The sequence below is a fragment of the Centruroides vittatus genome, unplaced genomic scaffold, assembly GCF_030686945.1.
Source record: "Centruroides vittatus isolate TY-2023 unplaced genomic scaffold, ASM3068694v2 contig_301, whole genome shotgun sequence".
Taxonomy (NCBI): Eukaryota; Metazoa; Arthropoda; class Arachnida; order Scorpiones; family Buthidae; genus Centruroides; species Centruroides vittatus.
In genome coordinates, this window is record NW_027121927.1 from 2,072,237 (window position 1) to 2,216,415 (window position 144,179).

At 31.8% G+C, this 144,179-nt stretch overlaps 5 protein-coding genes across 7 annotated transcripts; 2 read left to right on the forward strand and 3 right to left on the reverse strand.

The window, feature by feature from the left end:
• Positions 1-1,329: 1,329 nt before the first annotated feature.
• LOC136972781 (protein LTO1 homolog) lies at positions 1,330-44,165 on the reverse strand. The gene is made up of 5 exons (XM_067267427.1): positions 44,073-44,165; positions 27,200-27,305; positions 19,413-19,483; positions 16,511-16,625; positions 1,330-3,286 (listed from the first exon to the last, which is right to left on the reverse strand). Exons 1-5 carry the CDS (start codon positions 44,123-44,125, stop codon positions 3,209-3,211), a joined length of 423 nt encoding a protein of 140 aa, XP_067123528.1. The 5' UTR covers positions 44,126-44,165; the 3' UTR covers positions 1,330-3,208.
• On the forward strand, positions 22,167-23,319 carry LOC136972800 (nose resistant to fluoxetine protein 6-like). Its single transcript, XM_067267443.1, has one exon. It carries the CDS (start codon positions 22,325-22,327, stop codon positions 23,186-23,188), a length of 864 nt encoding a protein of 287 aa, XP_067123544.1. The 5' UTR covers positions 22,167-22,324; the 3' UTR covers positions 23,189-23,319.
• A 316-nt stretch (positions 44,166-44,481) lies between the features above and the next one.
• Positions 44,482-87,077, forward strand: sotv (exostosin glycosyltransferase sotv). The gene is made up of 12 exons (XM_067267401.1): positions 44,482-44,730; positions 52,702-53,066; positions 53,468-53,665; positions 58,756-58,962; positions 75,603-75,798; positions 78,216-78,355; positions 78,439-78,664; positions 80,037-80,220; positions 80,292-80,361; positions 82,520-82,616; positions 82,714-82,857; positions 86,293-87,077. The coding sequence occupies exons 2-12, from the start codon at positions 52,771-52,773 to the stop codon at positions 86,641-86,643; spliced, it is 2,109 nt and encodes a 702-aa protein (XP_067123502.1). The 5' UTR covers positions 44,482-44,730; positions 52,702-52,770; the 3' UTR covers positions 86,644-87,077.
• A 5,476-nt stretch (positions 87,078-92,553) lies between these two features.
• On the reverse strand, positions 92,554-101,872 carry LOC136972776 (uncharacterized). Its single transcript, XM_067267421.1, has 4 exons — positions 101,752-101,872; positions 100,167-100,333; positions 93,955-94,050; positions 92,554-93,855 (listed from the first exon to the last, which is right to left on the reverse strand). Exons 2-4 carry the CDS (start codon positions 100,324-100,326, stop codon positions 93,410-93,412), a joined length of 702 nt encoding a protein of 233 aa, XP_067123522.1. The 5' UTR covers positions 100,327-100,333; positions 101,752-101,872; the 3' UTR covers positions 92,554-93,409.
• Positions 101,752-126,704, reverse strand: LOC136972769 (probable methyltransferase-like protein 25). Of its 3 annotated transcripts, none has more exons than XM_067267409.1 (8): positions 126,438-126,704; positions 123,219-123,450; positions 122,648-123,149; positions 122,462-122,583; positions 122,037-122,210; positions 116,480-116,626; positions 103,687-103,825; positions 101,752-101,872 (listed from the first exon to the last, which is right to left on the reverse strand). In XM_067267409.1, exons 1-7 carry the CDS (start codon positions 126,659-126,661, stop codon positions 103,730-103,732), a joined length of 1,497 nt encoding a protein of 498 aa, XP_067123510.1. In that variant the 5' UTR covers positions 126,662-126,704; the 3' UTR covers positions 101,752-101,872; positions 103,687-103,729. The 3 variants fall into 3 exon arrangements, with proteins under 3 accessions (XP_067123510.1, XP_067123508.1, XP_067123509.1); XM_067267407.1 differs by lacking the exon at positions 101,752-101,872 and adding an exon at positions 101,965-102,502; XM_067267408.1 differs by lacking the exon at positions 101,752-101,872 and having other exon boundaries at positions 103,670-103,825.
• Between the last annotated feature and the right edge of the window lie 17,475 nt (positions 126,705-144,179).

The window sequence follows — 144,179 nt, forward strand, 5'->3', positions numbered from 1 at the left end:
GTGGATACCTATTTCATTAAATAGTATTACAATAAAAATAATATTTACCTAGCCATCTTTAGAAAAGATTAGAATTCTTTTATGATTTTAATATATAATTTCTGTGATTTAATACATTCTTAGTTGAACTATACTTTTAAATTATAGTTGATTAATTAAAAGCTTATATAATGCATTAAATCATTGTTTTAATAAAAGTAAATTGTAAATTAACATTAAACTATTTTATTTTTCAATAACTAATGTTATTCTCATTTTTTTATGTCATACATTAAAAGTATAAAAGAATACTGTTTTACATACAAAATAATTTATATTATCTAATATTTTCAAGTATTTGTGCACCCATTATCAGCATATACTATTTAAGTTTAAAATTCTCTACTTTAACAGGTTTGTTTTGCCTTTTCTGATTATAATAGTAGTGTGGAACGTCAGTTAACGAACACCTTGGTTAACGACTAAATCAGTTAATGAACTTTTATTTTGCAAAAGTTTTGACTCAAATAACAAACACACAAGTTTTTGTGTCAAATTTTAGTTGCTGTTAGGCATGCGTGAGTTAAGCATTGCTTTTCTGAGTGTTTGTGCTAAACTTCTTTTTTGTGATTTATATAAATCACAAAACTGAAAAATGTTATTTAATCAATATGGCACCCAAGAAAGAGAAAAGTAATAGTGGCAACAGAAAACGACAATGCATTTGAGAAAAATTGTGATTAAAAGAATAAGACAATCGACTTTAGATCAATTTCTTACAAAAAGAGACATCAACTCAAAGAATCTCCTAATGAAGTGCTACCTGCTATTTTTTTTGGAGGAGAATTCCCCTTCTAAGTATTAAGCTCCATACATCTCCACTCCTCTGCCACCAACTACAACAATGAAGGTATGTACAGTACTATTTTATTAAATAAAGTTTACATGTTTGTTGCTGTAATGATAGATACTACATTTACCTACATTTTCATCAAAGAAAACCCATTATACAAATAAAATTACAAAAATTTCAAAGGCTAGAATGGATAAATTGTATTTGCCTTAATTTCTATGGGAAAAATTGCTTCAGTTAATGAACAGAGTTGTGGAACGGATTAAGTTTATTAGTCGAGTTTTCACTGTATTTCTTATTGATATGAATACCTGTGTTAAAGTAGTTGAATTAAGTGGGAATATTTTTTTGTCATGGAGTATGTTTGTAAACTTTTAAACCTAGACAGCATATTGTAATGAACATAAAAATCATGATCTAAAATTTTTTCCTAAAAGTAATGTTTATGTCCATTTTCTTAATATTAATTTTTATTAAAATTTAACTACTACATTTAATTATAAGTATAAATCAACAATCCTCCTTCTACATATTATTTCAAATAATTAAATAATAATCTAATTTTTGTTATAAAATTACTTCAAATTTAAGCTCAAATATATTCCATGAGATTATTAAAGAAGAGTCACTTGAAATTTTTTCATTTTCAATTATTAATTGCATTATTAGCAGATTTAAATTAATACAACTTTATTTCTTACATAAATGAAATATTTTGCTTTTCCTCTTAAATTTGCATCAATCATTACCTAATACATTAAAACTATTTTAGTATTTCATAATTAGACTGAATGGTTTGATTAATGCTAGGATCAAATGATTAGAGATGTTCACTGTTAACTAAAGTTAAATATATGAAAAGACATTTTAATTGTACAAGAAAATATATAAAATAATTTAAGAATACTTCTATTGATCATTATCTTAAAAATTAATTAAAATTCCACACAAAATTTGGAAAAAAGAAACCTATACTTTTAATCTGACACGAATGCAAGAAAATAATTTTGATATTACAGAATTATATATATTCACATCAAATATATACAATATACTCATATATGATTTTTTAAATATCTGAAAATGATACTAGAGTTCATCAAAAGCTTTTAAAATATAGCAAGATAAAATTTAAAATAATATATATAATTTTATAAAAATCTTATAGAATTTGATTTTAATATACATATATCATAAATATAAATAATTTTCTAAAATTTTAATTCATTTAAGGAATCTAAATGAATAAGAATAGTCTCAAATCCATTAGAATATTTGATAAATTTATAAATTCTAGATTGAATACTTTGGTAGTCAAATTTACACACGTAAGAAGACATTCCTTAAAAAAGTTAAAATTTGTGAACTATAAAAATAAATAACTAAATCTATTATCACATTAAAAATATTTTAAAAATTTAATTCAACAAATTCTATAATTTCTAATAAATACAAAATCTTTAAAAATATGTAACAAAATTTAATAAAAATAATAATGACGATGATCACCTTTTCTACAAAAACTAATACATCATATTACATTTAACACAAATACAAACCTATAATTTAACACAAAATTTAAAAACAATACATCATGATGTGTCCTCCACCCTTCATTTCCAATTATCCAATGAAAGTTAATGGGCGGAATTAAAGAACACATTTGTTGATGGTTATATACCTTTACTCTTACTTTTCCTATACAAATTTCATTACACCGACTAGAATATAACAATCTATGGCACACAAGTAATCTTTCAAAAATATACACATTAATAAAATTTTCAAAGAGAAAGAAAATTTTAACACAAAAGGAGACAATAGTTTTACCAATAAAATCTTAACAATTCCAAATGACACCAATTTAATTTAACTAAATTTACAATGTTGTAATTAAAATTATACTTGTATCATGAAGCACAGAGTTTAATTAACAATATAGCATATAATGCCATAAAATAATTTACTTTACTATATTTATTAGCAAAAATCTAATGTAAGGATCAATTTTTAAATATATATATAATATATATATATTTTTCCTATATTAATGATTGCTTTTTAGTTACAATTCATTTAATTTGTATATTTGAAAAATGTATATAAATACATTCTTTTTATGTTTTTTGACTGATATTTCTCATTTAAAATAAAAATATTTTATTTATAAATTAGTTTACAAATTATATAAAATAAGGAATCTTATAATAAAAATATAAATAGGAATTGTTAAATTTAGAAATTTTATAATGCCCTACTCAATCTTCAGCAAGTGGAAGTGTTATGAATCTTAACATGTCAGATAAATTTCCAATTCTACAGTTTGCTATAATTTCAAGATCTTTGAGCATTCTGTATGAGTAAACCTGACAGATATCAGAAAGACATTTCAGGTCGTTGGTTTTCTGGAGGTACTTCCGAACTTTCACCACTTATGTTCAAAAGAGAGACCACCTATAAAATTTAAGTATTATAAAAATAAAAAATTAAAATTAACTTTTAAAATTAATTATTAACACTATATAATTAATATTAAAATTTTAGCATGCTATTCTTTATATCTAAATTAGAAAAAGTTAATACTGTATATGCAAAACTAAAAATAATTTATAAATTTTACATGTAAAATTATAATTAAATGAAATCAAAAGCTACCCAATTCTATTCTTTTATATTAAATATTTTGCTACATTTTCAACATTAGATCTATATAAACTATATAAAGAATGTTCATTAATTTTCATTTCTAAATTGATTTTCTGAATTTTTCAAAAAATCTTTTAAATAAAAGAAATCCTTCAAAAACTATAAATTCCCGTCAAGCATGACAGAATACTTTTTATGAGAAAGTAGAGATTGAAGAATTGAGAAGAGTACAAATTTCAAATTTGAGAAGAGTTGTTAATATAAAAAACTTAATTTGCAGAAATATTATCTGTTGTATCACAAGTGTTGTATCACTTGTTGTAAGTTACAAAACAAAATTTCACCTGGAGTGGGCAAAAATTGTAGGAGTTATAGAGAATTCGCTTACACACACAAACAGATTAAGGCCTTTATATTAAAATAATAAAATCTTTCTTTATAAAATTTCTTCATGCAGTACATTCTGAGTAAACACTCTTGTCTTTTAAAAAAATTTCCTTGCCATCTTCCTTTAGTAATAGACACCTTAATGTTGTTTGATGATTGACATTGTGATGCTGTTTCTGCAACCCTTGACAAAGTAAATTCTTAATTCCACAGTGATAAAACAAAGATAAATTATATGTACTTATAGTGTGTTAGTTAGATGAGCAATAACACTCCTTAAATAATGAGCTTGTTTTATCCAATTGGAATTAATGATCTAAGATGTAATGTGGTCATTATGGAAAGATTTTTAAAAAATCTATTATAGAAGTAACGCAATGAGGCTATCTTTTTTTTTAAAGTTCAATATATACCATTTTCCAAAATATTTAAAAATGCAACCTAAGGGAAATTTCCTTGTTAAGCATGAACATCACATGGTCACTGACATCATTGCAACATAAATGCAATCACTGATCAGAAATCAATAAAACATTTATTCTGTAGCTAATATATCTACAAAACAAGTAGCCTATACTTTCTGTCAGAACATAAAATGAATGAAACTAAAATTTCATCTGGATTGGACAAAAATTGCAGGAGTTATAAGGAATTCTCTTACAAACAGACAATGGCTTTTATATTAGTAATATCAATTTTAATTTTAAAATTATATTGTTATTGATACACAAAAATCTTGAAGTACAATTACAAGTCAAATAAGTTTTCATTATGTCACATTTTTGAAGGCTCTTGGAGTATGCATGTTTTGCAAAAATATTTGATTAGAACTAATTGGCTGTAGTAAGTTTATAGATAATTGGTCAGTTTGCATTGCTGAAGACACCTTGTAAACAACAATCTTTTTTTTCTGTTATTGTGTTCAGTCAGTAGTAAATACAGGTAATTACATGATTACAACTTATAATAAACATGCAAAAAGGAAAATCTTATGACAATTAATATTGCATATAATAGCATAACTGTCTATTAACTGCTCCTATAAAATTTGATTTTTGGCACTTTTGGAGTGTGTGTGTGTCAATGACAATATGTAAAAAATAATTTTTATGTAAGAACAAAGTTGGGAAAAATATTAAAAAAGCATATTTAATAAATATACAAAAAATATAAATACAATGTTTTTCACAAAGTGTAAAAACCTTTGCCATTGTCTTCCATCGGCCATGTTTTATTTGTACTATTTTTTACTGAAATGTACAGTAATCCCTCGCTACTTTGCGTTTCATTTATCGCAGCCTCAGTATATCGTGGATTGTTCAAAAATATTCATCAAAAACTCAAAATTGAGGAATTATGGCGCAAAAGTTGCTTGCACGCCAGAAGAAGGCAGGGAGTGCCCACACAATTCAAAATCCATGTCTCTGATTGGCTGGCTAGCATCCTGCCATTTGATATCCCCCCCGACTCAGGAATCTCGCAAGCTGATTGGCCTAGACGTTTCTTCCACCTTCGCTCTCATACCCAGCGAAGACGACCACGCTCATTCAAATCAATGTTTGAGTGATGCTTAATCTTGAGGTGTGCTAATTTTTGTTGTTCTCTTGTGTCTTTTTGTTCAAAATAGTGCTTGTGACACCCTTGAAAATGGCTTCTAAACGTCCTCCACCCTCTAAATCCTCTAGTAAACCCAAGAAGAGAAAAATGATGACATTGAATGAAAAAGTTAATTTATTGGACATGCTTAAGGCAGGCCATAGCAATGCTTCCGTTGCACGCCATTATGGATTGAACGAATCGATGATTCACTACATAAGGATGAAGTGAATATCCGTAAAACTGCCTCGATATTGTTCTCCAAGAACACTAAGTGAGTTTTGACTTCTCGTAATAAGCGAATTGTGAAAATGGAGAATGCCTTATCAGTGTGGATATCGGACTGTCGGGAAAAGAAGGTTAGTCTCGATACCAATATGATTCGGACTAAAGCCAAAGCCCTGTATGATCAATTCTCCTTCAGGAACGAGTCTAACGAAGACAACAAAGGTGATGACGATGACAAAAATGAACCTCAGCCTAGTACCAGTGCCTTGAGTGATCCTACCCCACAAGAAAAACGTGATTTTGTTGCCAGCAAGGGCTGGTTCGAGAAATTCAAGAGGAGATTTGTCCTTCACAACATTCCTTTGTATGAGGAGGCCTCCTCGTCAGACCAAGAGGCAGCTCTTCGTTACGTCGAGGAAGAGTTTCCGAAGATAATTGATGAGGGTGGTTATCCCCCGGAGCAGGTCTTTAACATGGATGAGACTGGCCTCTTCTGGAAGAGGATGTCGTCCTGGACGTTCCTTTACAAGGACGAATTGAAGAAGCCAGGGTTCAAGGCCCACAAAGATCGAGTGACTCTCCTCATGTGTAGGAATGCTGCAGGCTTCATGCTCAAGCCCGGCTTAATTTACAAGTCCTTAAATCCTTGGGCTTTGAAAAACAAAAACAAAGCTTTGCTGCCCATCTACTGGATGCACAACAAAAAGGCATGGATAACAAAGCCCTCACACTCGACTGGTTCGTAAACTGCTTTATCCCGCAGGTGAAGCGGTACCTCTCTAAAAAGGTCTTCCTCTTCATGGACTGTGCAGGAGGACATGCAACTAGTCTCCATTATGACAGGGTCCAAATGAAGTTCCTGCCCCCAACACCACTTCCCTTATACAACCCATGGATCAGGGGGTCATTCGGGCCTTCAAGGCCCTCTACACGAAGTCCACGATGGAGGGCCTCATCTTCTCCATCGACGAAGACAATGTGGTCTTCAGCCTGAATAACTATTGGCGGGGATACAACATTGCAACGTGCCTGGTCAACATTCAGAATGCTCTTAATGACATGAAAGAGCAGACACTAATTGCAAGTTGGAGGAAATTGTGGCCAAAAAACATCACCCATGACTATGAGGGATTTACGCCTGATGAAGTTAACCACTCCGCTGTAGATAAGGCTGTGAGGCTGGCTCGGTTGGTAGCGAATGAAGGTTCTCCAACATGACGACAGAAGAAGTGAACACACTGATCGAGTGCCACTCAAACCCCTTAACCGACGAGGAACTCGTCGAAATGACAAGATCAGTGAGTGAGGAAGAAGAGGAGGTATCTGATGACGGTGACGACAATGAAGCTGAAGAACGCGGCCTTACCTTGGAAAACCTGCAAGAGCTCTGCAACATAGCACGGACTCTGCAACAAAGAGCCCAAGAAATCGACGACAACATGGTCAGAGCCATAGAATTCAGTAACCGTATTGACGGTGTAATGGCATTGTACAAGGGCATCTTTGCTCAGAAGAAAAAACAACGGTCACAACTCCCCATCACGATGTTCCTTGTGCGCCGAAAACGTTCTGCAGAAACTCCTTCTGCTGTCTCTACGCCGCATCCTGCAGCTACCCCAGCTCTATCTGAAGCTGGCTGCGACGATCCAGCTCTATCCGAAACTGCTCGCAACAATCCAGCTCTATCCAAAGCTGCCCGTGACGATTGCGTTAAAAATGAGAGGGTGACACTACTTCACGGTTTTTTACTTATCGCGGCCAGTTCTGGTCCCTATTAACCGCGATAACTGAGAGATGACTGTGTTATTACAATAGTGGCAAGAGCACCAGAAGACACTTTACCATACTTTGAACCTGTCCCTATCTGCAACGATATAGATAGGTTCTCTCTTCTCAAAAAATCTGGGGTTTATGCTGTACATCTTTCACACCTGACAACTGTGGAAAATACATGATACATCAGTACCATGGCCAGAATGCTGATGAGTACCAGCAGGATATCGCAAAATGTAGATGCTCCACAGAACTGATCAGAAAAGTCCATGGAGTCCAATTTCAACCCCTTGTGGACTCAAACCATCTTCCTCAGGGATTGTGCCAATCATAGGGTTTTTATTTATTTGGGAAGTCCACCTTATGCCTATATAATGCACCCACACTTGAGCTTCCTAACTTGTGGAGACTTTAAAATTTTTCAACCATGATGCCATACTATCCTAGTTGTCCTGTGTTCTAACCAGGGCTGTGGAGTCGGAGTCTGGAGGAATTTCTGGCCAGAGGAGATGTAGTCAGGAAAAATGTGTCAACTCAGACTCCGGTATTTTAAAATTTAATTTAGTTTTTTTTATTTAAATGAAAGAAAATTTATTTTATATTTATTAATTTTTTTAAAATGTTTTTGTATTTTGTTATAATTCATTTATTTTAAATACAAAATGCAACAATTTAATTTATGAAGTATGTATCAATATTTTTTTTTTGTAGTATTTGTGTTTAGTAGTTAAATTATTTTAACCCAATTGAATTTGAATATTTTTGATTCATTCCTTTATTATCCCTGTTCTAAATGAGTACTCTATTTTTCTGAATGAGCCAGACTAATTGATCAGAGTATAAATTTTTCTTTTCTGAACAAGGTGCTGAAGTAGCTAGATTGTACACATTTTAGTTGGACCTACTTTTCTGGAAAGGTAAAATTGAAGTGCAAAAGCTGTAGAATAAAGATATGTAGACGTAGAATTTTATCGCTCCCCCTTTTCCCTCTTATTAAATATTTGTTAAAAATTAATTTTTTTTATAGAAATAAATATTAATGTAAGTTAAATATTAAAAATACTAACTATAAAAATACTCGGGTAAATGCCCAGGGTTCCTTTTAGAGTTCAGAGTAGGTTAACCCCCCTATTAGTGCCTCTGCTCTCATAAAAAGACTTGGTATTTAATTTTGCCAGAGTCAGAAGTCGGAGTTGGCCTACTAAAATTATCAGGAGTTGGAGTTGAGTGTTTTTTACCAACTCCACAGCCCCGGTTATAATGCACCACAAACTCATGTCACAAAAAATGATTTAAGAGTTCTCTGTTGTACCCAATGTTCCCTCTAATTTTTTTTTGTAGATGAGCAGAACATATACTTCTCTGAGCAAAACAATCTTTTGCTGAGCAGATTCTGAGCAAAAAATTTTTCTGAGCATATATATATATAATCTTATTTTTTCCTATAAAAATTAAAATTAATTAATTATAAAGTAGAGATTAAAATTCATTTTAAAACATACTTCCATACAAAATATTATCTTTTGTCAATGATTTAATGTATTTAATCGAAATGTATGTAGCAATAATCATGTTGCAGACAGTGTGTGAAATAAGTAAATAACAATTCAAATCAGTGTGCATGCTCGCCTGCGCGGCACATAAATTCTCGCATGCTGCAACAATTTGAGCAGTGCGCAGCCGCGCAGCTTAGAGAGAACATTAGTTGCACCTGTTGTTTTTGTTTGCCATTTTATTTCAAATTTTGTCCTTTCTTGTATTTGCAAGCCTCAAATTCTGTTGGGAAATTTAAATGTTGAAAATGTTATACTACACATAGTGACATTCTGTTCTAAATTTGAAACATTTGTTAACCTGATGATGATGATGATGATGATGATGATGATTTTGTAATGTTGAAAGTAGTTGCATTATGGAAAAAATTTTAATGCTGTCTGATAGTGTATGCATCCAGTATTATAAAAAGTGAAAAAACAAAATTGTTATTTAAAAATCTAAACTTCAATAAATCTGGCATTATAGGATAGAAATGTATTTTAGCTTAACTTAAATAAATTATTTATTAAAAATTTTAAAATAATTATTATATACAGTAAGATCCCGCTTAACGCGGGGGATGCATTCCTAGATGACAAAGCACTAAATGAAACCGTGTTAAACGAGGTCATTTTAACAGAGTAAATAGAGATAGGGGAACATGCAACCAAAAATAAACAAATTTTACTTTAATTTTAAGTTATTTTTATATTAATTTGTATAATAATATATATGTTAAATAACAAACATATGCACATAGAAGTGTACAGTTCATTTTTTTGTAACAAAGATCCTGACTTTTCTGAAATTCTTGTTTTTTTGCAATAGAGTCATGAAGTTTTCTTCATTTGTTGCTTTTTCTTTCCTTAAGCAAATGTCGGTAGCAGAAATTCGCATCCAAAATGCTTCATTTTGCTTTTTCGCTCCTTTCAAAATCTGGATCATTTGCTACAATTTGATCAACGATTTCGGTCATCATTACCAGACTTTTACTAATGAAATCTGTAGAGAAATGCCTTGAGTTCTTTGTTTTCAGAATCACTATTTTCCAGTTATACATGAATTCCTTGTTCTGCCAGTTCTTGAAGATCATTGTTAGTAAGACTCTCACTAGAAACCTGCAGTAACTCCTCAATATCCTGTTTGTCTACATCTCGTAGTCATGCTGTATCGGATACAGCGTAGGCTCTTCTCGTTGAGAATTTTTGGATACCTTCAGCCATAACTTCTTTCACACTTCGTTTGGGCATTTATCAGTTAATTCTTTCCAAGCAAAACTGATATTGCCTATGGCATCCATAATGTTATATTTTTTCCAAAATTGTACCAAACAAACAGATTTAAAGAAAGTACACCATTTTGCTACCTTTTTCTGATTGGTTTGTGTTAGTAAATAATCATATATATGAATCAATGAAATGCTGTGATAATTTAAATCAATGTAAATTTTCAGCTTTTTTTTTAAGGCTTCAGCAGACCACGTTATATCAAATCAGCATTAAGCGGGGTCTTACTGTAGTTGATTAATGTTAAAGTCATGGTCATTAATTAACATAATTGAAAAACTATATTTAAAATATTTTATTTAGTAATTGTAATATGTAACAAAATGGTAATAAATCAAAATGAATACATACTAACTTATATATATAATGCATATTAAGAAAACAAAATGCACACAATATGTAACAGTAATTATGAAAATTTATTTTGTACTAATGAATAATTCCTAACTAGTAACATCTAACCAGTATTGAAAATTCTGTAAAAAGCCATTTAATCGAAAGATTTTAGTCAAAATTCAGTATCAGTGATGAATAGAAAAAACTTTTGTATTAGACGATGGATCCTGTAATTTCTCAGCAGTTCTATTTGTTATCCAATTGAAATATGGAATTTATAGAAAAATCTTATCGATATTTTTGATAAACCACAGGTTAGCAAGGTGAACATTCCAATATTTTTGCTAATTTCCATCTGATTAAATAAGCTTCAGTTCTGCATCTAAACCAAAAATGCATGATCTCTACATTTTTCTTCTTCTTTGGAAGATAAAATGTGACAAATGTTTAATGTCAAAACATAGTGAAAATAAGTGTAAGTCTTTTCACAAACATTTTGATAAGCTGAAATATTGTAAAAAATATCATGCAGAATAACATCTGTAAATGGTTGGATTTAATGAAGAAAATGCCATATTTGCTAATTACTTGAATATCAAAAGTGTCAGAAATATAAATTGTTAGAATGCAATACTTTAAATTTAAAAATTTATTGTTCTTATTCTATTAATATGTTATAAATGCCTAATGGTGATGCTATAAAGTTTTCAAAGTATTTAGTAATTTATGCTCTCTCTCTTATTTTGAATTTATAATATCAGAAGGCATTTCATAAAACTCATCACCAGTAAGCATTTACAAAATCCCAGTTAAAGCAGTGATCTAACATTAACATAGCCTGCATGATATATTTCTAACTCTTTACTGGCATTACACTTAAAAAATGCAGGATAGCATTAACAACTTTTGTCTTTCAACAAAACAACAAAGTATACTTAGACTAATCAATATTTATAAAAAAAAGTTGCTTATAAAACTCTTAACAGGTCTGGACTATGCAAGATTTGCTGAAATTTATGAAATATACAAACATTCTAGGAATGTACTAACTAAAAAAAAAAACCTTCAAAAACAGAAAATTTTATATTAAAAGGAAATTCAAAATATGATTTGTAATACAGTAGAGCATCGATTATCCGAAACAATTCAGGACTGGGGTTGTTTGAATAATCGATTTTTCAGATAACCAATTACGTACGAAAAAATATATTAACCTATCCCATATTCAAATTTGTTCAAATCCTGGCACATCTAAGCACCCTCTCATGGTCATGCCATGCTGCCAGCTAAAACACGCACACCAACAAAGATAGCATTGGCGTAGTCCAAGACATAGCCAAATATTGCAGTGTCACAGCACTAGCAGAAATTTAAATTTGCCGACTGGAATGCTTTTGGTTAACTGATGTTTTGGTTGATCGATATTTGGATAATTGATGCTCTACTGTATATTTTTATTTTATATCTTTTACATTATATTCTTAGATTCAAAAGAAAGAGTAAAGCTAAAGATGGCTATTTAATACAGTGGAACCTCGCTTAACAAGCACAATTTGTTCCAGAGTCTTACTCGTAATGCGAAACACTCGTTAAGCAAAATAATTTTTACCATAGAAATTAATGTAAAATACAATAATGCATCATGCCAAAAAATATGCTCATATATTTTATGTATAATGTTTATTTAAAGAAAAGAATACAATAAACATTGTTAATGAGTGTGAATCATCATCTTTTCTTCTAGTGCAGAATGAACCAACCTGAAACACAAATTTTTTTTTTTGTTTTCTGCAATCCAAATCACATAATATGTTTGATAAACACACCAAATGATATGTCAAATTCTTGGACTATGTAAAAGCTATACTTAAATAATAGAAATTAAGTAATCTGACTAGAGGTAGGCAGTTATGCTTCCATCTCATGTTAAATTTAATAATTATAAATTGTTAATTTTTAATTCAGACGTTTCTAAAATTTAATTTGAAATTGGTCATTAAATCATTAAATTTAATACAAGATGGTGGCATAACTGCCTTCTTCTAGTCAAATTAATTAATTTCTAATATTTAATTATAGCCTTTACATAGCCCAAGTATTTGGCATATCATTTGGCATGTTTATTATATAACAAACTATGGTTGTTGTTATTTATATGTAATATGTGTTGGAAAAAGTTTGGAAAAATGTGTGATCACAAGCGACACTAAGATGCTAGCTGAATGAGTGCTAGATGTAGCATGTGCACAATCCGGGACTTCCCCTCTCCTAGCCACTCGTAATGCAAAAATTCGCTTGTTAAGCAAGTCATTTTTTCCCAATTTATTTTGCTTGTTATGCGAGGTGCTCGTTAAGTGAGGTTCCACTGTACAGGTAACCCCCGTATAACACAGGAGTTATGTTCCAAAAAATTGCAGTGTTATGCGAATCCGTGTTATATGAAACAAAGAACTAGTATGAAAAGGGGGGTTAGCTTCCAAAAATTAAAAATCATGCTATTATATTTTCATAAATAAGATAAATATCTTTATTAAAATTTTCTTAAAAAGTGAAACATATTAATATAAATTAAACAATGTTTCCTTTGTCATCACTGAGCACTATTAACCGAAAATTTTTAATCTACATAGCCAAAAATCAGACACAATTAAAGTCTTAAAGTATACTTGTAAAGGTGTGGATTGTCCCAACAGTCGGAGGTGCAGTTCAATGCCTAAAAAACTAGTGACTGAATAAAGAAAATATGGAATAAAGGAAAAACATTTGGCAACATCAAAAGCAGAAGCATCAAGATCTGGCAACACTGAAACAAGTTTCAAGAAGGACCACGTGTATGGACAGAAGGCAAGAAAAGAAAATTTATATAATGTACTTAATTACTAATAATTCATGAAAATTATGCAGGAAAATCCGATAGTATGTATGCGCTCGAATGAAAAATGTCAAATGAGGTATCTTTAGCACTTAAAAGCTTTATCACATTTATTGAACTGTTGTACGGGGATTTCCCTATTTTCAAATTAGATAAAGTTTGCTTTTAATAGTTTTTATTACATTTCATGTTGTACAAGGGTTTTACCCAATTCTCAAACCATGTTAGAGTGAATCCATGCTATAAAAGCACAGTGTTATACAGGGATGTTCCCAATTCTCGAACCATGTTAGAGTGAATCCATGCGATAGAAGTGCTGTGTTATATGGGGGTTACCTGTATAGTGAAAAATTAACATTTTTGACTATTAAATAGCTGGAAAATTCACTGAGTTTTAAAATATGTTTTGTTTTCTTAATAATTTTCATTCTATGATAATGTTATGTATGTACGTAAGTGTGTACAAAATTGTGCATAGTGGAAGATGTTAAGTCAATTTATTTTTAGATGTTAACAACATTATGGTTTCTTTGGAACAGGAATCTTTCAAGCTATTACACTACGTGAAGATTATCTCATTAAGCATGAATTTGAATTTATAATTCATCTATCAATTTAAACTGATACTATCTCAAACATTCTTTATTTTGAAACTATTCAAAATCTAATCCTGATAAACAATTCTTATTACTTACAGAATTTCAAAACAAGATTCATTAAATATCTCAATATCTAGCAAAATAAATAAAAAATATATATATATTTATTTAAATTTATTATGTCTATTATAAAGCAATGAAAATCAAAATTTTCGTTTTTTTTAATTACCAATAATTTTCAAATTCTTAAGCAAGTGATAAACTTATCACAAAATCGTAGTATAAAATAATATAAAAAAAATTTTTTTAAAGTCAATTCCTACTTAGGTCAACAAAGAAAAATTTTATTCTAGTTACTTTTTATTAAATAATTACAATTAATATAAATATATATATACATATGCTAAATACCTTATATAAGAGAAATTTCTTCTCCCATATAAAACTAAAATTAATTAATTAAATTTAATTAATGAATTAATATTTGAAAAAACTGTATTAACATCAAGTGTCATCCACTACAAGTTTAAAAAAATGTATTTGAACTTGAGTGGATGAATAAAAAGAATTTTATTAACGATTGAAAATTTGAACAAGATATATAAATATATATAGGGAAAGTGTGAACTAATAGTAGGAATTTAATAATGATAGACCTATCAGAATTTTCTGAAAATGAATACAGGAGTAATTTATTTTGACTTATTTAGTTTTCCAAATGCTGTTTCTGAATTTATTCTCCATTCTGTATAGCAGTTGACTTGTTAATAAATATTATGCCTTACAAAATATAAAATCCATATATTAGAATTTTTCTTAATGTATGAAAGTCATTCATAATCACAATTTGATCATTTATCTTTCTATGTTTTATAAGTATTATTATTACTATGAGTAAAGACTAAAAAATTCTTAATGACATATTCAAAAACCAAATCAAGAATAAACTAATATAGTAGTTTTATGAAAGATATTTTATTTAAGTTATACATAAAAAAACCATATAATTTATTAGTGAATCTAATTCATAAATTATTTAAATTTTAAAAGTGATGAACAAAGCTGGAACTGTGATTAACCTGTAACTCTTAACACCATCCTTTAAAAACAAATGTTTTTGGCATATTTCATAAGCCTGCATCAGATTTCACATTGTAGCTTCAATTTGATAACATTTGAAATTGGAATGTTACTCAGTACTAACTGACATTTGTGTTCTTAATATATAAATTCCAAATAAATACGACGACACAACAAATTTCAAATAGTCCAACAACCAACATCAAACATTGTTTATTTCAAAAGTACTCAAAACCTAATCTTGATAGCCATTTTTGCTAGTTATTCTTTTTATGCAACTAAAATTAACAAGATTAAAACTTGGCCATGTCTAAAATTCTGAAGTTGTTTTATGCAATAAAACCTTAATTTATAATAGAGTTTAATTCAATTTTTAAAAATATTTTATCATATAAAAGTTTATTGGTCATTTTTTTGTGTTTATCTTCAAAATATAATATTTAAACTAAGTCTATTATAATGCTTCAACTTATAATAGAATCCTCTTAAATTTTTTGTTAGAAACAAAAAAAAAGTATTATTTTCAGTATTTTATTTTTCTATATCATATATTATGAATTAGTTTTAAATTCTATAACAGTAGCCAACTTATGTAAATAATAGATTGGATCATTATGTTTTATATAAATTTTTATTTCTTTTAGTTGAAGTTTTATAGTCTGCTTAATTATACTCAAAACCTCACTAGGAATTTTAAGAATGGCAAATGTACTGAAATAGTATTGAAGAGATGATATATCAATTTATGTGGGTAAATTTACATTTATGTGGGTAAATATACATTTTATGTGGGTAAATTTACCATTTCACTTAACATAATTATTAATTTTATTACGCATCAATGAATTAACAATTCTGTTAATTCAGTTTTAATTATATAATTATGATGAAAAATAATTACTAAAAATATAATTAACTTAACAATAAAACATATTCAATTTTAATTGTAGTTTTTATAGATTAACAAAGACAAGTCTATTTTTTTATTTTAACAATAATAATAATGAAAGGAATTACACACATCACAAATCATATTATAATTAACGTATTTTCATAATGGATAGGGTGATGGTGATGGTGGTAGTAGTCTTGTAATAATACATAATTATTTTTATTATTTTTACTGCTTCATAATTAATTAATTAATAGTAGTTACACAATCTCAAATTATCTTAGCTTATATTTAGTTATACTTCTCTGCCTCTGCTTTCTTGGAAATCAAAAATTAAAAATATCATAATAGACTAGTCAGAGAAGTATAACTATTATTATTTTCATATTTAAAATATCAAAATTACTTTCTAAAACTATTTTTTTACCTGTTCTAAAATTATCTTACCTGTTTGAATTTGGCTCGGATTTTTTGTAATCGTTCTGTGGATTCTTCTTCATGCATACTTGTCTGAGAAAAATTTTTTGTCATTTCTAACAGTGACCTTAGAGCAATTAGCTTTCTATTAAATAAAAAAGTTAATTATAAATATCCTTGAAATAAACTAAATGAAAATAGATAAAACATTTATAAATTAAATTTTACTATAATTCCTTGTGGATAACCCATGAGATGTATGTTTAAATGTCAATTTGAAAGTAGATGTGGGCTATTTGATAATATGAATAATTATCAATTTTAACTCGCAATTATAAACTTCATCTAAACCAGGGATTCCCAACCTCTATCATGTATCAACCTTTTAAGAAATATTTTACCATCAATGCCTTTACAGACACAATTACCCATATTATTTTTAATAAATGTTTTATATTTGGAAAGTTTTGAAAATGATATTTAAAAATTCTCAAAAATATTTTTCACTAATTGCATTACTAAATAATTAAACAGTATTAAAATAATATATTTGCAGTTATATATATTTAAAACAATATCCCTAACTTTACTACATATCTTAATCTGATGCAATATAATCAACAAATCCATGCAACATGTTGAAATTTAAATTTAAAGATGCTTATAAATAATATTGTTGCATATTTTGTAAAGAATTCAATAAACATCAATAAAAAATATTTACAATCTTCTTTTGCATTAACATCAGCTAACAGGATGTCATTTTGTAAACAGATGCTGATCCAAGAAAATATATATATTATTCAATATTTCATGTATCGTTATCTGTCCAAAATAGTATTGAAAATAAATCTCATTAAAATTCTATTCAATTCCTAAAAAGCACAAAACAATATAATTTTGTTTATAAATTCATACAGTTTACTGTTTATTGCAATCTTTCATTTATCTAATTTTATTAATGGAAAGTAATATAAATTATTATAAGTAGAGATGATTACCAATACTGATATATTCATGTATCAGAATGTTCCTGATATTAAAATCTGTTCATTGTACAAATTTATGTTCCATTCTCTCTCTCTCTCATTTTTATTTAGAAAGAGGGGAGAGAATATTAGAGCACTGTAAAATAAACTCAAACTGACATACCAAGAAAATTCTGATAAACCAATACATTAATTTGGCTATCGTGTAGATCAAGAAAAAAAATTAAACATCAGTTTGTGAAACAAACTGATTTCAATATGTCAAAAACATTCTCATACACTGATATATTAGTTTCATCTCTAATTAAAAAGAAACAATTTTTTATAATCATCATGTATGCAATTTATATTTAAGAAATTTATTTCCAACTATTTATTCCAGAGTTCAAAATTAGTAGGCAACCAAGTCCAATCATCTAGATAACCAAAATTTACTTTGGACTAATGAATGTACTTTCAAACTGGTCTGGCAGGCTACTTTATTTAGTTTTTCAATTTTTCTTAGTTTTTTTCAAACTTTGTGCATATTTTAATCCATTAGGTACTTTTAGTAAGAAGTAATAATAATGTTAATAGTAAAACAATCAAAAGTCAATTTAAGACATCAAACTCCATCATGACAAATCAAACATGGTCACCACGGAATAAAGAAACAGAAAGCATGTGAAATGAGAAAATAAAAAAATTAAACATTGATTGGCAACTGAAAATATCAATGATTTATAAAGTAATAGTTACCTGTATGAACTGTAGAACACTGTTAAATTAAATGAAAGTCTTGAAAAACTTAATGAATAGAAGACAATATAATAATTTATTTATTTACTCTCCTTTGCATTTAAATTATAAATTTGATTCAAACCAAAATAAAAGATTTTCTAAAACTTGTTACTAAATTAAAATGCATCTTTAAGATAAACATTTTTTAGTATTCGGTCCAAATTAATTCTGTTTTTGGTTTTACACAAAATAAAAAAATACTGCATAAGAAAAGGTTCATTTTTGTCAGGACTGATAATTTTTCCAAAGTAGAAAAGTTTTCCTTTTATTCATGTTACAAATTGAACAAGATTTATTGTATTTTCAATATAGAAAAATCATATCTTAATAAATAATTACTTTGTTTAATGATTAACAGGTGCTAACACCTAATTTATTTCATTAATTTCATCTTTAATTCATTAATCATCCATTTATATTTTCATTTTACTTCTATGAAGTACTGAAAAATAAATTTTATTCAATATACAATTAGTTATTAGTTTTGTATCTATTAAAAATATTTTAGCATGTGATTCTTAATGTGATTTTTGACAGTATTTGTCTGTAACAAATGATTTTTTTAATAGTTTTTTTTAATCAGAATTTTTTCTTGTTTGAGTTTTAAAATATAATTTTACATTGTTAAAAACTTTCTGATAAATTTTGAACATATTCAATGAGAATTTATACTCTGTTTACAATAGATGCCCACTTAGATAAACATGTGGTAATGTTAAATTTTTTTGTACACATAGATCTAATAAATGACTATATAGTTTGCAAACAATAAAAAAAGCTTTATTTTTTTTATATTACCTGATAGTATGTAAAAAAATATGCACTCTGCAATATGGACAACTAGTTTCATTACAGAAAAACCAGAAATAAAGAGCTGATTACCCTCTGGACAACTAGCAAATATCTTAATTTCTAATCCTGCATTCTAACAAAAAATAAGCAGCTTTTGAGAATAATATATATTTATACAGTCAATGACTTTGCCATTATTATTATAAAATAAATAATTTAATATAAAGATTAAGTAAGATGTTTTCTTACATCTTACTCTCTTCTTTTATGCCTTTTTTTATTTAGTTACCATATCAATACCATATTTACTGAATTAATTTAATAAATTATAATTAGAAATTTCATAAAAATTTAAAACAACAATTATAAACCTTTGTTTAGAACTCTCTTCTCTTTCTAAAACTGTTATCCATGCATGAACAAAGCCTTGATAAAATCCAAGCTATAATATAAAATAAACATAAATTTATAAATACTTATATATTAGAGAATGTATAATTAGGATAAGCTACTCAAAATTTTAATGTTATTTTATATTTAAAATTAAAACATCAAAACAACAGAACTATATATTTTTTCTTTTCCACATTACATAAAATAACTAATATGTTATTTATAGATATTTGATAATTGATTAGATGTCATAATTAGGGATATATCCGTAAGTTTTAATGATCCACAGTCCAGCTTATTTATTGGTTCTAATATTCAGATATTTTATTAAAAATGACATTTTATTTCTTTACTAATGTGATGAAATACTGAATTCTTAACTCAATTTTTAAAAAGAACAAAAATGCTTTTTAATAAATATTTTAAATATTAATTAACATTTTTGAATAAAGAAAGGATCAGTGATCTCAATGCACTTACCAGAATTTAAAAACATTATTCAAATAAATTTTTTGATATAATATTGATGGCAAGATTTTGTTGGCAATGTTCTAAATATACATTTTTCTAGTTTACTGTATTTACAAAAATACAATGCTAACATTTTGATTAAACTTTGACACTTCACTTTTAAAAATATTTTATTTTTTCTGAGTTTAGATTTTTTTTTATAATGTATTTGACATCATCTTTCAATTGTATCATTTTACTTTTTATAAACCATCTGTTTCTATTCACTATTTGAAATGCCTTGTGAATACCAAAAAATATACTCCATCACTAATGATTTCAAGTGTAATTTCTTACAGATATCATAGTATTCTATGAGGAATTTATTATTGAACATTGACACAACATAGGGTCAAACATTTTACATTAAACTTTTCTGTTAACCTATTTGATGTCTTCTTCCAAATGTACCATTTTATTTATTTTTGTAAGAAGTCTATTTCTACTGACACATTTCATTTTAATAAGCAAGGAAGGCTAATATAGTTTTATTGCAGCAGATATACCGTATTTACTTGAATATGAGACAATCTTGCATATAGGATGAGGTGTGACTTTAGACATCAAAATAAAGAAAATTAGATTTATTAATACAATTCTAATTTTATTTAGTTTAATCACGAATAAAATATTATCAAATGCATGTATTAACCAAACAACCGTGTTTGCCTTAATACATGATGAATGGAAAACAAAATCAAAACATCATAATGTGCATGACTGGAAAAAGTTTATTTTTAATGATTCAAAATATGCTAATATTCATTAAAAATAACAATTTAACTAATATAAAATAACTGCATTTTTAATTATTGCAAGTGATCTTATTTCATTAATGTTTTTATAAATAACTAGAAACTATTTTCTGCAAAGGAATGAGATGCAACACAGTTTTTAATTAATGGATTAAACCAATAAACAAAGGAAAGTGTATCTTAATTTGTTTACAGTAGGTGCCAACTTACACTAAATAAACTGTAGACCTATAATGACAGCATGAAGTATACACGATTCACAGAAATTATTGCAAAGAATCCTTCGCTCATGCATAAAGGACGACCTAGGTTTTTGAAGCAATAAAAAATGAATCAAAACCTCATCTTATATGCGAGTAAATACGGTACTTATATATAAAATTTTATTAAAAATACTTCCCATAAATCTACTATATTTCTATAGCAATATGCTTATGACATATTGATCAGATATTTCAACAACATATATAGAATAGTTTATATTATAAATTATAAGAAAATTATTATCAAGTATTTATTATGCATGATATGAGTTTATTAATATATACCAATTTACACAAAAATTTAATAAATAGGTAAGTTTCATTGATTTTTTTTTTTATTAAAAAATAGATTCTTTTGTAAAAAAAAACAATGAAATAAATTTTCTTATTAAATCTTAAATAAATAGTAAATAAAAGAATCACTAATTATTTTACGGAATTTTATTTTTACTTTTCTAAGTCATTAGGATTCAAAGTATGAAAAGTGAAATTAAAATAGTAAAAGATTTTTATAATAAATAAATAATTCCATTAATCATATGATAATGCAAATTCATTATTGGGCTTAACCTGACAAATTAGATAATTCAAGCTTGTTTACTATATGATAAAATAAATATTAGTTTAGAATTAAGAAAGTAAATCAGCTCTTCCAACTCCATTCTTAATCATACATATTGGCTCTGTGATGTACAGCGGCTGATCGCGTTTCGTGTTCTATGACCAACCATTCTCCAAAAGAAAAGTTTATCAGTAAACACTGGGTAAATCCATTGAGACGGCAGACGCACACGTACGGAAGATTCTCTTTCAAGAGATACGAGAGTAACGTGATGAATCGATGGGACCTTCCATAACACTTACGCACAAGAGACAGGAACTTTTAAAAATGTTTCAAAAGGGATTGTGGAAGAGGAATTGCTGGAGAAGGAACGAACACATTAAAATGGAATCCGTGTTATTTCATCTCGTGTTTTTATCCGTCTTCGATTGCTCATCTCGTTAGTCCTTGCTTCTTGTTCACGCTTTCCGAATGGTCTTCTATCAGTTTTCAGAAAAAATTCGGTATCAGCCCGTGACAAAAAAAAGGTCGACGTCAGTGTTTGATAGCACATTGAATTTCGATACCGATAGCAATAAATGTTAGCCAGTTTCCTTCATTGTGTGACTTTAAACGAACTGTTCTCGGCATATTTGTTGCATGGGTTTCATTGGCAACGTTAACAGAAATATTAATGAGACTTGATATTATTCCTTTGGAGGCAAGTAAAGGTAAAATTTTCAAGTATATTTCTCAAAGCTTCACCTTATGAATCTCTACATAAATTGTATTCGACGAATCTTGACGAAAGTACAAAGTCGATGTGCAGTGTAAAATTTCTTCTAGTAAATCTTGTAGTGTTGGCACACGTATTCGTGATAGCATTGTTTTTTCCCACAATAGGAGAAAAATATTCCAATGCCTTCAAGCATGTAGATCTTCTTTTATTCGAAATTATTCTCCAAGGTTTGACTATGATGGAATCATTCTTCTTCTACAGCGGATTTATGGTAATGTATCTGAGACAAAAACAAAAACGTGGACGAAACTCTGCCAAGTACTACATCATGTTTTCAGTCAAGCGAATTATCAGATATACACTCCCGATATTCTTCTTTTTGGGCTCCGCAATTCTTCTGCCTCTTCTCGGAGAAGGTCCTCATTGGAATTACGTTATTCGTCAGGGAAAACACTTAGAAAACGAATGGTGGAGATATATCAGCCATATTCATATTTACTTCCTGGGTGAATCGATGGAGTTTTTCAACGTGATATGGTTCATCAGTGCGTTGCTGCAGCTTTTCATCTTAATGTCACTGTTATTATGTATTGTTGACAGATGGCCCAGATTTGGAAGACTCGCCATAATTGTGTTAATGTTGACAAGGATTATCATGTATATAGTTGACGTAGTTTCAAAAAGATATTACACGATGTTTGGAATTCCTGCGATATCTGAGGAAACTTATAAATATGTTGCTTATAATTATTGTAAACCATATTATTCCCATCTTGGTACTTATTGTTTTGGAGCTTTAATTGGAGATATATTAAGGAAGAAGAAACAGGTGACATTTGGAAAAATTACTGTTGTACTTTGTTGGACCGGATGCATTGTTTTAATGACATTATCAATTTTGGAGTGCATAGTTACAGGAAAAATATTTTGGCCAACGAAAACATAATCATCGCCTTTCAATGCATTGCTCCATTTTCATGGACTGTCGGACTTTCTTGGTTGACAATGGCTTGTACGACAGGTCACGGAGGAACCGTCAATCGTTTGTTATCTCTCCGTATTTTTGTGGTGTTAAACAGTCTGAATGTTTGGATATATCTGCTTCACAGTCTGATCATCTTTTACATTTTTTGCAGTATGAGAAAGGCTACCGGTCTTTTACATCTTAATATGTGGATGTCATATTCCTTTGTTATGTTCTTGACTCTGATTGCTGCTCTGTTCTTCTTTGTATTTTTCGAATCCCCATTGAGCAGTCAACGTGCCAAAAAATAGAACATCGCAAGAAACAGTAACTTCCAATCAAACCATTACGGAAATGAACACAGGAAAGAATTCAAAAATTTTTGTTGTGTGATAAATATTGAAAATTGGGTTAACATTCTACATGCCGATAATATGAGACTATGTTAATTAAACAACTTTAAATAAATATATTTAGTATATTATTTATTATGATGCCCTATGTCTCGCGAGCAGCATATGGTTGTTCTCAACGTTTATTGCATATACTTATATGATTTCATGTTGTAAACTTGGTACTTACTACTTACACATATGTAATCTTTTTATAATTTTTCTGACTGTTATGTTTTATAATATACACAGAGATTGTAACTATGACCCAATGTTAACCTCCGACGGAAAAAGGAAATCTTAGGGTAATACGTTCATAGCATTAAATATAGTTTTTCTTTGTTTATTTTGAAACCGCTTCTTCTTTAATTTGTTTTTTCTGTCACAAGGAAAGAAAACCTTGTAAACACGGACATCACAAGTTTGATCTAAGTACCTTTCAGTGGTATGCAGGGAAAGTTTATCTGTACAAATATTTAACTGTAAATGTATGTAATTTTTAAGCAAGATGAATATTAATTAGCACCTCCTTACAAGATATTTCAAAAGAAAAGCCGACAGAAGAGAAGCGTATGCCCGAAACGCTTATCGGCCAGCAAGGTATTCCTGAATAAAGAGTGATGTCAAAGATGCCTAGTGTCTACCTATGCACTTAGCTGTGAAAGAAAAAACAAATTGTTTATCTTGTTAATCATACATATTTACATTTAAAAAGCCAAAAGACTACAATCCTTTGCAAAGAGTCACTTCTCTTTATTGTTTATCAAAATCTTTTGTGTTTTTCAGAACTAATACCAGAATTTAAAAAAAAACATCTGAAACTGTAATACATATACCATATTAGAACGAATCCAAGTTTTTAAAAAAAAATATTAACATAGTATAAACAATTTAACATTTATAACATCAAATTGTTGGATATGTCTACATTTAAAAAAATTGTGACGTAGCAGCTTATTGAGAAACATGCTCTAACTAAAAAAACTAAAAAGTCAATGTCCTAACTGAAAAGGAACAAAATAAAGATATGGAGTTGAAGCAAACAAGCTTTTAAAATATTTACCAACAGTTTATATCCAACCCTTATAATGTGTAAGTTTTCAGCTCCCTGTCACAGAAAGAATTGAGATAATTAAAATATTAAATAATGTAATAAAAATTTTTCTATCTTAAAACAAAAAATATTAAGTAAAAACTCATAATTTAAGATCATTTTAATTTTTAATTTATTTTCAATGTGATTTTTTTAAAGTTTCTTTCCATTCAATATCTTCTTGATATTTATGACTTCAAAATCATAAAAGTCCAGCTAACTTATTTAGTTTAAACATTTTCAACTATCTTTAAAAGGTCTCTCCCCTCAGGAATGTGTACAGTACATTAGAATGATTTAAAAAAACATAAAAAAAAAATTCAAAACAAAGATCATTACAATAAATAACCAAATATTCTAGAATTTTAAATTGTGTAAAATTCTTTATTTTAAAACGTGTTCTTTTTCTGCATTCTTTTAATGATTTTAATATATTAATATATATTCATAAAGAAAACACAGATGATCAAAAATGTTTGAAATAAATAAGTTAGTTGGAGTTTTATGGTTTTTAAGTTAATTTACGACTTATATAAAGACATGAAATCGTAAATGTCATATCAATTCTTTTGTAAAATTAAAGCAATTTGGAAATCAAAGCAGAATAGAATTTAACATTAGTAAATAATATAAAATAAATATTGAAAATTATAACAAGATAGTTACAGCTAATAGATATATTATATCTAAATTAAAAGATGTTATGTATTTTTTATCAAAGCAAGAATTGGCATTTAGAAGGCATAGGGATTCTATTGTATCTAACAGCAAAGGTAATTATATTGAATTTGTTTATTTATTAAGTATGTCAAATAATTTATTAAAAATACATTTAGAGAAGTCTATGGTTTTTACTGGCTTATTGAACAAACGAATATGAATGGACCCTAGACCATCACTGATGTGCAAGTAACTGATTGCCCCTGGAAGTCGGCTTCTTACAGAAACATAGCTTCCCTATCATCAAATGTCACGGCACGTCACTGATATGTAGTAGTATTTTTAACTATGACACACTAATAATCCAAAATTTCATTCTAATGTATATTTTATTGTAAAAATATTTATCTTATAATAAAACATATCTTAGGATTTATTTATTACTTTTTTTGAGAGTAGAAAAGAAATAAAGAATAACTATCTATATATTCTAGATATATATTATATATTCATATACATAGAAAAAATATGTTGTAAAAATTGAATTGAGGGGGAAAAAATCAATTTTCAATTTTTACTGAATTTATGAGTAAAATTTCTATTTTTACTGATATTCTATAAAATTAGCAAATAATAATAATAATAATTCAAACAGTAATTAAAAAATAATTTCCTGCTTATATTTTTTGCATAAACAATCAGTCAAATTAAATTCTGTAATATGTTTATAACAAAATTAAAAATACTTTAATTTACTTTTAGTGTAAAATGAAAAATATATCTCTTACTTTCAATTCTTGACGTAATTTGATTCAAATTTCCTACACAGCAACTTATTTTCTAATGCTATTATGTTTATTTCTTGATTCAAGCCCAAAATCATTGTGTAATAAAAAAAGCTTAAAATGATTGAAAACAAAGTTTCTATATATATATATATATATATATATATATATATATATATTTGCAAGATAAATAAATGCCACCTTTAACTATCCAGCAAATTGTTTAATGAATAATCCAAAATTTGGATTATTTATTAAACAATTTGTGCAAAAAAAAAATTCTTATTTATTAAACAATTTGCTGGATAGTTAAAGGTGGCATTTATTTATTTAGTACATTATCTCCAGTAAGATCTAGTAGTATTATTTTTTTGCAAGATTTTATTAGAAACATAATTACAGTTTACTATGATCAAAACTATATTAAATCTTATTTGACAATCACAGAAAAATTCTCACGATTGATTTTAGTATTTTATGCATTATATAATAATCAGTTGTAATAATTCAGTCAATCCAAATGTGTCTACATCTGCATATATAAAATCCAGAATATGTATTATATCAGTAAACAACTGAATGATATAAATACCAAAATGTTATTGACTCAACAAAGGAAACAAAGAAGTTTAAAAATATTTTCTGACATTCCTTCCAGTTTCTGTATTTTATTACATTGAACAGTTAAAATTTCAATATACTCTGCAATTAATTTATTAGAAATAAGATTTTATAAACCTCACTTTCTAAAAATCCTTATGAACTAAATTTTTATTAGAATATAGTATTTGGAATCTAATTTTAAATGTTAAAAAAAACATTCTTCATTCAAATCCATTTATGTTCATTATTTTTCAAAATGGATATTCAATGTTGTTAAGATATGCGAGTTTTAACAAACAATTATTCCCAGTTAATTAACAACTTTTCTAGCTTATTTAATATTGTTTATCACCTTATTCTTATTAGAATCAATTTTTCAAAATTAAGCTTGATTTATGTTGTTATACATAATGATTATAGAATTAAAAACAAATTTTTAAATTAATGTAATAATACTTACTTCAGATGCAATCTGTGCTCCTCTTTGTAATCCATAACTGTAACCATCTCTCCAACCAGCTTCTTCTCCAAGACTAAAGCCACGTGTAAATCCCATTTGTCTATATCTATCAATATAAAAAATTTGCTTATTTTATTCATGTATATACATATTAAATATTAAACATACAAACATTACTTTTACAAACAGATTTGTAAATTTTTATCTATCCTATACAAGAATATACTAAGACATCATGCGACTTTCTTGTATCATGACAGAAAGAACAATCCTTACTGGTACACTTGTTAGGCACAGAAGAGGCAATCCTTTTACCTAACAGGCAAACTTTGCAAATGCCTCCACAAAAGAGGCTATCCTTGTACCTGTATATGTGGCTAGAACATTATAAAGGCTTATCCAAAAGACAACTTAAATATTGTGCCTTTTGGATAAGTCTTTCATTAGTCTGTTACAAATTTAAAAATTATAAAATCACTTTTTAATGAATATAATGCATATTACATTTCATAATTTAATTTTTCATACTCATATATGACAGTTTTCTATGAATTTATTAGATAACCCATGTAACAATTTTGGAATTTTGGTACCCCATCATCTTGGTGCTATGGGCACATACTCCCTCTGACCCTGCATTTCCATGACTCTGCTTGTACCAGTCAGCCACAGGAGAGATGATCCTTGTATTGGGCAGAGACAATCCTTAACTTGCAAACATGAAGAGACAATCCAAGAACAATCCTTGTGTTTTGTTTATTTTTTGCAACTACAGTTGAGTCCGCATCTAAGTCGTCATAGGTATAACTTGACACCGTTGGTTAAGTAGTCAGTTTTCTGTGGTCCCAGCCAACTTACATAGGCATTAATGTTAAAAAAACTCTGGTTTATTCGACACCATTTAACTCGTCATCACTGGATAAATCAACATACTTTTGCTGTCCCACACTCGTTTAGACTTCTGGTAAATCGACTCCCCTTCTGAAAAAAATGAGTTTACACTGCACAGTGCAGTGTGAACTCATTTTTTTCAGGAGGGGAGTCAACTTATTTATTAATAAAGGCATTTTTATTAATATGTATAAACATTTTATGTATTTTTATATATAAAATAATAACAGATAAACAGAAAGAAAATATACAATCTACATCAATGTCACAGCAGAATCCGATTTCGCATTTTCTCACGTCAAGAGTTATTTGTAGCACATTTCACATTTCTGTTAGAAATGAGTGTCCGAAAGCTAACAATGCTTACGCTGAAGAAAAAATACGAACTTGTTTCTGAATTTGAATGTAAGAAAAACTTTGCAAGCCAAATTTGCAAAACAAACAAAAAAAAAAAAAAAACCTTCCAAAAACAACATTGGTGAGAATTAGGGATTGCAATCCAGCAGTGTTTTGAATCCAGTTGGATTTTTGCTGGATTGAAATCATTCCAGCTGGATCCAGCACGGATCCAGCATGGATGTATTTTTGGTGCAATAGTGTTATCTGTCTATCTATCTATCCTGCAATTTATGTTTTTTTTAATGAAATAAAACATTTTAAAAAAATACTTAAGAAGCTTTTATTATTTAGACTGGTCACTATAAATCAGTAAAACTTCTTACACATTTAGGTAGTAAATTTAACTTTGGTTCGGTTTAACACTTGAGATAGAGATAATTAACTTTAAATGTTTAGTTAGATTATAATTATAATGTAATCTTTACGTTAAATAATAGCAAAGGTAATTCTACTGATTAATTTATATTAATATATATTATAATAATGTAAGGATGGATAATCAGTGGCTAAGTGGCTATCAGTCTTACCAGTTTTCATATATAGGCACTACATATTAGTCTGTAGTTATTTATAAATATATAAAACTATGTACTGGAAGTAGAATAAGTTAAATAAACTACACCTTTATCAATTCAGCAAAATTTAATAAAATAATTATGTCTACATTTTTCAAATTGAAACTGTGTGATGATAATAACGTTTTCAATCGTTTTTAACGATCTTCCTCGGTTACAAAAAAAATTGAACATTAAATATAGAACATAATTTTTATATTTATTCTGAACACATTTTAACGGAAAATGCCCAAACGGACAAAATATAGATAAACAAACAAAATAAATAGCGGAAAAAATATATACAGGGTGTTTTTTTTAAACTGACAATACTCAGAAACATCTGTAAAGCAATCTAACAGCCGGACTGTCGCCAAATTTGGGAGAGTGACTAAGGATGACATGGAAAAGATTCCGCAAAGAAAAATAGTAGTACCTAAAATTTGCCGGTAGGAGGAGGATTTGGCACTGTTGTAGCGAAAAAGCTACCAGCACTTCACTGAAGAAAGGGTCATCAGTCGCATTTTTCCACTTGCATGGCCACCTCGCTCCCCGCATCTAACCCCATGTTACTTTTTCCTGTGGGGTTACTTAAAGTCCAAGGTCTATCTTGGTAGTGTCCCAAACTTGATGACTTTGAAGGACAAGATTTCTCGAACTGTGATGAACATTCCTGCAGACATGTTACATTCGGCCATAGAGAACACGGTGTTCAGGATGCAATGCCTTTTCCAGCAGGACATTGATCACATTGAAGAAGAGAGAAGGTTATTTGCTGATTAATTAAACTTTCATTATTACACTGAAACCTCTGTCTGATTATTCATTCATGTGTTTGTTAATTGTAGCTGGATTTTATGCAGATTCTTAGCTGTTTTGCTACAACAGTGCCAAATCCACCCCTACCAGCAAATTTGGGTATTACTTTTTTCTTCGCGGAATCTCTTTCCCATGTCATCCTTAGTCACTCTCCCAAATTTGGCGACAGTCCGGCTGTTAGATTGCTCTACAGATGTCCCTGAGTACCATTAGTTTAAAAAAAAAAAACACCCTGTACAGTAATACCTCGACTTACACGAACCCGGAGTTATGCGATTTTCAAATCTCGACGATTTGTCTTTTGTTTGAGCGCCACGCAACCCTTGATTACTCTCACTCCCCCCCAAACTATTGTTCAGCTTACCGGTTCGGACATGTCGTGCGGAATCGATGCATAGCTACAATTTATTTTGTCTTATTTATTTGTGTGTTAGTTATATCTACGGAGATTTGAGACTCTACTGTGTCATCCAAACGAAGTAGAACTGATTCTTCTGCATCAAACAAGAAAAAAAAAATTTCATCTTTAATAATGTTAACTTTACATTCCAACGACTTTGATACAAAAATGAAAATTTGCAAATTGGCAAAAACTTGATCCTTTAGACCCAGTTCAATCAAATGATCGAATGACGGTTGGAAACTTGACAGAAGGCCTCAGTTTAATTAAAAAGAGGTTACAAATTTTAGAAAATATAGACTCCAACGAAGAGCGCATTTCTTCTACAAAACGAGAAATAAAAAAATTATTAGCATGCTATGAGGAAATTTTGTGGGAGAAAAAAAATCTTTGAGCCATCAGACGAATTTGTTAGATTTTAGGAAGCCTTCTATAACAAAATAACTTCGATTTACGATTTTAATAATATAATTTGTTATACATATGTATTATCTAAGATTTTATTAAACATTTTTTTTGTAAATTATTGTTTTCTTTAGTCTCAGGCCCCAATTAAAAATAATTTGTATGTATTTATATGCAAAGTTATACCCCAACTTACGCAAATTCGACTTACACGGTTATCGCTCGGTCCCACCTATCACATAAGTTCGGGGTATTACTGTATATAAGATATAACAACAAAACCAGCATTGTTTGTTAATAACATTAATTAATGTAAAAGGATCTCCACATGGTAGACAATGAGTCCGCATCTCTATGGTTTATACAACCAGTTGTCATGTGCGCCTTGCAGATTTCTAATCTCTCAAGATGTTTGACCGTTTGCCTATTCGTCATCGTTTTTATAATTGCCGCTTGATCCCATTGGACGTTAACATTCTTCTGTCTTGCATATGATGCCAGCGCAGTGTTGTCAAGGTTCTTACTGATTGTATATTTGTGCTCTTGAGCCTTTGTTTTAAACTGCGCATTGTTGCACCCACATAAACAAGCTTGGAATTGAAATGTTGGTTGTGTAAAGGCACCGAATATATACCTGTTGTTGAATTCCGATCCTCTTTCTTTTTATCGTTTCTTAAAAGTTTGAAAACAGTGGGATTACGTCGGTATACAACACGAAAATTATCATACCTGGCAGTACATCTATGTATCTTGTTTAAAAAAAATGGGATGTAATTAAACACTATTCTTTTTATATTTATTCAAAACACATTTTACATTCTATAGTTAATGTTGTATTTTTTTGTAACTGAGGAAGATCGTTAAAAACGATTGAATATGTTGTTATTTTATTAAATTTTGCTGGATTGATTAAGGTATAGTTTATTTATAAGTAATTTAATTATTAGTGTTAGTAAAGTAATGAGTAAGTAATTAGTAGCAGTCTAGTAGTTAGCAAAGCGGCAACGCGACAACGTAGACTTTTGCACAATTACTTAGAAAGCTAATTGAGTATTTGCGGATCCAGCAGGCCGAAGAATGCGCTGGATCCAGCTGGATTGCTGAATGAGGGATCCAGCAATTGTGTGAGTTTGTAGACGAGGTCCGTAAATCACAAAATTCTTCCATTTAAATTACAACAATAGATTATATAGAAAAGAGAGAGAGAGAAAAAGAAAAAACTCTTGATCTAGACATCGCGACGCAAAATGTAAACAACGAGTGTCGGAACACGTGTCGGAACAGGTGCCGGAACACGTGTTCAAAACGATCCATCTATGTCAAATGGAAGAGTCAAACTCTGACACGAAAGTCCATAAATAAATGGAATTATGACAGAAATCGCAATTAACGGGCTAAATTATGAGTTTGAGACATGTAAATCTGTCAACAGTCTCCGAACACAATGGTCAAAAAGACGCCAGATGGACACTCCGAGTTGGACCTTTCCCATGACCCGGGTCGTCCCGAGTTTCGCCTAGAAACAAGGGAAAGACCAATCGGAAAACGGGAAAGGGGGTGAGGAACCAATCGGAAATCAGAATAGCGAGCGAAGAACTATAAAAACCCGGGATCCCGAAGGTCGACAGAGTCTCCTCCGCATCTCGCAAAGAGCCGTGATCTGTGTCGTGTTGTGTCGCCGCCAACGACGTACGACGCCTCAGCACCTCTGCGAGCATCGGTCCAGCGATCTCATCTCTTCCGCCCCGGGGCTTCGACGGAAGGGAAATCCTCGCCACTCCGAAGGACTGTAGAGAAGTGGACTGTCTATTGTGGATGTAAGTATATATGTTCTCCAATAAATGGGTTTCCTTATGTAAAACACTTGTCATCATTTGCCTCCTCCGCCACTCCCACATGCAAACGTCCCTTAGGGTCATACTGACACGGGATTAACTTATCCCCACCTGTCAGCAACCTTACAATTGCAATCTCTAGTGAGAATCCTGAAGAAAAAAGAGGAAATTAATAAGCTTTTTCTTAGATTTTCATCGCAGCTGTCTCCAAAACGTCAGAGAAAGTCACCGTACACAGATGTCAAAGACGCTCTTGTACGTTGGCTAAAACAAATTCATTCATCAAATCTTCCTGTTTTGAGACCGAAACTGAAACAAAAGGCGATGATAATTGTTGGGGTACTTGGAGTAGAAACCGACTTTACAGCCAGTGATGGATGGTTAGAGAGGTACATTGCACTACTGTATTTTTCTAATTGTAGTATTGTGGTTTTTTTTCAACTTCACTTTAGTCATCATATTGGATAATTCGACACATTTTCAAGGTATTTATCAACACGCAAACAAATGTAAACTCTCTCTCTCTCAGGTTTGTGATCTTAATGATAAGGTTTGTCTCCTTTCCTATATATTGTATAACTAGCATCTGCTACGCATCTAAACTGATGTCTGTATATAGCTTTGTAAATAATGGTCAATAAATAAACGGGTATATGTTAAATGATAGCTTGTGGAGTGTACTTCTGTAGGCCTACAGAAGATGCATTATGATATTTAACATCTTAAACAACGGAAAGGATGAGCATGACAGAGACAAGCTGTCGGGGGTCTACAGCATACTTATTAAGGATCGCAGGTGTGACAGAAACCTTGTATATGTTGGCTCTACGAAACGATCTTTGGAGATTACACTGAAAGAACATGCAGCAATATTCAGAAACAAAGGAACACGACAGCTCTTGCAATATATGCGTCTGATCCTGACATGGTACCTGATTTTAAGAAGGCCAGAATTATATGCACCACATGACACGTAGAGCACATCAAGTAGCTTGAGGCTGCCAGCATATATTTAGCTAGCATTAGCAATATACAAGGCATTAATCATAAAGAAGAAATTACGCTATCAGTAGCGTGGCAAGCGCTTTTGAACAGTAACATATGATCGCCGTAGGGCAATGGATTGCACATGACTGAGAAAGACGTAAACTGGAAGCATGCATTCGAAAGTTCTGATGTTCAAATTTCATTTTCTAAGATCAGCATTCCATCAGAAATTCAAAAATTACCTGAGGAAGAACCTTCGTCGTGGTTCGAAAACATTAGTAACGAGATATTTAATTTGTGGAAGAGGTGTAGAAGTAGGGGAGCGTACCGGTAACAGGTTTGAAGAGTTTATTAATATTTTAATATCTTATGCTGGTTTTAATGTTATCATCATCAACAGTCCTCTATGTTTAAATTGTAAGAGAAAAACAAATTAATAAGAATATTTGAGAAATAGAAAAATTGCACATCATTCAGTAAGAATATTGCATGTTTTAAGAACATACAATATTTCAGTGTTTTCTCATACTTCACCTTCTGGTGGATCCGGTTAAAAAAAGAAAAGTTTTGGAGGATCCCTAGGGTAGAATTAAATTTTTATTAAAAATAATCATTGTTTTAAAAGTTTAATCTAATTTAAATGATTTTATATTTTTAAATTTAAACTTTAGGAATGTTTGTAATAAAGATAAATATTTCTATTCCATGGTACAAATATGATTCTTTTTTCTTCTAAAAACAAAAAGATCCTTATCTCATATTTGCAAACCTCACAGATCTGCAGACCAGCACTGAGAAACAGTGCATTACCAAATACACAGATAAAAAAAACACCAGTGCAAACATTTCTAGTGTCCAGAACTAGTATATGCATTAATGGGAGCCTGTCTTTGCTCTGATTGTGAATGTAGCAACTAAAATTTGTACAACTTCTGAAACCTCATTCCCTTGCCCTTTCTATCCACTCCTTTCCAACATTACTAAATTAATATTATAACATGATTGTGTCTGCTCTAATAAAAAAGATGGCTGTCACAATGCCCAAATTGCTTCTTATAGGAGTGTAATATGTATGTAGAACTAGAAACAGAGCTAAGCAAACTACCTGTTTTGCCCTCAGTCAAAGGTGTTAAAAAACAAAATGGTCATCCTTACTGGGAAATGATCTATGAACAATAAGGGCTCTTGCCCCTGCACAAAGGGGATAGATAGACCATTCCTAGACCAGGGACCAAAACCAGCCAGATCTCTAAAAAGAAAGTAAACAAAGAATTTATATATATATATATATATATATATATATACATACAGTATCTTTATGGGTAATAATGCATAAGACAATAACTTTTCTCCTCTACCAAACAAATAACTTGCTAATTTGGGATATTATAGAAAAGAAAAAAAAAGATGGCGGCTCGTCTGAGATTCCAGCAAGGAAACAGTAGGACGCATGTTCTAACCTAACCTATTCTAATAAATTATTATTATAATTTATTAATTATTATAATATAATTATTTGCATCCAAATTATTAGAATAGGTTAGGTGCATCCCACTGTTTCCTTGCTGGAATCAGAGACAAGCTGCCATCTTGGCATCTAAGGTAACATTAACCAAAAAAAGTAAATGTATTACTTTCCTGCAATCAATCATGTATCACATATATCCTGATACATGATTGCAGAAGTTATGAAATTATTTCTATGTTAACAAATTCATATGATATTGGTTAACATAGAAATGCTTACAAATATATACTTATATATGCCACATGCAATAGTGACAAATGAAATCATTATTTTAAAAAATTTACGAATATTCCAGAGGAAACAATGACAAGGAAACACATTTCAGGTGAATCTTGAGTTGAGACTTGAAACTTCATCCTTACTAATTTGAGGTTGGGAAGACAATTCCCTAAGTTACTAACTTTGCAACTGTTCGTGTAATTCTGCTAGACTAGGTCAAAGGCTGAAAATTTAAAGGAATGAATAAGAGATTACATTAAAACCTGATAATAATTAGCAACTAAAGTTGAATGACACAAATGCATTCTCATCATGAACATTTGATGTTTATAACTAATTTTGTTCACCACAGTTTAAGAATGTGATTCAGTAAAGATCTGGTTATGACATAGGTAACACATCTGACTCTCCTGGAAATGGCTGGATCAAACATTTAATAAATTGTGTTAAATGTTTGATCCACACTTCGTCAAAAACTGTGATAAACTTTTTTAAAAATGTTCATTGCAAACTTGCATTTTGTCTCAATCATTTTAGTTATGAAAATAATCCTTATCATCATGCTATTAACTCTCAATCTGGCCTAGTAGGTCACATGAACAAATGCAAAATTAACCCAGCAGAGGATGCATCATTTGACAATTCATAGGGGTCACTGCGTGTCACCTCAACCCGCATTTTAAATATTAATTTCTATCTTAACAGTTCAACTTTTTTTACTTTTTTCTTTTAAATATTATTTTACATTCTGTTTAGTAATTTAATAAATACATGGTACGATCCAAAAGTTCGGGGAATGCAGTAATCTATGACAACAAAAGCATGTATTTGAAATTACAGCGTATGAAATGGATTCTACCAAACCATTTCTACGTGTTCAGGTTAATTTCACCCATGTCATGTGATTAAACCACGAGCACTGCTGTTTTTTTTACCGGAGATAGTTACCTTTGTCCTGCGACGTAATCAAAGTGGAGTTTCAAAAACAACCTCCAACATTTCGACTTCACCGTGACCTTTCACCGTAGAATCACCGTACACCTTTCTTAGCAATTTTAAAATCTCCGTAGGTGTTTTACCTAAACGCTGACAAAATTTAATGTTGGAGGTTGTTCTTGAAGCTCCACTTTGATTACGTCGCAGGACAAAGATAACTATCTCCGGTAAAAAACAGCAGCGCTCGCGGTTTAATCACATGACATGGGTGAAATTAACCTGAACACGTAGAGGTGGTTTGGTAGAATCCATTTCATATGCTGTAACTTCAAATACATGCTTTTGTTGTCATAGATTACTGCATTCCCCGAACTTTTGGATCGTACCACGTATATGTTTACTTTATAAGCTTTAGTTAATTATTTATAAGTATCTGAAAAATTCTAACTATTTAAATGAACATGAAACAATTAGTGATGGTAAAAAATTATTTTTATTATAGAAAAGGTATATAGCTTCATAATTAAAAAAAATTATATTTATGCCTGTTTTAGGCAGTCATAACATGTGAGTTTTCCATGCTTTCCACAAATTGGAGTTTCACAAATCGCACAGTAATTGGAAGTTTTATTTCCAGTCCTTGGGCATTTTCCACACCTTTTTCTTTTATTTGAAGATTTTATATTTTTTTCTGTATTTTCAGGATTGTCATTTGGTTCTTTTGTGTGTTCTAGTATATCACTTTTTAGCTTTCTGCTCAGATTTGGCATTTCAAGACGGCGTTTTATATAGGGCTTTACCAGACTTAAAGCAAACTCCTTCAAGAACTTTCTTCGTACAATAGGGCAACTTTAGAGTTTTTTGTTACATGCAATTATAATCAGGATGTTTATTGCTGCTATGTTCAACATGTTATAGAATGTCAGTGGCTATCTCTGACTTTTTCTTGCAACAGAATAGCTGCCTGACATTTCATCGACTGTGTCTACTCCACCCTTTGTTGCGTTATAAAACGTTATAGCTTCAGGTTTTTTCTTATCGTCTGTCTCTGGGTCAATTGCATCATTTTGGTGCATTGTTGACAACAATAAGATAACTTTTCTTTTTATAGGACCATATGAAACCGGAGTGGCATAGTCTTTTCCAAATCCAAAAAGTGAAGAATACTCTTTTCTACCACTGGTGATAAGAAAACATACAGGCAACTCACGTTTGTTTTTTCTTATTGTTCCAACTGTTGTGATATTGTGCTGACAAAGGAGTTCTCGAGACAATGGAACACTTGTAAACCAATTATCATACGTTACATTATGTCCAGTACCTGAGATTGGTTGTATCAGACGTTTCACGACAGCAGGAGTTTGATTAATACTAAATGGACCATCAGGTTGTTTTACTAAATAAACTTCCATATTTGGTATGTAGTAGGTCCTAGCACCTACCAGCAAAAACACCTTTATTCCGTATTTAGCAGGCTTGCTTTTCATAAACTGACGAAATGAGCATCTGCCACAAAAACTCCACATCATTTCATCAATTGTTGTGTACTCACTTATACAGAAATTTTTTACAGTTTTCTAGCAAAAGTTCAAATATTTCTCTCACAGGAGCAAATTTATCAAGTGCAATCCTTACTTGACAATCTCTCTTGTCATCAAAGCACAACATCCTCAACAAAAATCTGAATCACTGTTGATTCATAGTTGTACGAAAAATGGAACTCCTGTCCCATCATCTTCCCACAATTCATCAGTGTGTATGTGTGATGAATTGTGGGATGAATTCAACACACCAGAAAGATATAAAAGACCCAAAAGAGCTTTTATCTCCACCAAATCTGTAGGTTTTGCATCTCTTTCACGAGTATACTTCGATTTAATAATTTCTACATTGATGTTAGTATAGTCCACTATCTTTTGTAGAATAGCATCAGGAAAAAAGCACTGCCAGGCATCCAGGAGTGTGTTAGCATTTCTTGCTTCACTTCTGTAACCTAGAAGACGAGTGATGATGTTGTATCTTCGAGTGTGCACAGACTGAAATTGTTTTATCTTCTTCCATTTCGTATCATCTTCACCGGTGTAGAAATTTCCATCATGTGAGAGAATGTCATCTTCATCACTATCACTTTGTGATGTATCAGTATCAAACTGTACATTATCCCCGTTTTCTTCCTCTGCATCAACAGTACTTCCAGCATCACTTTTTTCACCACCTAAGCAGTCATCTTTGTCTTCTGACAAAGTTTCATTTAGCATAGCATGTATTCTATCTATCTCTCTCTGATCCATTCTATACACTATATACTCATACACAAGAAGACCACGAAAACGACTACAAACAACGACTACAAACTGTCATTTAACTATAATATAGCAGTAAAATTTACACAAATGAAAAACATCGCTTTAGGGTTTGACAAATCAACAAAAAGTCATTTCCTTTTAATGCATACAATGAAAAACTAATATGTTCCTAGAAACACTAAACTACTTGCAGGTGACCACTAATGGTTTGGCCATTGAAAATACAGAATGCGGGTCATGATGACCCACCACCTGTTACAAATTTATGCAGACGTCAAGGGTCGCTGTGGGTCACCATGACCCCAAAGAGCCATTATCTCTTAAAGTATTCTGCAAAACTGAGTAACAGCCATATGTTCCTATATTAACAAAGAATATAGGAAGCTACTGTGAGTCACATCAGTAAAACATAATAATTAACGATTCAGCAAATCATAATATAAGGTGTGCAGGTCAGAATGGGACATGCAACCCCTACCGGGTTAAAGACGTACGGAATTATCTTCCTCAACCCTAAACTTGAATATGAATGAATTTTGGAAATAATTGTAAATTAATAAAACAATTTAATTAAGGATACATAATGTAAATAATGATATACAACTGGCTGAAATCAGTCATTACTATTTAATGATCGTCTCTTCATCTGAATAACAGTAATTTATTTTATTGCTTCCAACATAAAATGTAATAATGCATGAATATTTTAAAAGTATTTTAAAAATATTATTATTTTCCAACTTTCAACATTTCTTTGAAATTAATTATTGCTTCTTGAAATACAGTAAGACCCTGCTTAACATGTCTGTGTTAACATGCAGACATGCTTAACATGTATCCCCCATGTTAAGCGGGGGAATGTATCGACCCCATTATTTAACTATTTTCGATATTTTCTATTTGTAGACATCATAGCCTACAAAAGGGGTTAACGTCGATATCATTTTTAATTGTAAGTTTTTTGACTGTATTCATCTGTTATTTTTAGAAGTTTTACTTCAAGTTGCCAGCTGTTTGTGGTTCCTGGACTGGAATAAAAGGATAACTATGAAAAAGGACTCAAACTTTGAAAACATCTCATATGTTACCGTGGATGTTCAAAATTTATTTTTTAATTCAATTCATCCTCTCTCTGAACTACATTTTGAAGACTTAATAATCTTTTGCAAGCACTAAAAAAGCTTTATTTTTTTATATGTAAGTGTGGTAGTTTTTGTATTACCTGACAGTTTATAAAAAATATGTACCCAGCAGTTTGGACAACTGGTTTCATTACACGACAACGAGAAGTATTGAGCTGGTTCCCTACTGGAAAACTAACAGATAATCTTAATTTATAACCCTGCTTATGGAGCAATGATTGCCCCATAGGCATAAGTTCTTAATGGCAATTTAAAACTGGCCTATAACCTACATTCCTTTCAAATTGTTGTTTTAAACACACAAACTGTGGATTAAATGCATAAAAATATGGTATTAAATATTCAGGTTCATGTAAGTTAATTATTGTCATACAGGGCCATGTCGTGCTATGATGCAGAGAGGCAGACACATCAGGCGGCACTGTAAGGGGGCAACATAGAAAACATTTAAGAGGCAGAATTTCAAAGACTTGCATCATACTGAGAAAATCTACTGCACGACCCTGGTAAGATACATCAAATAAGAATTATAGCCTACATAGGCCTAATAATTTATATAAGGGGTGGCATTTTGAAGACTTGCATCATACTGAGAAAATCTACCACATGATCCTGCTGTCATAGATTATAAAAATTTATACAAGTTGACTTTTGATAACTCAAAGTAAAAGAAAGATTTTCACATTAATGAAATTTTGAGCTACAGAAATTATCATTATTTTAATGAGATTGCAAATATTGCAATATGAACAATATATGTTTTGGTATTTGTGAAACCATGCCAGTAGTTGTTTTAATAATTTGAATTATTAGTAACAATATAGTTAAATTTTAAATATGACATATTGTTTCTCAAATATTATATATTGTAAATAAATATATAAAATATTTGTACCATTAATGAAAGAAATGTGGGTTATGTAAGATTCATATTGACATCCTATTGTTTTGTACTCAATTGTCACTCACTTGAAAAGCGAACATTTTCATCTTTAGCCTGAGAATGTCTATTTAAACTGGATGAAAACATTTACTTCTCAAGCGAGTGGTTACTTTTGCTGGTTTTTAGGTTAACAAGTTAGGTGTTCTTAGTTTGATATTAACCAGTATCTAGCAGTATCCTTATTATTCCTTATTGACAACCTGCAAAATATAGACAAAAGCAGAAGGCAAAGACAATAAGAGCATCAGCCTAATCTCCCAAATTCTTCAAAGAACTCAGGTTTGAATGTGGTCAGATTTTGAGAAATTTGAATGGTCTGGCCCAATTTTTCATTGGCTTGCTACCTTACTATAGGTCTGGTTAAACCCATAATGGCCCTGTTGTAAAATCCTTCTTAGTGTAAAAAGAATGAAAAAATATTGCACTGTATGTAGCTTTCCTATATACATTTTACAACTTATATGCTTAAATCTTTTCCCTACTCTAGGTCCTCAAAAATTAGTCTTCTCCAATTCATCCTCTCTCTGAACACATTGTCTAACAGCAGCCGATGAAGATCTGCCATAGAAAAATGGAATGTAAAATTCAAGAAATCCCATGAGAGATTATTTCAGAAGTCTAATCAATGACAGTAGACATCTAAAAGAAAGCTGTGGGATCATGGGCGTAGCCAGGAAGGGGCATGGATGGGCACGCTCCCCCAGTTAACCTGGTGCCCCTCTCCAGAAAATTACAGCCTCTACTAGGCCCCCCATAAAAAAACCCTGGCTACGCCAATGTGTGGAATGTCAATAGGTATCAATAATGTGAAACTCAGAAAAACAAATCTACCTGAGCAAAGATCTGTACACTCAGAAATGAGATGCAGAGAATCTACAAAAGTTTCAGTCAGCACAGATGTTTACAATTGTGATAAAGCCAGTCAAACACCAGTCATAAGTGATATGATTCTTCTCAAAAGCCAAGAAATCCTTAGTTTTCCAGAGAGCATGCTAAGCAAAAAAGTCTTGGTCTGCTTTAAACCAGGAGTTAACTTCCAATGCTTAGAACGATTAGTCCAGTTATTACACAGAATAAGAATGCTAAGTCAGCTGAATCAACATTTTAATCGAGATAAACAATGCTTGACAAAAATAATACTTAATGACAATTCATAGGAAAATGATTTAGTCCAATAAAATAAAATCAAAAGGGTTGACAGCAGAAACAAAATATGATTGTTTTTTTTTGTTTTAGCAGTTTGTTATACAGTACTTTCTATAGTATTGTGTAAGTTATATGCCATCTTATGATACAATATGGAAGTTAATTTAGTTAAATTTAGCATAATTTTGCATTGCTTGAATTTTTGCTTTTGGATGTTTTGAACATTATGTTTTTAAATTTTATCCATTTATTTATTTTTTGAATATTTATATTCTTAGGGTTCAAATATTTTGAATCATGTTCTAGGTTCAAGTGATCTTAGAATGCCAATGTAAACATTTGTTCAATTTAAAATCTATCCTATGAGATCTGAAGCTAAGAGATGAAGACTTGAAAAACATTTTATCTATATTACCATATTGACACTTTAACTGATTTAGTAGAAACACACTTAGACCAGTGGTTTCCAACCTTTTTGTACCTGCGCCCCCCTTTAAACAAAAAAAATTGTTGTGCCCCCTAATTTTTCTAACAATCTAATTTGATAAATACTCAACTGATATTATAATTTATTTAATGGGCTACAAAATAATATACAATATTATGTAAAAATATATATAAAAAAATAATTATTTATTATAAGAAATAATAATTTTAAATGTAATAAAAACAAATCTTACAAAAATACAAAAAAAGAATATATAATTAATACAACATTATAAAAATTTAATGCGATGGTTGAGCAGCATGCCCCCCTTGCAACAGCTTGGCGCCCCCCTAGGGGGCGCGCCCCACAGGTTGGAAACCACTGCACTAGACACTTTTATGAACTAGCATTGGAAGTATGTAAAAGTGTGTATATTCTACTTATATTTTTGTAATTTATATAACAGATATTGGGAGAGGCACAAGTAAGGCAAAGTCTTACTTTTTGTAAACATGTTCAATATGCAATTTAGCAATATAGAAAAGGACCTCGTCTAACCAATAACAAGGTAGGGCTCACCGCTGAATGGTTCCATTCCCCGAACACTGGCAGTTCAATCATGGGTTTGTGCCTTGCCGGGACAGGCTGGCCACGTAAAGTTTTCCAGGTTTTATCCACATCTCTAATGCCTAAATAGGAGCCAGTTACCCCTAAAAGACCTCCCAAAAGGCATTTCCCCAGCTCTTTACAAGTAATTTCGAGTAATCGAGCAAAAATGCTTCGGCCAGCTCTTCGGAGGATAAGCAATTATGCAATAACCTCCACATTAACCCCAATAGAAGACGGAGAGAGATAGCAAGGTAGCCTTCACTTCAGCCGGTCAGTCCATAGTCAAAAATGAAAGATACTTTCTTCACTTCTAGTAAAAATATAGAAATCTTTTCAACCTACTTAATCAGTTTTCATCAGGTCACAACTTAAGATTCTAATATAAATTCTTGTCAAATGTTCAAATGAAGTATATCAAGGATTTGAATGTATACATGACAATTCATCATACATATTTCTGCAACAGTATTTAAAAACGTTCAAATTCTGCAATATAAAGTAATACGGGGCTTCTGTAATTAAAGCTATAACTTGAACATTTAATCCAATATAGGGGCAAAAATAAAAATACTAGAAGACATTCAGATCAAAGTTATATTAATAAGCATAATTAAAATTTTAAAAAAAAGTAAAATATTTTCTCCTATTACAGAAGAAATTGTGCATATTATAAAGAAACAAAATAAATAATTTATATTTCAACAAATAAATCAATATTGTAAAAATTTAAATATATTAATTGAGTATGCACAAATATTTCATTAAAACGAATTTTTCAGGTTATATTTCCTTTTTTACGATTATCGCCGAATATAAACGATAATCCTCATCGTACATAAAGCGCTTTTCAATTTTCACACAAATATCGAAATAATAAATCATCAATATGTAATTATTTACTAATTTGCAATATTTCCAATAAATAAATATGAAAATCAAAAATTTTAATTACTTATAATTTTCATCAAAATTATTTATATCGATACAAATTAATTTTTTTGTATATATCTGGAAAAAAAAAATTTAAATCTCCGTGATTTTCTCGATAATCAATCATCGATGACAATTAAATGGTGGGAAAATATTTTAAAAAAGCAAAAATTAAATGAAATGCAAGAAATGGATAAAATGCACAATTAATATCGACTTATAAAAATCAAAAGTTAGAAAACTAATCCCATTACACGAATATCATAATAAAAAAAAAACAAAAAAATCTTAAATTGCATGGCGAATTTAAATAGAAATCGATAAGTTTTACTTTCTAATATATTCATTTATTTGTTAAATTTAGTAAAGTTTGCAAAATTTTTTCGGAATCCGTTACCTATTTTCTGTAAATGCAACATCGTTTAACACATCGTTGAAATCTTTCGCCATTTTTCGGCTCCCGTTTGTGACTGTTGTCAAACCTACTAAAATACCCCCCGAAAAAAAAAGTTACTGACGTCACGAAATTGCTGAAATTTAACTTTAAATTAAAAATAATTTTAATACAAATTTTATCTTTTATTATTTTTAATATAAGTAAATTGATTAATAATATCTAATATAATTGTTATTTTATTAATAATGAAAAAAATGCCAGGTATACATATTTTTTTAAAAACTTCAAATGATCGTACATATATATATAATAATAATAACTAACTACCTTTGAAATGTATTATTAATTTCAAATAAGTAATTTTACAGTTTATTTTTGCGTTTAGTGATAAATTTGATCGCTAGAGCACCGATCTGTCCATAAATGAATTGCGAAGTGCTTTTACTAGTTATTCCGTCAATGTTTTAAATTTACTTTAATTATATTTAACGACAATAATTAACGATTATGATTAATTCATAAGTTTATAAAATTTGAAGCAACGATTTTGAAGTGACAAGTTTGAGGATGATAATTTGAATTTAAAGTTTGTGTTTCAATTTACTCATTATGTCTTGACAATTGCTAAATCCGGGGTTGACAAAAATTGTCGTCAAAGGTAAAAATGTAATTAAATGTAAGACAATTAACATAAACAATCACAATTCATCTATTTTATATACAATAAACATGAAAGATCATGCAAATATCACAGTCAAAATAATCTTTTGCTCGGTGTGTAATATTTAAAATGATTTAAGTTTATTAATTTACGTAATATAAATTTGAAAATAAGATATATCGTAGACGAGGATCAGATGTATTTTATAACGGTGGGTATTAATGATTTGGATTTACCGGCATATAAATTGACCAAGATTTTCGGCTCAAATTTCTGATGATAGTTTAAAATCTTGTATGTTTGGGGATTGACTTAGTCGATCTGTAAACATATTAGACTATTGGTAGCGGGACCGATCTGTGGGAGGTACGAACCATGCACTAGCACAGAGCCCCGATTGTATTTTGAAGTAAATATGAGAAAATGCAAAATAAGTGGGAATGAATATATATTTACTAGCAGGTAGGCCCGGCATTGCTCGGGCAAAAGTAATGATAGCGAAGATTAAGATTATTACATTATAGTCACAAAAGAAAAAGAATAATTTCATCAAAGAACTAAGTATTTCTAAAAAAAGGTCGAATTTGAAAATCGAATGTTCTAATATTGTTCGATTTTCACGACATGTTCTGATAATATCGTTTGATTTTCATCAAATGTTCTAAAGAAGAAAGGTCGAGAAAAATCGAACTAATCTGTTTAAATTTGAAAATCGAATGTGTTCTAACATATTACTCTTTTTTCCAGTGCTCGTAAATCTTGCAAGTTACTTTCTCTTGTTCTCCATTGTTACTTAACACTTTGGTACTTAAATTTGGTACCCTAACTGTACCAAATTTCAACTCCTAACCATTTTAGCGAATATTAAGATTATTACGTTATAGTCAACCTTACCCGTTTTCACAGAATGCAAGAATTGGGTCCTCCCTATTTCCAGACTAATTACAGAATTTTTAGATAGGTCTAAAAATAGGTTTGCTTTCCCGCAAAAATGAAAAAAACTGCATTTGCGTTTTGCATGCCGCTTTCTCTTAACAATTCCATTGTTACGTAACACTTCCATTGTTGATAATTCCATTGTTACGTAACACGTCCATTGTTACTTAACACTTTCATTGTTATGTAACACTTCCATTGTACATGGAAGTGTTAAGCCTTAATCTTGTCCATTTCCCCTGTGGGGAGGAATTTCGAAAAATCCCTTCTTAGTGTGCATTCTCGTGATGTAGCCTAACTATGTACCAAATTTCAACATTCAACTCCTAACCGCTTGGGCTCTGCGCTGATTATTATTATTATTATTATCATCAACTCGTCTCGATTATATATATATATATATATAGATTTATCTATTCATATATAAATAAACAGATTATTTCTTTGTCTTGTTTTTTTTTTATCACATGTAAAATTCTTATTTAAAAGATGTTTAATAAACTGTCTAATAACAAAATAAAAAAAAATTTATATTGTGTAAGGTGTGTTTAGTGTCTTCATGTATTGGTGAAGTTCCAGCTTAGTCTATTATTGATTTTTAAAAAAATGTACTTAATTTTTTTTTACAAAGCTTTGCATGAGAATTTTGCACCTAGTTCCACTTTTTCCACTTTTGGCTGGCTCTGACCATTAGTCTATAACTGAGATTGAATACAGTAAATGGTACCCTATGGCAAAAGCACATAATAAGGGTATTCACAATCCATAGCTTTTCTCATTAAACTAGCGTTTGCAGCTTTCTTAAAAGTCACAAAAGCATCACTTCTCTTGATGTTGACTTTGTTAATACAGGTGATATAGCAAAAGCCATTTGTTTAAAAGAAAGCTGCTTTGGAACAATATTTACTGATTATTGAAAACCAACACATCAAAAACTTTATTTTAATACCAGCAGGAGTTTAATTATTATGTGGACAAACATTTTTAACCTAATTATAGGACCTATAATTACTCCCTTTAAGTATTTCTTGTCACTATAAAAGATTTTTTCCTCTTCCTCTTCAAAAGTCTTACTGTGTAAATCTGGATAATGGTGACTAATGTATTTTAAAATGAGTCACTATTCGAGAAGAACTATATTTTGAGAGCTATGAACAGAACCCATATCATTGCATCTATCTTTTCCTCTTCTATTTTCAGAACCATTTCAATAAGTTCAATGACATCAAAGATTTTGTTGATATCATTCAAATTCCTTCACTACTACTAAGAATTTTTCACTTTGTCCAATTCAATTTGTGTCTCCTTTTTCATAGCAAAAATTGTATCTGTACGGGTTGTTTGACCTATTCTTTTTTCGGTATGTTAGCATTTTTCAAGTGGAACAGGTTATCAGCCCATCTTCTTAATATGTTGATGTTAATTTAAATAATAAAAATTTATTGACTAAACAAATCTTAAATTAAGGGGCCGTCCATAAATTACATAAGGTATTTTGGGGTGGGTGGGGGTCAATTATTTCTTACAATTTCTTACTTGGGGGTAGGGGGTAATAGATCTCGTCTTACATAATATTCTTGATTTTATTTTTTGATCTCATTGAGTGGTGGAGTTTTGAATTTGGCTTTAATTTGGCGGTTTCTATTAAGAACGCTCGTTGTACTGACGCCATCAGATGTGACGTGATAGAATAATAACACTAGCAGACTCACTCTCTACACATTTTTTATCATGGGAGAAAGGCCATGTAGGAGTTTCTCACTGGTTTTTTTTTTTTTTTTTTTTTTTTCTTTTTTTGAATAAGTGCACCACTCCTATGGGTATATAACACTAAGAGTACATAAACCATAATACATGATACAAAGTAAACATAAAATTAGTATTCTATTTTTAGTGAAAACTAAAATGTAAAACTAGAAATTAAAAATAATCTTATCTCCCATATTTTTTTAACATAATTGTAAAAAGTATCATACAGTGGCTTCTGAACAAGCTTATTAAGTGGACATGGCCACCTGAAACCTAGCATAAAGATTTCTAATTTCAGAATAAGTCTATCTTGATCGTAAATTGGACAATGATAGATCATATGGTCGACAGTGTCTAGGTTATCTGTAGAACAAAAGCAAGAGACAGTTTCTGTCTGGTTATACATGCTCAGTATGTAGTTGAATAGTAGCAAACGTTAAATCTCTAAGTGGTTATGAGAACCTGCATTCAACACTAGGAAAATAATCTTCTTATTCTACCATTTTACCGCTCAACTATTGTTGATTCCACTTTTGTCATAAATATAATTTTTAAGGTTGCTGCATGAGAGAGGTTTGTGAGTGTAGTCCAAGTCAGTGTCCTTTGCAGCTGACTTAGCCTCAAAGTCAGCTTTTTCATTTCCTAGGATGCCAGTATGACCATGAACAAACATAAAAGTTATCTTATTTACAAGATTTTTAATATGTTGCTGGATATATGTGATTTTATTGCTATTGAAATTGGTATTTATTGGAAATTTTAGGATGGACTAAGAATCACTGTAAATGTTGATAGACAGTTTTGTTTGGTAGTGAAGTGGTAGTGAACAGCTTGGTAGACAGCATCTTCTTCAGCTTGATATGTGGGGGTATCTTCTAACATGTTTTGGGTAAAATACATCAGTTTGGAGAAAGATACAGATACTTGAGCAGACATGAAGGGGGCTTTTGGACCCATCTGTGTAAATATTAATGTCTGCATGGTTATCCATAAAGGAATATACCCTGGGGATAACCTTGTTTACAGGGTGATGATCAGAGATAGGGTAATTGCAATATGGTAGCATTTGAACAGCCATAGATAAGAGTAGAGACTGTTATTGAGCTTTGATGTTTGTAGTTCTGATGTAGTAGTTCAGAACCTTTTCTACAATACATAGTGGCAAAGGAAGGAGCTCTGCTAGAATCAGAGAGGCGTTAGTAGAAACAGTTCTGCAGCACTGTCTGAAATTCTGATGGCAAACTGTCTTTGAAGAGAGAGTAATTTACTTGCTACTGAATTTTTACTAGTTACATGACCCCAGCTAGAGGCTGCATAAAGTAGCATTGGTTGTATTGCCCCATTATATACAGTTTCATAAGCTTTATGATTTAGTCCCCAGGTGCACCTAGCACATTTTATCAGCACGTAGTTTATTTTCTTGGCCTTAGCCAAGATGTAACCAATATGGCAAGAGAATGTGGTTTCTATTTTCTCTTGTTTTATTTTGTATGAAGTTTCTGTTTACACGGGCACTATCTGGTCGATCTGTCAAAGTTTTTTGCTTCCTTTTGTGAAAATTAAAATTAATATAAAAATGAATATTATGAATATCTACATACATACGTTAACGGAAATTTTTTGATTTGCGTCTAACACCGGTAAAAGGTTCCGGAAAGTGTTGTTTACATCCCCAGTGTTCCTTGATGTATGTAGATATCTATAAAACAAAATTTGTATAAGTAACAAAACTAATGCGAGAAGAAAAAACAAGAAATACTTTAAAAAACCGTTTTTCCAATACCTTAAATTCTTCATACGCTTTTTTTTACACTTATACAGTACTTTCGGGTTCTGTTCACATTTCCTTAAAAATTATGGTTTTTTCCATTGCAACAGTGCACTACAGCAATACTACACAAATAATTACAAAAGTATAACATCTAATTAATGTTCTAGCCTATTTTCAATATAAATTTCAAAAGTCTTTAAAACAATCAATTATACATACATACATACGTACAGACTTTCCATAAAAATGTTCTAAAACCTTGCATATTTTTTTAAAAATCACTACATATGATATACACATTTGAAATCATCCCTTCAGTACAGTTTTCTCCCATCCACGACAATATGATTCTATTAATATAAATTACTGGCATGTCACGCCCTCTATCAGGTTATACCATTGTTGATCGATCTGTATTCCATTTGATATATTTACTAAATTATTATTATTATTACTATTATATTTTATTATTTCTACATGCTCTTTAAATTTACATTTATAGATATTTTTTCATAGTGTAAAATTTTGGTATTATTCCTGTCTATTTGGCACTTGCTATTTTTTATGTGGGTAAACCACGGGGAGGCATCATATTTTAACCGTATTGCTGCTTCATGTTCCTTAATATGTGATTCCAACGTCCGCCCAGTTTCATCTATGTAGTATTTCGGATATTGGCAATTACAATTAATTTTGTAAACTAATCCTGTTTTTTCCCATTTATTAATATTAGTTTGGTTTGTTGCCTTATGTATTTGCTGTGATATTTTATTGGTCAAAGATGGGGCCAAAACTATATTATCCTTTTTAAGGAATTTTGAACAATTATCATATATATTTTTAGTAACTTAAGGAAAAGGTTTGTAATTAGTATCTTTTTTATTTTTTATGTTAAATCTATTTTTATAGTATTGTGCATGCCAATTCGTTAATAAATGTTTTGGGTAGTTATTAAGGATAAATTTGTAGTCTAAATTATTTAATTCAGCTTTGCATTCACTCTGTTTACTCGTTCTTGTATATATTTTCTTTAAGTCCATCATATATGTATTCTTTTTTATAGTATCTGGGATACATGAATAATAACTAATCGTTTTATTTACGTTAGATGGTTTTTTATGTTTTAAATAAGAAATTCTCTTTTTCTTTTATTATAGTTATGTCCAAAAAATTAATTTTATATTTTTCTAATTCTATATCAAATTTTATATATTGGTTTATGTTATTTATTGTATCAAAAATTATTTTTTTCATTTGTTATCTTGTTGTTAAACTGGAGTTTGAAGCTGTTAGGAGTTTGAATTAGGAGTTTGAACCTGTTAAGCTGTGAGACAGTTTACCGTCAATTTTTCGGATTAAAGAGACTATTACTAGATCAAAATATTATGATGTTGATTAATGATAATAATAAAAAGATTGTTAATAATTAAAAAATAAAGTTCTTAAAATAAATTGTTCATTGGAATTCATTAAATTTTTATATTTTTAAATTTCTTCACACAGTCTTTTATAAGTAATAGTACATATTAATTAACTAATTAATAATTATATATTTTGGACCTAAAGTTTTTAGGGTTTTATTAAAAAAATGTATTTTCGTTAAAATCTTTCTATAAAATTATGCCCAAATATTACGTAAGGTAGGGAAGGGGAGGGGGGATCAAAGAAAATATTACAGTTTCTTACACAGGGGTGGGTGGGGGTCTAGAATGGCCAAAATCGCCCTTACGTAATTTATGGACGGCCCCTAACTTTGAATATTCTAAAAAGAAGAGGAAAAAGTAGTTACAAAAGAAATGTACATAACTTACTTCCATTTATATCTGTTAATTTTAAATATCTTCAGATAAATTACATAATATAATAGAAATAGAATATAAAATTTGATACTCATGAAAAAATGATTAATTTTTCCATAATTTATATTTAAGAATAATTATATTTAGTTTAAAAATTACAAGAAATATTTTATGTAAATTAAAAATATCTTATAATACATACTTGTACAAGGGAGTATTTTCTCATGTCAGTCTTACATTTCAATAAAATATATATCATTTGATAGAGGAAAAAAAAACATTATTTTTTTCCTGTATCATATTTTACCTTTGTCTGTCAGTTCAACCATTTGCAAGAAACAGGGTTCTAAAATGTTATAGGGGGATGTTTCCAATTCTCGAACTGTGTTAGAGTGAATCCGTGCTATAGAAGTGCCTATACGGGGGTTACCTGTATATCATTCAATAAAGGAAAAAATACGACAACCTGTGTTTTTTCTTTAATCTGCCAGGTCAGCCATTTGCAAGAAATAGGGTTTTAAAATATAATTCATATAGAAATATAGCATTGTGGCTGGTCTGGGCATTTATGTATAAGCAATTATGTGCTTCTGTTTTTAAACACATGTTAATATATTCATAGCAAAGGATAGGTTGTGTGATAGAAGAAACATTACAAAGTTTTCTAATGTTATCGATAGAAATTTTACATTTCCCAAAATGGTGTTTATTATTATTATTATTAGAAGAAGAAGATGATGATGATGATTGTGATAGAAATGCCTTCATTTCATGTGCTCTTTGTAAACAATTAATTAGTTTTAAACATTGTATTTTTTTTACGTTTTCAAACACCATAAAAGTAAAAACCTTGAACACAATCAATCTCTTGACATTCCCAGTCTAGCCAAAACACTACTACTATGTCACCAATGCTAGTTTTCTATACAAATTACATTAGAACATTTTAGAACCATATTTCATGCAAATGGCTGACCTGGCAGATTAAAGAAAAAACACAGGTTGTCTTATTTTTTCCTTTATTGAATGATATACAGGTAACTCCCATATAACACGGCACTTCTATAGCACAGATTCGCTCTAACATGGTTCAGGAATTAGGTAAAACCCTTGTACAACATGAAACGTAATAAAAACTTTTACCAGTTGATGCTCAAGCTGAGATCATCATATAGGATGAATAATCCTCTGGTAAAATATTTACTTAAATAATAAATAAGTATTTTACCCATGAAAAAAATCTACTATATAAAGCTGAAAAACCAGATTCTATCAATGTATGCCAAAAATGGTCACTAGGGGTGCCCCTAGCAAGTATTTAAATTAACAATATAAATTATTTTATATTTATTTTATATTTTTAGATTATAATATTCAGTATATTGTTATTTTTATTTGTAATTTTATATGCCCTGATGCCTAGCATTGGGCCTTTCGACTTGTGAATAATAAATCTAATTTAAAGAAGGATTTAACAGCATGTTTTTTAATTCTTGGAACCTAACCCCCCTTTTCGCACTAGTTCTTTGTTTCATATAACACGGATTTGCATAACACGACAATTTTTTGGAACATAACTCTCGTGTTATACGGGGGTTACCTGTATACTTTAATAAAGATGTAAGACTGACATGAGAAAATACTCCCTTGTTAGATGTAAAAGTTTATCTAGAGAGCTTATTCATTTTTTAACAAGTTTGTTTTTATTTACAGATTTAGTTGATAAATTAAGAATAAAAACTAAATGAAATATAACAAAGTCATATAATTGTATTATTTAATATGTCTGCCCAACGACAGCGAGTTGTAAGACGAGGTGCATTGTATAATGCTCTATTTTTTTTAATGTTTCTTCTTGCTTGTTTTATTGCCATTTTATTGTTTTGGCCATGGAAGGCAGACCATCAAGAAAAATTTGTGTTGAGAAGTTGGGAAGGTACACCTGAAGTTCAGATTTTAAGCAAAAGTAGTATAGCAGAAAAAACAGATGGAAATTGCAACTACTATAATTGTTTTGATGTATATAGATGTGGACATTCTGACAATATGATATCAGTTTATATATATCCAATTTTAAGGTAAGAACTAAATTAAATGTTATGTATTAATTCAACCACTCGAACTAAGTATATGTAAATAAATTCTATATATATAACCAATATCCAGCAAGAACTGTTTTTACCTGTTCATAAATAGAATTCTAACAATTTATAAATAATAGAATTGTTTATATCAACTTTAAAATCTTAATCTTATTACTGTTTGGAAAAATTTTACACACATGTTAATTATATTAATATTTTTTTTAAGTATCTAATTTTAATATTGTAATATTATAATTTTATATTTACCACATTTGTTTCAAATGTGGTAAATATAAAATTTTGTAAATAGAACAATATTGTTAAATATGAATTATCATCAAAGTAAATGTGTATTTTCTGAATGTTTTCTAATGAAATATGTTGTTATTTTTCAGATATGTTGATGAAAATAGGGTTCCAATTTCATCTCCTTTCTCCAGAGAATTTATGGAAATAATGGAGACAATATTAAAAAGTCCTTATTATACTCCAGATCCACAAAAGGCTTGCTTATTTGTTCCATCTCTTGATCTCTTAAATCAGAATAATGTCAGATTAAAAGAAATGTCTCAAGTATTAGCTTCTCTACCTTTGTAAGTTATAAAATTTAACAATATTATAAATAAATGTAATTACTATTAATTATTAGCAGGGCTTTTTATAAAAAAAAACATTTGAACAATATATCATTGCCTCAACACCGGAACATATTAACTGAAACGCTCTAACCTGTTACCAGTGTGCACTCTCTAGACGACCATCAACACAAAATCAACGGAAATCGTTCGTTACTATTTGAACAATAGGTTAGGATATTTTTGTTCGAGTATAAATTTATTATAGCTGGAGATGTTTATAAAAAAATTTTATGATATGTAATTTTAAAATTTATGATAAATTTATAATCTAAGTCAGGGGTCACGAAACTTTTTTCACAACAGGCCAGATAACTGAGAGAATGACAAGCATGGGCTGCATAACCATTTTATTCAATACAGTACACTGAATACACAAAAATTAAAGAGAACCAACTTATTTATTTACCAATACACAATTGCTGCAGCAACCTCATAATCTCTATTCTTAGAAACTTCATTGTCGGTACTTACACAAAAAGTGCTCTGATATCCAAAGTTGCATAAAGTTGCTGAAATTTTTATTTCACTGATTTTCCTAAAAATTATATTACTGTCATATACAAAAATTAGATTGGACCAATTTTAGCATTTTTACTTACACTTATTTTAATTTTTCTACATAGTAAGTTTATTTACAATCTATGATATTTCCATATAAATAATTATATTTTAGCTCATTTGTAGGACTGTGTGGCAGCAGGCCAGATCCAGCCCGCAGGCCTTAGTTTGGTGACCTCTGATCTAAGACATGCCTTTAAAAGATTCAGTGTCTTTCTTTTATGCTTTTTTAACTCATGACTGAGTGAAGCCCAAAAACCGACCAAGATTCAAGAAATTTGTGAATCAAATTGACATTGAGAGTTCAAAAATTAAATATTTTAATGAAATCTGTTCAAAAATTTTTAAAGTTTTTAAAAAAACTTAAAAATTTTAAATGATTTGACTGAAAACAAAATATATACAGGGTGGGCCAACGAAAACGAAACAGCAGTGTTCGTGTTCGTCCAAGCAAATCACTCGGACAGGTCGATTTTATTCTCGAGGAGACATCTTATGCAATAAAATTTTTGCGATTCTGAATATTAACTAAACAAACATTTCTTTTTTTTTAAATAAATGTTTGTTTAGTTAACACGAAATAGATGAGTTTTTAAAATTTTTTGTTGTCTGTTGTATTCAGAATCGCAAAAACTTTATTGCAAAAGATATCTTCCTCACACACACAGGGGTGTATATAAGATAAATGCAAAACTTACTTGAGCCTGTGACCGGTGTGAAAATAATCAATTCAAATTAACAAACGGAAAACGTTTATTAATTTGAATTGATTATTTTCACACCGGTCACAGGCTCAAGTAAGTTTTGCATTTATCTTTTATTGCAAAAGATGTCCCCTTGAGAATAAAATTGACCTGTCCGAGCGATTTGCTTGGACGAACACGAACACTCTGCCGTTTCGTTTTCGTTGGCCCACCCTGTATAGTATGTATATATTTTGATATAAGATTATATGTGGTGATAAAAGTCTCCCCAGTCAATTATTTTGAAAACAAATAGTACAATAGTTGTGGCACCACAGTGATCGCACTGTTTGTTTTGAAAATAACAAATAGAATCTCAGAATAGACTTTAACACATTCAGTGCCAGTCATTTTTGGGCTTATTCTAAGGTTCAAAATTTCTGTATGCTTGAAATTGTGTATCTTTTGTAAATTTAATATTTTTCGACCTTGTGGATCTCATCCTAAATATTATATCAAAAAATATTTTGATTTTCTTATTTTTGGAGATTTAGTCGTAACTATCAGATTCACTTCAGTTGCTTTAATATAGTTCACATGCAAATTACATAGTCATGACTGTTGTATAAAATTAAAAAGAATATTAATGTAACCAAACCAGTTATAAAATAAAAAATAAATAATTATAAATTATTATTATTATTTTACTTTGGATGATGAATCTAAAGCTTGCTATAAAGAAAAGCTTAAGCAATTTGACCTAGAGTGGTCTGATCTCTTAGAAGTTGAACTACACAATCTCTTTACTAGTGATACCGTAAAACGGTCTGAAATTACTCTGCTGACTTGCACAACTACTTTATGGACAACCTGCTATTAAAAATTACAAATTGTTAGACTTATAATTATTTAGTAAGTGGAAAAGTGCATAAAATATGGCATTATACAGTAAAACACATGGCATGGCATATTAAAAGATAAAGTATAGTCTGGACAGAATTTAAAAACATCATTATCATGTAGATGCAAGCAAGTGAAGTTTCTAGTGAGAGAGTGAATTTGATGACTTCAGATTATAACACTTCTTACTTTTTTGTTGTCTCTAACATTGTCATTCAATGACAAAATTTTTCCTTTTGTTTGATTGCTGATTGAATTGATTAATTTCTCTGTAAAGAAATTTCAATCATTGCCGCCTTGACTATATATACCAAAGAAAGCATATTTGATATATATACAACCATGACAAAAAACCTTAGACATTATGTTATTTTAATCCATCTCTAGTTTAGCCTTCAATAATATCAAACAAAAAAATTTTGTACATTTATAATTATTTTATATTAGTAAACTTTTATTATAACTGAGGATTTTACATTAAAAAATTTTCATGTTGATAATACATAAAAAAAAGTTATGAACAGTTGAAAAAAAGCATGTGCAAATAAGGCTTGGACAGAGCCATTTCTGACAAATAATATTATACCTTGGACAGTACATTAATATTTAACCTTTGACTTGTATGGCAGCATTTATACAATTGTCCATTGTATCAACAAGAGCCAGGTATTCATATGAAGTATCTTCATCCCAAATTTGCTTGAATTTTTGCTTTAAAGTATTCACACTTCCTTGAGGTCATTTCCTCAATGCTTTTTAAATTTTACTCTGTATATTTTTTATAGAGGAAATGTCAGACTGCTCAATGGCCATTTTAATGTGTTAATATTGGGCCAGCCAAGCCTTAGTGGTTTTAGCAGTATGACAGTGTGCACCATCCTGCTGGAAAGTAAAATGTCCACGATATTGTACTTTTTATAATGATGGTAATAGAGTTTCCTCAAAGATTTGTTGATATTTTGCTGCATTTACTGATCCCTTGATCAAATGCAAATTTCCTACATCTTGGGCTGACATGCAACCCACACCATAATACTTGCTGGGAAATGCACTGTAGAGAGTCAGGATGGAATGCCTCTTGCTTTCTAATGACTTCTTTCTATTGTCTTCAATGCAGACTTCAAACTTCGCCTCATCACTAAAAACAACCTGCTTCCACTGTTATGTGCTCTTTTGCCCACTTCACAGTGGCGTAGCGTGGGTGTCAGCCGCCTGGGGCGGAGGAAAATTTCACCGCCCCTTTATTTAGGTATTTTTACAAGATATTATTATTTATTGTGAATTTTGCTGCCCCTTAAAAGTGCCGCCCAGGGCGGGCCGCCCCTACTACGCTACGCCATTGCCACTTCAATCAGTTTTTTTATTTGATTTTTTGCCTTTGTCTAAGAAATGTCACCTGTCACAACTGTTAAATAAAAAATAATAATGTTTTCTTACCTGGTAGAAGCTGTAGCCAAGTTTATGCAGATACAAGTTTCTTTTGTAACTTCCTATCCAGTAACTTTTCCATTTGTTCACTAATTCACCAAGTGATTAGTTACTAATTTTTAAAATTATTTCATGAAGGTGCTTATGATCAATCTTTGTTATGGTTGCTGGCCTTCCAGTGGATTTTTCTAGATGAATTTTACCAATTTTCTGATATTTTGAAACAATACTCCATATTGTGGAATTACCAATTTTTAATTCCTTTTCAATTCTTCTTAAGGATTTGCCCTGTTTATGGAGGATGATAATTACTTCACATATATCAACATTAACAGCTTTCCCAGGTACCATTTTCATTAAACAAATACATCTCAATAATGTTAATAAGAAAAATATGTAAATATCACATGTCAGCTCATTACACATTTAGGAACAGGCCATTTAATGTATTGTCCAAGGTATTATTTGTCAGAAATGGCTCTGTCCAAGTTTTTTTTTTGTCACATATGCTTTTTTTCAACTTTTTTAAATGTATTATCAACATGAAAATTTTTTATGTAAAATCCCCAGTTATAATAAAAGTTTACTAATATAAAATAATTATAAGTGTACAAAATTTTTTTGTTTGATATTATTGAAGGCTAAACTAGAGATTGATTAAAATAGCATGCTATCTGAGGTTTTTTGTTAGAGTTATATATGTATATTATGCTTCATACATCATACACTGAAAATGAGCTAAGGAGCTAATGCACAAATGTAGTATAAAGCAAGAACATCAAACTGTTATAAAAAATCAACATCAGATACCTATGAGAGTGAGATTTCTGACATGCAAGTAAGAGAAAAGATTTTACTTCTCTCTCATGTATGGTTTCTCTTTGCAAGAATGATATCACTACAAACTTATTGCTTGCTGCTACTAATATTACACATTTTTGTGATACCACTGTGCTTACTGCACTCTACTGCCACACAACAGTAACTGCCAGTCCTTTCATAAAGCAATATTTTTTAAGATATGTCATGAATTGTTTTTTACTTTCGAACAAGTACTACCACCACTGCATTCAGCCATACACCCATTCAAAACAAGAAGTTTAAAAAGTTTCTTGACAACTAGTGCCCTCTTTTTCAGTTTTACATCAAACTACATGAATTGAAAACTAGCTTAATTTTAAAAAACATAATTGAACATGAAATTTTGACAAATCAAAAATGTTTGGATTTCATTGCTATTTGAAGTAAAAAGTTTTAACAGTATGATAATGAAAATATTATACATAACTAAAAAATGTAATCTTCTGAGATTGTAGATTAGTTTTAAGTTCACATATATAACATTTGTTAAATTTTGCTTATTATTTTATTTACTTCGTACTATGTTTAGTTTAGATAAGAATTTCAAAAATAAATTTCATTACAAAATTTCAAATTCAAAAATTTATGGCTTTTTTTTTTTCTTTTTTTTTATAGCTGGAATGGAGGAGTCAATCATTTATTATTTAATTTATTGCCAGGAAGTGTGCCTGATTATAATGCAGTTTTAGAAGTAGAAAGAGGACGAGCAATGATTGCTGGTGCTGGATTTTCATCTTGGACATATAGAAGAACTTTAGATGTCAGCATTCCTGTTTACAGTCCATTTGCTCGAAATAACAAATTACAAGGATGTTCAGAAAGGTTTAAATTAATTATATTTATAAAAAATGAAAACAGTTAAAAATGTGGATATTAACAAATTCCACATTTTTAATTGTTTAAAAAAAAAAGAAAACACTTCAGGTATAAAAGCATTTTAATGCAGATTTTTAATAATTTGAATTTTTAATATCAAAGATTTTAAAGGCTATTCTTTATTGATTTATTGTGAATACAATTACTGCAGCTGACAATATATGATCTTGAGTTTACCTCTTCAACTGATTTTCATTTATGATTTGATATTGATTGGGCTGCAATTTTCAAATTGCGGACCTATGAATTCTCACTGGTGTCCATCTGTTGTCAACAACCTCACCTCCAAAAGGAAAATCATCTGTGAAATTAAAGAGGGATATTTTTACAAATAATGCTGCCTCAAACACATAATGCTGCCTCAAACACATAATGGATTATAAAATAATTCAATGAAACTGTCATGATTTCCACAACAACTTCTCTGACATTAAGCACCTGACATAATCTATCCCATCTCTCTGTGTGGTACTCCAGGAAACACATCTAAAACCTAGAGAAAGAATTTCTTTAAAAGGATTCAATTTCTACTGCAAGGATGATGATAACCACAATCATGCCAGTGAAGGTGTGGCTATACTGGTTTCACACCACATCCCATTTTTACCAGTACAAATAACCACAAAGTTGCAAGCTGTGGCAGCCAGAATTTCAGTTGGTGTAACTGTCACAGTTTGTTCTATATACTTGCCGCCAGATGTCAGAGTCAATGAGAATGAATTGGATGCTTTGGTTGAACAGCTGACAACTCCATTCCTTTTACTCAGTGATTTCAATGGCCACAATCAGATGTGGGGTAATTCTGACATTAATCGTTGAGGCAGAGCCATTAGACTTATAGTTGAGAGACTTATAGGCAATCACTAATTGTATTTATTTAATACTGGAGAAATGACATACTTCCATGCCTCAACAAGAACATTTACTGTCATTGATTTATCATTAGCAATCCCAAATCTGTTTTCAGCATTTACATAGGAAGTTGGATCTAATCCACTCTCCAGTGATCACTTCCCAAAATTTCTAAAATACCAAGGCAGAGAAAGCTGTGAAACAGCCCAGCCACCACACTGGAAACTGGAGACAGCTGATTGGCCTGCATTCTCCTCTATTTCCAACATCTCTGAGGAAATGGTTGATATTGCTGATATCAATGGTGCAGTTGCACTTCCAGTATTATTCAAGCAGCTGATAAAACAATGGGAAAAACATCAACCAGATATCCAAAACATCCAAAACCATAGTGGGAACCAGAATTGCAAGGCAGCATACAAAGAACAAAAGAAAGCATAGGGGATTTTCAGAAGATACCCCACTGCTAGCAATTTGATTGCTTTTCAAAAGACAAATGCTAAAAGAACAAAGAGGGAAAGCCAAAGGGATTCTTGGAGGAAGTATGTTTCTAGCATAACATCCTCCACTAGCTCAAAAGCAGTCTGAGATAAAATCCATAAAATTAATGGGAAAATTATTGCTTTCAGTCTTTGTCCATGCTGGAAAATAATGACACAATAATCAGTGATGTACAAAGTATTGCTGCTTTGTTGGGTGAAATGTTTTCCTCTTCATCCAGCAATATAATGTATCCAAGAAATTCAAACAGAAAAACAATATTTAAACTTCCATTCCTCATCTAATGAAGAGTACAATGTGTCATTCACCAGGATAGAATACATACAGTGATCTCTTGCTTGGGGAATACTGCTGTAGATCTGGATAAAATCCACTACAGCATGATTAAAAATCTGTCAGATAATTCTCTTGGTAATCTTTTGAATCTGTTTAATAGAATATGGACAGAGCATAATTTTTCTGACTCTTGGAGGCTATCAATTATTATTCCATACCCGAGCCAGTGAAAGACTGCAAGAATCCTTCTAATTACAGACCAATCTCCCTAATGAGTTGTCTCTGTAAACTCTTAGAGAGAATGGTAAACAGACATCTGATGTTTCTCTTACAGGAAAAGGATTACTTTTCACCACATCAGAGTGGATTTCATAGGAACAGATGTACCATGGACAATTTAATAAACCTTGAGGCATCTATACGCGAATCATTTGTTTGACAACAGCACTTGGAAAGGCCTACAGATTTTAAGTTAGGATGGCACCATTTTGTCTAGGCCTTTCACACAAGATGATGATGATGTGTCCTTCAAGGTTCTATTTTGAGTGTGACTCTATTCCTAATTAAAATTAACAGCATAACTAACTGCCTCCCTCCTAGTGTGAAACACTCTCTGTATGTGGATGACTTTCAGATCTCCTGCCAGTCTAGTAACATGAGTTTTATCGAGAGACAACTGCAAAACTCCCTAAATCACATATCCAATTGGTCCAAGACCAATGGTTTTTACCTTTAACACAGAGAAGACCTCGTACATCTACTTTTGTAATAGCCTTTTGCAATAGCCAGGTGCAAACCATAGTCCAAGACCATGGTTTGCACCTGGATCTTGAAATCCACCTAAATGGGGTTAAAATTCCAATAGTGAATGAGGTGAAATTTTTGGGCATTCTGTTCGAACAAATATTGACTTTCTTGCCACATTTCTGCAATTTGAAAAGTAGATGTCTAAAGTATCTAAACCTTTTAAAGGTATTATGCTGCTCATCCTGGGGAGCAGACAAATGTTCTATGCTCAGGATTTATAGGGCCCTTGTTTGCTCAAAGCTGGATTATGGATGCATTGTGTATGGTGCAGCACGAGAATCTACTCTTCAGATGCTGGATCTAATCCATCATCGAGCATTGCATTTGTGCACTGGTGCTTTTCAAACTTCTGTGCAAAGCCTGTATGCAGATGCTTATGAGCCTCCACTAACTCTCCAGTGAACAGTTGTCTCTCTTCTATTACATTTAACTGAAATCTCAAACTAAACCTTCAGTTTATTCTACAGTGTCAGATACTCAGCTGAAAAGATTATTTGCAGCTCAACCAACTAGTGTTCTACATTCGACATCTTTGTATGCCATATCAGATTCCTGATGTTGGTGACACCTGGCATAGGTTAGTAAGTAGTTAGTAATGCGGTGAGGTGTATCTAGGGAAAGTTACATCCAGAGTGGTTCCCATTGCCTTCTCTGGGATGTGATGTTATGCGAGGGAAAATGCCTATTCAGGTGTTACAAACATGGAGAAACCCAGAAAACTCCATGTGGCCAGCCCGTCCGAGTGCAGCACAAACCCATAACCAAACTCAACATAAGAATGGAAAATGTAAGCAGCACAATTGAACTGGACACAAGCAACATTTTACAGCCTGAGGTTGATAGTATATCACCTTGGTCAACTCCTGTGATAGAAGTAGACCTTAGCTTAAAGCAGTTTTCTAAGGAATCCACTCAAGATTACATGTATAGACAATACTTTGTAGAAATTCAACACTCTCACAGGAATTTAATTCCTATTTACACTGATGGATCTAAATTAGATAACTAACTACATTGGCTCAGCCTTCATCTGCCAGGATGAACTTGTGGCAGAACAAATAGCACCAAATTCTTCCATCTTCGCTGCAGAGCTGCAAGCTATCCACCTAGCCTTAAAGTATATAATCAGAAAAGGTTATCGTTGTTTCAAGATTTACACTGACTCAGTTAGTGCATTTTAGGCTTTGATCTTGTCTGAACCTCGTTTTCACTCCATTGTGATTAAAATTCATAAACTGATTTGCCATTTTACTGCGAGTAATTTCTCTCTAAAATTTTGTTGGGTTCCAGGCCATGTAGGTATAAGAGGAAATGAACAAGATGACATAGCTGCAGAGTCAGCAAGTCCTTCACAGCATACAATGCCTATTGAAGGAGGCAATTTGAAGCTAGTTGTTTTTTAACAGCTAACAGAGAGATGGCAAAATGTGAAATGTACAAAGTCCACAATAAACTACATGAGATCAAACCACAGATAGAAAATTGGACTCACAATGAAGCATATGAAAGGAAGTCTGAGGTTATCGTTACCCATTTGAGAATTGGACATACTCGGCTGACTCATTAATACCTTTTGAAGGGTGATGACCAGCCAGTATGCCAGTATTGCAACTGTTCTTTAAGTGTAAAACACATACAGAGCGATTGTACATACTGTGCAATTGCTCTGCCTTTGAGATGAAGCATACACAGTATTTTGGAAATGGAAGTCTGAGTCTGACAGAGGTTTTGGGCCAGAGGCTAAATCTTGATAAGCTGCTGGACTTTCTGAAAGTCACAAATATGTGTAGAGAGATTTGATTATTTATTTACCTTTTACTTTTACATATCCTGTTGTTTTGTTTGTTTGTTGTTTTTTGTTATTAATACTTATATTATAAATATATTTAGTTTTGTGTAATTTTATCATTTGTTATGGTGCAGCATAGCCTGTACGGCTCTTGTGCCAAAAAACACCAACCAACCATCTGTTGTCTGTTCTTTCTTAATCTCAAGAACGGAATTAGATAGATAAAAGTCGAGACCAGATATGGAAAGCTTAAGGGCAGAAGACCCAATTAACCATATATGAACTTCCAGTTTGAACTTGAAGTCATGTTAATGTTATTTTAATTCAAACATTTTCTCCAGAATGGAGTTAGCTAGATGACAGGCATGACTCCATTATTAATAAAAAAAAGTATGATATACAGGAGCAAGACACTACTGTACTAATTAAATAAATTAAAAAATTTGATAAAAAATTGCAGCTCGGCATTGTGATGGTGTCACAATAAATAAATGCTCATTTACATAATATTTAATTTTTTATATGAATTATGATGCAAAAGAGCTGAAATTTTTTCTGTGTCTGAACTGTATAAGTAACTAGCATAACTAAATTAGAACTCATTGTATTCATATAAAATAATTAACAGGTTCTATTTATAAAAAGAATTAGTAAGAAAATAGAAATGTCTTAAAATGTAAGTAAATATTTTATTGAAAATAATAATTAGGCAATTTAAAATTTTGTTGTCTGTTATTGACAAGATATTGAAGAGTTTTCAACTGGATAATAATTGTCATTTTTAATTATTTCTATCAGAAACTAAAAGTAAGCCTTTAGCTATAAACATTTTTATTAATATGGTAAAATGAAATACAGTAGAGCATCAATTATCCAAATCAATTGGAGACTGGGTTGTTTGGAAAATCAATTTTTCAGATAACCGATTATGTATGAAAAAATACATTATTAATATAGTATATTAGTATATCCCATGTAATTAGTATATTAGTATATCCCAATAATAGTATATTAATATATCCCGTGTTGAAATTTTTCTCCATTGCGTGTTGCTTTACGTTGAATTTTCATTGCCTAACGAAAATTTTTATAATAATAATCGTGGCTATTATATCGTTAAAAAATATTTATTTATTTTGTACAAACAAAATAAATATATTGAAAAATATAAAAACAAAAAAATTATACTTTAGAAGTTAATATAGTAACAAAAACATTCGATTCAGCACAACACGCATCCTGACACAGTCCGACTGGAATGCTTTCGGTTAACTGAGTTGATCGGTGTTCAGATAATCGATGCTCTACTGTACAAAATTTAAAAGGATTTGATAGGATGTGAAAGTTTGTAGTACAGTAGAATCTGTCTATTATAATCACTTTAGGACTTCCTTATACTGATAATGATAACATTAAACTAGTTTTTGTTACTGTTTGTCTCTTGACAATTATGCACACATTCTGTATGAGAATGTAGATGAAAATATGTGGGATTGTTGAAATAATAAAAAAACAACAGACAAAAAATCATTTATAATGATGTCATGTTTGAAAACATACTCATTTTTACAAGTGCCATTCGTGTTGTGTCTAGAAACAGTATTGTATCTCAAACTTTCTAAGTGCAAATTGATATGAATATATATAAGTTATCCTTTAGTTCAACAGCACGGTGCCATAGAAATGGGCAGCTTATATGAACTGCAGACATTTAGGTGTATGTTGTCTGGTGTAATGATACTAAAGGAAGAACATTGCAGCTTGGTTTCGTCTCTGGTCTGAATGAATTGGACAAAATTATATTTGTGTCATTCAGTTAGAAAGCATTTCTATTGTCTTGTCTATTCAGAGATGAGTGTTACATACATTACATAATAAGATTTTCCAGCATATTTCCTTATTTTGGTTATTAATGATCTATTAGTTGAGCCAATGTAGTCTAGTTGTCAGTCGAACCTGGTATCTAGTAACAGAATTTTATATATATCTAAGGTCAGTCTGCCGTCTATAGAGTCTTTTCCATTTGTTAGTAAATGAAAGACTGATGGATTTCATTTACTAACAAATGCAATATCTTTGTTTACCTCTCTAGCTATTCTATAGTATACTTATGTGTAGCCTGGGATTGTACTCTTGTGTTAGGTATGTCAAATCTTGGATTATTTGCTTCTTTTCCATGCATGTATTGTTGACTTATATATTTCTAGCTAATTTGGTGACAAGCCTTGTGCTGTGTCCATGCTTTGTGGCTATAGTTTTAATAAAGTTTATCTCAGGCACCATATCTTTTTTAAAACGCTATTTGAGAAATAGCATTTGCTTTATGGAAATGTATAATAACATGACAAAGGTCTCTGAAAGTAACAAAACATTCATTTTTCCAATAGACATACCTGCTGAAACCAGTACATAAGGTGTTTGTGAATGATTACGTACTATCATGAGCTTCACTTGCTTTAGACATTAAAGATCTTATTGAAAGTCCATGGAATAAAAGCTGTCTAATCAGCATTAAAAATGTTTTTTTAAATTCATAATCTTTGAACAAGGTAGGAAATATAGTTTTCCAAGTTTCCACACTGTTTGGGTCTGCAGAAGTTACTTCTTCACTAATAACTTGATAGGTTATCCCATGGTAATGTTTGATTTTGTCAAATCAGCCATTTGATGCCTTGAAGATTATGATGTTTAGTGCCTCTGCAAGCTTCAAAGCTTGATTTTGCAACATTGATCCAGAGATTGTTATCCTTTGTTTGCTTGTTGACAATCATTGATATAGCAATTTATCAAACTCGTCATTTTTTGGTTTTTGGATCTTTTTTCTTGAAATCTGGATTATTTGTTTTTTACATGCCACTAAAATTTTCTGTGTGTTTTTCAAATTTGTCACAGTTTTTTCATTCAGCTTCATTTGTCAAGCTATTTTTTTATTTGGACAATCCATTATTGATGGACTGAATGATTTCTACTTTTTCTTGAAAATTAACTGCCTCTGACTCAGATATAGTTGACTTGTATAAACCACACTAAAAATCTGGTGACTGTTGGACTGGTGGCCAGTATTTTTCTTTTGATATAGCTAATTCTCTCTTAATTACGAAGCAGCCCAAAATAAAAACAGAAAATTGTTCGACAATTTGTTTTACTTTATTTATTGACAATAGAAAAACCCAGTTTTGTCTAAAGAACATTAAACAAGTACTGTACAACTGAATCTTATAACACAAAAACAATTATGTGTGATTTTATTTTTTTTCATTTTTAGCTCTTTAGTAAGAAAAGGCCCTCATACTGCCCATAAGGCAGTCTTTCTGCCTTATGGGCAGTATGAGGTCCTTTTCTTCCATATCTATTACAGGTTAGATCAGCTCTTCAATGGGAAAGACTAGGTGGGATCTGACATATTCGGGATAGACAACAACCCTAGGAAGTTTTCATGGCACTCAGCTAGCTATAGTTTTACTCCAGCATGATATATAATCACTACTGGCAATGTAACCACACAGTAAGCAGGAGTCATGAGTTTGAATATTGCTCTGCACTGATTCTTTTCTTCCAGACTATTCTAAAATTATTTAATAAATATTAAATTATTATAATTATTAGTTTTGATAAGAGATGGTGCCTAATGTCTACTTCTGATACCAAATTACTTACTTTCCAATTATTTATAGTAACGAAAAGCAGCCCAATTAATTACATTGGTTGTTTTGTTTATTATTAATACATTGAACTAGCCTTATGTTAGCATATTTGGCTAACTTATTGATACAATCCAACCATCTTTCACTTACTATCTAATGTCAAAGATAAGACTAATGGGAATAGAACACCAAGAGTATATTCGGCTCCATATTGGACAATAGATTTGAAAGAGATCTTATGTATGTGGGATGTACTAAGAGATCATGAACCTGTAGAATTAAAGAGCACCAACTGGATGTCTCTAATAATAAACTAGGAACAATTCTGGTCCAATATATGAGCAAGCCCAGGGTTTCAATCATCTAAAATAGGGCAAAACTCATAAGGAAAGTCTTTGATGATTAAAAACTTAAGAACCTTGGAGACCTGGGAAATTTTTAACGCATCAATTGATTGAAAGTGCATTAATAGTAAAGACTTTGAAACAATATCTGCCATATGTCACTCGTTGGTTGATAACCTTCTAAAGGGAAACAGATAAATGATTTTACAACAAGATGATACAAAGATAAATAAGCTTTTTTACTACATGCATGTATCTTTTTGTCATGATTTTATTTGTTTACTATTTATTGTACAATAATAATTTGTAGTCTATATGTAAAATGTAATACATACATGTTAAATGTTCAAAAACGATATTAAATAACACTTCTAGTTCACAACTTTAATTTAGATTGAATTAGTTAGCCTAATAAATAGGGTCGGGGCCATAAACGGCCGGAAGGATCAAAGGTGGAGCGTCTCCACTTAAGGGACAATGTGTTGGCCACGTGCCGGCCAGCTTGAGAAAACAAGAATAAATAAAGCACGGACGCAAATGTGAGCTACGTCGGCGGGAGATAGGGCGGACGTCTTGGAAGGCTCTAAGAAGGGGAAGGAAGTGATTGGTCGCAGGAGGCAGTGCCAGAATCCCTTAAATTGGAAGGGTGGCAAAAAAGCGAGGAGAAAGGGCGAGGGACCTGGTACGTGGCGGTCTCTAACAACAGGCAGACCTTTGAGGCGGATAGAGAGAGTGTTCTCCTCTTAGAAAGTCCTCTGGAGAAAGGTTGTTGTAGAGACGGACGGCCACGAGGTTAAGCCATCTCCGGAAGAGTGACTCGTGTTCCCAGGCCAGCTAAGTCGACGTGCTGCATCACAGCTTCGATACTGTAGTGTACGTAATGCTATTACATAGTGTATATCTTTGTAAATATTTGTAAATAAACTGTATATAACTAATTATCGAGTGTGGAGGTGTGACTTTCAACGGACCATCAAACGGACAATCTCGAGGCGTAAAGAACGACTCGGGACGGAACATTTGTAAAGATCACGAGACGAGTAAGAAGGATCTTCACTGGCGCAGTCTTCGACAGGATATTCTTGCAAATCTTCAGGAGATTCTCGCAAGACGACAGGAAAGTACTGAGCCCACATTCGAGATTTGGATACTTACGGAAGGAAGAGTAGCCGGAAATCAAGGCGGAACAGAACTCAACAGTGGTAAGTTGTTCTTGATTATTTGTATTCAGAATGCCGGGACGCGGAAGGACTCAAGGGTCAAAAAGGGGTATGCCATGTTCTGAGGATCAGGGAGGTCGGGCTGATCTTAGTCAATCCCAGGAAATGGATACGGAGCCGGAAAGGGAAATTTTGGACCCCGAGGTCGAGGTTACGAACAACCAGAATGAAATAGAGGGGCACGAGTCTGACGAGTTAGAGAAGTTACGCTTGCAGATTAGACTAGCCGAAATAGACTCTAAAAACAAGGAAATTGAAAGGGACATTAGAAAGAAGCGAAAACGAAATGGAAATGCAAATTAGACTAGCCGAAATAGAGTTAGAGAGAGATCGTCTACGAAGTGATTCTAGGACTAGTAATAACTCTGAGCTGGGAGGTAACTTGGATAGCCTAGCTAGAAAAATCAGATGGGCTTTACCTAAAATGCCAGACAAGGAGGCGGAAGTACCGTCGTGGTTTCGGGCCGTAGAGGTAGTGTTACAAACGTACGATGTGCCGGAAGAACTTCAGGGGCAGCTAGTTTTAACGGTGCTATCGGAGAAATGTAAAACGGCGTTAAATAGGCTTACGGCAGACGAGATCAGGGATTACCAAACCTTAAAACAATTCCTACTAGACGAGCTGAGACTGTCTGCCGCTGAGTACCTCAAAGAGTTCACTTCCGCTGAAAAGGGAAGCAAAGAAACGTGGCCCCAATTTGCAGCTAGAATGGAGGATCTGTATCGGTATTATCTGAATAGTAGAGGCGTAGATTCTTTTGGGCAGCTAACAAAATTAGTGGTCTCGGATCACCTTAAGACTAAGTTAGATGCCGACACTAAGCGTTACGTTTTGTTGCAAGAAGGTAAAGGCTGGTTCCCACCGGAAGAGTTAGCCAGATACGCAGATAAGCATGCGGAGGCTGTGGCAAAGGGTGACGTTAGACTTATACCTGAACGCGAAAGGGATAGAACAGTCACTAGAACTGGAGGCATGAGCGCGAACAATGGAGGATCAAGAATGAGATGCTATGTCTGTGACCAAATGGGTCATCTCAGAAGGGATTGTCCTCGGAGACATACTAAAGAGGAAGGACCGAAGTCTAAAGCAACGCGAGCGGTTAAAATAGACGAAACGGTAGAATCGGACGAGCAGCTAGTAGCTAGGGTAAAGGTGAACAGGGAAACGATCAGCGGAAACGTACCCGTTAGTGTAAACAAAAATCTCCTGCTCGCTTGTAAAGGTAATAAATTTTCTGCAATAGTGGACACGGGGGTAGATATGACGGTTATTAGGAAGTCTGTAGTGCCTGTTTACGTGTCGCGGGCAGCGAGAAAGGTTAAGTTAATCAGCGCATTTGGGCAGCAGGTATCAGCAGTGTTAGCGACAATACCTGTAAGACTAGAAGGGAGGTCGAGTAAAAAGAAAAATGATTACGCTCCAGCCTTGATAACTTGCGCATTAACTGACGAACTTAGCTGCGGTACAGATGCATTACTTTCGGCAGCCGATTATTGCGTTTTGAGGAGAGTCGAACGGACGAAAACGAATAGGCGACGGAAACCAGTCGCGAGGGTTACGGTTGCGAAAGAAAGCGGGGAAAATAGGACGAGCCCCACGACAAATAAAAAGAGCGATGCTAGAAAATATTGTAAGGCGGGTCATAGTCGGCAGGCAAGCGTTCCCCTTCGGCTAGTTGACCGCACGCCTCTTAAGGAACAATCGGTCCCTAGGGCATTGGTAGCGCGGGATGATAAGGCAAAAATCGCGCACAGAAGAGGGAAAAATCGTAATGAGATCGACGTACTATCCAGACGGGAAATCAGGAGCAATCCGGAACCCCCAGATCGTACAGACAAGGCAGTTATGTCGGTATTAAGTCCTTCGGATAGATGTAATCAGTATCTACCAGGCGATTCTGAATGCAATGTGACGGGACAATTTGCCGAAGATGTTATTGACTGTGTAAAATATCTTTTTCTGTAAAATATTAAATACTGTATATTGTTAGTATAGTTTATTATTTGTAGTAACTTGATCCTTGTAATAAGAAAGGAGGAAGTGTAGTGTAACAAAATAATTTGTACGGTAAAGATTGCTGTGTGTCGCGGTAGTATTGTTTATGTCAAACAGGCTTTTGTTGAAGCGCAGTTTGAACCTTGTCGGTGGGAGGTGTAAAGGTCGCCTTTGGCGGCCTGTGTCAAAGAAACCGCCCGACTGAGGTAATTGCTCCCACCTGGGGTCGGGGCCATAAACGGCCGGAAGGATCAAAGGTGGAGCGTCTCCACTTAAGGGACAATGTGTTGGCCACGTGCCGGCCAGCTTGAGAAAACAAGAATAAATAAAGCACGGACGCAAATGTGAGCTACGTCGGCGGGAGATAGGGCGGACGTCTTGGAAGGCTCTAAGAAGGGGAAGGAAGTGATTGGTCGCAGGAGGCAGTGCCAGAATCCCTTAAATTGGAAGGGTGGCAAAAAAGCGAGGAGAAAGGGCGAGGGACCTGGTACGTGGCGGTCTCTAACAACAGGCAGACCTTTGAGGCGGATAGAGAGAGTGTTCTCCTCTTAGAAAGTCCTCTGGAGAAAGGTTGTTGTAGAGACGGACGGCCACGAGGTTAAGCCATCTCCGGAAGAGTGACTCGTGTTCCCAGGCCAGCTAAGTCGACGTGCTGCATCACAGCTTCGATACTGTAGTGTACGTAATGCTATTACATAGTGTATATCTTTGTAAATATTTGTAAATAAACTGTATATAACTAATTATCGAGTGTGGAGGTGTGACTTTCCGACGGACCTTCTAACGGAACATTCGTAAAGATCACGAGACGAGTAAGAAGGATCTTCACTTAGTCTATATGTAAAATGTAATACATACATGTTAAATGTTCAAAAACGATATTAAATAACACTTCTAGTTCACAACTTTAATTTAGATTGAATTAGTTAGCCTAATAAATAGGGTTGTAATAAATCAGATCAGTCACTGATGTGATAAATCCTCCAATTTATTACAACCCTATTTATTAGGCTAACTAATTCATTCTAAATTCAAACACAAGTTCACATCAAAAAAGAAAACAACTTTAAAAAAATGTTTTAAAATAGAATCTCTAACATTCTGTAAAGTTTTACACTTGATGCAGGCCTCTGAAAGAGACCAAAGATGTTTCGTTTTATACTTAATTCAAATACATATTATTTGTGGAAGGTTGTACACATGGTATGTAGTGTTTAATTTACAACAAAATGCTTTGCAAGACTCAAGTACCCCTCATCTCCACCATAGAGCACTTGTCACTTTATATTCTTTTGGTATAAGATATCACAGGTTCTGCCTACTCATTTACATAGTCTTGTGGACCTATACTTTGCACTTACCTGCTGGTAGTAATTCCAGTCATAACAAATCATTTAAGATGTATTTACTGATAAATAAATTAGTTTGCGGAAAGTTTGGTTTTACAAAGTTATTTTATTTTTCTGGAAGCTCGAAAGTCACATGATAAATGACATTTCCTTTGGAAAATGGACTGTGAACAAAACTAGATGTTTTTCTTTAGTTTAAATACAACTGTACTCTAGTCACACAAGTTCTAAAATGCTTTGCTTTGGTCATTTTTGCTTTGATTTAGAAACACCTTTATAGTCTCTTCCTGAATAACATTTTTTTATATTAAAAATGCTACTTTTCATTTATACGTAAAGAGCATCTCTGATACACCACTGTGTACCACAAAAATTTTGAGGGTGTTATTAGCTCAAAAACGTTGAGAATTATTCTTCTAGAAGAATTTAGATTCAAAAACATGGAACATAGGACAGTAATTATTTAAAGATTTTAAAATGTGCATCAAATTAGAATTATTCATTATTAACATTCAGTTAAGAAACATTTAGGGTTATTTAAGAAAAGGATAATTACCTGATTTTTTTTATTAAAGTAAATTCAACCAGGAATAATTCTTGATTGGTATTTTACCAAAAATATTTAATGGAAATTTGTTGTCAAATATACCAGTAATAGTTTAAAACATCAATAGCTATACTCATTTTTAATTAGTTTTCTATTCTGAACATGCATAAATAATATAAAGACCAATTAACTTGTATTTAAACAGACTTTTTATCAAATCAGTACATAATCAGACAATCAAATCAGACAATACAAAATTTAGTCCAAAAATTATGATTGTTAATTGAAAAAATATGTGTAATTATACTATGTAGACAGCACATTACATCAGAATAGAAAACTTTCTGTGCAATAAAATATGCTTGTTACTGTTGAATTATTTTAGAAATATGATTTCAGTAAACAGCAATAAAAATCACATGTAATAATCTCTTATCAAATTGATTGCATTTAGAAAATAATTTTTAGGTAATTATATAGTTTAAGGGAATATGAATTTTTTAAATTATGTTATATTAAAAAGAATGTATATTCAGTGGTGTAGCGTGAGAGTCATAACATTTTTATAAACCGCCCAGAGAGCCCGGGGATTTTTATAAACCGCGTCGGGAGTCATAACCGCCCGGGGCGGAGGAAAATTTTGCCGCCCTCTTATTTAGGTATCTCACTTTAAAAGACTAAAATATACAGTAATTCTAAAGAACTTTTCGGCAAGAACAATCATCATTATTGTGTATTGTACAGTACATGTTACAAATAAAAAAGTCATGTATATATGTTTTGCAATTCAATAATCACATTTATTACAAAAATTTTTACAAGATATTATTATTATTTATTGTAAAATTTGCCGCCCCCTAAAAGTGCCGCCCGGGTCGGGCCGCCCCTGCCGCCCCCACTATGCTACGCCACTGTGTATATTCAATAGTCATTTGGAAAATGCATAACATTTTTCTGGGCGACCCGTATTTAAAGTGCTATAAACAAAAATTCATAGGACTACTTACCGATTGTGCCTCATTCGAGATGCCATTGCTTAAGCTTTCCATCGTCGTGTAGGTGCACGCTGGACGGCGGATGCACACGAAGCATGTCACGTGACCCAATTTCAACATCACTCGGTCATGTGACTAGGTCTCTGACACGTTTCCGGGCAGCTTTTCTTCTCACAGAAGAATCTGGTCTTTTTGCATTAATCACATGGGTTAAAGTGTACCTAGGTAACCCCTATGGCAGTATTTACGAGTTTAGAAATGCAAATTTTTAATTTTCGTGGGCTTGAGTATGCATGTTCTAACCTAACCTAACCTATTCTAATAAATTACCAAATTATTGATAATTTATTAGGGAATAGAATAGGTTAGGTTAGAATGTGCGTTCTCGGGCTCACGAAAATTAAAAAATTGCATTGCACTGGAAATGCATCAGAGACCTAGTCACGTGACTGAGTAATGTTGAAATTGGGTCACTTGAGAGGCTTCACATGCATCCACCGTCCAGCGTGCACCTTCACGACGACAGCAAGCTTAAGCAATGGCATCTCAAACGGGACACAATCAGTAAGTAGTCCTATGAATTTTTGTTTATAGCACTTTAAATACGGGTTGCCCAGAAAAATGTTATGCGTTTTCTGAATGACTATTAAATACACATTCTTTTTAATATAACATAATTTAAAAAATTCATATTTTCTTAAACTATATAATTACCAATTTTTATTATTAACAATAAAAATAAAATATTGGATGGATTATCACACACATTCTAAATGAACATTTTACTTTCTTCGCTGTTACAGAATAAAACATAAGGAAAGTATGGTGCTTGCTCAAATTTTGACATTTCCTGGTTTTTTTATTTTTTTGCATTTGATACTATTAAATTTTGATCATTAAAGGTCAAAGGGTTGGGAAGATAAAGGTAGTCAAGTGTCATTTTTCAAGTGAGGTTCAGACTCATTATTACAATTTTCAGTTTTTTGAGAATTTCATCTTTACCCTCAACATTAAGCCTTTTGCCTTTTTATAATAACTGCAAAGCCTATTTGTAAGGGAAAGATACAAAGTCCAGAAAATATTTCTAAAGCATTTTAATTTTGGATTGATTTATAATACCTTTAGAAGATATGTTTATTTATTTATCAACATAGTCACGATGGACCTGAATGCATTTTATGAACCTGGAAATGAGTTTCTTAATGCCAACCTCATAGAAATCTCTCGCTCGTATAATCACATTATCACTGTGTCTTGAATCATGTCATTGTCATCAAACTTCTTTTCTGAGAAATGTTCTTTCAACTTTGAAAACAAGTGATAATCATTTGGTGGAAAACCTGGGATGTGCAATGGATGTTTCCAAAATTACCTACTTGAATGTCTACAACAATTCTTGTGTTATGCAAGCAGTATGCAGAAGGCGTTATGGTGCAGTAGGACACCAGTTTGTCATGTTTTGCCTGTTCATAACATCATCATGAACAGAAACAAGTTACCAATGAATTCCAGTGGCAGTTTCTTTTTTCATGCAAAGAAGTCAAATCATTGAATGAACCTCACACTTGGTGAGATTTACAAATTGATATGGCCATTTTAAACACACATAAGCACAATGATGATGCAATCAAAGTTGTGTGACTTCTGTCACATAACTCAGACCTTAACAGACATGGCATTGCAACAGAACCCAGGAAGTAAAAAGGCAGTAAAAACCCAAAAAAAGTTTTTTGGGTTTTTACTGCCTTTGTATCTTTACTTTCCAAATATACCTCATAATAATAATAATATAAAATTACTTTTTAATAAAATCTTATAACAGATGGCATCACATATGCTAATGTGTCTTAGTGCTTTTTAAACTTAAATATTCTTTTAAATAGAGAAATTTCTCATAATTCAACAAAATTACCTCTCTTAAGCTTTTGTTATTATGTAAATTTTATATCATGTGAGATAATTGAAAATTATTGGATTTCTTTCCTGATCTGCTTAACCTCTCTTAACCAGGAAAAATCAAGCAAGAACCCTTTTCAGCTTTTTGTGTATTTTATTGTAGTATATTTTAGACAAGAATATTTGAAATAATTTTTTACTTCAGTTTTAAATTTCACTTTTCTATGCTTAAAACAGTTTTTCCTCCTCTTCAAATTTTAAAATGTAATATAAATATCATTTTTGCTAGTATTAGCAATATTTTTTTTTACAAATCGTTTAAGTTAACATTTTAAAATTTAGTGAAATCAAAATGCTTTTCTCTTTTTAGGTCATCAAGAAAATGGCTTGTTGTTTCAGCACAAACTAATATTCATTATGAATATAAAAATGAATTGGATGCTTTGGCTGCAGAACATCCAGAACTGTTAGTATTAGGAAAATGCTCAGAAGAATTTAGGAAGTCAAAAAATGAAAGTTATCGTTGTCATGGAAATACTAGTTATTCATATCCCAATATTTTAGAGGTAAAATCATATTTTGTTCATTTTAGAGAGATGTAAATTGTTTTTAATATTAAAAAAGTCTTATTTACTCATTAAGATCTTTATTAATTCTTTTATAAAATCAAAGTTTAGAGCAATCATGGAAAACATGGAATTTTCACGGATTTGGAAAATACAGAGAATTTCATGGAATTTATCATCTCATGTTAATGTTTCATGCTTTTATCCAAAATAATTGATTAATTGATACAATGGATGTGTAAAGTTTCATTCATGTATAATGCGGAGGAGTTTACCAAGATGTCTTGGTAAACTTGACTACCACCTTAACATGATTATGTAATTTGCATAATCATGTTTGAGTAATAATGGAATTCATTAGCTAGAAGCTGCAAAAACAGAAGTAGTAGGAATTATTTAACAAGGTATTTAAGATTAGATGATCATTGAACATTATTGGTATGATGTTTGTTGCCATTTAACAAAACAACTCCTAAAAGTTAGAATAATGGAAATAAAAAAAAACAAAAAATAAGTAATTTAATGTGAATAAATATTCCTATGCTAACACACATACTGTAATGGATTTTACAGAAGACATCTTTGTTTGAATAATAAGTGCATTGTACAGTTTTGTTTTAGTCCTGTTGAACTATAAACAGGAGTGAAACAAGTATATGTTGTATTTATGCCAGTACATACAGTCAAATTGCAACCTAAAGGTATTTAATTTATGTAAATTTTCATTTGTTAATCTGATGAAAATCCTGTAGTAGTCATTTTTTTATAATCAAAATAATTTGAATCAGAAATCAAACAGGAAAAGAGATTTCTGTTTGGTTTTAAAAATTCTAATTATGTAATTTATAATTATAATCAGTTTTCAATTAAATCATTTCATTAGATTTAATTGTTGTTAAATAATAATAATGCTATTGCTAATTAATTCAGCCATAATTAGTATATGTTAGTGATTGGTCATTTGAATTATTTCAGCTAAATTCTTGCAATTTATCAGATGTTTAATGCTGAGATGATTATTTAATCACTTTACATTTTCCGCATTAAGCATGAAATTGTGTCTTCAAATATTTTTTAAAATCTCATTATTAATAATATAATACTTTAAATATAATTACAAATAACTTATTGCTTTAATATATCATTTTAATTTATAAAATTATTAAATTGTAGCATTCGTATTTCAAAACAGTATACTTAAAAAGTGAAACTGTTATGAATTGTCCATTATGGGATCAAATCAAGAGTCGCAAACATTGTTTAATTAGCCTTTTTAGAGCATTGTTTCTAGAGATGTTGAGTGTTGATTTCTTTAGTTTTATCTTCTCATGTGATACTTATCGTTGTCTGAAGTAAAAACAAATGTAGTTGCAATAAGTGTATCCAATGGGTGCAAATTTGTTCCCTCATTGGCAAAAATAATTTTTGATACAGAATTTCAATTTTAAACTAAGAAATTTTTATTACATTTCAGGCAAGTTTCTTTTTTTTTATTTTAGTGTTAAAAGATACAAAGAAGAGCGAGTGAATCATTTGAATGATTCTGGAATCACTTGAGATATTTTGAATGATTTTGATAATTGAAAAAACAATTTCATGTAAATGAATCCATCACTATTATAAAAAATAAAAATTGCTAGGACAAATTATATCATTCACAGAAAAATATTTTTTTGACCATACATACATAGATGGGTCTTAGACTACTTTCTGTCCCTTCACATGCAGAAAGTAGTCTAAGACCCATCTATATATGTATGGTCAAAAGAAATATATTTTTCTGTGAATGACCATCACTATTATGTTTAATTTATGTTATTTTATTACTTTTATTTAATTTTATATTCTTGGAGTAATATATTGATTTTAATTATTTGAATATTTATATGAATAATTTTATAATTATAACAAATAGAAATTTTGCACATAATTTAATTTTGAAAAAAAAAATATTTTCAAATGTTGAATTATTAAATAATATAATTAAAATAAACTTCTCATTCAATTATTTTTATTTAATACAAATAAAATAGTGAAAAATTAGAAATTTACAATGAAAAAAGCTGAATCAAGAATGAAGCATATATAATTGAAATAGATGAGATTTGCTGTTTGTATATTTAAAAAAACTGTGCATATACTTAATTTATATCACTGCGTTATAATTTCCTTTGTATTGATTATTTTCATTCAAATGAAAATAATGAATGAGAACTCTAATTATATTTTTAAAGAATTTTTTGAAAATAATTTATCATATAATCAATATTATAAAAAATGGAATTTTGTAACTATTCCAATGATGAAATACTACTTAATTACCTATACTACCTAATATACTACCTAAATACTACCTAATATGAAATACTACTTAATTATAATACTAAATTATTTTAAAATAAAAATTTACATTACAGGAAGCTACATTTTGTCTTCATATTCGAGGTGCAAGACTCGGTCAGACTATGCTTAGTGATGCAATGATGGCAGGATGTATACCAGTAATTATTGCTGATGGATATATTATGCCATTTTTTGAAGTTATTGATTGGCAGAGGTAATTATTGATAATTATTAATGAAAATAGTATGTATTTTTTAAAATTAATTATATCAAAGTAACTTTTTTTTTGTAAATTAGAGCTGCTGTTTTCATTTATGAAGATGATCTACCACAGTTGATGCATATTTTGAAAGGATTTTCTGATGAAAATATTTCGGAAATGAGAAGGCAATGCTGTTTTTTGTGGGAAAAGTATTTTAGCAGTATCAGTAATATTGTAAAAACAACATTAAAAATAATAAATGACAGAGTTTTTCCACATGTCTCTCATACATATGAAGAATGGAATGATTTTCCTAGAAAGGTACATTATTTTTATGATTCATGTTAATTTCAATAGATAGTCAAACTTTGCAATCATAACAAATAAAAAGGACAGAGAAACTGACAACATAGTAGTAGTTTAAGCAATCTGAAAATTCAATTTTTCATTTCAACAAAAAGTTAAGATTTTTGTTGAAATGAAAATTATATTTTCAAATAATTCAAAATTTGTCATTTTAATATATTAATTGATTCAAAAACCACTACTACTTTTTTACCAAAAAATAATTTAGCCATGAAACATTTTCATGGTAGCTTAGGCTATCTTCAGCATTGAACATATAGACAGAATATTTTTTACATTTTAAATTAAAATTTCTAAATAAAGAACAACAATTATAATATTATACCAGCAAAAATTATAATTTAAAATTAATAAAATTGAATATTTTAATTTTAACTTTTTAGGATTTACTACAGTAAAACCTGTCCAAAATGGAACCTGAATAAAATGGAACTAATTCTTTGGAATGGAGTGATTTTTTATGTTAAAAAAAAATACTTGTTTAAAATGGAAACCTACCAAACTGAAAAAAGTATTTGGTACTGTGTGATTCCAGTTTACACAGGTTTTACTGTATATACAAAATAATTTTTTTATAGCAATAAATATGAAGATATTATTTTGGAACATCATTGGTTTAATTTCTAATAGTTTGAATAGAAAAATATATTCTATTTGAAAATATATCTAAAATATTTGTTTGGATTTCGATGATGCATTTTTGACAGACAAAGAAAGCAAAATGTTTACATTTATGAAATTTGTAAAGTACCCAAAACATGGTAACAGATATGGAAGAAAATAGTGCAAAAATAATTAATTAGGGATGTTTTTTATTTAAGATACATGAGCATTTTCTTTCTTTCTTTCTTTCTTTTTTCTTTTTTTTTTTTTTTTTTTTTTTTTTTTTTTTTTTTAATTAAAACATCTGAACAGATTTACATAACTCAATAATACTTTAATTGAATAAATTTTTAGCATCTGATAAACTGATGTATTAAAATGTAAATCAATGCATAATTTTTCTGTATTTCTCATAATGTATCATTTAATTTAAAATTTGTTTATTAACCTATTATTCTATAGAATAGATAATTTATCAGCAACAAAATAAAAGTCAAACGATATAACTTCTCCTAAATTTAAATTAATATTTAAGCAGAGTAATGCATTAGTACATAATTTATTAATTTGATTGTCTGTGGAATTCTTAAAAGCTATAGTTCATAAATTTAAACTTTTTGATGTAATTAATATTGAAATATTAATCTTTCTGACCTTGTAAACAATGATTTTATTTATTCTAATAATTTGCTTGTTATATTTAAGATCAAATTTCTTTTTACAGTTTGGTGTTTCTGCTCCTCTGTTTCTACCTGTTATTGCACCAAAGTCTCAAGGTTTTACAGCTGTTATATTAACATATGACAGGTTAGAAAGCCTGTTTCAAGTTATTTTGAAAGTAGTTCAAGCCCCCAGTTTATCTAAAGTTCTTGTTGTTTGGAATAATCAAAAGAAACCACCACCACCTGGTAATAATCACTCTTGAAATTTATTACAAAAATAATTATTTTATTAAATATTATTTATAATTTTTGTGTAGCATCTATGTGGCCCAAGATAAATAAACCATTGAAAGTAGTTCAAACACGAGAAAATAAATTAAGTAACAGGTAATATATTTAAATTCTTATTGTTTATAATAGGAAATTTATGTTTTGTTTAAAATACAGTTAAAGAAATTGTTTTTGACTCTTCGTTCTAAAAGCGAATTGTCTGACATACAAAAAATAAATTCTAATACAGCAAAACCTGTTCAAATTTTTCCGTTTTATTCAGGTTTTAAAATGGAAACCTGTCTAAATGGAAAAATCCTTTAGAAAGTGTTTTTTTTTTTCCTATGTTAAATTTTACTATAAGTCAGAAACCTGTTCAGTGCAGAAATGGAAGAGGTTTTTGAGTACAAAGAATGTAACTTAACCCGAATAAAGTGGGAAGTTAAGATTGCACTTACAGACAGATAACCAAATCACCTCCAAGTATAACAGTCATCACACAACATAAACTATATTCTGAGAACAATTTTGAACCTTGTCAGAGAAATGAAAGTTACATGACAAGAGGACATACAGACACAAGGTCTTTGTTCATTTTAGTTTTGTTGAAATTAACCAGGATTGGAATTAAATACTCTCAAGAATCAAATTAGTTTCTGAGAATCAAGTTCTCAAGAACAAGCAACAAATATAATTTATGAAAAGAATGAGATTAAAATTCTACATGCTATTGATTTGTACAGAATATTTAGTAACTAATTGTTATTGACTACTCAAAAACAAGTTGATTAACATACAGATAATTACAGAGATTGAAGTAAATGATAAATTAGAGTATTTAAATTCCTTGAGAATAAGACCACAAAATAACTTGGTCTCTGTATTATAGTAATGCACAATTACAATTTTCAATAGAAGAGTGAAATGCTAGGTTTTGGAACTTGAATTGCCTTGTTTGCTATCATGTGAGCTCGTAAAGGGTGCATCCAAGAACTATTTGAATACCTAGTGCAAGTTCTTGGAAACAAGAACTTTTTTACCATAATCAAAGTTTTCAATTCTTGAATTTGAATACTCCAATCTTTAGTTGAAATTAATATGGATTAGGCTTAGTAATAAAATATTTTTATGTAGGCTATGTAAAAATGATTTTACATAAAAAATTAATGTAACTATATAACATTTATAGAATATTGTTGAAAAATAAAAAAAAACTTAAAATAGTAAAACTTGTTTAAAACACAAACATGTCAAAAGTATTATATTTAGTATTGTAATATTTATTAAAATATTTAGTATTGTTTGATTCCAGTTTACACAAGTTTTACTGTAATTGTATAAATTTTTGATTAAATAGGAACATCATTTATGTGAACTCTATCAAAAGTTGAAAATAAGTTTTTTTGTTTTTCAGTCATTGTTTAAAAAACATGTTTATGTAAATTGAAATTATGAAGATTTTGTTTTGTATCTAAATGCTTTTATTTGCATAATCAAATGTCCATTCATCTGGAAAGTCAAGGACCCCAGGGGTCTGTAGAAGCAACTTTGGGAAACATTGGATTAGACAAATCCAATTTCTAGGCAGCATACTTTGTCTCAAAACCAAAATTTTTGTACTACTAGTCATCAACAGCAATTGCCAGATTCTGCTTAATGGTGATGCTACCTTTATACAACATAAGCTAATCATGCAAAAAGTAGAAAATTAAAGTGGAAAAAATGAAAAGGGTGTGTAAAGAAAATGTGTGGAACTGAATGTAACTATGAAAATAGAAATCATCAGACAACTGAAAAAAGATGTAAGCTGGCAAAAATTGTGAACAATTTTAACATTGGGTCAACAACAATCTAATCTTAAGAAAGAACAAAGAAAAGCTGTTGTTGTTTGTAATTGAAATGAAACACCTACTGAACATTGAGGAGAGACTGCACCTCAGACAATCAAAAATAGATGAATTAGATGTAGCTCTGACAGTTTAATAAAAAAAATAAAAAAGACATATTTATTTGAAAGACTGCTATTTAAAATTTTACATACATGCAAAGAAATTTAAGGTGTTCAGAAACTCAAATTGTTAGCTTATTGTTCTCTATAATCTTTAAAATATGTTAATATCTTTGAATGCTTTACATAATTTAAGAATAGAAAATTATATTGTAAAAAAATTTTTATATAAAAATATATATTAAATTTTGGCTATGGATCAGTTTGCTTTCATATTTGCTTTTATTTTTATTTTTTAAAATTTATTCTCATAATTATTTTATTTAGATTTTATCCTTATGATGAAATTGAAACAGAAGCTATTCTTGCTATTGATGATGATATCATTATGCTAACTGCAGATGAACTTGAATTTGGTTATGAGGTAAATTTGATTTAAAATTTAGAAATTTTATTTAAGAAGATATGCTTTAAAGAAATAAAATTTGGAAAATAATAGAAATAATAATTTTAATTTATAGGTATGGCGGGAATTTCCAGACAGGATTGTAGGATTTCCTTCAAGAGTTCACTTGTGGGATAATAATACACGGAAATGGAAGTATGAATCAGAATGGACAAATGAAATATCTATGGTATTGACAGGTGCAGCATTTTACCATAAGGTATTAAATTTGTACCTCTATATCCTTACTGTTATCAGTTTCTGTTTGTATCCTTGTCTACTTGGACCTTGTTTATTAATAGTTTCCAATTACTGGAAACTATTAATAAACAATAATTGGAAACTACACTGGTGTAGTTTCCAATTAGCAAACAGAGGCGATCTTAGTTAAAAAAACCAAAACAAAATATCTTTATTTTCACCTGTACACTATGTTTGTGTGTTTTGGACCTGTTTTGGATTTGTTATAGAATATTTTAAACTTTTTTAAAAACAAAAATATGGTTCCCAACAATGATAGTTAAAATATATATAATTAAATTTCACAAAACAAATAAACAAGATTATATAAAATTACTTACAGGTTATTTATTGTCTATTATCAATACACTAATATAGACAAAAATATCTATAAAAGAGTTCTTAACATAATGCCTGTATAAAAGGATAAAATCTGTTTAATATTTAAAGGTTTTCTTAAAAATTATTTAAAAAATGCTTTACTCACACTTATCTTGGTTACTTTATCCCAATTAGACTTAATTCTATAATATTTTCCCTTTTCACTTCCTTTTTAAATACCTTTCTACAGTGGTGTGTGGTGACTTTTGGTGATAGGGAAGCTGTGCCGAACCTGGATAGAATTATTGGAAGCATTATACGATATTTCAGTGTGTAGCATTCACCAGCTAAACTGGGTGAGATTGGTGCTCTGTAAAGCACATGCACAAATGCCTGTAATCTGGCTGTTTTACACAATCCAAATATTTTGGCCATGGAAGCTATCCCATATTCGAGAATACAGCACTTTCATTGGGAATATGCATGTACAAATTTATATTCGAATATACAATAGCAATCTTATAATTTTTCTTTACGTGTAGTATAAAAATTTGTAATAAGATACATAATGCAGTTGTAATAAAATATTAATTTTAATTAATTCAAAGTGCATTAAAATATAAAAATAATTGCGCACTATGTATTTATATTTTAGAAATTACAAGGGAAGTGCCGCTTCCACAGCTTCCATGGATGGCATGCCACTGCCTTTCTACACATTACTCCCTCTATAAATGATGCTATTCCATGATTGGTGAATTTCTCTTCCTAAATTATTAATTCTATTACCTTGTTTTTTTATATAAATGTTCGAATAATTGTCTTTTAAATCCATTTCTTTCTTTTTTCTTTAGTTTTACTGTATTTAAATTAATCTCACATCCTTATTTATTGCAATGCTCAGCAACTGCTAAATTTGCATAATTTTCTTTAATTGCCCTAATATGTTCCTTCTCAAGATCAGCTCACAAATGTTCAAACTACTGTATTACTTGTCCACTATGAGTAGTAGTACCACATTCTATTAGTCATAACTCTCTAGTTATGGCCTATAGAATGAATGGTTTGGATGACAGCATTATCATTTCAAATACTATCTTTGTACCGAAATTCATGAAAATCGGTGGAGGAGACATGTGTAGTGTGGCCTTATAAGTGTGATGTGATATCTAGCCCAAGCTTGAACGCTCTATCTTGGTCATGGTAGTAAAGATTGGCCGAACTCATAATGGCTTCGACCAGAGTGACTTGATGGTAAAGGACAAGACATATCTGTAGGACCACTCCCAAAAAATTTTGGGGGCTTTTCGGATTTGATTCCAGGCCCCAGTGGTGTATGCTGCTACCTTAACCACTCAGCCATCTGCCACTCCTCTATTTAAATGTTAGACAGGAAGAAAACTCCGTGCTGATTGTGTGGCGTTTTCTTCATGTGAGTGTCATTCTTCATTGGTGAGGCGCGAACCCATGACTCAACTACCAGTGTTTGGTGGTTTTATCCACTTGGCCACTAGTGGGTCCTGGTTGCAGTTGAGTGGCAGAGAATGGATTGTCACGTATTCGAAATACAGCAATCACACAAAATTTCCGAGACAAACCTCTAGCCCAGTGGTTGTTAACCTGGGGTGCGAGAGAGCATTTCCAGGAGTGCAAGAGAAATTTCAAAAATTTTTTTAAAAGATAGCTTAATGCACATATGGAAATGGAATTTGAAAAAGTAGACTTAGAACAGTTTTGGTGTAAACAGTTAGAAGCTTATCCACAACTGGCAAAAGCAGCACCAGGGACACTTTTACCATTTGCCACCACCTACCATTGTGAAATGGGATTTTCAGCACTTTTCCCCATAAAAACAAAAGCCAGAAATCGCTTAAATGCATCTGATGACCTATGTGTGGCTCTTTCAAAAAAGAGCCTCATTTTAATAGAATTATTATGAATAAACAACAACAACCTAGCCATTAAAATTTAAATATTGCTTTTTATGTTATATAGTAATATATATTGTAAATAAACACGGCATTTCTTTATGCAATAAATGTTTTTTCTTAAATAAAAAATATACACATTTTTTAAGGGGTTGCAAGAGCTTATTTTCATATTCAAGGGTGCTAACCACTAAAAAGGTTAAGAACTGCTGCTTTAGACTTATCACCATTTATAAATTTTAGCAAATAATTATTTAAAACGCAAATGTAGCTATTTCTTTAGATATTCATCCCTCTTTATGTTGCAATCGCATCGACATTGGAGGAACACCAAGATGCAATACACCATTTACTGCAATAGACGACTCTAGGACGATAAGTAGTTTTTTCACACCGTATTATTTTTCTTCACGATGTGAACTAACTTTTGAGGCTTAGAAGAAATGGCGACATGGATTTAGGGCGAGATACAGAAGATCTCGTGAAGAGAAAAGAAATTAAACTCACTTCTTTTGAAAAAGTAAATGATAAAAGAATGTTATGACACTGCTCAAAGAAAGAAGGAAAAAAAATTCTAGACATAAATTAAGGCATAATAATTTACTAACTAGTATATTATTGAAGGAAAATATTGAAGGGAGAAGATGATGATGCAGAACGAACGTCTTGGGAATTTAATAACTGGTTTGAAATTAAAAATTATGAGCCGTGAAAAGAGCGACAAGATAACCTTTAAGACAAATTTATTTAGTTTCAAAATATTTTACAACGTTTAGAAAAATCGTTTCTACTTGGAAATAAAAATTCTTCGTTGTTTCATCTAATGAATAAATACATTTTGGTTATTTAAAAGCCCAAAATTTTTATTGGGAAACATCAGACTTTTTTCGGTTTATAATTCGTCCACAGTTTACAATTTAGAGTTCTTAACGTTGAAATTGTAATAGAAGATGATTCAACAATGTTAATAAAAAATGAATTTTCAATTTTATTTATTACGTATAAATTCAAATCGAGTGCATTTATGTTTTATTTTAATTTGAAACAATTTATATCATTTAATTATTAAATTTTGTTTTTCTTTTTTTTTTGATCAGTTTTACAGTTTGTGTTATATATATATATTATTAACAGAAATATAGTTAATAACGTTTTATAAATGACAGTATTACAGTTATTTGTATACCACGGCCATGCCAGGAGACATAAAAAGCTGGGTAGACGAACACATGAACTGCGAAGACATTGCGATGAATTTCTTGGTGGGAAACATGACGGGAAAGGCGCCCATCAAAGTGACTCCTCGAAAAAAGTTCAAATGTCCCGAGTGCACCAACGTCGAAATGTTATCGGCAGATATCGTTCACATGGCCGAAAGGACAGTGTGCATTAACAAATTTGCACAGATCTACGGAGTGATGCCCTTGAAATCGGTAGAGTTCCGAGCCGATCCCGTTTTGTATAAAGACAATTTTCCAGAAAAGTTGAAGAGATTTAACAATGTCGGAAGTTTATAATTTATTCGAGCAACGTCCCTCGTTAAGTATAGTCAATGCATTCCAATCAACTGTTTTAGGACGGGATTACACAAGAAAGCGCATTTTTCTTATTGAAAGATATCTCCGATTAATAATTGTACTTAATTATTTTAAGTACTTCTGTAGCTTTCTACTTTAATCTTTTCACGTGGAATTGTAATGTATGGTAAATGTGTTGTTTAATATTTTCTTTTTAAAGTGTTTTAATTTCATTTATTTTAGTTGAAGTTTAAATTGAAACTATTTTAAACTTATGCAAAACATTGTATATTTGTAATTTAAACATTAAAACACCTGTTTGAATTGTAAATTGGAGCAGCTAATTCCACATTGTTGTAGAACGTTTGGAAACGATCAGCATAAAAAAAACATTGTAAACGTTTTTCGTTTTAATAAACCTTGGACTCCGATAATTCGTTTGATTTTTTTAATTGTTTTTTTTAATGAGTAAAAATGGAGTCTTGCGTTACAAAGATGTACCATACTTTGTACTTATTTTAAAAAAATTAAATTTATTATAAAATGAAGAAATATTGATTTTAGATTAACAGCGATCGAAGAAAAGCTTTTGCTTTTTTTACAGGAGCCTCACTCAATTATTCCATTCAGAGTTTAACGATTCTTACATATAGAACAACAGTTCCCAACTTAGCAACGTTATACTGCATTCGCACACAATCCACGATTCACTTTAATCTCGATTGCAACTGTCGCCACTAGAACGTCGAGCTGTTCGCACAGGCATCCGCTTGAGAAGGACCCGGCCGGCTATTGCACGCGATAACTACTTGATAAGTCACGAACATCAACCAAAAAAAAATGAAAGTTTTGGTTAGAAATAAATACTTTTTCTTGCCATATATCTAATAATAGCCAGATCTCATCGTCTCCAAATATATTTTTTATTTCTGTTGATAGCCCGACACGTGTTCCGCAGCCATCTTGTCACGCGCGCGTGGGATTGTGGGAACTCTTATGAGTGGATCTACCGTACGTTTCTGTATTCAACGGTGAGAAAACGACGTTTCTAAATAGACCGTTGAGTGGTCCGTTAGATTAGTGACGTCAGCGCTGTTTCATCGTTGAGCTCAACGGACTCAACTACTAGTTCCAAAATCTTTTGAGTCGATCGCGATTGAACCTCGTTTCGGTCGAGAGAGGTTCTTGATCACAATCTAGATTGAAATGCTCAGTGCGAACGGGGTATTAGGGTGGCTAGTAAAATGTAAATTACAGAATTTATTTAAGGCTAGGTATATTTTATTTAGTTGTTTTGTGATTTTCTCTAACAAAGAGAGGGCAACCGTCGACCAGATTGGTATACAATAATCAATAAGCGATTGAAAATTAGCAAAAAATGGAAAGTAAAGCAGTTTTAGAAGATATCGAACTACAAAATCTCCAAAGGATTCCACGTCGAATGGAATTTGGCGTGGAATCCCAAATTTTGGCGTTGGAAAGAATCGTTAACTATTCTTTCAATATGAGTTTTGAAACAAAATTTACTATCAAAGTAACGCCTAGATCGCTTATAGAGCTTACATAATTTATATATTCCGTACGAAGGACGGAAAGGATAAATTTCTGGTTAACGAAAAGCAGTTTGTTTAGTTTACGTATAGCCGGTATAGGACTAGGTTAAAGGTAAAAGCGACACTCGAGGCTAGTAGTTATAACTCGAACTAGGTATTATTACATTGTAACTTCGCTCTTTGACACGTCATTATTTTCGGTTTTTCTCTATAAAGAATGGGACGAACATAAAAAAAACCTAAAAAGATTCACATCAGAAAGCAACAAATAATGTTAATGAAAGAAAAATATGCAAATATCCATAAAGTCAATTTCGTGACATTCAAACGATACATTAGTGTTTTTTTCTCTCAATATTTTGCATGTCTGATTTTGCCAACTGCCCAACTAAACAATTTGCCCCATCAAATTGCTCCACAGTGCTGCAGAGAGCTGTGGAGTTGTTAATTTCAAAGAGTTCCAGATATTCGAGATCTTAAAGTTATAAGTTTATATACATAAAAAACTTAAAAAACTTGAATACTTGGAACTCTTTCAAATATAGGCCTATACTGTATACATATATTCTAGGGTTTCTCATTTCCCGGTCTTTTGCTTGTCCCGGAATCCCGGGATAAAAGAACTGTTTCCCGGGATCCCGGGACAAAATTAATTATTTTTAAGATATACAAAATGTCATGAAATCAAATGATTTAATTATTTTTTGTTTTTTAAAGTAATTTAATACGTTCTGCATCCTCCAGAATCATATTAATAACGCTGTTAAGATATGTATTAAAAATTACCTTTGAATTACGTAGAAATTTTCACAAATAGAAAATTTATTAAAGTTTGCTGGAAACTGCATACAGCAACGACAAAAATGCCTTTGAATTGAGTTGAAAATTAAAAAAAATGAACTTAGATCAAACTTCTAACTTAGAAGGTAATTTTTGATTTTTTAAATAAAATATAATACAAAATATTGTAAATTTTTATAAGATTTTAAAAAGCAAAGATGGTCAATACTCCGATCACTCAATCTAATTCTTATTTTAGTAATGAAAAGTCTTGCTACCGAGAATGCCTTTTCCGATTCAATTGATGTGATTGGAATCGTGTTTAATGCATTTAAGAGAAGACAAATATGTGTTTTCATCTGTATCCTGAAAGATTTCTAGTTCGTTTTCGAGATTGTAGTACTTCTTTTGTTCTCTAGTATTCTTGATTTGTCTACCTCGGCCGCATTAATAGAAAGATCATAGCCCAATAATTCGGCAGTTCGTTTGTCTTTAATAATCAGGTTATGAAGAAAAACTTCATACTTGCAGACTTTTGTTCGTATCCTTGCCCAATTTGCCCAACTTGGCGTTACGCAGTTATTGAACTTACTAAGCATGGTTAAAAATTAAGACAGCATAAGCACAATTATTACAGATATTACAGGTAAAGAATTTTGAGAGTCCTGCCACAAATAAGCTATGTATTGATTATTGACCATTTGTGACCTGCCATAACGAAACAAAAGTTAAAAAAAAAAAACTAATAAGTAGGTTTAAAATTAATAAATACAAATGTATTCTGACAGTTTATGAATTAATGATACTTTCTATTTGCAAAATTTCCTCAACCTTAACATAAAATAAGAAAAAAGTGAATTTTTTTAAATTTGCGGGATTTCCCGGGATAAGAAAAATTTCCCGAGTTAAAAAAACGACCGGGATCCCGGGATCCCGTTTGAGAAACCCTAATATATTCCAATTATATCCTGCTGTTATGTATACATAACAAGGAAAAGTAATGGAATCGTGTCAAATTTACACGATCTCCTTTATCTCCCACCTCTTCGACCTTTAATCACCAAAGTTTAATAGCATCAGTGGCGTAGCGTGGGTGTCAGCCGCCCGGGGCGGAGGAAAATTTCGCCCCCTCTTAAATAAAATACGGGGAATCCCTACAAGTCAGTACAGACGGTGTTGTCAGTCGCTACAATGAGCAAGTTCTCATTATTATACATACATTTAAAGAAAGGGGATTCCCCAGTTTCGTCACAGAATAAGTAATGAAAAATTCCGTGCTCATTTCAATCGGTCCGAATCGTAGGTGCGATAAAAATATGATATGAAATGGTTCAAATTTTTACAAGATATTATTATTTATTGTGAAAAAATGCCGCCCCCTAAAAGTGGCGGCCGGGGCGGGCCGCCCCTGCCGCCCCCACTACGCTACGCTACTGAATAGCATCAATATCCTAATACGCAAATCTCTCTGCAAAATTTCAAAAATTTTCGACAAATAGTATAGGGTTATTAAACTTTAAACAGGATGAATAAGATCGTGCCCCCCTCACACTAACATTTATACATACATAAATTACTCCCTAATTTTTGTGCATTTCCCGACGTTTCGATGTGTCCTGAGTCCAAAAATGTAAAAATCTCCGAGGGTCATTTTTTGACCGATCACCATATTTTCTCTTCGTTATATATAACAGCCGGAAAAGTAAAATCGTTATTGTGTGACCTTGTGATTGTGTAAAAAACAAATACACGCGCATTTAATTTAAATTTACAATCGAGAGTTTTTCACTCTCGATTGCAAATTTAAATTAAATGCGCGTGTATTTGTTTTTTTATTTTACTTGATCAAAATTTAATAATTAATTTGTGTATAATGCCATCGTTACAATCGTAGAACTGTGTCAAACAAAAGCATTAGAAGAACACGACAGTGCAAATTAAGTGCTGTTTTAATTAGCAGTTTATAGAAATTACAAAAAATTGTTTTTAAATTAGTTCTGTTTAAAACTTTTATTTTATTACTTTTATTTGAATCGATTGGAAATTATTCGTTCAATAACACTTACTGTCACGAGCGTTTTGGTGTACTACGTATTGGACTTTCATTATAATAATGATGATAAATAATAAATATGCCGTATTAATATTTGCAATATAGATAAGCTTCAATTAAAATTATTTGACATGAATAAAAACATAAAACGCAAGTTAAAAGCTTAAAAAATTATGACAAAAAGCTTTATTTTTGTTTTAACAAAATTACTGGATATTAAAGTCCTTATTTCTTTTATTGCAACCGCGAAGTATATCAGTAAATTAACACAAATGACTAAAATCACTTTTACTGCAATTTATTCGCTCAATTCTATTTTCGGTCGTTTGTGTTAATTGACGGGTATTAAAGGTTAAATTATTATTAAATAAATCACCAACGAAATTTCTCTGTATAAATTTAAAGAAAATAGAAACGAAACAATTTTCGATTAAATAAATTGTAAATAATGGTTCGAATTTAGGCGTGCCGAGTATCTTGAAGTAGAGAACACAAAGTCATTTGCATAATGAAAGTGAAAAACGATATAAATAAAAGTTATCTGTATTGATTTCAAAATATTGTTTTATTTATAATTTCTCTGTAGTTTATTTTTATTTATAGAAAAATATGTTACATTATTTTTATGACAAATATTTTAATTGATGATTGTTATTTCAAAGTGAATTATTCAATTATGGTAAAGAAGTAATACTTGGGTGTAGTTTGAATTGGAAATGTCGTTACCTACGTTTAAAAAAGCAGGATATGAAATTCGAGTAAGTATAATGAAAAAGTAATTTCGATTGAAATTTTTTCAAAATATTCATTGTTTTAATATAATTACATAAATTTAAAAATTCCAAAATATTGATATTTATTGAATAACAAACCTGCAGGTGTACGGGAATACTTTGGTTAAGGGGCAGAGGTAGTTGATTTTCCCGAATTTTATACAAGTATCAATTTTATTTGCCATCAATGATAATTTATTAAAGAGGTTGAGGCCGAAATTTTAAACGCGCAAACGTGTACGTCGGACGTTCGGCGCCGCTTTCCTGTAAGCCTAGAAGTTTGACATCGGCGTTTGGAATGTCGAGCATGATTCCACTGACTTTCCAAACTTCTAGGCTTACAGGAAAGCTGCGCCGAACGTCCAACGTACACGTTTGCGCGTTTAAAATTTCGGCCTCAACCTCGCTATTAACTTTTTTGCTTTCTCTGTCTGAATTTTCTTATTTATTATTTTTGCTTTGCCTGAATTTTTTCCATTATTTTGCCCGAAATTGGAAGGGCAGTTGCAATAAATTAGAAAATATGTGCGTTAATTCGAATAGTTTGAATTATATATATTGTTAAATGAATAGAATTAGAAAATTCTAAAGATTTTTGTCATATCCTATAAAATGCAGAAACCCGAATAATGTTTATAATTACTATCGCTACAATTAATATATTTTAAGATTATGATAATATAATTAGTGATTACAATGAATTATTTTCAAAAATTTGATAAGCTATAGAATGTATTAAAGTTTAACCAAATTTATCTTTCACAAGCGGAATATTTATTGACAATTACAAAATGTTCATCTAAAATGGAAAAGCGATTTTTTCGGGACGTTTAATTCGGAAAATCGAAATTAAATCGTGAATAATTCGTCGAAAAGTATCGAATAACAATATTACGGCGACTTCCGAAACCTAAAAGAATATTCGCACCCCTCCCGTTAAAATTATTGATGCCTCTTCTTATAAGAATGGTCAAGTGTCAGCGAACATGCGGAAGAGAAAAATATTATTTTTCAATTGTTTTATACACGGCTTTTATTAAGCCAGAAACATTGGTCCGAGATAGAGAGGAGATTAGATGAAAATGTGTACAAATAATGGGGGGAAAACAGAATTATTTCGCTTTTCCGTAAATGCAAAAACTGCAAAAAATATTTCTTCCGGGGATTTTTTCCATCCGAGTTTCCAACGTATTTTTACTCTCCTCACCTCGAGCGTTGCGGATCCTCTCTTGCCAACTCTCGTCAATTGGCCGGTGAAACAACCGTCCAAAATTTTATCAACTTCGATCCGATAGGAGGGCCGACGTCGTTTCTGTCTCACCCATCGATTCGAATAATAAGATGACGTCCATTTACTTCTACGCACGTTTGAATCCCTACGCTTTTCCTGTCCCCAGTTGCATCGGAATGGAGGCAGAAGAATTCCGGGACTGGCATCTCATCGTTCGTCTGTAGGCTCAAGAAAAACAAAATCGAAACCAAAGAAACCGGTGGAAGGTTTAAAATCTGGAACGAATCATCTTCGTATGAAACGCGTTTTTCCCTCTACGGAATCGGAAGCGTCCCAGAGGTCACTGAGTCAAGAGGGTCAGAAGGGCGTTTAATTGTCAGATGTCCACTTTGCCGTTGGTATCTTCGGACTCCATCAGCATCCCGTTGATGAGCGAGGAGGTGAGAAGCGTGGACTCCGTCTTGTAGACGGACAAGTAACCGAAAACGCGCTCTACTCTAAGTTTCTGTACAAAGTTAAGCAACCGGAAGATGTTGCGAGAGGTGACGTCGGCGCACTCGACCAGCAACACGTACATGAAGACGTCTGGATCGGGCGGATCGAGCCGTCGATAAAAGGACAACCTGGAGACGGAGAAGTCGGGGGAGAGATTGGAGTACATGAGACGGGCGCCGGTCCATTCTTTCCAGGACTCTTCTAAGACGCTGTCTAAGGCGTTTTCCAGACACACGAAGCCGACGAAGACGCAGGCCTTATCGTCCACCGCACGAGAGGCCGAGGCGAAGTTAGGGGGTTGAAAACGGTGGATCTCGGTGTAGATGCCTAAAAAAAAAAAGAAAGAAAGAAAGAAAAGAAAGAAAAAACGACGAGGAATGAGTTTAACAGGAAGAGATGGAAGAAGTCATTTATTTTGGAGCTCACCTTGGCGCAGGTCGAAGTCTTCTCCCAGTTCCGAAGGTTCCAATAGAGCCACTTTGTTGGTGTTTAGATGAAGACGATGGATGACGGGATATATAACTAGATGGGGGGAAAAAACTGACCTTAAAAAATAGATCAGGCTTGATCGAAATAGATTGGTTTTACTCTTGCCGTCTGACTCCAGACAGCAAGAGTAAAACCAATCTACTGAAGAGTTCAGAGAATATCGACGAGGTACGGAATGGCAAGTATCAATAACAGAAAATGTAGATACAGTGAAACCTCGATGTGGGTCCCTGCTAAATAGCGCCATTCTGGTGGACGAAACGCTTAAGTCAGCCTCAGCTTATCAATCTAGACGCTAGAGAACCCGAATCGAATCTGGGCGAATAAGGACCCAGATTCGATTCGATCCATAGACCGTCAGTTAGACGGCCAGATGGCCGAGCGGTCAAGGTGGCAGCCTACCGCTCTGGGGGACCCGGGATCGAATCCGAACGGGTCGAATAATCCCCAGGAATTTTTCGGGGGTGGTCCGTTCGGATATGTCGGGCCCCGTCCCTCACCACCCGGTCGCCCCATTGTGGGCCTGGCCGAACCCATAATGGGCCTTCTAAAAAGAGGCCCTCTTAGTGCCCACAGGGCGGAAAGAGTTAAAAAAAAAAAAAAAAAAAAAAAAAAAAGACCGTCAGTTAGAGATATGTCTGTTCTTCATCAAGCCATCATGTGTTTGGCCAGGCCCACAATGAGATAGCCGGATGGTGAGATGCGAGGTCAGACATATCCGAAACGGAAATATTTTCTTTTTACAACGACGTACCCGATCATCCGCAAAGACTCAATGTTTACATTACCCGATTAGGCCGAATTTGCCATACATCACCTCAGCAAGAGACCAGTAAGTTGCATATTCGTTTCGTTTATATCTAGAATTAAGGCTTGGAAAACAATAACCGATAGCTTTATTCGAAGGAAACAAGACACCTTGTCTCTCAGACATATTCGGACGATCGTCTCCGAAAAATCCCTAGGATTTTCCACCGTTCCACAGTCGATCCCAGGTCTTTCCGAGCTGCGGACTGCTACCTTAATTGTTCGGTCACCCTACCATCGACCAGTAGTACTATCACGTCGTCTATTATTACATTGTGTTATAGAATAATTTAAATCTTACATTAATCGTCTTAACATGCACAGTTGATAAAAACTACAAGTAAGTTTGTGTACAGTACATCCAAAACTTCTTTAAACTCGTGTTTTTACGTATTTCTTAACTAAGAATTTTTGTCTGAAAGTAAAGTCTAATTAAAAACAGCTGTAGCAATTTTTTTAATTCAAATTGTTCAGTACCTTTAGTTTCTAGTTGAAAATAGCATATAATAAGCCTACTTGCTTTTAGTTTTAACGTGTAATGTTTATAAGTTTGCACTATACCTAACTAAATTAATATAAGCAAATCAGTAAACTCTTTTAGGTTTTAAAATATAACTTAGTATTTATTAATGTAAATATTGAAATGAAATGTTTCTGATAAACTCTTGTATTGATATTCACTTTATTCGTATCGAAATTTTTCCGGTTAATTCTCGAGAGCCATGCAGTTTGCCTTCGTCGTGAAAGCTCCCCAGTTTGGGATCCTTGATGACAAATAATGCTGGGAATTTTAAAAAATGATGTTTCTTTGTTGTTGAGTGAACTAGCATTACATCCAATTACACAACAAATCACCATAGTGATATTCGAAACGAAAAAATCAACACAAAAACCCCAGTTAAAGCGCACGTGAACACACAAAACGTAAACAAGTCACAGAGTCACAAAGATGGCGCTGGACAATTGCGCATGCTCATGACGTCACTCGTGATGTCGACATGAAACTTCTCTATAATAGACCATATGATAGTACTACTGATCGGAAATAGATAAAATCGGTAACAATTCGATCGAGTCAAAAAATATTCAAATTTTTACAGTTTTTTGTACATCTGAAAGTCATAAGGTTTGATTTCAGATCTCATTTTCTGAATTTGATCAGAGGGAAGTGTGTGAACTAACTGATTTTGTTTTCTGAAGAATGTAAACCCCCGCTAACTCGGACTCCACCAACTCAGACTTGGCATAACATGGATAAAAAGGTACAGTAATTTAAAGTTTCTCGACAGCAGAAAAATTAGGTTAAGTATTTTTATTCACCTTTTGTGTATTGCTTATATTTTGCAGATTCGGATCTTCAAAGATTTAACAATTTGTTTAAAGTATACTTGGCTGCATATTCAGACGGGACCAACGAAAATCGATAGAAAAGAATCCAAGAAGAGTAAATATGTGTTAAAGATAAGTCGAAGAATATAAAAAACTGTTAAATACTTAGTATCTATTGCCATCAAAAAGAAATCAAAGCATGATATTATGTGGAATGCCTTTTTTACTTCATTTGCAATTAGATCTAAACAAACATGTCACCAGCTTTCTGCAACAGGAATCGGTGTACTACCGGTAGCAAAAAAACTAAAATACTATTCGATTATTGCTCTAAACTCAAGAATATATAACTTACTTGTTAGTTACTTCCAATAAATTCCATCAATAAATTTGTCTGTAACCTTATTAACGGAAGTGAAACGTGATCCTATTGTAATGAAGAGTAGAAAAAGAGAAGGGAAAAAAGATATAACATATAAAATATTTATAGGACACAACATAATATTTTTAATAAATTTATAAATAATATATGACTATGTGTCATTCCTCTAGCTTTGCAAGTACATTTACAATCGATATTTTTAACTTACATATTCATATATTGAAAGTTATTTTATGAGGTCGGTCATTAATATTGGATGACTGTCAGCAATGATGATTAAATCGTCAAACTTTTTTTTTATCATTGTCTGTGATTCCAAATACCGTTTATATTTGTAGATGAAAATATAGCTTCGGCTTCAAAGAGGTCTTTTTGACTCTTCCAGTTTCAAACTTTCAAACTGTTCATCACATTGGCTATTATTATTGCAATACACATATTTGACAGTTTGAGAGAAAATATTCTATGCTTTAAGGCTCGTTCGGACACGTCCAGTAAGTCAATCGAGCGGCCAGTAGCCACTTACTGAAAAGTTTAGTGCATAAAATGTATCCGGACTAGTACAACTGATAATGCAACGAGCTTCGAGATGGACAGTCGTAGACGTATTATTCGGCACTGAATACAGTGGCGGATACAAGGGGAGGCTATAAGGGCTTATAAACCCTCTCCATCGACATACACACACACACACACACACACAAATAAAATTTATATATTCGAACTTCAAAACATTGTTTTAAAATTATAAGCAGTTTTGAAAACAGAAGTCATTTAGCCTGTACAAATTTTCATCCCGGGTCCGTTCTTTTCTTGCCAATCTGTCGCCTATCAGGACACGCTCCAACCGCATAATCAAAATGTAAGTTCCTTGTGTTATACTTCTCGAGCGGCCGACTGAGCACGAACACCTCAGCCGACCTCACCTTCCTAACTGATCCAAAAGTTTCACCAAACAAAGCCAGTCCCTGGGCCATCGTTGCCGAAGAACTGATCGTCAACATCGACAGTGACATTTGGACTTTCTCTGGACTCTTATCACCCGACAGAGAAATATGACGAAATCCTTCATAAAGCAACCAATAGCAAAATTTTGTAAACATGTTTTTATTTAATTAACATTAAACGGGTTCAATTCTAAATAATAATCCAAATTCAGTGTCCAAATCGCACCCACATACGACGTTCTGGACCCCTCGTCCCGCCAATTACACCCCGTCGGTAATTCCACTGTCAGTTTTGTTTTTTTTTTTAACTCTCTGCCCTGTGGGCACTAAGAGGGCCTCTTTTAGAAGGCCCATTATGGGTTCGGCCAGGCCCACAATGGGGCGACCGGGTGGTGAGGGACGGGGCCCGACATATCCGAACGGACCACCCCCCGAAAAATTACTGGGGATTATTCGACCCGTTCGGATCCGATCCCGGGTTCCCCAGAGCGGTAGGCTGCCACCTTGACCGCTCGGCCATCCGGCCGTCCTGTCAGTTTTGTTAATAAATATAAACGTTCCGGGCTTGTGTTTAGATTTGATAAATTAAAAATAGCCTATACTGAATAAATAAATAATTTTAATTAAAGATAAATTATCGAATAATATATCGCATTTATCTGTTAAAACGTAACGCAAATAACTAATTTTGGTAACACTTCTTAACCTATTTTTAACTGGTTGGCTAGCGTCGTTCAGGGGCTAGCTTCTGGAGCTTTATGCAGGCCATATTGACTAACCTCAACACCATCTGTAGATCATTTTATTCCCGAATATGTGAGAAAGACTTGGTGTCAGAAGACGTCCGAAGTATCCTCTTTAAACGGAGTTTCGTCGGTAAAAGAAGTTTCTCCCGATCAGAGAATTTCCGGTACAAATAACGGAATCAATAGCTGCTATAAGAATGCGTCGGGAATAAAAAAAGACAAAAAAGAGCGGGGAAAGAACGAAAACCAAGACCTTTGAGGTTTCGGGTATGGTAAGAAGACATCAAAAACACTAAATAGATAATCAGCGTGAAGGGTATTCTATTCTCAGCCTACAAACTCGTGAGAAAGGAATGGTACTGTACCGTCTTGCAGCCAGGTTTGTTACACAATCATTATGTTCTAGATTGTGTAACAAACCTGGCTGCAAGAGTAATGAAAATCTCAACTGAAGCTATGGAGAAATAAAAAAAGTGATGAAATTGTAGGAAAGATTCTATACTAAACTTTACAAAAGAATAAGAATTGATAGACATCAAACGTACTGTACTTCTAAATTCTCGTTGGAAGTTGAGAGGATGAAGAAAATTCGCCTACTCCCATTTGGAAACGAAGGCCGGATAAACATCTATGACCTGCCAACTTTTGAAAATCGAAATTGGTGGAAGAAAGACTAGAAATTACGAAACTGTCGCTAACCCAGCTTTAATTTAAAGCCTTGATTCCACTTCACGTTTCCAGCAGTTACGGCGACAATTGCTATTGAAATAATCCCAGAAGGTAGCGCTCTAGCGGCTCGCCGCGCAGCTAAGGAAAATTGCGATGTGTCGAATATTTGTAGCTGTCACTAAGATCCACCATTTTCGATATCCAATAAAATGATAACATATATCTGACATCAGAACAATAGAATCTCCTCTGTGCTCGAAAATGTGACAGTGCATCTAATTGGCCAGGGATAGCGAATCTATGCTCAAAGTGGCACTTAAGAAGAAATCCTCTGGCTCGTAACATATACGATTTCAATTTATCACCTATGTTTTTCAACCATCCTTTCGGTTTATCACCTTATCATCTCTTTTTCAATCAGATTTTTTACACTTATTCTAATTAAAGCGTATTCATTTAATATTTCTAAATATCGTTATTCGAAGTCTAAAACTTTGGCACGCTTAAACATCTTTAAAGCCAAATTTGCTTACTATATGGCAAGCGGGCTAAAACGGTTCGCCATCCCTGTAATAGGCCAATGTATTAGCGTTTCTAATCGGCTTCTTTTGCATAACTGCCAACGTTACTGGAGAACGTTCAGAGGCGAAGATGTAAAACATTATTACATCAAAAGATGGAATAATGTTTTACATCTTCGCCGTTCCTGCTGAACACACGTAAGTGGAGTCAATGCTTAAGGTTCGATTCTAATTACAAGATCGCCGCGAGTGATGGCGATAAACGTTTAGCACCAAAATTACACATGTGGTATTCCACAGCATTCAATGGAATACCGCCGTTTATTCCATTGAATGCTTTGGGACTACACAAAGGAGCCGATTAAAAATCTAATACATCGGTCAATTAGATGGACTGTCACATTTTCGCGCAAGGGATATATTCTATTGTTCTGACGTAAGATATACGCTATCACTTTATTGGCTATCGAAAGCGGCGAATCTTAGTGGCAGTAACAAATATTCTATACGTCGAAAATTTTCCTTAACGCGCAAATCTCCTGGAGATAGATGCCTTGTTTAATTGTTTCCATAGTAATCGCTCGCCGCTACTGTAAACTTGCAAGTGGAAGAAAGCTTTATTCGTCGTATGATGTTTTTTCCCATTCCATCACAAACTAACAATGCTTCTTCTAGCGAAAAAGGGTGGTTAGTGAGGAGCGGTACCGATCCTGAAGGAAAGAGAAGCGAAATATAGTAAAAATATTACCTCCTTTTTCGACGCTGTTGAAGGTTTCTCCCTTTTCGAACCAAGAATGTTTCTGAAGAGTCAACCACAGGTTCCGTCTTCGGTTCCTGTACGATTCTTTCTCCGACCGCGCGTGAGCGACGAAGGAAAAGACGAAAAAGTCGTTGAAGACGTTCTCCATCTTAACGCTGTAAGAAACAAAATCAATTGGTCCAATAAACTAATGTTTCCCCATTAATATTATCGTAAAAATTTCTATCCTAGAGCGGAAACTTCAACGATTATAGTTGCAATTGTTATTGTATTGACTTAAAATATTATTGCGGTAAAAAATGCTTTCGAGTGATGGAAACGCGTATGTCCGGGAAGCGATGACGTAATCTCGGATGATTTCAGTACGAGAATGGCACGAATTAGGATCGGCTCCGAAAGTATAATTGGAAAGCTGTAAATATGAAACGAGAAAGGAAAATATCACCATACTTGTGTCTGTGAAACGACTTTATTTAAAAAACAATAAAGTGTTATTGGTTGTATTGCTGATATGATGAAATAAATCGAAATTAATTGCGCTCTATACTAATTTGTTTCCTCAGCATAATTTCTATATTTTATAAGATATAGAAATTATGATCTATATGCTGTGTACAAATATACTCTAAAAATTTATAAACCACTAGGTCATGTATCTGGTATAATAATTTGTCTTTATTCTTATTCCTTTGAACTTCACTTTTTTTATTTTACTATATTAATTTATAACCTTCAGTCATTACTGTACATAAACAAAATAATCTATTAATCACCAATTCCTAGAAATTACAGCACTGAACTTCTTCAGGTCGTTTGATCGATAAATTAATTTCTGATGTCGAAACCATTCGTCGAGTCATCAATTCTTTATAAATCGGCAATTCAGTTGACACGTTACAAATCTTTTGATCTTGAATGCTTCGAGTCGGTACGTGTTATCCATAATACACCATTCTAACCAGAGCGAACGAACTGAATTATTTGATTGAATTATTAAATGAGCTCAATCGAATGATTCGAGTTGTTGAAAAAATAGTTTTCCCGTCACTAGAACAAATAATCCAGCAACGAGTTGCGTAACTTTCCCGGCTGATTTTAATGAACTTATTAATTTCAAACCGCAATTATTTATTTCAGCAGAAAATGTGAAGATTCGTCTAGAAAACAGTTTTGAAACTCAATCAAAAGCATTTATAAACACCTTACAAAATTAACGGTTTTACAAAATCGAACGATTCCATCAAACTATTGTGTTTCATCATCGACCAAAGCCAAATGTCTTCGTTCTCAAATATTAACTTTTACGTGGACAAAAATCTTTTCTTTTAGTCTAACTGGAAATTCTTTTTAATATCTATTCCTTACGAACGCCCGATTCTAAATACGAGAATGTTTTTAACGGGAGCGAATCAAAGGCTTTGGAAATGTTAACATTTCCTTTCTGAGGCACAGCAGAAGAAAAATCGAGACTTTCTATCAGACTGAATAATCATTGGCTAACCTACAACTTAAATTTATTCGTGCTTTTATAAAATACATTTTTTACGACTGAAGAAAGAAACAAAGACTTTACCTGAATTTCTTTTGCCTTCAGTTTTCGGAAGAAATAGAGACGAAAAGGAGCGTCGGAAGGCGGTACGAAGAAGTGGCGATCATTCCGTGTGATGTCGAAACTCTCTGGAGAAACTCGATGACTGAAAATAAATTATTCATGAGACGTCATTGTCTTTAATTGTTAATACGCTGTTTCTCCTACCACTCATTAGCTACGCAAAATCAAAAGTCACGAGATAAAATAAAAATCAAAGCGCAGTTTCGTCACAAAACGTCTTTGAATAGTCGCTATAAAAGCTTGAAACGTTAGGGTACTGCACAGCGACGGGAGACCCAGGATTTTTCGTAGATGGTCTCACTCAGAGATGTCAGATCCCTACTCTCACCATACGGTCGCTTCCCTCGAGGACCTGACCGAATAGCGGACAGCCTTCTTAGAATCCATAGAGAAGAATCAAAAATGAAAGAAAAACAACCCGAAAATCGTTCCACGAATACCTAAACATTTTCTCTAAACTGAATTAAAGCTGTTCTCCAAACCACCGTTAATTTGGGAAATAACTTGGAATAGGGAAGAGTACTCACCCGATACAAAGCAAAGGTCTGAAAGGTATTTTCGCCTCGGAATTTGAGTCGTTAACCTGAAAGGGCGGCGGGAAAGAGGGACGGAATCGTTTCTTTCGTCGTGTTGTCACGTCGTCATAGAGACGTCAACCGAAATATCGAACCGGCGCTCTTCCCACTTAACGGAGCGGCAGTGCCAACCGATTCTGGAATGGAACGAAGGAGCAGTTTTAGATGATAAGCGAGAAAGTGCCTTCTCATCTTCCTTTACTTGGGAATGAACATTTCCTTATTTATTCCTAAATAAAGTACTGGCCAATTACGGTCTCCGGGATAATTCGATGCCTTACTCAACCAATAAGAATCTCGTTCGGTAAAAATCGACCTTTCCGATTGGAAGAACAAATTAAACTCTAGAAACACAAAGATTAAATTTAGACCTGAACCGAATGCATCTGGTGATTTGTTATTAGAAAACGAGAGAAAATATCGTTGTGACTTTCTTCTCCCGATCAACAATTTACATTTAATATTTTAAATGGAACCACGATAGTCTCCCGGGGCTCGGGCGGTTCCCGTTTAAAACATTCTGATTAACCGGCGCCATTTTCTACCTCGGTAATTAGCGGCTCGGCCGACGAATATTAAACACCGACAAAGAGGGGCGTAACAAAAACAAATTAATTATTAAAGTTTGTTGTGTTCCGTTGCCAAGGTAAGTGGCGTTCCGTGCGTCTGCCCGAAAATTCGACTCTCTCCATTAAGGCTTCTTTTTAAATATTTTAAGGATTCGTTACAAAGACAACTTTGCCTTTCCAGATGCCAGATATTTTCAACCGGGTTCTTTCGACTTTAATCTCCGTTTTCGATCGAAAAAATGCGAGAAATCCATTTATACTCTTGGCTACAGTACACACGAAATTGTCCACATCGTTTTTCGTTTCTTAGAGAACTAATGATAAAATTAAATAGTAGTGTTTTCCTCAAGGTTTGCAAGTTTTAAAATTATTTAATTTTGCCATGAATAAGGAAGCCTTTAGCGTAAATCACTCTTAAATGTTCGATATAATTACATAGAAAAAAAGGATCTGAAATAAAGCAAAACTCTATAAACAGTCCGAACATTACAGAAAGAAGGTGCAACTTATCAGTTTTCATAAAAGATACAGAAAAAGTTTGCGGCATATTATGCGCCATGTTCCTTATTGTTATTGCTCTTCTTCACCAGGATTTGGCGCAGACCCATCCTTTCGCAAAAACTGTAGTCGAAATATATCGCGATGTGCGCAGCTCCACGAAAACCCTTGGCAGAATTTATTCATCGTTAAATTCGCTTAATGTCTTCGCGTCTATACAAATTATTTAAATAAAAAAAAGGTCGATAAATTACGTTTTATTACTAATAAAATTGTAATTTTCGAAGAAATGATCCTTCACTCTGCTTTCTTCTTGATGGCAATCAAGGCGTAGCATCGGGGAGAAATCAAGGAATCGAACAGACGCGTCAAGTACGCTTCTTCCACGCAATCCTGAAACAAACAAATACTTCCGTTAGAAAAGTCTAATTTTCGCCAAGTCTTTTAAATCGGTTCCTAAAATATATACAAGAGATAGAATAGTCACGTATCAGTTCATAATATTGGTTGACGACGATATTATTTTGAATAACCCTTTAGGATTAATTAAGGATAAATTGAAAGGGGAGAAATTTTTCGCCTCGGCTAACAATCCTAACTTCACGAGAAAAACTGTACAGGAATAAGAAAATCGTTACATCGAGGTTATGGTGGTTGACGAAAACGCTACAATAATCCGGAATTGTTCTTAATATCGGTAGTTTCCAAATTACTGGACGGGATGGTGCCAACAAAACTACATCTTGGAAGCCGGGAGGTACTCGTTTCCTCTCAATAATCGCCTAAGGTAAGACGACTATGCTAAATTGTCTAGAATGTTTCGAAGGGAAGCATTCTAGAAAATTTGGCACTCGTCTTCATACAGAAAAACAAATTGCTTGTAAAACTTGTAAAAGCAATGTTACGCTTTTATGTGTTTCGTGTAAAAGCGTAGCAATATATATATAACAGTTAATTTGTAAAATGTCATATAATTTTTTAATGGTATTTAGTAAATTATAGTGCATAGTGTATGATGTCTGAACATGAGATCGTTTGACATCGTGTACGAAAACGTCTAGAAAATTATTCACGTTGTAAAGTATGTTAAGGAATTATTTGAAATGACTTGTAAGTAATCCGCTCCAGAAATTCATTACATTATTATTAAATATATTCACTAGTTGGAATGGAGAGGGAAAAAGATACGAGAAAAGAAAGAAAATAACACAAAGTCGTAGTTTTGTTCCCGTTTTTCTCAATTTTCCGTTCGACAAAGTCTATATGACGACGTCGTCAGCATCTGGTAAAAACTCAAGCATCTTACTCTGCTGAAAGTCGCACAAAATTCGTCTTTGGCTATACAAACCAAATACGAAAAAAGCAGCGCGTCATTCTATTTATTTCCACATATAAATCATAAATTAACGAGTGAAATTGAAATGCCAGAACTTTATGCAACGGCGTGCATTCCAAAGAGAAATATTTTTGAACATTAAAATTTCACGAACAAAATATTGATTATTGAAATCCTCCGAAGTTGCGTCTAAATTTGTGTTTTATAAAGACAAGAAACCGCTGGAGAAAGAAATTACTCAACGCAACGTCCAAAAACAAAATATGCTTGATTTTCTTCGATCTATTAAATATGCTAATGTCTTTCGACCGTACTTTTGTTTCGTAGAATTTTATAGTTTTCAATGCAGTTTGTTTTAAGAAAACAAACAGCGCTACGATGACAACGGAAGATGGCCTCGGGTACTGCAACTAATTTAACTTGTTCACGTATCATCGAAAAAATCACAGATGACAAATATTCCGTTTGTTTTAATTGGTTCCAAACATCTAAGTTTATGAGCAAGGGCCAGATATGCATGCACGTGCATGGTTTTTTTTTTTTTTTGCGTGTTTGTTTTTCTGATGTCAAAACTTCAATATAAGCACGATTTCGGCCCAAGTAGATCAAATTAAGGTTGTCGGATAACGCATATTTTATATAGCTTTTTAAAAATGCATATAAAATTTGCGTTTATGATTTTTTACTGCATATTTTACAGATTTGATCATTTTCGGTAGTGTTTAAGCGTTTTATAAATTTTATAGATTGTTTGCATGATTGCGAGTGCTATTTTTCAAGTGATCTATAGTTTATTTCTGCTATCTGTGCAGTGAATCTTTTTTACGCATGTACAGTACAATTTGCTTGAGAAATATCACTCGTCATCCAAATACAGATGGGTGCGCACAATTCAACTGTTTTAAATTTGAACCGTCCAACTCGTATTCCTTTAAAGTCCCACAAACGAACATGTTTTGCATTGCCATGGAAATCTTTCTATTCTCAAATCCTTTGAATTAATTGGATTAAAATTCTTGTAAATGTTATATCTATTAATTTAATAATGTTAAATTTAAATCTTTCAAAAACTTCTGCAAGTCTGATGTTTAATTAAATATAAGGGAGAGATCATTTCTTGTTAGTAGTCAAATATATATATGGAGTATGCGTAGAAAACATTCCATTATATCAAGTTCAGTTTGACTAACAACATGGATAAAACAGTAAAAATTACTGCAGAATTGCTATAAGAAACTAAGTGAAGGAGTTTGATTCTGGACATTTAAAATAAATGGAAAATTCCTTATTGTAATGTATGCCATAATTTGTTCCTGCTAAAAAAAATTCAAATGTCTTAGCATGTTGAAACGTCTTTACACCAACGCAAAGTGAAGCGTCAAAACGAGCCAAAACCGCACTTGATCACAGATAAGTCTATCTGCCTGACACTTTAGCAGAGTTCAAGATATCGGTTGGAAACGAAACAATACTATCAAGTTCGACATTAAATCTAAAATTTAATTAATAACTTAATAAGAACGTTTACGCATTTCTCATCGTTTATACAGGGATGCAGACAAAATAATACGAATGTTATTGTTACAGCCCTGTACGACTACTTCAGACCAGTAACATAACCACAGGAAGAGAAAAACTAGGTTAACCTAGTTTTTCTCCTCCTGTGGTGCCCTAGTTTAAATCATCCTCAATCATCTTGTAAACAGTTATATTACATAGAAATAAATTCAATAATTTGATCAGATAGCATAGAGATATAGAACTTTATTGAGTATGTAATTTTCTTCGTAATTAACTTGATTATTCTATAATTGTGTTTTGTGAAGTCATCGCTTTCAAATTCCTTGTCACCTATTGTCGCTCGTTTATTTCCTCCCATCTAAAAAGTACGACGTAATTAGGGTTTCTCAAACGGGATCCCTGTTGTTTTTTTAACCCGGGAAATCCCGCAAATTTCTTAAAAGTTTACTTTTTTTCTTATTTTGTGTTAAGGTTGAGGCAAATACAAAGTATAATTAACACACAAACTGTCAGAATTCATTTGTATTTATTAATTTTAAACCTACTTATTAGTTTTTAAAATTTTTCTTGATATGGCATGTCACAAATGGTCAATAATCAATATGCAGCTTATTTGTGGCAGGACTGAAAATTCTTTGTCAGAATTGAACCTGTATGTAATATCTGGAATAATTGTGCTTATGCAGTCTTAATTTTTAACCATGTCCAGTAACTTCAATAACTGCACTATGCCGGGTTGTGCAAATTGGGCAAGAATACAGACGAGTACGAAGTATGCAAGTATGACGTTTTTCTTCATAAACCTGATTATTAAAGACAAACGAACTGCCGAATTATCGGGCTATAAGCTTGATGTTTCTATTAAAGCAGCCCAGATAGACAAATCAAGAATACTAGAGAGCAAAAGAAGTACAGTACTACAATCTCAAAAACGAACTAGAATTCTTCCAGGCTACAGGTGAAAAAACGCATAACATCCGTTTTCTCTTAAATGCATTAAAGACGATTCCACCCACATGAATTAAAGCGGAAAGGGTATTCTCGGTAGCGGGACTTTTCATTAGTTAAATAAGAATCAGATTGAGTGATCGGACTATTAACCATTTTTGCTTTTTAAAATATAATAATAAAAATTTATAAAAATATTTTGTGTTATGTTTTATTTAAATATTCAAAATTACCTTTTAACTTAGAAGTTTGATCTAAGTTCATTTTTTTTAAATTTTCAACTCAATTCAAAGGCAATTTTTTGGAAGCAGTTTCCAAGAAACTTTAATAATTTTTTTTCTATTTGTGAAAATTTCTACATAATTCAAAGGTAATTTTAAGATATATACAGTAGAGTCGTTAATCTGAACCCCGGAAATCCGAATCGCCGGTAATCCGAACGATTTTCAGTCGGACTGTGTCGTGCTGAATCGAACGTTTTTGATACTAGATTTACTTCTAAAGTATAATTTTCATGTTTTTATATTCTTCAATATTTTTATTTTGTTTGTACAAAATAAAGAAATAATTTTTAACGATACAATAGCATCGATTATTATAATAAAAATTTTCGTTAGGCTTAAAATCGACACGCAACGGAGAAAAATTTGAACATTGGACAGGTTAATATATTTTTTTGTACATAACCGGTAATCCGAACAACCCCAGTCCCCAATTGATTCGGATTAACGACTCTCTACTGTATTTTACAGAGCATTATTAATATTATGATTTTGGAGGTTGCAGAACGTATTAAATTACTTTTAATAATGAAAAATAATTATATCATTCGATTTAAAGATATTTTGTATATCTTAAAAATAATTAATTTTATCCCGGGATCCCGGAAAACAATTCACTTTTATCCCGGAATCCTGGGACAAGCAAAGGAACGGGAAATGAGAAACCCTAGACATAATAGACTTAATTACCTGGCTTTTAACATGCATAATATGTTTTAGGCATTTTAACATGCATGTATCTGGTATTTTTACGCGCATATTTCTATGCATATCCTATATTGTGATTTTAAACGCATATAAACCTGGCCCTTGTTTACGAGTTAAATCCAAAATGTCAATAAATTCTTTATTGTTCGATAAATCGATATTTTTGGAATGTAATTTTCCAAGCAATTAAGAATTCATTTCACTATTTTGAAATTATTTCCTTGTTATGTTTTATGTTATCTTAATACTTCTTCACATATTATTATTATTATTGAACACAACTGTAAAGTTAATTAAAATGGCATTTAAAAAATAATCCTATTATTAATATTATTATATTATTATTATTTGCCTATTATCGGCAAAATAAGAGACATTTTATATTTTATAAATTGGGCAACGAATTTAAATTAAGAATTTTTCAATAAGTTTAAAATGTATCATTGTATCAAAATGTATCATTTCAAACGATCATAGAGGTAAGAGGAAAAATTTAAAAAAAATCTAATTACTCCAGTAAACATTCCAAAAATCAATCTTCCAACACGTAAGATTTAAATACTTTTAATCACGAAACAGTTCTATGTATTTTAATGTTGGATACAAGAAAACAATGACTCCATGTTACATAATATATATTAAATAACATGGACTCATACATATTATTTTACTATATTGTACCATAATATACATTATGGTACAATATGGTATAATATATAACATGGTATATTGGTATGATATATTTTTTCACATCACACACAGTTTTACACTAAAAGCAAAAGGTTTAACTAGGTCACATTAAAAAACAAACCTTCAATCAAGAAAACTATTTTAGGGTCCTGGATTAAACGTTCGTTTTCAGTGTGAAAGTAGTTTTTACATGTTTTGTTTTTTTAATATTTTTCTCTTAACGATGATTTACATAAAAATAGAGAATACTAATTAACAGTAATATATTAATTCCTTACATTTAAGGTTATAATCAAAATCGGTCCTTTTCGCCGTTTATCGCTGTTGTAGGTCGATCTTATCGAGTTTTATCTTTAGAGTTTGAGTTACGATATCCTTTAGCGTCATTCGGCGTTTTCTTTTCGATAAAGCTTGGATTGGAAATCTGGGCATTTAATGTTTATTTTCTACTGTTTGTTTATTATTCGTTATTTTAGTACCGAGAATAAAAGCTATGGTAACAGACGAGTACGACGACACAAACAGGTGGCATTCATTTACTTTTAATAACGCGTTACGTCTTTATAAGCGTATAATAGCGGCATTTCGTATAAACAAACAATTAAATCCGTACTTTTTTCGCTGAAAAAAGGAGGAAAAGTATCATTTTTCGGATTATCATAAAAATTACATCTCGCAAATAAGTGCGTAACTTTGTGTTTCAAATGTATAATTTTGCATGCTCTAAACATTTCGTCAATAAGAAATTCTAAAGTAAAGAATTATGAAAAATATTTAATTGAAGTTTAAAATATTATTATTATTATTATTATGTTGAGTTAAGTTAGATATACTCGGTTAACACCGGTGGCTAAGTACTATGCCGGACCAAAGTCAAGGCATAGTAACCAAAACAGAAATTAAAGAAGTGTATCAGTGTGTGTGTCTGTATTCAGGAATTTTCTCACAATATGACATGTATTCAATATAGTGGCCTTCTGTAGAGTGATATATGTGTTTCTATTCAATTCTAATGTGCCCAGGCTTTTGTGTAGTGTGTGTGGTATGACACCTGTAGAGGAGAGAACAACAGGTACAATAAGCACCCTATCCATCCTCCACAGATGCCTTATTTCCTGGGCGAGTTCTGTGTACTTGCTAATTTTTTCAGTGCATGCGTTTTGTATATTGTGAGTGTTTGGAATGGATATGTCTATAATGTATGTGATTTTATTGTGTTTGTCAATGAGTGTGATGTCTGGTCTGTTGTGGTAAATTGTTTTATCTGTGATTATGGCTCTGTCGTAGTACATTTTGTGCGTGTTGTTTTCCAATACTGTCTGTGGAATGTATTTGTAGTATGGTTCATGGATGTCTACTAATTTGTGTTTCTTTGCAAGCTCTTGGTGTATTATATTTGCTACTTGGTTATGTCTGTGTAAATAATCTGTCTGTGCCAAGAGCTTGCAACCAGAGGTGATGTGTTGTATAGTTTCTGGCATGATGTGACATTTTCTGCATGTGTCATTTGTGAGTGTTGCATCTTTGAGTATGTGTTTTCTGTAGTTTTTAGTATTTATGACCTGATCCTGTATGGCAATCATAAATCCTTCCATCTCCCCAAAGAGGCATCCCTGAGCTAACCAGCTGTTTGACGCAGTTTTGTCAACAAAATCCTGGGCCAGATCATAAGGATGCCTGCCATGGAGTGCCTTTCGAGCCCATGATTGCTTAATGGTGTCTATGCTTTTTATATGTTGCGTTGTGTCCATATAATGTGAGTGTAAGTTTAATGGTGTGTTATTTGAGTCTGCTAGAGTTACTGCTTTATGTAATTGTGATGTTTCTTGTTTTTGTAGAAAAACTCTAGCAGTGGCTGTATTTGTTTGTAGTAAAGGTTAACTATGTCTATCAGGCCACGTCCGCCATCTTTACGTGGAAGGGTTAATCTTTCTGTGGCAGATTTAGGATGATGTTGTTTATGCTTAGTAAGTGTTGTTCTTGTTTTCCTTTGGAGTTGCTCAAGATCAGTGTGAGTCCAATGTATAACTCCAAAAGAATATGTGAGTACTGGGATGACATATGTGTTTATTGCTTTAACTGTTTTATTATTATTATTATTATTATTATTATTATTAAAGTCACAAAAAAAATTTCATCCACGTGTTAAAATAATCGATTATTTCTTTCTAATAAATATATATTCTTTAATAATTTATATATCTGATATCACGGTTTTTTTTTTTTTTTGCTTAATTTTCACTTTATGAGTAAGCTACTCTGTTCATTCTACAATTAATATAAGTCACATTTCAATCGAAAAATACACAATATCAAACAAGTAATTCTTATTATTAACTATAAACTTATTATTAACATAGAAATTTATAATTAAACTTCTATGTGACAAAAGTCGTCTATTCAAAAAACATTTCGCAAACAGAAAACTTCGAAGAAGAATCGCTCACTAACTTCAAAAGTATCGGGAAAAATTTAGACTTTCACCTAATATATAAATAGTGGCATACAAACAACATAAAATATATATATATATATATATATATTAATGAGAAATATATTTTTCTATATATATATAGTACCAGGAATATATATAGAAAAATAAAAAGGAAATCAGGATTATAGCATAAAAACTACTGTTTGGTTCCAGAGTACTCTGAGTGATCCACACTGTTAACTAATGAGTCAAATACTTTACTCATTCCTCCTTTGTATGAATTCATTACTATTTTTGAGAGTTCATTTCTATGATACCCTTGCCACCTAATATATGATTGAGAGTTTTTGTTAAGAAAATACACTGGAAGCGAAAAAAGTAATATATGAATTACCTGTTCTATTATTGGAAGAATAATGACGTGACTACGTCACAATATTTTTTAGATCAATAATATTGTTTATTTTCTGTTTACAATGATTCTTTTGAAATTAAAAATTTTTCTAAATGCCACGCTTAGATGCGTAGAACATTTCACAGGACAACTATGTAAATTCGGATCCACATAATGAAATGCACCAGCCAACGTTGCTGAAATTTATTCTTTACAAAGAACAAAGATACATCTTATTAAAAATACAACTTTCGCATTAATTATATTTTCCTCTATTTTAAATAAAACATTTAACATTCACATTAACAATATTAAATGCGTATTTATTCAAATATATTATGTTTTAGATTGATTTTTCAAATCCAAATTTTGCTATATTACTTGGCAACTTACTGCAAAATAAACTGCAAATATCTGGAATAAATCATTGCTGGTTGCATAATGATTAAAAATACACTCAAGTCAGAACTAGTGATGCCGTAATTTAATTTTTAATTAATTAAAAGTTTTATTTTAGTCAAAATAATGCAGTAAATATTTTTTAAAGAAATAAAAAGTTCAAAAAAAAGACAAGTTGTATTCTCAGAATAAAAATGGCAAAGGAAAATATCTTATTAACGATATTTTAAATTTACAATATTTTATTAGATAAACATTGCTTGAAATTATTTACTTATATACAATTTACATGTGTTCTGTGATAAAGTTATTCTCTACCTTTAAAAACAAACAATGATTCATAGATAAATTTACATGTTTTCTATTCTGTATTCAGTCTGTATTAGCTCACTTTATTATTAAATTTTATTATTATTTTGCATTATAATTAAAGAGCAAGAATTTGCAGCCTTTTTAAACCAATTTTCTTCAATTATCACTATAAAAAATAATCTCCACTTTATAACCTTTAAAATCTTGTCTACATTTTAATTTTTCATCTGTTTTTGCATTGCTATATGCCAATCCTTGAATAATATATGAATATACTTTTACATATGAATAAAACAACACAATGTTTTATTCATGCATAAAATGATTAATTTTTCAAACTTAAATTGTTTCAATTGTAAATAGTCACTAATAAACAAATTATTTTCTGTTGTTTATACAGAATGAGTCACAACCTTTTACCTCCAATAATGTTTTAACTGTTGTTGTGTTATAAAATACTTCAGGTAAAAATTAAAGGATGGGACAATCTGATGCACACTATGGGGTCTTTGTTGATGAAGTAATTTTTAAAGTGCAAAGGTCAGCTTTACTGTTTTAAACAGGAACACAAATTTTTTTGTATTAGAATTGTTGGATAACTATGCCAATAAACCACTCCTCTGTTAATACAGCCAAGTGGTTTATTGGCTGTCTGAATGTCACTAGGGAAAGAATATATAAAAACAATCATAATATGCTCTGATGCACCTCTTCCCATGCATCAAATTTTTGTAATGTTGACATCACGACTGAGGATCGAAAACATAGCTCTTATTTCATTAGTTGTGTACTGTTCACTGGAGGATTAAATAATAGTGGAAGAAGTGTAATGGAACCACTGTATTAGATAGATTTCATGTACAGTGAGCAAAATGCACTTATGAAGCAGGTACAGTAAATCTTGAAATATACATTTATTAACTAGGAAATAATTCACAAACTTACAATAATTACCACAAATAAAGAATTGATTGACATTTATTAATTTATGGAGAATGTCAAATCGCAACAAGAATTGCACAGCTGTACACAGAAGGGTTTCCTGAAAAACACTATCCAAATTGTCTCATCTTCATCAATGCTGCCCAAAAACTTTGTGAAACTAGAAGTTTTCCCAAGAAAACAGATTTGAAGGAGAGTCCAATGAAAGAGGTGTGAAAAATCACTTTCCTCAGTGCAAAAAATTGTGCCATTTTTTGCACCCAATGTTTGTACACATAATAAACCTTTATCAAATTGACTAAACCAATCCAATAAAAACTGTATTGATTTTACAGCCAGCAAAAATTGACCAATCAGAATCAGTATACAAGTACTGTAAAATACGTATCAAATGTTTAGTATCTGCACTGACTCTTATTGGTTGATTTTGAATCAAGATGTCTGCATCATATTTTACTGGAAGCAAGTCAAGGACGTGACAAAAATGACAAACAAACAGTAATTTGAAATTTTTCCATAGAGTCAACTTTCAGTTTTATAGAGTTTAGTTTATAGGTATAATAAAATTTGTGTTGACTTTAAATATATGAATATTGTCTCTATGACATGTTAAGATAATTAAGTCTGACATATTTATAGGCAATGCTGAATATAGTCTAAATACACTATAAATGTTAATTGTTTTTCAATTTTACAATATAATATTTATAAAGATGACTAATATATTATATACGTTCACATTTATATTATATGCAAACATGCAATTATTACAGACAAGGACAGACCTAGGCAATAAGAGCAATTGCTCCTAGAAGATTTTTATTGCTAACAAGAGCTTCATCATTTCTTAAAATAATTTTTATACTTTTAATATTTTTATTGTTACTTTTCATTTTGTTGCATTTTTAAATTGATGAAGTTTAATAATTACTTAAATTATATAAATTGATAAAACTTTTATGTACTGTTTACTTCATTATGAGAATTAAAAATCTCCCTCCTAACATTAGCTATTGAATCTGTCTTTGATCTCAGCATATATCAGATTATATTTATATCTGCTTAACCGCAAACTATTTTTTCTAAATTTATAAAATAATAGTATACAGTAATTCTATTTTATACATTATTCAAATATTTTATTAGATTTTTTATGGAGGGTGTCACTTAAATGTTTGATAAACTTTGCATACAGATGTTTAAATAAAATAAAATTTATTTAAGCTAAATTTCTATAAAATATAATGATTTTGTAAGGAAAAAATAATTTTCAAGGTACTGTACATGGAAGAAGCGAATTCTAATCTAAAATGAATAGAAGTCAGAGTGATGATAATACATTCTGTAAGTTATTTATCTTTTCAAAATAATAAAACAACAAGGTTAATTGTTTAAGTAAAATAGTTTTATAAAATAAATTATATTCAAATGACTTTCTGAGATTGTCATATCTGTTTTAAATTTTCTATCAAAGTCTGTTGTTGTTTTTTTTAACGTTTTTAATATTCTAAGAAAGGGTTCAACAACTGACAGCCCTTATGTATGTGTTGTGCAGCCTCTAACCTTAATTTGATTTTATTTCTCTTGCAACTCATGCAAATATTTATAATTTCATAAAAATACAAGATGCATTGGGCATTATTTAGTCTTGTATTGGAATCTATTTCCTTCAAAACCTAAAACGTACAAAAAACAGAAAATAACAAAAGGAAAAGTCTTCAAGAAGGAATGGAACACTATTTCTTTTGAAAATATTTGCCTTCTATGTCATAAAAATATTGCCATAATGAAAGAATAAAATGTTAGCTACTATTATGAAAGTGATCATTTTGATAAATTCAAAAATTTCTGTGGTGGACTAAAACACAAAAAAAAAATCCAACAATGAATTGCTTAACTTTCCCGTGACATTTTGTGGCACCATCTGTTATCATGTTTTATTAAAATCTTTTTATATTTTTAACTACTGTATTAAAAAAATGGCAAAATGATTCATTTTGAGGGTAGAGATGGGTTTTATAAAAAAATCGTAAATGCTAACAATGAGTAAAATCATCATTACATCTGACCCTACTGGAAATACACACGATCCCTTTTATCTCACCACCACTTCAACCTTTAATCACCAAAATTTAATAGCATCAATCCCCCTAATAAACAAACCTTCCTATAAAATTTCAGAAATTTTCAACAAAAGGCACAAGTTTTTAAGCTTCAACTGGGTGAACAAAATTGTGACCCACACAAACACAAACATCTAAAATTGTTTTTGGATTTCTCAACGTTTCAAGGTGTCCTGAGTCCAAAAATGTAAAATCTTGGGGACTCATATTTTGACCGACTGCCATACTTTTCCTCTATTATATATAACAGCCAAGAAAGTAACAAACAATCACAAAAATATTAGACAATTACAAACATATAACAATAACAGAAAATGTTTATTTTGACTATTTTTAACATCAGAATAAACATTGTTATGCTTTCCTTCAAAGGATTTAAAAATTTCTCCCTAGGAAAAACTCCTAGACTTCCTTTTATTAGAAATATTCTATTCTCCTGTCCCAATATCATTTTATAAATATTTGCAACCTGCTTCTTCAAAATAAGATTGAGATGTGAATACCAGGTTTCTGATCCCTATTCTAAAGATTTATAAAAACTCTTTATTCCAGAATCCAAAAATTTAGTTTAACATAGAACTAATCATAATACTGTATAATTAACAACCTAATAAAGCAAGAAATCGATCAAAGAAATTAAGGAGTCAGTCTACTGATATGAATATGAGCGGGAAGACTCCAGATCGAATCCAAATGGCAACCCCAGGAATTTTTTCGTGATCTGTCCCAGATATGTTCAGATGCCCCACTGTGGGACTGAAAAAACTCTCTTAGTGCCCACAAGAACAGGAAGAGTTAAAAAGTACAATAACAAAAAAAAAAAAATTGAGGCACATTGGAATTCCTGATCATCAATATATTGTTTATATAAGATTTCACTTTACATAATTACATTGTTTTAAAAATGTAAACCTTTTTTAAAAACTTATTAGAAAGTCAGAAAGTAAAAAAATACAAACCTGTTCCCATAAATAAAGTAACCGGTCTAGTAAGATTAACGTTTCTATGCAAGAAGCCAAAATTATTCTTAAAAGTTGAAAGGCTTTCAATTTCTTCTCTTCGGCCGAATAAACCTGTAAATAATTTTCTACATCATCATCATCGATCTGGAAAAGAGTAAACCGTATCAATAAAGATAAAAGAACATTAAAATTAAATTTAATATATCATAAATCATATAATTTATGAGATGGTATACATATTTAATATTGTTTACAATTATTTACAATTATTTAGTATGTATTGCATTCATTAAAATGAATAAAGTTAAAATACTTCTAATTAATTCATTTCTGATCCAAACAATAATTTCAAAAGTCATTATAAAATGTCTTCCATAAAAAATTCAGCCAGTTTTGATTTTCAAATAAAATAGAATTTTATTATAATTAACTTCAATTTAAAACAAAATTTTTTGTAAATTTTGTTTTAAATTACTGTTATGAAATTTTGGAAAGTTGAAAATTCAAGGGGAGAAAAATGGAAAGACGATTGCTAAACTTAGTACTGTAATAGGTGTTCAAACTTTTATTTCAAAAATCTGGTGGCTGTGAAAAAAGCTACTGTACTTTGTATGAAAAAAGTGAAGAATATATTTCAAACTTAACAGATAAAATGATATATTTATTCAAATTATACAAAGCTAAAATATACATATTTTCCTTTATAACACAATTCAGTTAGATTAGATTTTTTCATGTCATTTTACATATCTTATACAATATATGGTAAGTATTTATCAACTACAGAATTATTCAAAATTTGCTTTTTTTTCATTCAAAAGATTGCTTTAAACATTTAATTTTTTCCTGTTGACTAATTAACTTTGGAACTGAGAACAACACCTCAAGATGGCAGATTTACAGTTTCATTATACTAGAAGTGTAGGTTTTATTGTATTAAAATCATAGTTTTTATTTACTGAATGCATGTGTTTAAAGTTTGTAGACAAATCGTAAGTCAAGAATAAATAGACCATATATCACAGAAGGCATAAAATAATATCATCATCAGAGTCATTCTATTACCAAAACAAAAAGAGAAAAAAACAAAATATAAAATCTAACTCAGAGAAATTTCGAAATTCACTAAATCTCTACCAATTCTAACTTATAGAAATTTTATGTTGATCTCGTCTTTAGACACCAACAATGTCAATCCTCTTCTATAGTCATAAATTTAGTGAAAATGCTTTGAAATCTCAGTAAATGCATGGCATTATTAAGAGAATGTGGAGCAAGAGTACAAACTGTATTTTTTGTCTTGTTCTACATGTTGTTGGCAACATTAAGCTATCACTTGATAAAACTGATGATGGACATCTACTGAGTGTGATTTACTATCACAGAGATTAAGGCTTGATCATTATTTGAGGTAAGTGTTTTTCCTATGCCTTGATCTTATTTTCCTATGTTTAGAATTAAGGTTTCTGCCTTAATTCTAAACATTCTTTCGGTAGTTACTAATGCCACTCATTTACCGCTGCAAGCACTTAACTTATCCAATATAACATGAAAACTACCCTGTGGGCAAGAGTACAGATTTGTATTCTTGCACACAAATTACTGTTTAGTAATATTAATAAAGAGGAACTTGAACCTAACTATATCATTTAATTTATGATCAGCAAATTCAATTTAAACAAAAATATGCCTTACATGGAAATATACTTGGTACAGTACATTTGCCTATTTGTTATTAATTACAGAATCTAACTGAATTTCAACATCTCTTTGGAGATTTAAGTAAATTTTTAACTAAGAACAACTCAAGGAGCTTTCTCAATACTGCCAAAATGTTCTATAGCCTTGCAACAAAGGACATTTGGTCACTAATTTACCAGATAGCAGAAAAGAATAAATTGGAACATCCATTCAATCATGAGCTTCTGTTAGCTAGAAGAGACTGGACTTATTATTTCCTTAAAATGCAGAGAAATTTAATGAATATATAAAAAGCTATATAATTATAGTCATTAATCAACCTTTAAAAAACCGGGCACTTCCAAATTACAGGCCCTAAACATTTGTTTTATTTGTCTATTAGTTAACCTGGTATTGCATGCAAAATACACTTACTTGTCAATTACGTTTCTATACATTTATATTTTGAGTATAGTTCATTGTTTTGTCATTTCTACTTTTATCATACAAAAAGGATAACTTGCCATCATTTGAATAAATGCTTTTCCATATCAAAAGCCACATTTATATCCTTTCCTCTTTTTATTCTAATGTCAGTTATTTCAGTTAACAGCTTTGAACTTTCCGCCATTAAAATAACATGTAATTCTATTTTCTCATGTGACTGCAAAACAAACTGTTATTGGCTGATAGAAATGCGTCTTGGTGACAGCCGCCACAAAAGATAGGATTTGGCCAACTTTTGTGACACAAAAAACAATGCAAAATCGTTTTTGGGGTGAAAAAAGTGACGCCATTCTGCTGCTTGGCGTATGTGCCTCCACCTTTATTCACACTATATTCCATTATAATATCCAGAAACATAATACTTGTTGATAAGATAAAAATAAGTACATCACCACCATTGATTATTTCTATAAACTATCTGTATTTGAGCATGTAATAACCATGTTTTAATAAATAATATATTACAGAGGTCTATGCATATTGTAACATAAATTTATCGATAATATAAAAAAAAAAAAATATGTAAAGAAAACACTTGGTTTTATTATAAAATTGATCTTTCTAACAGGAAATGGTCATTTTGCAATATTCAAAACTGTCATAAAATAATGTATTGTCGATATCTCAGAACTATAAGCAGATGACAGTGAAGCTCTAAAGATATGATAGTTCGATTCATAAACTTGAAAAAAACAATTTAAAATCAGCATCAAAAATACAAGAAGCACCCCCTATTGTACCAATTTAATATAAAACAAAAGCAAAATTTTGTCGACCAGTGTTTATAAGAATGAAAAAAAAACTTTGTGTAACATACGTACAGTAAGAAAAAACTTTTTATATACAGATTCAGCTGTAAAAATGTTTTAAAAATAATTTTACAATAAATGAAGATAAAAAATATAGTTTTCATTCTTATATTTCATATAATTGTATCATATAATTTTATACCAAATGTTAACACACAGTGATATCATAATTGACAATACTATGTCTTGTTTATAAAATTGTACTGCCTGCTGGGTAACAGTTTAGAGGTATGAAGGAGTACATGTCAGGAGTTGCAATTTGGTACAAAGTATTAAGTGCCCAAATCATGCACACTTAAAAAAAACCAGACTTGTAGGTAGTCAGGGGACTGAGAACCGAGTCAAAATAAACTTCAAAATGGCGACACTCTACAGACAGACAGTAGTGAGAGATTTGTGCATGCACTGCTCTTTGGGAAGTTGGAAATGTGAACGTTGCAAAATTGAATTTCGACAAATGTGTGCATTGGGAACTTCAAAATGAGAAATCAAATTTTGACAAATGAATCTTTGAAAAAAACCCATTTACCTGTCCTACATTATTCACAACATAGTTCTGATCCCCACGTGCTGACCTTGACCGGTTGACCCGCGATATCTCATTTCAGCATCAGAACAATAAATAAATAAACAAAGCTTACTGGAATTGTTTCTATACAGTAAAATAACAACCTTTTTTTTCATTCCAGCAATATTTTAATTACGTAAAAACGTTTTCAACTGCTTTAAGTAGCCATCATCAGTTAAACATACAGCAAAACAGAACGTAGAATTATAAAATTATGAAAATAAGAATGAAGAGTTCTAAATTTACGAAAAATTAAATGAAATTCTATTGCACTTGCGCAAATTGTTGGTAATGCGCTTGTGCGTTAATCCAAACGTAAAATAAAAAGGTAGGCATCATAAAACATTACATTAAATATCTACCTAGGCATCATAAAATATTACATTAAATATAAAGATAAACTAAAAGTGGCATTTTAATGATGTTCTGTCGCTTTAACAATGCTCTGTTAATTTAGGTTATCAAAGAAGGATTTCCAGGCTGACGCTAACGTGTCCGCATCTCTATGGTTGATGCAGTTTGTGGTTAAATGAGCTCTGTGTATTTCCATTTTTTCAATGTGTTTAACAGCTTGTCTTGATGATGGCTGCTTAAAGCAGTTGAAAACGTTTTTACGTAATTAAAATATTGCTGGAACAAAAAAAAAGGTTGTTATTTTACAGCATCAGAACATTTTTCAAAGTAGATGATGCTAGTCATTATAATTTTATATTAAAACTAACTTCCAAGAAATATAATTTGTTTTCTATTTACATTTATATATATATATATTGTTTGTGCAAAATAAAAAAATAATTTCAGATGATACAATAGCCAAGATTATTTTTTTTCAAAAATGGGAAATTTTCATTAGGCATCAACAAAAATTCAACTTGGGGCAACACACAATGGAGAGAAATTTCGAAATTGGATAGGTTAATTTCACCTAAAATACATCATGGACAACCTTGTGGTTCTGGCCACAGTCAGCAAAGTTTGAAAAATCACACTCAAAACTAGCAATAGGCCACGTTTCTTTATGCAGCGAGAGAGTAGCAAAATGACGTCACAAGCAATGTTGGCCAATTAGAAACCAGTTTCAGTGTGTTCACTATAAAGAGCTTCTCAAGCGCTGCATAAAGAAACATGGGGATACCAAAGAAGATTGGAGAATGAGAAGGTCACAGACCCGCCTTGAGTGTCAAAGTTAATAGTTAGTCTCCGACATAGTCTTGTCTCAAATACGGCTTTGCCATGTTACTTGTTTGCATTTAGAATAGTATTTTTGTCAGAAAATTTTTAATATTTGTGAACATGTGGTTATGTGCATTATAATTTATTACTTATGTTTAGTTACTCATTTTATTATATTTTATATATATATATAGAATAAATCATAACAAAATTTCTTTTCCTCCCTCCTCTGCTCCACTAAACTTCAAAGCAACCTACCAAATAATTTGAGTTGGCCAGGCCTGCATTAACACAAAAATTAAAATTGTCTTTGAATTGTATAATTTTATAACTTGTAGCTTCTGTTGTATTTTCAAAATAAATGTAAGCTTTGTAATTTTCAGTTAATTAAAAAGAAGGCTTTTTAAATTTGTTATAGAAATATAACAAAATAATTTGAATACATTTAAGTATTATACAACAATAAATGAAAAGTCACGGGGAGTATAAAACTAATAAAACACTTTTATATTTTGGTTGATACCATAAGCATTTATCTGTAAATTTAAATAATACAGTCTCACAGTTTCTTGTGTGTCATTGTTAAAATGTACTCAAATGATTAAAAATATACATTATATATTATTCAAAACTGGTAATCACTTTTAAATCTAAAAGAAATAATATTTTGAATATAAAATATAAAAAGTAAATTTCATTTAAAAGTTGAGAATATAAAAGAATCAATAAGAATCTTAAAACTTTTTATCTATAGCCTATACTACTGTAATTATGTAAAAAGTAAATATAGTGCCATTATAAAAAATGAAATTCTTACATTTATTTCTCTGAGGTTTAGTTTTCCTAAGGCTTTGTAAACATAGACTTTAAAAGACGGACAGCTTTTGGCCATTCTTCCTACTCGAAATTCCAAATTCTGACATGTTGGACCTAAATAATCAGTCAGTGCCACTTGTAGGAGAGCACGATAGAAGAGAGGTTGATGAAAATCCTAAATTGAAAAGTATCATTGTTATTTACTTTTTATAACAAATATCTTCATCAAAAAATTTATTAGTCTGTCAAAATTCCAAAGCAGACGCCATGTTTCAAAAACTACTGTTAAAGAACAATTTTTCTCCCTGGAGAGAGCCACCAATTAGGATATGAGATGGCTTCCAGAAATAAAAAATTCTGTCGAAGCAGCTTTTCTAGAGTAAGGCAAAGAACAAAAATAAACAATTTAATTTTTAAAATAATTACCATATTTTTAAGGGTTCTTTCTCGGCATTGAGAGGCTAAGAGACGAGCATTTCTTCCCAAAGAAAATTTCGCTTCTCTAAGAAAGGAAGATAAGGGAAATCCTGTTTCTGAATTTCTTCCTTCTAAATAAGACAGTCACATTAGAGAAGATAAGAATTATCTCTCGCATCTTAGGCAACAACATACCCGCTCTTTCCTCCTGGCAGAACTCTTCTGTGAGCAAATTGTAACAGCAACCTACTTGACACAGAATTTTAATTGACCCACAAGAAACAAACTGACGAATCGATGTGCCAGACAGATTCCCGCAAGTATGAAGTCCACATAGCAAAACACTTTTTCTTTTCTCCTCTTCCAGTCTCTCAGGCAGAGCCAAATTAAATGTCACATCTTTACCTTCTCTGGTCTCCTCGGAGATTTTACAACAGTCTTTATTAATTATTGTTCGTTGGATAATCTTCTCCAGATCGCTGGTCCGGTTAATACTTTCTGTTGTTGACACAAACTCCTTCCACTTTTTATTCGACCGAGTCTCTTCCGTCCGTTCTAGCATTTCGGATATCTTCGCATGACGAAGGATAGCACTACAACACTTCTTTTCGCATGCTTCGATACCCAAAGCATCCAGACCCAGAAAACAGGCCACATAGGAGGATAGATATCCCTTGCCACTTCCAGCGTCCACTACCTAACCAATTAAGTCATATATTAATTTTATATAATTAAGATTAATTGGCAACGGACTTTATTCCCTTACCAGATCAACCGGAAACATGTCATTCAGAGCGGATATGAGAGAGGCCATGTTCTGCACTTCGTGTCTCTTCTTCTCAGGTACACACCAGTTAGCATTTTTTGCCTTACTTTCGAAAGAATCCTGCCATGTGCCAAATTTCGGCAAGATCCAGTTTATATCGGTGCAGATTCCCAATCGTTCGGAACAGAAGTTTCTCGTTCGGATTAGGAACTGACATAAATGTGGATATTTTCTGGAAAAAAAAACGGAAATCGATTAATGTTAGCCTAGGTATCAAGATGGAGGCGCTTCCAGTAATCACGTCTCAGGTTACCGAGTGGTGCTTGTGGTAGAGGGCGCGATTTAATACGAAGCCGTGCAATATGCAAATTAATATGACTGATTTGACAAGGGGTGTGTTAAAGGTGAACAATTTGCATTTAAAGTGTACGATTGTTTGATCTAAAGTTGATAGATAAATATCGTTTTCGAGTAAAATTTAAGTGCTGTTTTTTTTATTTTATAAATATTTTGTTGTTTGGATATTTCCATTCGTATTACATTAATTATTTTCGAAACAAGTAATTTCTTCGATGTTAACTCTGAAGTACATCCGACCCAAAAATCTTTTGGGTCGGATGTACCACCCACCATTTTTTCTGTCTTCTCGAATGTGAGTATTCCTAATTGGGTTTGGATCCCAGAATCGATAAAGGGTCCAAATTTGTGGTCAAACTAGGATTACAGCATGTTGTCAATGTATGCTCAAAACTTTCGAAACCTTGCAAAGTAGTTTATTGTAACAATAGAAATTCCTGTTCGATGAGATGTCGAAAATGTTGGAACTACGGTTTGGCATTCAAAGGTACTTTTAAAGGGAAATTCGGTAAAATTCCATGGAGTAGCATGTTTTCGTATATATGGCATTATGTAGCATTGGAATGCCCTACGACTGCGTCGGCTAATGCCACTGGAATTTCGAACAAGGCCGCTGTTGACTGGTCAAACCATGTCCGTTTCGTGATGCTTGTTGCTTTGCATAACATCCTATCATTTAAAATCGGAGGTCCGAATAAGACGGTCGAAATAGACGAGACCATAATCTGTAAAAACAAATACGAGAAAGGATGTAAACTTAAAAGCACGAAATGGGTAGTAGGCAGAGTCTGTCGAGAAGATAAAAGCTGTTTTATATGTCAAGTAAATGACAGGTCGGAATCGACACTTAATTGGATCGTTTCTAAATTCGTAAATTCAGGCAGCACAGTTTTGATGGACAAATGGAAGGGATACAACTAGTGATGTAACGAATAGTATATTCGGCTCAGGCCGAATACCGAATATTCGGTCAGGAGTGTGGCCAAATGGCCGAATATTCGGCCAAACTATTCAGCTTGATTAACGCACATACGAAAATTGGCACACAAACCATATTATGGCAAGGGTCGCACATCCTCCTCTCTATTGGCCCGCTGTCACTACGATTTTTTCTTCCAGTAGGTCTAAATTATTTAAATTAATTAAATTATAATTATTAAAGTTAATATGAGATGGAGTCTAACGTCTACCTCTAGTGCCAAATTGGTTTGTAATTTATGTAATAGCCGTAAATAGCCCAATATGATTCGGCAGTTGTTGGTATTTAGATGTAAGTTATAACTTATAAGTTATTTTATTTACAATCGATCTTTTTAACTCTTTAATTAAGCACTAAAATTTTGTTTTTACTGCGTATTTGTAGACTGAATAGTACCCTAAGGATATACTTTAGTAGGGACGTATGGTCTAGTTTCTCCCCAGTTGTGGAACAGTTCAAATATATTATTAGGGGTTTCTATTTGTGAAGTTTTGTGATATTTTCTTGCTATTATTTTTTTCAATATTTTTAAAATTAACATGATTTCAAATGTTATCTTTTGTATATAATGAGAAATGCTTATTCTTTGCTTTATTTATAAAATAAATTATATATTAGTTACTCATCTTCTAGAAATAGATAAATAATTCTTTCATTAAATACGATAAGTTTTAATAAAACTTTTCGTAAATCATTTTAAAATATCGTAAAAAATATTAAAATATACACAAATACGAATATAACATAATTAACTAAACAATAACATTAATGCCCGATACATTCTAACCTACACGCCATCAATGCCATAAGATATCGGGCTAGATAAAGGCTATAATATTATTTAATTACGAAATAATTTAATAGAGTTAGATGCTATTTCTTACTAACCTTAATAATGATAATTTAATGTTCAGCATTAATAAAAGTTACCAAAATAATTAATTTTTAATGATTATTTACTGTATAAAAACAGTTTTGTTATTTCTTACTCCTGTTTTTAGGTATTCGGTATTCGGCCGAATAGTGATTTAAATATTCGGTATTCGGCCGAATAGCGAAAAATAGGCCGAATAGGCCGAATACCGGTAGTAACCGAATATTCGTTACATCGTTAGATACAACCATATAGACGATGCGGAAGGTATAGAAATCGACCATAAGACTGTTAATCATTTGGAAAACTTTGTGAACCCAAAAACAGGGGTTCATACCCAAAACATCGAAAGATTATGGGGATACTGAAGAACAAAAAAAACCTACTGAAACATTACACAGAAAACCTGTCGGATTTGTACATGTACTCGTTCATGTATAAAAAATACCATGATTGGCCCTTGAAAAAACCAGGAGAACATTTTTTCATTTTCGTGCAACATTTAAGTAAAATATATCCCGGATCTGGAAAAATACCATTATGAGAAGAACTCGAGACTGTGCCCACTGCTCCTGAAAAAGAAGGAAAAAAGTGCCAGAACAAAATGCAAGAAAAACAAAGACATCCTAGGAGAAAACTGATGAGAATAGAATAAAAAGGGGGGAAAGGAACCGAGATGAATATTAATGCGGAAACAACCAGACCTCAGAAAAAAGGGAAAAATTCAAAATGAATGTAAGTACATTTTATATTTATATATATATATGTATTGTATGTATGTATGTATATATATAATATATATATATATATATATATATATATATACACATACATTATTTTCTTTAATAATGTTATTTCGTTTTTTATTTTTTTTAATATTTTTTATATATTTTTGTTGTTTTCTAATTTAAAAATACGGATATTTTGTACTTAGCGAATTCGCGGGCAACATTAACCCGGAAATCAAGTTTACCGTTTTGTAGTAAGAGAGTAAAACAGAAATACGTACTTCCGTCTCTCTGACGTGACGAAATCGTTGCCTAAAATTGCGTTCAATTGATCCCTCGGTAAGTCGAGAAGATCTTTTCCAAGATCGGGATCGAGTAATTTCCATCTTTCCTTTGTTATAAAATCGACCGTGTGAGCGTTAGAAAGGGGAGAAGTTTCGTTTAAAAACGACGCCAAATCTCCGATCTTTTTCCGCAGTTCGTTAACTTTCTCGATCTTCGACATTCCACTTCCGAAACGGAAATAAGAAAAGACATTACGCCGTCTACTGGAATAAAACGAAACTTATCTGTACGGTTTTAATAAATGACGTCTTTGTCAGTCGGCGCCTCCGATTATTTTACTTTATTTCTTTAATCATAAATTAATAAAGGATAGAATATTTGGTAACTTTTAATATTTTGAAGGTAAGGATCCTTTCCGTTCACTTTTCCTAGAGTCCTTGTATAGTCGAAATCTTCGTTAGAGTACGCCATCTCGTGGTCGGTGACTCAACTTGTACAAATAATTACAAGCTAAAGGTAAAACCTTTAATTATGAAACTTCATATTAAAATTTTATGTTTCGACAGTTTTAATTAAAAACAGAAAAATTATAGTGTTTGTTGTTATTATTATTCAGAAGTAAATAAATTAATTATAAATTGATTATTTTAATACAAAATCCGATTACTAATCTCCCACTATAACATTTACTAGTTAAGTTGTCTCTTTTATTTAACATAATTATTTTACAAAAAGTTTGATTACAAAGTGATATGTAAAATCATGTTTTAATATTAATTTCGTATTGATATTTATTTTATTGAGAGTTCTCCTGAGCAGTACATCACGAATTTCATGTCTTAAAAAACACTCAAGATTATTTTAAACTCTCCAAAACTTTTCTCCGCATTCATCATTTCTCAGACATATTTTGCCGTGATCGATTCGCTGTAGCCTTTGTTTCTCGAGAAAAACAAGTGAATTCTTATAATTAACAGCACTTTTTTCCCTATATAATACTTCTTTATGAGTTAAATAACATGAATTTCTATGTAACTTCGCTCCAAATTAGGATTCGCATCCAGAGATTCTTGGCTAAGCCGACTCACGAGTTTAAAAGTCTCTAGTCTTTTCGTAATGAAGTTTTTGAGCGTCGTAACCTCCGCATTGTTCCTTATTTTTATCCATTGCGTCATTTTTGTTATCTTCTTCACATCGCAATAAATAACATATTCTTTGTTGTTTTCTACAATATCTGCTTGTTCCGCACTTTCGAGTTCTCCGTTAATCATTTCTCCAATTCTGGCAACGAGCTATATCCTGTGTTTCGATCTTTAATTTTTAAGTTTTCTTGTTATTTAATGAATTTTTGTTGTGACTGTTATTATCTTACATTTAGTTAAATGCTTCCTCTGAGTATATAAGAAATATTAAACTAACGTTGTCGACACTTGACACAGCGCATTTTTCTGACCGAACGCAAGGTAAGAATAGTGCATAGAAGTGATTCCTGGAATTAGAAGTGAATTTGCACTTAGTAACGCCAGAGTTTCTTCACTTTCACCTGCTTCACCTCAGTAAAGCTTTGGTTTAGCGCACTTGTTTATTCTCCTCTGAATTTGGCACGAAATGAAGTGTGGCGCTAAACCGAAGTAAATGAACAATAAGAATTATATTTAGTAATGAAGTCTATACACAAGAGTGATTTTGAAAGTTTGTCGTCATAAAATGAGGTGATTGTCAATGTCATTTGCAATGCAAAATCAAATTCACACATACTAAAGTATTCTCTATTTAATATGTATGATACATTCACAATTACTGTGGTACTGTATTCGTTGATGCTATAAGAAGATTGTTATTCAAAAGAGTACTATATCAAGGTTCACTTGTATGTAATAACGAAGAAAAATTATCTACGCGTATGTAGATGGCTTTTACATACATAACTTTTTTCAGTAATAACACCAGTAAAATGTTTTGATTTTTGAAAAGAAAACTTTTTTGGCAGGGAAAATGATGAAACGGCTAAACGTTAGTCGCCGGTTCCAACATTTTAGTAGTAAATATCCAACGATGGCTGGGTGGCCGAGAGGGTTAAAACGCCAGCATAATGTTCTGGGGGGAGACTCGTGATCGAATCCGGGCAGTTTAAAAACTCCAGAAATTTTCCATGGACGGTTCTTTCGGATATATCAGACATCGTCCCTCATCACCCAGTCGTCTAAATTGACGATGTAGCCGAACGCAGGATGGGTATGATATAAAAATGGGCTCTTAGTGCACACGGAGAGACAAGAATGAAAAGTTGAAACAACAGAAAAAGTAAATATCCCACAGCGCAGATGCAAACACGATCGTTTATCACTTATGAATGGCTTCAAATGACGTAATTTAAATGAGAAAAACGAAATTTCTTTTATTTTATTCAGAATATGCCATTCGAAAGTCTTCAGAACGAAGTCGTCAAAATGGAACGGAAAAATTAAAACAATTACCAATCGGCTCAGACGATTTGACCAGATTAAATACCAAGTCTAAATTTTATTAGAATACAGAAGACAAATAGAAATTAATTAAATGCATTCGATAGAAGCGAACTTCAAAAAACAGTTTTTGGAAATTAATGTGATCGTCATGTATGATCACTGAATTAAGTCAAGCGATTGTTTTTCGTGTAATGAGGAAAAGTAAACAAATTTAATCAAATTTTGAGAACATTTTAAAGTGAATAATCAACATTTTCGAATTAATTTAAAAAAATACTCAAGTGTTAAGCGAAATTTAAATTTTTATGTACTTACGCAATAAAGATTTCTGTAAGAATAATTTTTTAAGAACGCGAAATGTTTTTGTTATTTTTATTTATGAAAAATGGATATACATATTATTTTTCTGTTTACGTGATGATATTGAAAGGATCAGAATGGTCTATTGACCTATTGTGAGCGTCATTCGAAAATATCAAAATAATAACAATAATAATAAATACAGGTTAATGTGTACTTTTATTTATTTGTCTATTTTAGAAAAAATAAAATCTGGCTATTGGCCTCTTTCAGGTGTACACTGTTAAGACAAAACTAACAAGAAAAATAAAACTAACAAAATAAGTTTTACCATCGACTGGCGGAGGCGACTAAGGTGTGTTTTACCATTTTGGCAACCGACGAATCGAATCCGGACGAGCAACCATAGTTTTTTCGGGGTTATCTGTCAGTTATAACCCCAGCGCTCTCATTCTGACCCTGCCTAATCCATGATGGTATAATTAAAAAGGCTTTAAACCTTTTTAATTATACTCACTGTATCCACAAGAAGGAAGAGACAAAAATGAATAATAATAGCAACGTCTTAATATGATTTTAAATTTTGTATACATAAATATATTCCGAAAGAAATATACCAATACTTTCTCTTTTTAAAGAATATATTTCGTTTCAAACGGATATCAGGACCTTATTTTAAAAAACCCGCGTAAAACAAGACCATACTGTTATATGAAATTGTGTTATATTCGGTTCCTGGTCGACATATATAAACTAATAATAAAAATCAATTTAATTGTCTCTTATCTCGAGGTGCATTCGGCGAACAAAAAGTAAATAGTACTCAGCGTTATAGTGCTGTACCTTAATTAACTGACAGTTGTCATAGTAGTGATTATAACGTTAAACATTTATACGTGGTTATTTCTCTACTTTGTAATTTTGATTTGATCTTCCACACTCATATATTGTTTGAAGATTATATTGAAGATTTGTTCATCGAAATTTAAATTTAAATTTACGTTTACACTTATTTTTATGCACGACAGACATACGTGCATAAAAGTGTACGTATGTCTGTCGTTTATCATGACAGTGAACAATGGCTGACTATTTCAAGAAAGCGCTGACAGTGACGTGTATAAGATTACTTTAGCCAGCCGCTTCAGTAAAGCACTGTTTTGTTGAATGAGCCCAATGGCTCTGATTAAGTCAGTTAAATAGAAAAACGGCTTCTGAAAGGCAGGAAATATTTAACTGAAGAATTCATAAAATGCAATGGGCATAAGTACCAGTGGCGTGCGGTGACATTTGTGATAAGGAAGTTGTGCTGGCCTGGATAGAATCATTGGAAGCGTTATACGATATTTCGGTGTGTAGCATTCACCAGCTAAACCACTTGAGGTTGGTGCTCCTAAAGCGCATGGGTAAATGCCCGTAATATGGCTGCTTTACACCATTTAAATATTTTCGCTGTGGATGCTGTCCCGTATTCGATAATACAGCGTTTCCATTGGGAGTATGACCATATAGATTTATATTCAGATATACAATAGCAATCTTATCATTTTTTTCACATGTAGTATACAAATTTGTAATAAGATACATAATGCGTTATAATAAAATATTAATTTTAATTAATTCACAGTACGTTAAAATATGATAATTTATATTTTAGAAAATACAAGGGAAGGTCATTGGAAGGTGGATGCGGCGCTTCCACCGCTTCCAATGACGGCATGCCACTGTTATTTTAAGTAATTAAAAGTACGTTAAAATATGAGAATAATCTCACAATATGTATTTATATTTTAGAAAAGACAAGGGAAGCGACGCTTCCACAGCTTCCGTGGAAGACACGCCACTGATAAGTACCGTTACTGAATCTCATAAATGTTATACGGGAGGAAATAATCCCTTGCAAAATGGCGAAAGACCTCCATCTGCATCCGCAATAACTGTCTAATCCTCGAAACAGTACCTCCTCGCCGCACAGGGCCCTCACCTTAGTGAATAAGGGCGTTCCCTGTACTGCGAGGATAAAGGAACTAACGGAAGTAAAACAGTGGTGTTTACTAATATATATTTAAGGAAAATGCACGAAATTTATTTGGTTTGTTATTTTATTGACCAAGATATTGTAAGATTACAAATAACAAATTACAAAATGTACAATTAAGATATCGTAATTATATGTGATGCCTGGCCGTGCAAGAAAAGGACAAAAAAACTGGAAAAGAACATCATGAGCATGGCTAAGATAACATTATGTATATTACAAAATAACGTTTCGTATTTTCGAGAAAACAGTCAATTGCCTACAACACATCTAATTGAATCCTCTTCGGATGCGATGTTGCAAATATATTTACAACTTCGTCAATGTCGACACAAAAATCATAATGACAACGAAGTAGAACAATCCCTTAAGGCGACATTTGAACATTGTAGCTGTTCGTCTTCTCAACACGCTGGCATTTCTACGACTTGCGGAGATTGTGGCGCAAAGTTTTAGTAACATAAAAATGTTCGGAAACATCTGGATCGCGTGTTTTCGTCAATTCGGCCAATGTGGGCGGCAACTCTCTATCTGTTTTTTTGCCAGCCTTGTCCTTCCATCGAAATATCTCTCCTTCTATGATCTGGGGTCATCACAATTCATGTTAATAAGTCTTCTCGAGGAAAAAAATTTAATATATACGTATATATTGAGAATTCTCTAACTTAGGCTTGGGTCACTATTCGTCTTGCTATTACTCGACATTTTATATAATAAAAAGAAAATACAACGTGAAAAATATCTCATTTAAAGGAGTATAAACATCAATCCCAGCTCGGCTTTGTAATGTATTGTACAATGGAATCTGGTTATTATAATCATGGATAATATTAATTGCTATTGTTATCGTAATCAGTCGGTTCCAAAGTACTATATATATATAATTAGTTAAAAGTAATTCGTCTATTACAATCGCCTTCGGCTATTGTTATCAATTGTGATAATTACGCGTGGAGACAAATGATAAAAATTCTAAAATTCGTACTAAATGGATCTTTTCTTCGAAAGTTACTGTTAAGCAATGCATACCTTTTATCTTTTACATACTGTAAGGGCGTGAGAAGAATTCTTAGAAAATACGCGTCCAGTTAAGTTTACTCCAAACCGTACCCTTGGGGACGAACATTTCCGTTGCGATTTCTCTACTTTAATTTTGTGATCAGGTGAGTTAAAAACAGTTTTAAAGAATTCAAAGCTATTGGCTTTTTTCTCTGTAACACATCACACAAAGAGCATTTGTTAATATAGGTTTATTGGAGGAAATGCATTTCGGGTCTTAATGACCCCTCTTCAGTCCTTATACTTTACAAGAGGAAGATAGATAAGCATTACATCATACATAATAATACATACAATATTTTAAATGATTTTTTTTATAACTTACACGGTTGATTATTGGTTACAAATTGATATTAACATTAAAGAAAATATTGGGTAATTGACTGGGTAAAATTTGTTTACAAGGTTTGCTGTACAAGATAAAATAAAGGGGAATAAGTAAAACAGTTATAAAGTAAATATAAGACGGCTACGTTATAAAATGTTATAGATTGTTATTACCTGTAGATTGGTAGAAGATACGAGGTGGGTTGTGTTTAAAATACCAAAAGAGTAAACTAAGTATTTAATTTTACGTAAGGGAGAGGCAGGCAGAGTTCGGATCATTTTTCAGTTCACAGTTGCACTTGTAGAATGAGTTGTATCTATATGGGATCTATATGGTTACTGAGAAAAAAGCCAATAGCTTTTAATTCTTTAAAATCCACAACGAAACCAGTAACGGAAAATTTAATTAAAAACAGTTGTATATAAGAAATATAGCATATATAAATGTGTAATGTTTTATTAAGTGTACATTTTGTGATAAATCTAAATATATAAAATTACTTGTCCTGACTGACTGACTGGGTAACTGATTGATTTATCATCGCCCAAAGTAAACCGCTGAACCCAAAAAGGTGAAATTTAGTACACAGTTAAGGTACGTCATGAAAACGCACACTAAGAAGGGATTTTTGGAAATTCCCTCCGGGGAAGAGGAAAAGAATTAAGGCTTAACTTGAAGAACGGTTTCTACAGTACTATTTTAGATGCAATTTTTTGTTTTCAACTACGTTTAATCTTCATTGAGTACTTAGGTGTATTAAATTGATAACATTTCAGACATTGTTATAAATATTTTTATATATTAGTATTTCGATTTTTTAACCAAATGTTCGAACCGTTTTAAATTCGAATTCGTTACTGCATATTGGTTCAATTATAGAACAATTGTAAACGTTTCAAAAATTGATCAAATTGAAAACAGAATCAAATGTCGAGAATCAAATTGTTTGATTCTCGGCAATTCTCGTCATTTTCAGAGATAGGTGCTATATAACAATTACTATGGTTGTTGAAATACTGAATATAAATGGTGTTTGCTTGCAAAATCTGCCCGGGCGAAGTCGCGGGTAACAGCTAGTATAATTATAAATTGTACACATTCGTACTGTAATTGTTTGTAATAAATTGAGTACAGTAATGAAAACTTTTTATCCCCTGTTTAATACCTGTTATCGAAAGTTGTAAGTCCCAAAGTGATCATAATAAGTGGATTCTAATGTATTATGATCCTACACGGCGGAAAAAAGGGGCTTACAAACCCATTAGACCCCAATGACGACGCGCATACAAAGTATGCAAGATATAAGATTACAAAGAACAAATTACAAAATTTATAATTCAGACATCTTAACTATATGCGACGCTTGGCCGTTTATTCAGACTTTAAATTTGTTGTCCATGAAGAAAAGGAAAAAAGGACTGGAAAAGAACATCATAAACATGGATAAGATAACGTATGGTAATTATATATAGTTGTAAATAGCTGTACAAAAGATGCAGGGTCTATCCGAGATGCAATTGATTTAAAAGTGAGCTGAAAACATCGGTCATTTTGTCAAAAGAAAAGTGAATGGTCATAGGTATTGTACTGTTTATTTTCAGTGGAAATATAAATCAAACGTTAAAATCAATTTTTTTATTTGTTTAATTCTGTTCTCAATTATGATAGAATAGTTTATAAATTGATGCTATTTCTATTAGGAGCTATGAAAATGTAAAAGAACAATTAAACGATGGGTTCGAATAGTTTCCGAGATACCATAGGAAACATAATTGAATGGCATCATATACTCCACAAACTACCTTAATTTTTCACCAGATTAATTAAGAGATGATACAGGAAAACTTGTTTGGTGATTCTACGAGAAGAAAAATTCAAATTCCGACCAATTTAGAAATGGATTAAACGTGATGCTATCAAAACTCATGGGTAAGATCCATTTCCTTGATTTATATCCGAGTTACTTCTTCAATGCTTCGTTCAATGGTGGGATATAAATTAAAAGTAGAATGATAAATACTTTATAACGAAAAAGGTACGCTAGAAATATTAGCTTCAGTGGCGTAGCGTAGTGGGGACGACAGGGGCGGCACTTTAAGGGGGCGGCAGAATTTCACAATAAATATTAATAATACCTAAATAAGGAGCGGCGAAATTTTCCTCCGTCCCGAGCGGCTGACACCCACGCTACGCCACTGATTAGCTTATATATAAATAAGCTCATTACTAGCATTGATGAAGTAACTCAGATAAAAATCAGGGAAATGAATCTTACCCACGAGTTTTGATAGCATCATTTTTGACCCATTTCTAAATTGGTCAGGTTTGAGTAGAGAGAGACAAAATAGTTGTTTAAATTATTATACAAGGCTTTTCGTTGTAAAATATAATATAAAATATATTGTACAACGCGTACTGTACATAAAAATAAAATATATAAAAGCTTGCTCCAACCACAGTTTAATCAGGTAAAAGAGATTGTATTCGCCAACGGAGGGAAATACCTCCTAGGAGGTCTTTTACGGAAAATTGCCCCATATTTAGGAGTTACTAACGTGAAAAAACCCGGAAAACTAAACATGGTCAGCCCGTTAGCTAGTCACGAACCCAGGACCAACTATCAGTGTTTATTGGGTTTACACTGGTGTGCTTAGCGATTTTTGACGAATATTTTATTCATTACATCCAATTTATTGCATAGTTTTTGAACTTACTTATAGTATTGATCACAGGGTATATTGCTTTTCTTTCGTCTCATCCAAATTTTCTTGTTATTCTATATATTTCGAATTTTTTGTAATTCGAGATAGTCTCGATCCCGTTCAATTCGAATTATCGGGATTATTGTACTGTACCTGTACAGGAGGGTCTAATGATGTGTTCACTTGTTTATAATCGATCAGCGCAAATCGCAACCGTCAATCTCGTAACGGTCAAATCGTAACGGTCAACTCTTTGATAACAGGTGCGTGTCTGGGAATTGTAACGGATAAGTTACGGCGGCGCTGATCGATTATAAACAAGTGAACACATCATTAGACCCTCCTGTACATATTTTACTGGATTATTATTTGTATCATTTTAAAATATTGTCCTTTACTACTTTTAATAATTCTTTTAATCTAAAAATTGTTTTTAGTGTAATTGCTTAATGCTCAAGTAGTTTTTATTTGAATCCTCGCGCTATAATAAGAGATAAATTAAAACATATCCGACATACTGTACATCCATTATTATTATAGATACAATTTAATTTCAACGAGCAATTATTTATTGTAGCATCGTCATAATTCCGGGCTGCAGTTTTTAATCATATTTTTAATTTACTGAATTTAAAATATGTGCGCCCCACCTCAAATTAGTAGTGTCCTGTACACCATACTTTTCCTTTAACAATAGAGTCGTGCCGGTCCTTTATCTGATGCAAACTGTTATTATTATCAACCCATCTCGATTGCTATGTTATTTCAATTAAAACACTTTTTCCTTTCAGGGAAAAATTTTTAAATTGAAATAACATAGCTTCCAGTTTGCATCAGAAGTTCATATATAGTTGATCTAAGATTTCCATATCTGGTTTCGACTTTTATCTAACTCAGTTCTCAAGATTAAGGAAAGACAGAGAGACGGATGGATCGACAGGCAGATGGAAAACAGTGGGAATTTATAGGTCTACAATTTTTTCAAATTGCAGCCCAACAATGGGCCTTGTTGCAACACACTCGAACTTAGCTCAGATCCAAATCCACAGCTCAGCTTGCAAATATCTGCCAAAAACTAAGCTCAGCTTAGTATTTCCGTATAACTAAGCTGAGCTGAGCTCCACTGTACTCCACTCATTTACGTTTGTCAGAAAAGGAGGCATTCTAGCTCGCATCTACAGTAGAAAAAGGTTAAAAATTGATACCTACAACGAGGAGATATGGAAAGGTTTCTTATATCGTCAAGCGAAATAAAAAATGAAATACTCACGTATTATACAAAATTATTTCAACAAAACCTAATAAATTAATGAGACTCATAAGTACATTTCTTAAAGCCTAAACTGAGTAATGAACAACAGAAGATCCTCAATTCTGATGTAACATATAATGAATGTGTAGCATGTATTAAATCTTTGCAAAATAATAAAGCATCAGGTCCTAACAGTCTTTCAAATTCTACAAACAATTTTCTCCTCTTTTCGAGCTGACTCGGCTAAATGAAAGTACAAAAGGGAGAGGCTCTTCCCGAGGACTTCAAAACGGATTGATATCACATATTCCTAAAACACACAGACAGCTAGAGCTAAAATTTATTAACAGTTGTCGTCCTATGTCTCTCCTGAATGCAAACTATAAAATCCTAAATTATTCGTAAATCGATTGTAAAAAGTAATACATACAGTTATTTTCAGTGGTGATATTCAGCGGGTTCGCACAGGTTCGGCCGAACCCGTTGTTAAAATTTTCAGTTTTCCGAACCTTGTTAAACACACAGAACATTTCTCAGTGGTTTTGTTTTTTTTTTTTTTTTTTAATATATTAAAATATACGTATTATACTCTGTAATACTACTAAACTAGGGCCTTATACTCCGTTCGCACCGAGCATTTCAATCTAGATTGTGAGCAAGGTCGGGGACTATGTCTTGGTGCGATCTCTCTCGACCGTTTCAATTTCGACCGAAACGAGGTATAATCGCGATCGATTCAAGAGAGTTCTTGAAACTAGATCCAGTCATAAGAGAGATCCCACAATCTCACGTGCGCGAGATAATACAAGATGGCCGTGGAACACGTGTCGGGCTATGGACAGCGAAATAAAAAGAATATTGTATTTCGAGAGACGATGACATCTGTCTATTATCAGCAGTGCCATTCGGGGTGAAAAATTTCTCTGCCTAAAAAAAAAGAAAAAAAAAGGTCGACAGCAGTAACATACTATTGTTACCTGGTCTTCGCCCAGGGCCCCTTATACCCCGTTCGCACCGAGCATTTCAATCTAGATTGTGACCAAGGTCAGCGACTATGCCTTGGTGCGAACACCCTCGACCGTTTCAATCTCGACTGAAACGACGTTCAATCGCGATTGACTGGAGAGAGTTCTTGAAACTAGATCCAGTCATAAGAGAGATCCCACAATCCCACGCGCGTGAGAAAATACAACATGGCTACAGAACACGTGTCGGGCTATCGGCAAAGAAATAAAAAAGATGTTTGGAGAGACGATGACATCTGTCTATTATTAGATATATGGCAAGATAAAGTATTTATTTCTAATCAAAACTTCCATTTTGTGTGTTGGTGTTTGTGACTTACCGAGTAGTTATGCCAGTTTTATCATCGCTTACAATAGCCGGGTTATTCTCAAGCGAATTACCTGTGCGAACGGCACGACGTTTGAATAGTGACAGTCACAATCCAGATTGTAGGTAAATCGAGATCGAAGTTAGTCGAGGATTGTGTGCGAACGTAGTATTACGTTCCAAATACGCCACTGATTATTAGATATATCGCAGGAAAAGGTATTGTATTTATTTCTAGCCAAAACTTCCATTTCGTTTGTCGGTGATTGTCAGGGAAAAATTTTCTGTTAGCGAACCCTTTGTTAACTATTTCGAATATCACCACTGGTTATTTTCAACAAGCGATATTAAGGACAATCGATACATTCTAACATCTTAATGACAGAAATAATCTGAGCTACATAACTACGATTTTGATTTATGTTTGATAGTAGGCTTGAAAAGTGCCTTCGATAACATTGGATATGAGTAACATATTTGTGGAAAGTCTTAACCATGTGCATGTCGGAAACAAGCTTTTTAAATTTGATCAATCTGTTGTGAATGCAACGAGCTTTCTCAACAACGTCATGTGCTTCGTTAGACAATGATACGCTTGTCAATTCTATTGTTCTCCATAGGCTTGAACCAGGAATTGAGAGGATACAAACTTCTCAATAATGGAAAAAAATATTTTTATGTCGACATTACTCTAGTCCTAAGAGATCTGAAAAGTATTGACTAGATGAAACGGCTATTCAACGATTTGACCTAGTCTCAGGAGTAAGCATCGATCCCGACAAATGTAAAGGGCTTTGGATTGGATACACGACAATTGAGCGACAGAAAAATTTTTGCACGCTTAGCAGGCATATGATTTGACGGATATTATTTATTTATTTATGTTTTTTGTAAATATTGGTAAAATATATATGAATATAAATATAGTTAAGATTTACGACGTACGAGCGATAAGTTACGAACTACGAGTTACGGGTAATTTCCAACTTAGAAAAAGGAAATGTTTTGGAACAACGTATTTATTGTAGCATCGTTAATTATTTTGTCAGAAACGCATCAAAGAAGAGCAGTTCTTCTAAAACAGTTTTCCGAACAACTTTTATACTTTTTTGTTTTAATTTATATTGTATTTAATGTATAATGTAATATGTTTTTAATTTTATGTAATAGTCGTCTTTGTTTTTTATGCATATTTGTTAATTTTGGGGTAGATATTAACTGTCTATCGAGAATTTTCATATTACTTATAATGGGCAGTCCGTAAATTATGTCTGCACTTTTCTTGAAATTTTTACCTCTCCTCCCTCTCTCGTCCCAGATTATCCAAGTTTCTATAACCCATTTTCCTCTTCGGACGTCCAAGAAAACTCGATTCCCTTAAAACCTTCACACTTTACGAATGATAGATGGCGTACGTAGAACATAGAACATACAAGAAATTTTGAAATAACTATAATAAAATGCCCAATTGTCCATCGCCCAGTTGATGGTGTCTCCTTTGGATTGGTGTTTGGAGAAATATGAACGATAGTTATGCAGGGTTCAAACGATTGATACAAAAATATCGATATACTAGGAGCTTTAGAGGATAAAGATTCAAAGAATCAATGAAATAATATCATAGATAAAAGTTAGAAAAGTCTCATTCTGTTGGACCGAAAGACACCTAATCCTATATGAAAAAGCAAAGGTATGTAACACAGAAATATTTAGTCCGTTTTAGTATCTCCTTACCATACAGCCATTAATGCAGAATGTAATAAATCAAATTCATAATCACACATCAGCAGCCAATTTCACAAGGGCATCAAAGTATAAACCAATAAGAAGTACAACACCCTTACGGAAAATAAAACATTCCACACCTAATCGTAATCTGGGAAGCACTCCCCAAATGCTACAAGTTACCCCCAATCCATTAAATGCTATAATATGCTAAGTGATCAGCTTATGTTCTCAAGATTATGTTCTCAACTAAACCCAAATAACTGTACAAATTACTAATCAAGACTGCTATTGAAAAGTTAAAAAACAGAATGAATAATAATATCTTTTTTGAAATATATAATGGATGCTTCACTATGATTGTGTATAACGAATGTATAAAAAAAAAAAGAAAAGAAAATATCTCAGAATGAAGAATGTCCAATTTGTAAGCAGGAAGAATCTCTCGCTCATTTTTTTAGATTGTACCCACACAACTGTGGGAATACTTGCAAAACAAACGCAGATTAATTTATAATTTTGACAAAAAATTGAAGAAATCCAATCGCTAGATGAAAAGCACAACGATAAACATGTGGTAGTTATCGTGTTAATAGCAATAGAAATGATATGGAGAAGCACATTTACTAGTTATTTTAAGAAAACAAAAAAGTAACTTTTAGCAAACTCAAATATGTTATCAATCAGCAACTAGAAATAACAGCATTCGAGGAAAAAACAAATGAAAAGAATCGATGAATGATTGGCTGCAAATTGGCGTATACACTACAAAATGACATGCTACAATTGAAGCAGTTGAAAATGGAATTTTTTTTTTTAACTTTGTTCGCCCATCAATGTGAGAACTAAAATAGGAAAAATGCTTTATGCGAGATAAACGGTTATTGATATAAAGATAATTTATCACTGTAAACGCGCAGGAAGTATATGTATTAACTATAAATATAAAACGTTAGTTATTAAAAAATAATTTTTCAGAAAATGCATAGGCGTGGTCGTAAATTTATAAGTATAACATTAATTGTCGGAATGCCAGTCAACAATTCTTAATATATCCAACTTAATGTATTGGGACAATAACTGTATAGGCCTATATTGCTGTATAAAATATTATATTAATATATATTTTCAAAAAGCCGGATGGTTGTGCCGTTCAGTGGGTTACGATCTGATGGTCGAGACCACCAGATCGTAACCGACCGATCTGGTGGTCTCGGAATTTAATTCAAATAAACCGGAAAACAACAGGAATTTTTCGGGGATGGTTTGTTCTAGTAAGTCGGGCGCTATCTCTCACTACTCGGCCGTCCATTGTGCACTTGTCCGAACGCACCATCTATTGGGCTTATTAAAAAGGCCTTTTTAGTGTCCACCGGACGAAAAGATTTAAAATAATAATATTTATTTCTTTTAATGCGTACAAATTGCTTTCATTTAATGACCCGAAAGAGACATACATGAAATAAACAGAATATTTAATTAAAGTAAAGCAAATTCAAGTTTTTTTCTGAAATTTTTCTTTTTCGAATATTTTCTATACGCGATTTGTTGAATTCGCGGATACTGTGGTTTCATTGATCCTACATTACAAATGCTTCTATTGTTGATTACAATTTTATTAATGAAAAAAGAAATATTATTTTACTCTATTTTACTTTTATGCTTGTATTAACCATTGTTTTCTTACTTCTAAATAAATAAATGTCTGATAACTTACGTAATTGTTTATCTCCTATTCGCTCTTCTCATTTTATGCTAGCTTCCTTTATATCCGTGAATAACCTAATTAACAGTTCAATGCCATTTATTTCATATCTAGAATCATTGGTTGACAGATAAATAAGTATTAGGTAGTACTAAATTTTTAAAAATCTCTTTTCGCCCTGTGGACACTAGAAGGGCCTCTTTTTTACCAAGTTCATTATGGATTTAATACTCACAATAGGCGGCAGGGTAGTGAGGGACAGAGTCCAACATATCCGGACGGCCACCTCCCGAAAAATTCTTTCTAGGGATACCGCCCCTCCTCTGGTGTTACCAACGTAACCAGATGCAAATCCACGACCAACTACCGGTGTACAGAGGTTTTATCCACTTTGCCACTGGTGAATTCACGCGTCTAATAGTCATTAAACAATAGATGCTTAAAGCCGGTTGTCACTATTGGGAGTGTGAGATAGACACACGTTATAAATCTAAGCGTATAATAAACGTGTCGTCACGTTTATTCTGTTTATACTTCAGCTTAAATATATGTAGTAAACCTTATGCTTTGAAACACCTCAGTCATTCACACCAATGAGAGAAGCTGGAACATTTAACACGCAATCAATGAATGTATTTGTTCTTAGTGAACTGAACTTATATGTCTGTTTACGAAAATTCTTTCTTTTTTACGTTGATTGGTTATAATATGGAGTGTGTAGCACAGATAAGCTTTATAATCCAAATGAGAATATTGTTCGCTAGGCGATCTATGAGCCGGCTATATATAGAATGGCCATCCATACGCGCGCGGAGAAAGAATGCCTTCCGAAAGGACTTTGTTAGGGAAACTGGCCTCTGTTCAGGCGTCATTAGAGAGGTTGCGGCCGACGTTTTCAACGCGAAAACGTGTAGGCCGGACGTTCAGTGCCGCTTTCCTGTAAGCCTAGTGTAAGCCTAGAAGTTTGACAATGGCGTTTGGAATGTCAGTGGAATCATGCTCGACGTTCCAAACGCCATTGTCAAACTTCTAGGTGAACAGGAAGGTGGTGCTGAACGACCGACGTACATGTTTTCATGTTGAAAACGTCGGCCGCAACCTCTCTATTGACGTGGAGAAAACCCGGAAAACTCCACGTTTCCAGCTCGTCCAAGCGAGGCGCGAACCCACGACCGAACTCCCAGTGTTCAGGGACAAACTCCGCTCGGTCATTTCGAACGTTGTACTGGTCGTTCTATTGGTTGGTCATATGTTTGAAGGAGTAGCGAGTCAATTCGACAAAATCGCTGTGAAATTTTGTAATCGAGATGCCACAGAAATTCACGTTTTTGGAAACTCGACAGCCAATTGATCTTTAACGTGACGACCATTTAAATTTTTTTATTCGAAAAAACGAGACAAGGAAAACACAAAAAACTTCGGCAAGGTTTTAAAAGTAAACTGATAGAAATTACAAAATTGTTTCTTTCATCACAAAATTCATTCCCGTTAAAAATGTTTGCTTTTATCAAAACAGTTAATTCCTCGAATTTCTTCATTTATTTATTCATTTAAAATAAATTTATTTGTTTATTCTAAATAAATAAATATATCGAATGGTTAAAATAACCTAATTTCAAAACAAAAATAGACGTAAGAAGAAGTTAATTTTAAGTACGTTCACCTATAAAGCTCGGTAATTGGCGAAAGTGGATCATCTGATAAAGACACTCTGGAAATAGAGGCCGTCCCAATACTTTTTCATGCTTAGTATGCCAAAGAGCCACAAATTAATTACCCGATTTTGTCATTAATTGGGACTTTATTTATTATCTCCTCTTAGAGAAATTTAAATACTTTCATCGAATATTCCTTTCTTTTTATCCGAATCATTAGAATAAAAATAAGGGTGAGATGGTGAACACGTATAATTATTGTATAAACTAAAATGTAGCGCCTCTTATTGTGGTAGTTGAAAGCCATGCTTGCTATGTGTGCTGTGCTATTTAAGCGCAATTGCTGTAAAAATAATGGAAAAAATCGAATGTTTCTGTTTCTGACTTGCGGTACGTTTAATCCAAGTTTATGGTTTCTGTAGCCTGAAGATACTCAAGTTAAGATTAGCGGACGACATTCGTTTTTTGTATATAATACTATAGAAGCTTAAATAATGAGTCCAACTTGTAATCAGTCAAAAATAATAGAGTAGACTCTGGTAGAGGGCTTTTTTTAGGTTTAAGGCTCTTTTTCCACTCTGAGAGTACTAAAGGGCCAGAGAATGTTAAGTATGAAAGAGCGTATTGTTGGTTAGTGGAATATGTCCCAAGATGGACTTATGATGTGTCCCAAGAAGGGCCCATAAGAAAAACCTAGTCCTTTGCGGGTAGAGGGTTTATCAATATACTGTTCACCAACTAACCCATGTTTCTAAGGGTGAGATGATTGAATTAGCAAAAAAAACTATACTACGTATTTTGTTTTTATAAGTCTGTTTTTAGGAAAACACTATTTTGCTCTTTATTGTATTGTTTCGTATGATAAGAAAACACCAGTTCAGTCAGTTTTTTAAAATAAAATTTATTTTACAATCTCAGATTCCTGAACTTTATTTTATCATCTCACCCTCATTTAACCTATTATTCTGAGGACCATAAGCATAGATATCCGCAGAAAATTTTCCAGCAGAGAAATCCTGGAGACAAATAATTACATCAATAAATTTAATTAATTATTTAATTTTTGAGGTTTTTCTCACAAGTGGATTATAGGATACAGTATTGTATCAATACAAAAAGATACCAAAGCGTCCCATGGTCGAGGATATAAGGTAGCATATCTTAATCACTTTTA

Coding starts and splice junctions, on each gene's coding strand:
- LOC136972800 (XM_067267443.1), top strand. CDS start 22,325: ATGTGCAGTGTAAAATTTCTTCTAGTAAATCTTGTAGTGTTGGCACAC.
- LOC136972781 (XM_067267427.1), bottom strand. CDS start 44,125: ATGGCGAAAGATTTCAACGATGTGTTAAACGATGTTGCATTTACAGAA. Junction 16,626..19,412: donor GAAGAGAGTTCTAAACAAAG/GTTTATAATTGT, acceptor TTTATTTAATAG/AAAGCTAATTGCTCTAAGGT. Junction 3,287..16,510: donor TCCGAGCCAAATTCAAACAG/GTAAGATAATTT, acceptor TAAATTTTATAG/GTGGTCTCTCTTTTGAACAT.
- sotv (XM_067267401.1), top strand. CDS start 52,771: ATGTCTGCCCAACGACAGCGAGTTGTAAGACGAGGTGCATTGTATAAT. Junction 53,666..58,755: donor GTATTAGCTTCTCTACCTTT/GTAAGTTATAAA, acceptor TTTTTTTTATAG/CTGGAATGGAGGAGTCAATC. Junction 82,617..82,713: donor AACTTGAATTTGGTTATGAG/GTAAATTTGATT, acceptor TTTAATTTATAG/GTATGGCGGGAATTTCCAGA.
- LOC136972776 (XM_067267421.1), bottom strand. CDS start 100,326: ATGGAGAACGTCTTCAACGACTTTTTCGTCTTTTCCTTCGTCGCTCAC. Junction 94,051..100,166: donor CAACAGCGTCGAAAAAGGAG/GTAATATTTTTA, acceptor CCCCCCATCTAG/TTATATATCCCGTCATCCAT. Junction 93,856..93,954: donor AGACTTCGACCTGCGCCAAG/GTGAGCTCCAAA, acceptor TTTTTTTTTTAG/GCATCTACACCGAGATCCAC.
- LOC136972769 (XM_067267409.1), bottom strand. CDS start 126,661: ATGTCGAAGATCGAGAAAGTTAACGAACTGCGGAAAAAGATCGGAGAT. Junction 116,627..122,036: donor TAAACCTCAGAGAAATAAAT/GTAAGAATTTCA, acceptor ACTCTTTTCCAG/ATCGATGATGATGATGTAGA. Junction 103,826..116,479: donor TACTTTATTTATGGGAACAG/GTTTGTATTTTT, acceptor TGTTTGTTTCAG/GATTGCGTGGAAGAAGCGTA.